This window comes from Anguilla anguilla, chromosome 2 (genome assembly GCF_013347855.1).
Source record: "Anguilla anguilla isolate fAngAng1 chromosome 2, fAngAng1.pri, whole genome shotgun sequence".
Taxonomy (NCBI): domain Eukaryota; kingdom Metazoa; phylum Chordata; class Actinopteri; order Anguilliformes; family Anguillidae; genus Anguilla; species Anguilla anguilla.
Window position 1 is genome coordinate 30,743,826 of NC_049202.1, and position 144,179 is coordinate 30,888,004.

The following is a 144,179-nucleotide window of genomic DNA, read 5'->3' on the forward strand; positions in this document are numbered from 1 at the left end:
GTGTGTAGATTAATGAGAATAAAAATGAATTAAATCCATTTTATAATAAGGCTGTAAGGTAACAAAATGTGTAAAAAGTGAAGTCAGAGTCAGAATACTTTCCGAAGGCACTGTATTTAGGCTAGTGTTGGGCAGAGCTACTGCCTTAACTAGCCTGTGTTTTCCATTACCATGTCTTTCTATTTCTAAAATTAAGTACCCACAATTGTAGGCTAGCTGTATTGTCATAAAAGTAGGTTCGTTAGGCCAGTATCATTTCTTCACTGTGAAAATCCCAGTTTACATTTAAAACCCCATTGTCCATCGGATATTGAAAACAAAACCTAAAATACACCACATCGTGTCATCAACACGATTTCCTTCGCCAATTGCAATGGCAACGTTTGTTACGTTTCACGTACAATGCCAGCCAAACTGTATGGAAACCTGTATTTGCATAAAAGTAAATTAATTACACCAATGTCATATCTGGACAAAATCCCAGCTTGTACATTCACACCATTATCCATCGGATATTTACAGCGAAATTCCCTTCATAAAATTGACACAATCTATCCTGTTACCACAACTGCTCTGCCCCATATACAATGCAAGTAATCGTGTTGCTGTCACGTAATATTGGACATTTAAGTGACCATACCACAAATTGATAGACATGCTTACTGTAACAAAGTTCTCAACAGCTGCAGATTGGCCACATTCCATGTCAATCAAGCATACCTGTTTGTCAGGCAGATGCTGTAGGGAATGGGAGGAAAATGGAAAAACTTTTGCATTCTTTAAAACGACACGGAAATCTACCAGCATGGCCTCTGCGATCTATGTCTTGGCCACCCCTGACATAATATACACTTTCATTTCTTTGTCATTCATGGTCAAGGAAAAATTCTTGAATCCAAAGATTCTTGAATATTTCATCTACAATGTGTATTACCTTGCATGCATGTGCATGCATGTCTCTCTGAGCCTACATTTATATATTAATTCCTATTATCACTATTAGTATTATAACTCATAACAAACACAGTACAAAAATATATGATATCTGATGAAAAACTTGTTTTCAATGTACAAAAATAGCAAGTTACTAACACATACAAACCACTATCTATAAGTCATTACTTCAAATCTAGGCCTGCCATTAAACGTATTGATATCAAAATTGTTACATGAAAAAATATTTGGTATCTTAGCTCACACACATTAAACAAGCTGTATTCCACAGCAGTGCTGCCCAATGTTTCCTAAATTATTTCAAGTAATTTGGCCCTGTGTTTTCTTAATCTTACCATCTGAACACAATGTTCTCATTCAAACTTTGTGTCACATCAAAGTGTCTAATCACAAAGATTGCATCATGCATAGCATTTACATAACTGTATGGAACTGCTGGTCAATACCTGTAGAAAGTATATTCCTCCAGACTTGACTTTTGTTTAATGTGTGTGAGCTAAGACTGTTTCATGTAACTTGGCAAAATATTGATATCAATACTTTTAATGGCAGGCCTAGATATATGAAGCAATGACTTATAGTGGTTTGTATGTGGTAGTGACTTGGCATTTTTGTATGTTGAAAATGTGTTTTTCATCAGATTGTATTTTCCGACAAAAGAAACAAAACCCATATTAACACCCTTTTCACTAAGTAATCACAACATGGAAAGCAAGGTATGCCTGTGTGGGTGTGTCTCTGCGTTCTCGTGTATTTGCGTGTGTGTGTCCATGTGTTTAGTCCATACTTCCATTGGCACCCCCCTCTCAGACAGTTTATGAGGGACAAAAGTGATTACTGGAGCATAATAATATGATGAACAGGGATGCACACCAGTTTGAGAGGCATGTCAAAGTTATGCCTGCTCTACACAGAATGAAAATGCTTAGTTACCATATCACAGGACAGTAGCCAGGTATGAAGGTTAATTGTAGCACTAGGAAAACTGAGATAACAAAATGAAACTTGAATATTCATGAACTTTATAATGGTTTTCTTTTGATAAAAGTTTCCCTTTGCTTGGTTACTCCAATTGGGATGGCAGGTATGCCATCCCGCCAAGTTACGCCTTGGCGGGGGCATGCCCCATACCTATACAGCACCGAGAGTTTGGCACTTTTCAGGGTTCCCCACCTTACCTTACAAACACTAAAAGTGCATCTCCACAAAATAACAGACAACGGAGCAGGACAGAAGGCTACACAAGTTGCGACCTAGGGAGTTATAATTCTACGGGCTTGCTGATTCTTTTGTCAGTCAAGGCTCGTTGGATGGACGTCAAATCCGTGAGTACATACACTGCCCATATTTCATCTGCGTTTCTGATGCGTTTACGCTTACGCCACTGCATCCTTTCTCACAGCCACTGTTTTACATATATAGCAAACCGAAACTGCTGAACGGTACACGCTCATCAGACTGTACAAATTCACACAAGGATAGCCATAATCCACAACCGTTTCTTACAGGGTCGCATTTCTCACTCTCATAATAAAACGCTTTGCAAAAAGAAATGATATCTCATAAAAAACACGTTTTCAACGTACAAAAATGCCAAGTTACTCAAAAGTATTGATATCAAAATGACGCCAAGTTACGGTACTACAAACAATATAGGCTATCTTGCCTCACTGAAATGACATAAGATGTATTTCAAAGCAATGCTACCCAATATTTCCTCAGTTCTTTCAAGTCACTTGGCCCTGTGTTTGTTTGGCATTTGTTGAAAACGTGTTTTTTATGAGATACATAATTACAGTAATTGTTATAAAAAGGCCTTTGTGTTTCTTCCTAAAATAAAGCATTGAGGGAAGTTGATTGTGTATCTTCCCTAGCTGGTGGTTTTCAGTGGATATTTTCAATCTGGGTCAAAAAAAAAAACAAAAACACTTAATGAAAATCATCCTGATTTAAAAAAAAAAAAAAAAAAATCCTGTGTTGCAAAATGGGAGACTACAGAACATATTAATCCAGATTAAAAGTTTTGAAAAACTGGGTCGTGGGATTTCTCAGTAATAAAGCTGATATCTCTGATTTTGCTGCATCTGTGAGCCTCTTGCTGCCTTTGCTGCTCTGACAGCCAACTTAATATGAGAGTATGTTGTCAGGGTAAGTCATTGTGCAATGTGAGACTGGAAAGCATTTGGCAGGGATAAACCAACACAAAGCCAAGCCCTCATTATCCACTCATTCACTGAACAGCAATTGAAAGCCGCAGCAGTATTGTTCATCCGAAATAGGAGGGAGCCAGTAAAGGTCGGAGCAGTCAGCGTGTTGGATGGTGCTTGGGGGCGTAGGTTTTTTTTTTTGGAGGGGTGGGTGTAGCAGGGGTCCTTGTTTCCCAGAGTAGGATGGGGGGAAAAAATCAGAGGCGTGTCATCTGGTCATCCGACCCTATGACTGTGCATACTACTCAAGTCGGCAGCTCAGTGGCTGGAGGGAGAGGGAGTGGGAGGAAACTGTTTTTAACTCTTTCATGACTGATATCCTTTTCTGGTGATAGAAATGTGCATGCCAGCTATAAATTCTAAACTGCTACAAATTATTGTGTGTACATTTATTTGCGTGTTATTAATATACAAATATAAAGGTGTTTGTTCATACAGAAAAAAATTGAATGTTTACAGATTTTTCTCATGCATTTATGTAACTGGAGAACAACCCACAGGCTTTTTTTTACCCTGTTGGGCATATTGATTTTATCCTATTAGAAAAAAACAAACAAATGTATTCAGAGCCAGAGGGGAAGTTCTTTTATTATTAGGACTTTGTCAAGGTCATATTGCTAATTATGACTGCTTCTGCTGTCTGACATGGATGCAAGACTACAGCACATTAATACGTGTGGTATACAAATTATATTAAGCCATTCTGTAATTAAAAATTAGGAGTGAATTATGGAAATGCATCTAAAAAGGAACATGCAAAAAAATTCTAATTTCATGCTGTCAAAATGTCATATTTGTGAAAAAGTGTGACAGAAATGCAGTTTAAAATGCCTTGATTGTTAATGAAGAAAATTTATTGATAGAGAATTGCCTTGTGTCCAAAAATGAAGATGTGAAAATTTTTTTAATTTTCATATTAAAATGATAATATTTGATAATTTGTTAAGGAATTTAAGTTTATTATTGATCCCTTGACTTTGAATTAACTGTACCAAAGTACCTTGTCTGTCATCAAAGACAGCCTGAATGTTGTGAGACTTGCATCACATTGTGCTGCAGTGCCCAGCATTAACTGCAAGGATGAAGGAAAGGAGTACATGCAATGAAATAGGAAATGGTGAGGTGCTCTTAAAAGAGGGAGGGTTTTTGTAGTTCAGATATGCTGTAGACCCCACGTACTTGTGATGTCATCTACTTTAATGTTAATCAGTTTGCCACAATGCTCCACACAGAATGTTCCTGGAATCCCTGTATCCCTGATTTATCTGCATTGTTCCTTTCCCATGAAGCTCAGCAGGGAGTGACCTCGGCTTGTGCTTCTCTCAAAATAGACCGAGGTCCCTGTATAATCGTACATGCAGTCGAATGGTGTACTGCCTCACAGAGAGCTGCTTTGGAAGTATTTAAGTGGCCATCTGATTCCATGCCCTTCAATGTTTTAAAGAGCGCAGGAGCATGAGGGGAGTGATGATTGTGAGAGAGGGGATGTCTTACCACCTGATCTCCCGCACACCCCTCCGGGAGACCACAGGGACGTGCTGGACGTGCCAGCTGCCTCTCCAGCGTCATAAAGGCAGGGAATCTACAGTAGCCCCATCCCCTCCCCCTCTCTTCTTTCCCTGCACAGCTCTGGAGAAGGACTTGGAATGCAGCCTGTTAGCTGCCCCCCCTAGATCCCTGCTCTGGCGTCTGGGCCAATCAGAAAGCAGGTGGTAGGCAGGGCCTTATGTAGTCACCATCCCAGCCTGCTGCTGCATCTCCTGAGTGCTAGCTTGCTAGGCTGGCTTAGACAGCGAGCGTGTGAGTCACAGTGTGTTCTGCGTGAAGCCCATGAATGTCTGTTCCATTTTTAATTTCTATATTTAAAAGCAATAGGTGAGACTGGGCCGAGGGCCAGTTTTACCCACCAGTGAGAAAGGATTTAAGGCCGGGAGGTTGACGCCGAGTGGATTTCTTTCTTTTTCTTGCTCTCTGTTCCAGATTCCAGAATGATAGCAGCTCAGCTCTTGGCCTATTACTTCACTGAGCTGAAGGATGATCAGGTCAAAAAGGTAAGTCACTCACTCTGTCGACAGTGTTGGAACAAGCGCTGTCTTCATCCGGAAACAGGGGCCATTTTGTTGTTGAGGGCCATGCGACAACAGGTACTTCTGGCTTCTGGGGTTTGGCTCATTGACATTCTCCACTGGATGCACAAGTAGCCGGTATGCAGGGGTTTGATCAGCGCTAATTGTAGCAGAAGATTTATTCTCTGATCCTGTGTTGTCAGCCTGATGTCCTTGAGATCAGTACTTAGAGGTCGAAACAGTTGCCTGCAGAATGTTTTTCTTTCCGTGTCAGCGAGTGGGATGTATTTAGTATTTAACAAGCAGGGTATTTATTCTCTGGTTGGTTTGAGTCGTGAGCATCATTGCTTGCCAGCTGAACAGGATTTTTGTGCATGTAAATGTCCTTAACCCCCCCCCCCCCCCTAAATCTCTCACTCTCACCAAGACATACCCACCCTGATCAGCCGCTATGGAGAGAAGATAATGCGCACTTTTTAGAGCGCACTGCCTCCCTGACTAAAAACACATTTAGCGTTAATGGTCGTAGCATCATAAATGGCAAGCATCTGTCTTAGTCACAGAAAAATGTGATTTAAAAAATGAACAGGGGTCTGTTGAACTGTTTTTTGATTGTTGCTGATGAGGGAAGGAGTGGTGATCTTTTCAAAAGAAAATCCTTCCTTCATCATTGCTACTCACTGCTCTGCTCATAAGATCCTACAATGGAGTAAACCGGATAAATGTATCCAGTTAGTAATTAAGCATCAAACATAGCAGTGTTTCATACGTAATTGCTATATTCTTGCAGCATTTCTTATTTTATTTTTGTTGTTTGAATGTGAAATATTAATCAGCATTAGCATGGAAAACCAGCATTTAAACTCAAGCAAAGAAATTCACAGCATGGTTTTTATCATATTGTGGCACGATGACGTCAGGCTTTACAGGTGATTGGGGAAAATGTCTGTGGTCAGCAGCGGGGACATACTGTTCTTCAGTAAGTATTAATTGAAGTATCTAGAAGGATGGTTTATTCCTTGGATAGTGTTCTAGTGACACACTGTACTGAATACAGATTTGAACTATGTTCACATTCGCCAGAGCACAGAGCTTATGTGAAATCAGTCATGAAAATGATATAGATATCTATCAAGTGAATAAACTTGGTGTATGTACATTATGGAAGTCCTGAATTGTTCTGCATTCAAAAGTTAAGTTCCACAATCAAAGTGTATCAGAACACATTCTTTTGTGGACATAATTCCCTGCTGTGATGAAATTTACTAGAGATCTGTCAAAAGGGGAAACTTGTGAGCATCTATTATACCAACTCACTTTGCACACAGTGAAATGTTCCATGTAAAATCAACACTGACAGAGTACATTATGGTCCCTGTTGGACTCATATGTACTCATAGAGTTGAATTAACACTGGAAATTTTACTGTGCATATGCCTTAAGATCTAGCTTACATCACAGGGCAGTAGTATAGTACCAAACACTGAAGTAACTAGCTATATTTTTAATTATCCTACATGCAAGCCAACATACAGTAAAAAGCTAGCTATCAGGGCACAAAAGGGAACAGAATATCACCTTCCCCTACAAATCCAATGATCTGATCTGAAATAAATTGGGTAGATAGCCACTCTCAGTTAGGTAACTACAGCCTCCTTTCAAAACTAGATAGCAAAACAGCTAATGTACACTGCTTTATCAGTTAGGCTCTAATGTTACAATTAAAATATACAGATTCCTTAGGGCAACTGTAGTGTCCGCTTTTTTAGGTGGCAGGCATATAAACTAAATACTAGAGAACAGTTGCCTCTCTTTTAATGAAAATACTGTATCTTCCAGTGATACAGTATATTTTTCTTAAAGTGACAATCTCAAAGATTTCAGTTTTGTTCTCTATGGCGGTGCCAATGGCGAGAAGCGGTAATTGCAGGTGTGTTTTTGGACCTCACTTCCCATAGATCCAACCGGATCCAACCAGTGTCGCCTGTGTGACATCAGTCAGTTGGCACGCCAACTATAACACTTACTATTTACTGAATAAAAAACGGTTGTTATAAAAGTAACGTTATGTACGTACTCATTCGTTGTCTAACATTAGGCTAACTCAAGATGTCTTTACACTGCCGAGCCGGGTTAAAATGCCGTAGCAAACCTGGGGTAGAATTAGTGATGATCAATTTCTGCAAACGTTCTTTATCCACCTTTTGCCCGGTATGAACATCTTTACACTGCAGAGAAAAATTTGCGGGATTTGCTGTGGCTCGTGCAATTATGTATCTCGTGCACAATAAGCAGTCTTTTTCGTGAATGATTGTTGTGTAGTATTTTTGAAACAACTGCCTTGCAAAATGTTACCCCTGGTGTTTCTGGTTTTGTTAGCTAAACTGTTTGAGAATAAAGCTGAGCTGGGTGTTAAATTAGCAATCAGAACAAGAAGAATAAAACAAAAACAAAGGAGATTTCATCAGAAAGGGCATAAAGGCTGAAGGAACATATGAGGAAGCGTAATAAAATAATAACAATGCTAATCCATACTGCCGTATTCTTTTATTTAGTTTTCTCCTGCATGACGTCTTCAGAAATCAGACCCGGCTCTGCTCCACATACCCCGGCTTTATTCCGATCATTATAATATATTTAATAATTTAAATAATATATTTAAATCATGAATTATGATAATAATAATAGCATAAATTAATATAAAAATAGGCTCAATCACCATTGTGTTACCCAATGCAGCGATAGATAGTGACTTAAAAGACATTTATTTTAATGAAAATCTTCGAGATTATTACTTTAACTCTTGAGGATTATCATGGAATTCCAGATCATCAATATACTCTACAGGGAAAAACTGTAAATATTGTTAATTACTGACTGTGTCCATCCTTGTACCTAATGTATTGGAAGAGAATTCATAATATTTTACGCAACAGAACGAAATGATCAGCACTGGACAGAGACTGACATTTAAAAAGTAAGGGTAGCACTCTATCGGCATGATGACTAATTGTTCACATCATTTATATATATATATATATGTATATATATATATTATATCCATGGTGGTGCAATGGGTAGCACTGCTGACTCACTTGGTTAGAATGGGCCTTTATGTGTGGAGTTGCATGTTCTCCCTGTGACCGTGTGGCCTCTGAGTACTCTGGCTTTCTCCCACAGTCCAAAGACATGCAGGCCGGGGTAATTGGAGAGCCTAAATTGCCCCTATGTGTGAGTGAAAGATGGATTGGCGACTTGTCTAGGGAGTATTCTTGCCTCTCGCCCAATGGATGGATACATATTCAGTGAGCTCCATAATGTTTGGGACAAAGACATATTTTTTCTTGATTTGGCTCCACATGTGGTTAAAAAGTGCTCATTATCAGCCTTTATTCAAGGGTACTGTTATACACTTTAGTTTCATCATGTAGAAATTACAGCACTTTCTATAACCCAATTTCAGGGCATTTTAATGTTTGAGACATTAATATTAAGTAAATGAAAGTAATGTTTAGTACTGTTATATAATTTGTATGCAATGACACCTTAAAGACCCATATCACCAGGTGCTGAGTTTCTTCTCTGTTGATTCTCTGCCAGGCCTGTTCTGCAGCCGTCTTCAGCCCCTGCTTGTTTTGGGGGCTAATTGCCTAAAGTTTTCACTTAAGCAAATGAAACACATACTCATTTGGATTCAGATCAGGCGAATGACTTGGCCAGTCAATAATTTTCCAGTTTTTACCTTTGAAAAAAAACTTTGTTGCTTTAGCAGTTTGTTTGGGATCAGTGTCTTGCTGTAGAATCAGCAGTTACATCATCAATGAATACAAGTGAGCCAGTATCTGTGGCAGCCATACATGCCAAAAATAAATAAATAAATATTGGGAAGTTCCTTTTTGCCTCCACATTTTGCTCTTGTCAGACCTTTTTTCTTTGCAGGCTCTTTTAGGTGCTTCTTAGCAAACTGTAGCCATTCCGGTTTTTGTGGCGAACTAGTGGTTTGCATCTTGTAGTGCAGCCTCTAGTTCTGTTTCTGAAGTCTTCTGTGGAGAGTAGGTACTGACACATCCAGGCCTGGCCTTTTTTCTCATTTCTCAGGCCTCAACATGGCTTCCTTGACTTTCATTGGCACAACTCTGGTCCTCATGTTGACAAATGTCAGTAATGGTCTCTGAAGGCAATCAGAAGGCTAGAATCAAAACTAGATACTGAAAGTCCTTTTGTACCTTCACTAAGAAAGCAGTTGAATACACCTGACTAATCAGAAACACCTGTGATGCCATTTTCCCCAAACATTATAATGCCCTGAAATAAAAGCTGAGAATTTGCACTATAACCACATGGAAATCGTGGCATACAGAGCCAAAATTAAGAAAAAATGTCTTTGTTCCAAACATTAACTTTAGATCTTCTTAAATGCCTGAACTTTCTTCAGTTTGAATGACAATGGCCAAAATGCAGCACCTTGAATGCAATCATTTTTAACCAACAGTTTAAATTGTTTCACTGCCTGTGTGCTGAAATAAATTTTTGACTGGTGTGTCACACTGTGAGTAGATTATGGTCTCATCACTCTGTTCATTCTGGCAACTATGGCTTTTATATGCGGTTTTAATGTTGGAACTTGAGCCCATAGCTAGATGGAAAATCAATGAGGAAACACTGATCTTTGCAAAAGAATGAAATTACAATGCATGAGGATTGTTGTTTATCAGCATGGGCTACTGCAGTGGTAACCAACCCTGTTCCTGGAGATCTACCGTCCTGTTGGTTTTCATTTCAACCTTAATTTGGCACACCTGCCTCTACTAATTAGTAGCTCAACAAGATCTCTAGCTGTTGAATGAATTGCACTTTGTTAGAGTTGGAGTGACAATCTACAGGATGGTAAATTTCCAGGAGCATCATAACTAATAAAAATTCAACAAGATATTCCAAATATTTTCAAACTTGAGACATAGAGTATTTGTCTAATGGGCCCTGATTAGTTTAGCAGCTGACTTGGGTCCTGCAGGCAGATGTTGGGCCTGCTATCAGTCCTCACAATGGCATTCATATGCTGTAGTAGTGCTAGTGTATGCTATAGTGTCATAGTTTACAATATGGTGGCCACACCTACACCGTTTATCTGTCCTTGGTGAGATGTGAATCACCTTTACTATGTGAATTTCTTTATGTTTTAAAACAAAGCTTTCTCAAGTTGTCACTGTTCTTATAACAGGCCACCCAACATTATTACATTTACATACATTTGCAAGATGTTGTGCTTATCTGGGATATGGCATGTTTACATTTTTACACAGCTGGATATTTACTGAATAAAGTAAGATGTTGGATCTTACTAAAGGATACAACAGTCATCACATTTTATACATGTCCTTCTCCCTGATCACTTCATCACAGTGAGCACAGCCATAATGGAAAAGTGAACATTTAAAAGCTTGCCTTTCTTATGCATGGAAATATACTGTAAACTAAAGGATTTTAATATTATTAGTCTCCCCATTGGCATGTCAGTGATGATGTCCCTTGATTGTAACGGAGTGTAGCACAGTGGGTAAGGAACTGGGCTTGTAACCGAAAGGTCGTAGGTTCGATTCCCGGGTAGGACACTGCCGTTGTACCCTTGAGCAAGGTACTTAACCGAAATTGCTTCAGTATATATCCAGCTATATAAATGGATACAATGTAAAAATGCTATGTAAAAGTTGTGTAAGTCGCTCTGGATAAGAGCGTCTGCTAAATGCCTGTAATGTAATGTAACTAATGGATTATGAATTTGTACATTATACATTATTACCTGTGTATGTACATGCATGGATGTGTTTGTCTTGAATTCTGAAATAATATTGATGATAATGCTGTGACTGGAATCTTTTCTTTTCTTAAGCATCTTTTCATTTAAGAAAAAAGGTGTATAGCAGCCAGCACCAATATAAAAGTACACAAAATATTCTATATCCCCCATCCCTTCCATTACCCTGTACATGTACACAGACATCTACAAACACAGTCACACATACAGTCCCGATCCATGCACATGCATGCCATGTATAACAAACACATGCACACTTATAAGCAGTGACAGTTATAATTAATGTGAACATAGTTAGCCCAAGACAAACATAAACATAAAGTCTTTGTTTATACATAATGTGAGGTCTGTTTCCTCTCAGAAGAAGGTGATATATATATAAGGGATGCACCAATATGAAAATTTCTGACTGATTACGATTATTTGGGGGGAACGTCGGCCGATACTGATCTTTTGTGTTTCTGCTTCCATGAGTTTTATGAAAAACAATCTTCCATTCTAATAAACACAATTTTAATAACACAACTTTAAAGTAATGCAACAAAGTTAAACATTTATGTTTATGACATTTTATCCAAAATGCACTCCAACTGAAAGTGTATTTTTTAAATTATCAGTGTTTACCCTATAATTTTTTTCAGGGCTGGTGGAACGCATTGAAAAGCTCTTAGACGCAGCACGCAGGGTGATATATTGACGTGATTGGATGGTGCAGCAGGCAGTCTGCAATTTATATGTGCTTTCAAATTTCTGTTTGCTCTGTATATTCAAGACTTGATCAAGACAAACATGATCAAAGGAAAGGATCATTCAATACACATTTATTGCATGAAATAAGCTGCGTAATCTCCACATTAATTATAAGCCACGTTATAATTGAGACTCCACAACTGCATCCAGAGCATTTTTAACAATGTTAAAAACTTGTGTCAAGGAATATTTTAGAACAGTTAAATATATTTAACTGATAAAATTAATTAATATTAAACTAAATTAAAGTGCCAGGGAGTTGCTGGGTCTGAAGCATTGCAATTGGAGGAAAAAATAAGGACATACCTGGCATTACTTTGTAGGTTTACCAAGGTTTTTTGCACATTGTGCATTATGTTAACATCCTGCAACATTTACTAAATATTAGCACATCATGAATATAGGAGAAAAAACGTTTAATACTAGGCTATCCTTCCCCTGTGTTGGAGTTTTTTCTCATTTAGGCCATGTTCAAATTTCTCTTGACCGTGAAGAATGTCTCACCTAGTTTACATTCTGGACAGAGGCGAATCGCTGTTACCGTTGCAGCAATGCCAGAAGCGCTGTCCTTATATTTCTTGTTACCGTGAAGAGTGCCTAACCTGAAAGTGTAGGAAATGTGTAACCAGGGCGGCACAGTTATACCAAGAAATACAATTTTGGAAAAAGGCTATATGCTTTCACTGCATTTAGATCAAACCTTCCAACGTTGCTTGTGTCAAAAGTGCTGCGAGGGGTAACAGCGATAGCTTCGCCTGCAGTCACATCTGTCCTTAGTCTTATACAGTTCACTGATGGAACACTGCAGTGACTATGCAGGTATTTTTGTAGTAAAAGTGACAAATCTGTAAATGGGGTTTCAAAAATATGTAAATGGCTTCACAAAATATGTAAACAGTTTCACAAATATGTAAATGGGTTCACAAATCTGTGAATGGGGTTTCACAAATATGTAGAATGGATTCAGAAATATGTAGGCTGGAGTCGCATTTTAAGTGGCACTTATACCTACATGCACATTATGCATTCATACACACACAGATGTACACATATGCACAGCTACCTATGTATCCATCTTCCCCCACATACAAATATGTAACACAAATAGTCAGATATTTTCAGAGTCTGTTGCTACTCTCCTCTGTAGAGTGCAAAAAGTGCAAAAATAACAGGAGCCAAAAATATAGCCCCGATTATATTTTCCTAGAGTCAGCCTTTCTAAAACCAGACTAGAATATTTTCTGAAGACATGTCCCAGTATTGTAATGATAACAGCCATTTTCAGCCAGCTATCTCTGTGATGACTTTCAGATTGATAAGTACCTGTACTCCATGAGATTCTCGGATGAAACCCTCTTGGATATCATGTCCCGCTTCAGGAGGGAACTAGAGAATGGACTGGGCCGTGACACCAATCCTACGGCAACTGTAAAGATGCTGCCCACCTTTGTGAGATCAATTCCTGATGGATCAGGTAAGCTTGAGTTTTGCTAAGAAACATTATTTTCCTTGCAGCACCTGTAAAACTGTCAAATTACCATGGAGGTACAGTCTTTTCATTATAAAGAGGCCAAAATGGCTTATCATTGAAAAGTAACAGTGTGAAACCAAGGTGATATCATCCAAAGTAATGCAACATGAAAACTTTATGGGATTATGAGATTTTGGGGCTGTGCTGGACAATGATCTTCATTCCTGGTCCTGGGGAGCTGCAGAGCCTACTAGTTTTTGTTGTTATTTGGCAATTCAATTGATCAATTGAAGCAGCTGATTACACAGTTAACTCACCACACCACACTTTGTTTCTTGGATCTAAAATTGTTGCTGATATTAAGATGAAAACAAAAACCAGCAGACGCTAGCCTGTGGCACTCCAGGACCAAGAATGAAGAACACTGGCATGGGACATTAAGAACCAAATATCAGTGGCACAATGTTCATATCATGCCAAATCGTTTCCAAAATGACTAATGCCCAAAATGTCAGACTAATGTAAAATGAGAGCAAGTGAACATGTTTCAGTGGTGTTCTTTGGATTCACCCCTTTTCCTCCATACATAGCACTGATCATTATGGCCAAACAGTTCATAAAATTGTATTTAAAAAAAACCAGAATGAAGTTTCCAGGTGATCACCAGGATGAAGACCTAGCCTTTTGGGCTAGTGTTCTCTAGTTAGATGAAACAAAAATTGAACCGTTTGGGCATAATGATAAGCGCTATGTACGGAGGAAAAAGGGTGAGCGTTTCATCTGAAGAACATCATCTCAACTGTGAAGCATGCGGGTGGCAGCATCATGTTGTAGGGATGTTTTGCTGAAAAAGGGACTGGTGCACTTCAGAAAATAGATAGCATCATGAGGAAGGAGAATTATCTAGAAATGCTGAAGCAACACCTCAAGACATCAGCTAGAAAGTTAAAACTTGGCCTCAACTGGGACTTCCAGCAGGACAAAATGTAACAAAATGGCTTAAAGACAACAAAGTGAAAGTATTGGAGTGGCCATCACAAAGCCCTGACCTGAATCCTTTAGAAAATTTGCGGACTGACCTGAAAAGGCCTGTCCGAGCAAGGAGGCCCACAAACCTGACTGAGTTACACCAGTTCTGTCAGGAGGAATGGGCAAAAATTACAGCAAAGTATTGTGAGAAGCTTGTTGAAGGCTACCCAAAGCATTTGATTGAAGTTAAGCAACCTAAAGGCAATGCCACCAAATACTAACGAAGTGTATGTAAACTTTTGACCCACTGAAAATCTGATATAGTACATAAAAGCTGAAATAAATCTGTCTCTTATTATTTTGAAATGACCTCTTATGGAAATAAAGTAGGTACCTTAATTGACTTAAAACAGGAAATGTATGGTAACATGAAATGTGTGGAGTTGTGAAAAATTGAATTTGAATGTCTTTAACCTAGGTGTATGAAACTTTTTGGCCTCAACTGTATGATCTTTAGCCATCTGTATTGTGCCTTAAAATGGATTTGTACAGAAGCAAACAAATCTGTGGAATATCATGACAGTAAAGCAAAAAATCCACAACAGGAGGTCATCATTGTCTGGCTTCCTGTCGAGAAAAGAGAGCTCTTACTAAAGACGTTCTATTCTATTGTTTAGTGTCAAAGCTCACTGCTTTAGCATAAATGCTAAACATTTTTAGCATTTATGCATTTAAAATGTCTTAGATTTTCCAGATCTTTAGAATCTTTTACAGAATTGTGCAGGATTGTGATAATTTGTGGAAGATTATTCTAATAAAAACGATACTCTAAGATCAGGATTTGAGTTATTCTTTCCTTCTGTGCCCTTCTGCAACTTTCTACATGCCTGAATTATTTGAAAACACCTTAGTCTGTCAGTCTTTTAAATTTTATGTTTAAGATTTCAGCAAAGATTGTGATTATCTAACCAACTATTCAATCAGTAATATGAATTCCTATTGAAAGGTGCCATGTCTGCAAGCTCTGCGACAACAGCAAATGACAACATGTGAAATGTGTAACCTTTCACTGTTCATGTGATTAGCAATTCAGCAATAGAAAGGTACAGTAAATGGCACCAGAATAGTGTAGAATTAATTGTAAACCACCCCTGAATGAAAATGGCCTCACATTGCACTGTATGGGAATACAGTAGAATTGAATAGAACCTTTCCCAGGGGGGAACTTCAGGTGAAATAGTTATCATACAGGAAATGACATTAAGTTTCTTTGGATAAAAATGTCTGCTGAATAAAATGTAATGTAAATTATATAAAACATTTACATAAATGACATAAAAAATTGCATTTAGAAATTCCAAACTTAGATTATGATTATTACTAATTAGAACTAAATAATTATATTTAGGAAATTCTAGCTTTATCTTGTAAATATTGCAGATATTAATAATTTATGCAATTGTTTTTTTTTTGTTGTTGTTACAATACCGCACCTGTATTACCCTAAATTTTACTGATATCATGGATGTGTCTGGTGGGTTTAGAAACAAAATAGAGCCAAAGGCAAAGCACTGGAGAAATCCTGGTTCAAACTGAATGACAATACCTCCAAAAATGAGAATTCTGCAGTTTTTTTTGCAGCCATGCGGGTTTCACAGAAGGCCATTTGGAAACTCCAAACGGACATTTGATAACCAAATGAAATCACAGATGTTTAGAGGTGTAAATTACTATATTTTTTACACTACATGTCAGTTGAAGACATTTGTGGAAATTAGCTGTCACCCTTCCCCTTCCTCTCCCCCCCCCCCTTTCTCTCTCCCTCCCTCTCCATGCTCTCCCCTTGCCACCTCAGGCAGCAGCAGGTCTGGAAGATTGTAGAAAATAACTGCATTACCTGACTAGTTTACTAATCCATTGATTGAGGTCCATCGATTGAAGTTTTCATCAAATACTCCACCCCCATCAACATGTCAAACATGTCCCACAAGTTCACATGCCACTGTTACAACCTGGTCTAGGGTCAGACCGTAACAAGGTGAATGATAAGGGAAATGAGTGGGGAATGGGTAAGGAAAACGTCCCTTCCTGCCTATCCAAATCTGACTGAAAACTGGACAGTCTTTGAAGGGTACTGGGCCCAGGGTGGCTTTTAATGCTCAACTTTGAATAGTTAGCCAATAGTCTGAAACCAAAAGTCTGAATAGCGTACCCCTGATGGAGTGTTAAATCTCCACCCAGAGTACCTTCAAAAATAATAAAGGAAAAATAACAAAGCAAAAAACTAACTTGTGTCCCGATGGAAGGATTTGTAGACCAACTGAGAACAGACTAACTGGAACAGTTAGCAGAGGGTAAAACGAGAGTTGAGGTTGAGAACGAGCGAACAGTTAAACACAAAATCCAATCAGCAAAGAAAGCAGAGGTGCTAGGCGAGATTCAGAATTTTACATGCGAGCAAATGGTGAGAAATACACTGGGCAGAACTTATACCACCGCGGTTGAGTTGTTGCTGGCATACAGTAGGTCCCATTGGCTATACGAGGGACTGTTTGGCCAATACTCATCAGAGAAGCTGGTAAGTGAACTTGTAGTTTTAGAGAGTCTATCCAAACTGGTGATAATAACATTCATATGTACACAATACTTTCGGTGTGTTTATAACAATGCAATGGACAACAATGACAATTCCTTAGGTGAATTGCTAAGTAAACAATGGACATTCTATCAATGCTTCTTCAAGTTAACACATTGTTTGGACTAAAAAATTACTGTGGATTTTGTTCGCTGGATCCTTACCGTGATAAAACACCAACTTTACAGTGATTCATGTCAACTGTGGATTTTCAAAATGCATAGAAGATGAGGACCACCAGGCTTTTTGCTAACACTGGCATAGTAAAATTGTTTATAAAGATAGAACTGTGAGTTTTAACACTTTAAAAGCAGTATATCTTGTGTCCAGATTTCACCATAAAGAATTGAATGAATGCAAATAAACCCACATTGGCCCGAATACGTGCTGGTGAGAATTAAGCGGTTAATTGTGCAAAAACCATTTGTGATCACTTTAAACTTAATGTGACTTATTGTGGCAAACAAGTGTACATTTTTTGTTGTATAATTTCAGCTTTTGATCAAATTACTTCAAGGTAATTCAGGAAAAAGCGAAAATGTATCTTCTTGATGACGAGTGGTAATGACGTTCTGTGACCATCATTAAAAAAGTATACAAGCCACCAATCATTTTCTTTGCACAAATATTAGCATTTCATGTAGAAAAATACCGGATCTACATGTTCTAGCTGATTATGTAATTTTAACCAATAAGATATGTTAGATTATGTTGTTATGAACTAATACATACAGACATTTGTAATGATTATTCCTTAGTTAACTCAAATGCTGATTATTTCTACATTTTTATTTATGTTGATATTCCGTTTATTACATTGTTGAAAATGTTGTATTAATCATCAAAGTCTATTTATAAAAACAGTCTATCCAGTTCTGAAGCTATCATTTGAACTAAAGTCAATTAAAATGAAAAGATACCTTTACTGTCATTCTTTTCATAACAAACGGGTATAATAAAAATTTGGATGGCAGTTATGCCATCCCGCCAAGTTACGCCTTGGCGGGGGCATGCCCCATACCTATACAACACCGAGCACTTTTCAGGGTTCCCCACAGAAATAACCACAACAGCCACAGACACTCAGCCCTTAAAAACATTAAATTCTGTACATTCTGACCCCATTTCAACAGACAGATTTCATAAACAACTTCACATGTCCACACAATAAAGCCCCAAACTAAGGGGATTTTGCGTTTTCTCCTTCTTCTTCTTCTTCTTCTCATTCTTATTTTTCCTGCCGCCTATCCCACTAATAACATGTCTCCCCATTGGACATTTTACCGACACCCGCCAAATCTTCACCTACACGACCCAATGAAAAACTCGCATACACACGCAAAATACCCATACCTTTTTACTCTGAAACATTTTTCAGTACAAACAGCTAGTCTGCCTGTGGCCTAGTGGGTAAGGTTATAGTCTTGGGAACACAGGGTCCGAGGTTCAAGCCCAGCTAGGAACGTGTTTCTTTAACCTGCTTTTACCCTCACTAATAATTATCTACTACTTCTCAATTATTGCTTTTGCACCATATCTACCAGCCGTTCCCCGAACTGTATTATGACGTACCGTCTGCACGTTCAATTGTTAACCGGCTACAATATTGCAAAGCCTAATGGATTCAACGGGAGCTCTTCTGTGCTAACTCACCTGTGTTCTTCTTTAAAACAACGGACAGGTTTGCTAATGATATTTCACGCATTGCATAGCTATGTCATGGTGCTGCCCTAACAAAGTGACAGACTAGTAAACCTCCGGTTGAACGATTGAATCCCGCCTCGTCCTCAGGCAGATCATTTCCTCTTTTACACTAACGTTCTCTTACGCTTATATTTGCTTTACCAACTCACTCATGGCCACCCATATGCATTTCATGACAGCAAATGTATTCCTTTTATTAAAAAGTTACACCAGTTCACAGCTGTGCCATTTCTACTAACTACATTTCTTCACTTGGCTACTGTACAAAACCTTCTTATCAGCAAACGCCACGTTTCTACATTCATGTTACCTCGCCCTGTTCTCTATCTAGCCACATACAAACAATTACTACGTATGTACGTTCTGCAACTCCCCATTCAAACACTACATTTAAAGACATGATTCACTCATAATTATAACTACTAGTACTGAACATGAAAAAAACACAGCGGTGCAATACATTTCACACGTTACTTAACCCTCCACTTTAACAGCTGGCGCTTTATAGCGACTGCTATATATACCGTTCGATAAGGAATATAAGCTCGCTCATGGTCAATCCATTTACTTCGCACTATACTCCGTGATCATGTCAACCTTCACCTACATGCCCATTCTGCTAAAAACATATTGTTTCAACTACGCAATTTCATAATTTCATCCTAATTTCTCTCACACTGTTGTTATTTTCTCATATGCAAAGTCTGCTGGGACATATGCGTCTGCTCCTATTCTCCACTATCATATTTTCACTAAAAGTGCATCCCCACGAAATAACAGACAACGGAGCAGGACAGAAGGCTACACAAGTTGCGACCTAGGGAGTTATAATTCTACGGGCTTGCTGATTCTTTTGTCAGTCAAGGCTCGTTGGATGGTCAAATCCGTGAGTACATACACTGGCCATATTTCATATGCGTTTCTGATACGTTTTACACTTATACGCCACCGCACCCTTTGTCACAGCCACTGTTTTACATATATAGCAAACCGAAACTGCTAAACAGTACACGCTCATCAGACTGTACAAATTCACACAACGATAGCCATAATCCACAACCGTTTCTTACTGGGTTAATTCGCATTTCTCACTCTCGTAATAAAACGCTTTGCAAAAAGAAATTATATCTCATAAAAAACATGTTTTCATGTAAAAAACAGGGCCAAGTGACTTGAAAGAATTGAGGAAATATTGGGTAGCATTGCTTTGAAATACATCTTATGTCATTTCGGTGAGGCAAGATAGCCTATATTGTTTGTAGTACCGTAACTTGGCATCATTTTGATATCAATACTTTTGAGTAACTTGGCATTTTTGTACGTTGAAAACGTGTTTTTTATGAGATAAGTAAATACAGTACGAGAGGGACCACAATTCAGTGTAGGAACAGCCATAAACAATTAAAAATAGAAATAAATACAGGAATTAAAATGATTAAAAAAGACAATGAACAATAAATGCAAATTATGCATCTTTCCTGTCTCTAGGATTTATAACAAAGTCAAATTGGACAGCATATGATCCATGAATACCACCGATTACCTTCTGAATAAACTGTGAAATATGGTGCACAATGCATGGGAAAGCCCCAAAATTAGCAATCCAATGTACAATAGCCTTTCCATTGTAGATGTGGTCTGGGCAGGTGGGCGAGTAGACTTGACTGACCTGAGAATTCTGATGAGTTTCAGCAAAATTGCACTGCACTATGCAATACCGATTGACACACCTGCACAGAGGCTCTTCTCCGACTTTGTGAGTCACAGAATAAAGGCTGAGGCATGCCAGAATCCACTGCAAAACATGGCATGTGCTAGCCAGAAAATAGAGCCCTAAAATACTGTACATTTCAGACTAAATGAAATATTAAAAGGAAGGTGTGCTGTGTCATTAATGAGGTGAATAGATGTTGGCCCAAAGCTGTGGAGTGTTTTTTTCTTTTAACAGTCATTTTAATTGGTGTTATAATACATATATTTGTAAAAATGTTACCGTATAGTAAAATATAGTTAAATCACACTGAACATTTCACAATATCTTAGATATCTGGATATCTTCTGACATAACACACAAACACACACACGCACATGTTGATTGGCACAACTTAACTATTTCACATCCAAAAATGCATGATAAATATTCCTACATTTACAAACATCTGCAAATGTATTAATAAACATTATAATGTATATATGAAACAGTTGGGAAATGTTGTTGATCATTTGTAAAACTTCAGTAGATCATGAATTGGATATTTACAAACTGTTAGTAAGTAGCCCTACTAAACATTAGTGAATGTATTTATAAATGTCTTAGTTCATGACCTTGTCTTAGTGTTGCAGTGCCCGATACAATAATGCTCCTGTATCAACCACAAATAGATTGTACAAGTAAAGTATTACCCTGTATATTAATAAACTTTACAACATGCCTTCTAACCTGGTGTGTTCATTCTCATGCCATGTGTATGTTCTTAACTGTTCACAAGATATATCATGTCCCAACTGTTTCATATATGCATAAACAAAGATGTTTGTAAATGTAAGAATAATGATTTATTAGTTGTACGTAGATAATGAACAAATGCCTTACCAGTTATCTATTAACAGGCATTATTAGAGTGTTACCCTGTATAGAAGTATATTATTTTGATGTTGATGATCGTGGGTGATGATTATTATTAGAAGTAGAATCAAAATTAGGATAAGGTGCAATCGTAGTGCTGGTTTTATAGTATTGCTCTTTCAAAGCCTTCATGAAGTACGGGACAACATGTTTTGTAGAGATTACTTCCATCTCCTCACTGTCGTAAATTGTACTTCTTGCACATTCAATTTTAAAACATGACTTTAGATTTATTCTCCATGCATGTTAAAAGAAAAAAAACGTCAGATCATAACTGACAAAAAATGAAATGATTGATTGTAGATATAAATGATAAATTACAATTAAGATACCTGCCTGACAGCTAATGTGACAAAAAGAATACGGTAATGTTGCCAGGCAAAAGGGACCGACAAAAACAGAACAGTGTGCATTTGTGCTGCTGGTGTATTGCTGGATCAACAGTCCAAGTGTCAGCCCACAAAGAGTATCACATTCATCCTGTAAGCCTTTTTATAAGCAATCATGCACTGCCGTATTCCAAAAATGTGCTGAGACCTTTTGGTTTGCACAGGGTCTATTGTGACATTTGCCCTTTTGAATATATTCCCTGTATCTGAACCTGGTGTGTCATATGCCACATAATGCTATTGTTCTGCCCCAGAGGAAGACAGATTGTCTGCAAATGACACTGCTGCCGAAATACATAGAGCCTGACAGTAGACTGGCTTCTTCAGTTGATACCACATTTCACAATTCCTGTGTAGGTGTAAATTGATGTATTTATTGTTTTGATGCTCTTAAAGGATAGAGTAACGTAGATAAGTTGTAATGGTTTATAGTTTGATGGCTTTCAAATGATTGTACCCATTAATATTATTTTTCTTAAGTAATGTCTTAATTAATTTAGGGCTTTGCACAAAAGCATCACAGCTTTAAGCAGCATAGCTTTCTTTCTGGTTTCCAGGCCCCTGGTCATGTTATCTCCAATATGACCTTCTTCAGACCAGACGTACTGTGGTCTCCATGGGCTGACACATTATCTGCCTAAGCTGAAACACTTCTGAATCACTTTCCCAGATATAGCTGAAGAACTGGCATCTACATCATGCAGGAGTTGGTGGTTCATTACGTCCTGCCATTTTCATCTGAATCATAAAAGTGTGAAGGTTTTCATTGGAATGGCCTTGCTTCTCTTCACATCAAGTTCATTCAATTGGAGCCAACACTAAAACATTAGCTAAACAAAATCCTGGGAGGAAATGTAACTTATTGTGGTAAAGTTAAATAGTAAAAAGATAGTAAAAACTGTTTTATATTGTGCTTTACAGTACATTCTGACCTGTATGCAACAACTTAAAGATTACTGTATGTTAAGTAGCTTCATTTGTTCATAATACAAGTTTGAATTACGAGTGATTTAGTGTTTCCACAGTGATAGGGCATTTTTCTTAACCCTAAAACCACTTTCACATAACAAAAATCAAATTCTGCATTGAATGTCAAGTGCCACCAACTGTTGAAACTTGATGTCATCCATCCAGGAAAGCTGGTTCAGAAAACTGATTGTAATAGATTGTCTGTGGTATAAGGATAAATTATGAACTTTGTCAAACCGAAAATCGTGAGTTTATCCAAAAAGGTTTTCCATGTTTACATCTGCTGCTTCGTACAAAGCTAAGATGTGATTGGACACGTTATGAAAGGTCAGTTTCAAACAAGGTCAAAGTTAAAACAATTTGAACTTCAAGGATTACACTTCGGCATTAATTTTGAGCTATGCACTGTGCCAAGCTTGCTGCCAATTCGGACATCAATGCTCCCTCCAAAGGAATTTAAAGGTTTGATGCCCTGTTGTGCGTTTTGCTGCTGATCATGTGCAAGCAGCTTAACAATAATTATAGCTGAGAATGTCTGTATTCAGCACACAGAAAAAAGCCACTCTCCTGCCCCTGTTCAGAGCTGTTTTGTAAGTGTGAGGAGCATGTGGACTTAAGCTGGGAGTTGGGAGTACTTTGCTCAACTCCTTTTCTGTGGCCAATTCCTGTCATTTATCACTTTATAAATAGCTCAGCATTTGAGGCAAGTGAGACAAATGTGGCACAGATCACTTTTCAGACGGATCTCTCGGTCGTTCAATCTAAACACAGAGCTACCATATTCAAAGTTGTTGTTTCGTTGCAAAGTGCTCAAATTAGTATTATTAAAGTCACTGTTTTTGGCCAGGAGAGTCCAATTTAATTACTGCAAAAGGTTAGTTCAGAGCCCAGGAAGAACACTGAAAGTAATGGGATTACATGCAACCAAAGTCCTGTTTCTTCTGCTGAGGTTAACAGCCTGGTCGAGAAGAAAAATACCTTTCTGTTTGCACTGCATATATGTCTAACCATGATGAATATGAGAGTAACAAAGGAGAATGAGGGATTAACAATTATGTTTATATGTTCTGTATATACTGTATATACTGTATATATATATATATATATATATATATATATATATATATATATATACACACACACACACATTCATATATTGTTGGAGTTATTGTTGGAGTGGTACTTCTCTCTAGGGGTTTCGTCATACTTGTTCCTGGTTATGGTTATACACTTTGTTGTACGTCGCTCTGGATAAGAGCGTCTGCCAAATGCCTGTAATGTAATGTAATGTAATGAGTGAACTGGACAATTTATTCCGTTTCTGCATTTGAGGTCCAGTATTTGATTTTTAAAATCTTGGGCAAAAACATGCCTCAGGAATCATTTTGAGTATAATTTGCTGATATTAGAATTGTAGTGTTGAGGGTATTATAGTTAAAAGTGTTCTGGTGTTAAATTTTATATGATAAGCACCTGGTGAAAGTAGCCTATTAAGTAAAGTATAAGTGTAGGATATCTCAGTCCGGGATGTTTGTATGTGCTGTGCATGAACTGATCTGGAATATCTTTTGTTTGACATCATTATTCCTTCTGGCAATAGCAGGTGTCAAGCACATTACTTTAACTAATGTTAACCAGCCTTCTCGTTAAGTTAAACTTTATAAAATTAAGCTTGACATTACAAAACACTGTATTTAACCCCTTTGTGCAAGCCCCCTACTGACCAGGACCTGAGATTGCTCAACTTGGACATTTATTGCTTCTGCAACCAGTGGAAACAACAAGCTGTGTTGTGTTTCAGCTTTACTAGTAGATGACACATGACAACTATGCTAAATATGGAGTTTCTAACTTCCACCATTGTTGCGTAGGTCATCCATTTAACAAGCACCCCCTCCCTGCAGTCTCATCTGCAACTATAGCCCCAAGCATGACACACTGAACAATAGCGTCTATCTGGGAGTTCATAAAAATATTCCTTCACCACCAAAAATTAGTAGTCCATCACAGCAACAAGATAAAGCCAACAATAGCTTTAAGGAATGCCAATACAGCGGTGAAAAGCACTGCCTACTGAGAAATAGACAAGATTAATTCTTGTTTAATTATACCATGTCATTCTACAATCAATATCTGTGACAAAATATGGAATAAATATACTATTTTGATTGGTTTTACATGTAAAGGTGACCCTTTCAAGATTCAGTGGTCTTGGACAAACTTGTGAAATATATTCATTTGTAACCCCTGTATAACTTCTGTGATAGCCACACATGGTGTTTACGCTGTTGTGGTCCTATTACGTTCATTCTGGTTTGGTTGACAATTATTTTATCCAGTAGGTGACAATATAAGCTTTCCATTAATGTGTGACATATCCAATCTCATGTTTGGGATCATGATAAAGGGCGGCATAACAGGAAGTTTTGTCGCGTTGTCACAGCTTTAAGCATTCAGCCTCTGCTTTAGCAGTAAAAGACACACGCTTGGCGCTATGTAATCTTTGTTTTCCTTAATTTCTTGGAACATAAGATTACACTTGAGTATTTGTAAGCATGGCTAAGGCATATGCTCACCAAGATATTGATATTGATTTCTGGAGTGAGTCAGAAGGAGACAGTGAGGGTGGGTCTTCTGAGCCTGACACCATTGATTCTCTGGAGGAGGAAGCATATTATGGCATTGATTTGTTTCTCGATTTGTAAGAATTACTGTTCGCAATATTTCGGTCATATACACTATTTTTTTACTCCATTTTTGTCCACCTTTGCCATATTTTGATATTGTTATATTCGCATTGGCCGTAATCGACAACTGTTAACCTTTGCTAATAATGCTGAACATATTTGTATTGGGGTTCTACTAATGGCTGTTAGAGTCACATAGTTAGCATTGTGGCTCTTTGTGGCCAGCTATGCCAGAATTCATACTATTCACAATGAAATTGAGTAGTATCAATTGAGTCATTCAAGATGTTAGCGCTATTCTCTACTGAGGACATTTTGCATAGTGTAGCGATGTTTCATGCACTAATTTTCTGTGAAGATCGAACATTTTTAGCATTTTCCTGATGATGAAATATTATCTATTTATTGTACATAAGGTAGACTATAAGGTATTAGTGTCTCCATGGGCTATACATGTTACTTAGGGCACAGAAAATACATGTTCAATTTTACTGTGTGATGATATGTGCTAGATGAATGTAAAATTTCCCTTGGACCGATAGATTTTATGAAAAGTTGTGAGTGACACACTGCAGATAAATGCCATTCCAGGGTATGCAGCAAATGATTACATATTGTAGAGTACAGTTATAGCAGCATTCTTTTTTTCTTATCCTTGAAAATGCTTATTTTGATTAGTTACTGTGCTGGCTAACAGGGCTCTGATGAAAAATGGACAAATTGAAAACAGTTGATTTGTAGTGAAACGTGATCTACAGGAATGCACCATTTGGCCATTTTGGATAGATTTGGGATTATAATGGGATGCTAGGGTACACTGCTTTGCTTTATAGATCTTTAGTAGTTCTGCATATCATTCTCAGATTTTGCATACTTGTGGTCGAGGAGTGTCTGATCCAAGTATAGCTTTAATTTTTTCCATATGTGAAAAAAATTCAGGTTCGCATTTTAATGCAGATTTTTTTTCCTATTGTAAATGGAAAAGTGTCTTTGTTCATTTGAGCCATTTTGCAAGTGTCTGTGATGCTGACATCTTGAGTTATAAAGCCTTAAATAGCTCACCTCCTAAATGGCCAAGGATTGGCCAGATTTGGCATCTACATGAAAGTTAAAACAGCTTATATAAAACATTTTTTTTAAAATCTAAATACTTATGTACATACATGTTTGCTAGTGAACTGTTAGTTGAATCGGACAAGCCAGCTTGTTACTTACGTTAGTCATGATTTTATTAATAAATATATTACTCCTTTTCCATATATCCATCATCAAAGATTGATGATTAATAATCCAAAAATATTTTTGTTAACTTAAATTAAGCTTATTTTATGTTTAAGTTCCCATTTAAGACAAAGATTTTACAAATTTACTGGTGTATTTACAGTGGTAGTACAACGTATGCTTGTTAAGGACTTAAATACATAAAACAGTGCTATTGTGTGAAACAGGGGCGCATAGCTGTGAAATTAAACATCTTTAATGAGGAGATGAGTTAATGATTACCTCCATCCTCACAGTGGTGTGGTGCACTTGAGTACACCATAAGAGAAGTATGAGGTTGTGCTCCATTTCAGTGTTTGCTTACTTATTTTCCAGATAGTCAATAGAGTGAGACTAATGGATAGTGTGCTTGGCCACTAATTAGGAAGTTGCTAAGTAAAACTCAAGTTTCACACATGTATGGCTGAAAACACACATTTTAATGAGGCAGATGTCAGTTTTTCATTAATATGTTTAAACATAAAAAAGAATGGGCCCCCTTCCTGATTTCCTCTACTATTGCATATTTCCCTCTCAGGTTTTTAGACCAGATTTAATATTAGACGAAGGGAAACAGAGTGAACACAAAACACATTTTGTAAATTATTATTATGTTTATTTAATGAAAAAAGTTATCAAACACCCAATATCACTCGTGTGAAAAGTAATTGCCCCCTTATTTACTCAATCAACCAATTAATCCAATTTAATTAATTGATCATTAGATTCAGCATTAGAAATGGCTACAAAGCCATTTGCTAAGGCTCTGGGACTTCACTAAACCACAGTGAGAGCCATTATCTCCAAATGGAGAAAACCTGGAACAGCAGTGAATCTTCCCAGGAGTGGCGGGCCTTGCCAAAATTTCCAGCCTAAACCCCCACAGGAGCAAGCCTAAGACAACAGTGGCAAGGAAACACTCCTTGTAACAGATAGGAAGAAACCTCGGAAGGAACTAGGCTTAAGAGGGGAACGCATCCTCTTCTGGTAGGCTCAGGATGTAGCTTTGTGACCAACACAGTCAGTCAGTCAATGTTCACATTGATCAAATTAATGGCAGCTTGGTGACAATCCTAAGGTGGCAGTTCAGAGGATGGGCGGGGCCGAGTGGTGATGGTGGGGAGCGTCAAGCAGAGAGGGAAGTGGGCAGGGTGGAGGTGGCGACAAAAGAGGGGCCGGACGACAGCAGTGAGGGAGTCCAGATGACAACATTCTCTGGATTTGGGGCAGTCACAAAAAAGATCCAAGAAGAACATCCAAAGAAATGCAGGCCTCACTAGCCTCAGCTAAGGTCCCTTTATGACTCCACAGTAAGAAAGAGACTGGACAAAAACGATTCATGTGAGAGTACCAAGGCAGAAACCCCTGCTAATCAAGAGAAACGTCAATGCTCGTCTCATATTTGTAAAAAATTCCCCCTTTTGAGATAATGTTCTATGGACAGATGATTCAGAAGTGAGGCTTTTTGGACAATGCGGATCTCATTATATCTGGTGTAAAGCAAATACAGCATTTCATACCAACAGTCAAACGTGGTGGTAGTGTAAGGATTCTTCGCTGCCTCGAAACCTGGACAACTTGTCATTATTGAATGAACCATGAACCGTGCCCTGTTCCAGTACATTCTCAAGGAGAATGTTTGATCATCTGTTCTTTAGTTGAAGCTGAAGCGTATTTTGGCTGGCATTAGCTCAGGAGGAAGGGTGGTCATCTGGCCACCAGAGAGTTGGTTCAGCCTTCTGGGTGTGTTTAAGTGTACTTGAGCAAGACACCAAACCCCAATTGCTCCTGACGAGCTGGTTGGCACCTTGCACCTTACATTGCCATTGGTGTGTGAGTGTGTGTGTGAATGGGTGAATGAGAGGCATTCATTGTATAGTGCTTTGGGCAGTAGTTGCTGGAAAATGCTCTATATAAATGCAGTCCATAATTGGGTTATGCAGCAAGACATTGATCAAAAACACAAAAGGAAGACCACATCTAATTGGCTGAAAAGAAACAAAATTTTACTTTTGAGAAGGGACTTAATGTGGGTAGGCCATCACATTTGCATAGAAACATGAATATAATGCTCAGTGAAAACATAAAACAAGCTTGTCAAGAAGGAAAGTTACTAAGCCTGACTTCAATCACACTCTATTAATCTGGACAGGGAAAATGCAGGGAGGAATTTTTTAGATATTGTTAGATATAAGGGGAAAATCAGTTCTGGATCTCATTTTATGTAATAATCCTCACACAATTTCCAGCAGTGGAGCCACTTGGTACAAGTCATCGTGGCACAACGTGGCACAATTTTTTCTAATGTTACTGTTTTGTATTATTTTGTCTGTTTGTTTGATTTTATGTCTCACTATATAATCTTGTATGTATTGTATGTATTTTATGTTCAGACCCCAGGAAGATTAGCTGCACACTGTGTATTGCTAATGGGGATCCTGTATAAATAAATAAATAAATAAATGTGCAAATTATGACCACACCCACCAACTGTAGTATTCCAGCTATAGTTTTCTTGTCTAATTTTTGGATGAGCCAACTGTAGTAAGATGCCAGAAGACTTGAATGAAATAGACTGGGTGCAACTTCTAGATTGCAAAACTATGAATGAGAATTGGTGCAATCTCTCTCCATTTGTCATAGTTGTACTATCGTCGCGTGAAAGACATTGAATAATCACATGGTTTTGTTAACTTTTTTTTGCATTTCATAGAAAAGGGTGATTTCATAGCACTGGACCTTGGGGGGTCCAATTTCCGCATCCTACGTGTGAAGGTGTCCCATGAGAAGAGGCAAACAGTCCAGATGGAGAGCCAGGTTTTTGAAACTCCAGAGGACATCATCCATGGCAGCGGCACACGGGTAAACATGCCTACCATCACATTCCTCCTCCTCTCAGACCTCACCCTTCTCTTCCTCTTATATGTCCCTCCCTATTTTCTGAATTCAAGGGGGCTCAAATTTAATTAATGCATTTCTATTCTTTTTGATGGAAAAAGACACTTACAAAAGTCTGACATTCCAGAAAAGAAAATCCACAATTTTCAATCAATCAGCAGGAATTCTTTACTATTGACAAAAATAAAAATAAATAAAATAAAAAAAAACGAGATAAAAAAGCTCCCCAATCTCTCGTATTGCAATGTAAATTAGCAAAGCTCTTTTTCTGTAGCTCTTCGACCATGTTGCAGAATGCCTAGGGGAGTTCATGGAGAAGCAAAACATTAAGGACAAAAAGCTCCCTGTGGGATTCACCTTCTCCTTCCCATGTGCCCAGACCAAACTAGATGAGGTAAGACATCATAATCAACCGACCGGGGTTAGTGAGTAGACATCATTTACTTTTTCTTGCCTTTAAACAACTAAAGAATGATCATGTACTGCAATCTATGAATAATTTTGAAAGCTCTAAAGAGTTGAAATTAAAAATAGAGGGTTTAGTTTTTTTAGAGTTTTTAATGCTGAATGAAGGAAAGGGGTACAGAAAAAAGTACAGACCTCATACAGCTGTTGTTAGTGCATTTGTTCTGTAAGGGTGACCAAAAATGATAATTGTTCTTACAGGCAATTCTTCTGACATGGACAAAACGTTTCAAAGCCAGTGGTGTGGAGGGGATGGATGTTGTTAAGCTTTTGAACAAGGCCATCAAGAAACGAGGGGTAGGTTTTTTCCCTTGGGGGGCCCTTGTTGTGCACCCCTGGTCTATGGTTTAAAAGTTGAATTTTATGATGAGACTCCATATCATAGTTCATTTCAGTCATTCCTTGCTGGAGAATTTAGTAGATACTGATACTTATGCTTCACTGAAGAAATATCAAAGTCAACATTGACAAACTGGAACATTTAATGGAAACTCAAACATCATTAGCTGTTCAAGATGGTGGGGAGTTTATGCTATTACTATCCTCAACTCTTGCTATTGTGAAAGTGAATATCTACATAATAAATATCTATCACTGTCATACAATAAAACAAGTGTATTGGACTAGCTACAATATTGAAACATATTTAGCTTGATGACTAAGACTGGCTTGGATCCAGATAACTTTATAACACAAGGATGCTATTAGAGAACACTTGTACTCCAATCACATGCACTCACATTTCCTATAACATTAAATAGGAAATACTTCAATATGTTTAGCTAGCCTTGTAAAACAATGCTAGCTAAACATAAGGTTAAACTGGAGCAGTGAAAATCTAGCTGGCAATTACTTTTTTTACATGGGTGATATAGGCATTTGATAACTTTTTTCATTAAATAAATGAAATAATAATTTTTAAAAAATGTTTTGTGTTTACTCACACAGTAAAGTGTACAGGATTAATTAAACCTTAACATACACTGTCACACAGATCTGGAACCATTCAGTGTGAAAAATAAGCAATAATAGAGCAATATGCAACATAAAAATAAAATAGATATTTAACATAATGTGTAAGATTGAGTTAAGCTCACACACAAAGTCCTTGATGAAATCTAGTTTTCATTGCTTATAACTAGTAGGGGCAGTAGTTTATCTTAGGCACATGACCCAAAATGATTTCAGGTTCATTCCATTTCATTTCAAAGCACAAGTTAATAACATTTACTTATCTGGATATGAGCAACAATGCTAATTTATAAATACTTTTTATTTGCAGATGCGTAATACCAGAGAGCAATCCATGTATTGCAAATATTTATTTTATAATTGAGAATGTGTTTTTCCCCTCCCAGGACTATGATGCTGACATAATGGCAGTGGTCAATGATACAGTAGGAACCATGATGACCTGTGGGTTTGATGACCAGCGCTGTGAAGTTGGGATCATTATAGGTAACTAGAATCACATTTTCAGAAATGAATATCATATATAAGTATAACATTTGATAAGTATTTATTTTTTGTTATGTGTGGTATTGCAAAATAAGGCACAGAATATTTCCTTATGGGGTACAATAGACTATGAGATGCATTGCATGGCAAAGCAGAATGGAGTTGGCTGGTCTGGTTGGGATTACAATAGCTGTTACACTGTGGCATGATGAAATAGAATCAGTAAGGTAAATGTTAGAAGTGTAAGTAGCCATGGTGAGGTTTTCTCATGCTATGACATGGGTATATGTCTTGTAAATTATCAGTATATTATATGTCTGGCAGGAAGGTGCTTGAGTTGGCATGCTATGGTACGACTAAATATTGTCTAGTAGTTTAATGGAACAGGCAGGTACAGTAGGGTTAAATCTCAACATAAAACATTTTCAACATACAAAAATGCCAAGTTACTCATACATGTCTATATATACTCAAGTCATTAATTAAAAAACAAATAGAGCCATGACTGTCTTTATAATGTTGATGGAACTTCTCTTTCCTGTTTATAATAATTTTCTTTGGTTTGATGATACTGACAAAATTAAATTGATGTTTGAAACTAAAGTATAAATCAAATATTATTCATTGTTCAAAATGAAGCGTGCATTGTAGCCTGCACCTACTGTATTGCCCACAGCTGTATCTACTGGTTGTGATCTACTAGTTCTATGAATTACTAAAGAACTAAATAAATAACTATAAAAGTATGTATAGTTGTAAAAATAGTATGTATAGGATGTAAAAATAATTATTTATTTATACTTATTTACTTAATTATTTAAAACAAGTACTTCATTCATTTTAACAGATTTAATAAGATTGAGGTTTCATTCTTTATATATGTATATTACTTATTAATCTTAGTTAAAGGGGAATTTCACTTTATATCACTTCTGCTTCTCATGACTGATATTGTCCTTCTAATAAATGTGTCGCCCTTCATTTTTCGATTAGTTATTTCATTATGTTAATATTTTACGCTGTTTTGTTGTTTTCCTTTACAAATGCAGGAAGTAGACCCAGGCAGTTTAGTGTTGAACTCGAGGATGCATATCATTGCGCGACTTCTGATGTGGGCGTACCTGAAAACAATAACATTAGGTTGGTTGTAAGAATGTTTTATGACTACTAGCTAGCGAAACCGAAAATGTCTGAGGACGAAGGAGATTTTGTTTTTGATCATGTGTTTGCTATGCCCTATCGATTCGAGCCAGAATACACAGAAGAAGAGCTGACTAATTTGCAGGCTGATCGTGCGAGAGCGAGTTAGGAGCGGGCCGAGATTGAGGAACCACAGGCTATTCCCAGGACAAATGGCAACTGGTGGTAGACATCCTATGTATCACAGACCCCGTTGTACCTACCTCGAGCGGTTTGACCAACAATGGGAAAACAGTGGGTACAGCTCCAGGCTTCAAACAGTCACCTTGCTAGTCGGTGCCTTCAAAGTAGTCGCTGCATACCCTTAGTCCTCGTTTGCGAACTTCTTTGGCTGTTATGTTGGGGTGTCTGATTACATCCAGCCATGTCTGGCACAAAGTTGCATCACGTGGAAAACTATGAAAATGTGCTTTCAAGGCAAGTTTAATGGGGGCATTATAACAACTGGGTACAATGCACCTCATTATTACACCGATATCACACCAAACAAAATCTAGCAGACGTTTTTTTTTTTCTAGTTTGCAGAATGTTTTGTTTCGGAAACCGGAAACCATGCTACTATGTGGACTTGCGCAAAAAAAATAGGTCTTTGTTTCTAACGTTAGACATTTAAAATGAAATAACTAATTGAAAAATGAATGGCGACACATTCATTAGAAGGACAATATCAGTCATGAGAAGCAGAAGTGTTATAAAGTGAAATTACCCTTTAAATGTATTGGTATGAATTATGCAGTATTCCACTAATCTGATCATATTAATTTGTATGTGCATACCTCTGTACCCTATTGTAGTTATAGCAAGTATGGAAATCTGTTAAACAAAAGCTAAAGTGAAGCAATCAGTTTTAAATAAGCACAAAACAGACAAATGATGAGATAATTAACATAGGCTATGTGGATGTTTTAATAACGCAGATTTCGGTCCTTCATTTCAGTACCATTTTTCTTCACTAACATTACACCCACTCTGTCGACTAACAGCAGGTACCAAGCTAGATAACATTAAAATCAGTCAAAATGCCAAAAGTGAATCTGTCTAAAGTGTGGCTGTATTTTACCAAAAAGGATTCAAACAACAGGACTTACCTTTGCAATAAAAAAGCCATTTTTTAATGTCATTGTTTACTCTTTATTTGAAAGACAGTAGACCACCACTTCAGGGCAGGCATTGTTTTTTGTCCATTTTCCTTGTGTATCTGCACATACCTGCAATTGGCTACTTTGATCAGACTTCTTTGATTCAATGTTTTTATTGGCAGAGGATGTAGCTAAATGTTCAATAGGGAAAATTATTGATTGTGGGACTGGAGCATGTGTGATGACAAAATCGGGAACAATGCTAAATCGCGAAAAATACTAAAATATCACATGTTTGCGTCTCTATTGTGTGGACGTGTGAAGTTGTATCTGAATTCTGTGTGTTTACATGAGGTTAGAAGGTGCAGATGTTGGCTATTTTGTGGGAAACTCTCGGTGCTGTATAGGAATGGGGCATGCCCCACCCAGTCGTAACTTGCCGGATGGCATACCTGCCATCCCAGTAGAATTGGCAGAACTCAGAAAAAAGTGAGTAGTGGTAGTGGGAGAAAAGCAAAGGTGTTTTAGGCATAGTGTTATTAGGCTGAATAAGCTACACAAGATATACTAATGGTTTGTAGAGTATTCAAAAACAATTAAAAAAAAAAAACATTTTTTATGGGTGGTAGGTGATTAACTTTCAAAATGGCTTGCTAGTTTTTTATGAATCAGCATTAGGTAGAATTAGCCTGTGGAAGCTAACTCCCGAATACAGGGCTTAGCTAACTAACTTCATAAAAGATGTGGCTAGAATATAGAGTAGCAAAAGGAGTATCAGAACAATGTCTAGGTAACTATCGCCTGCGCATCCTATCTGATTTTGTGTCTGGAGCAAAGGGCAGCAGGAATTGCTTATTTTTGAAGGATGTTGCAAGCTCAAGTCTGTGATGCCATCATAATGCACAACTAAAATCTATGGTTAATAAAAATTCCAGTAACTTCCAGTAAAAACTATGAAGGATATTGACAAGCATTTAAATAAGGGATAATGACTGAGGGGCTGGGCATTATGCAGTTTGAATGCCCAGCATGGAGGTAGTAAATTGCCTGAGATGAAGACAATATTATTATTATTATTATTATTATTATTGTTAATAGCAGTACATTACATTACATTACATTTATTTGGCAGACGCTTTTTATCCAAAGCGACGTACAAAAAGTGCATTTCATGGTCATAGACAACTGCTAAACACAGGTTCAGTAAGGTACAACACTTATTTTGTACAGCTATTTCTAGCCAAGAACACAGTTTAGTTCACACAGTGAACACTATTCAGACCCAACCTCTGCAAAGCCAACTAGGCAGAAGAATAAGCTACAGTATTAGGACAAATACAAATTACCAAAAAGTGCTGGGATGGGGCAACATGTAACAAGTGTCATGAAAAAAGGGGGGGGGGGGGGGAGATTTAGAGTGAAATATACAGCGTGGTGGTGGTTAGTCTAGGTATAGTCTGAAGAGATGAGTCTTCAGGCCATGGCGGAAGATGGGTAGTGAGGGGGAGGTTCGGAGAGGGACGGGGAGTTCGTTCCACCACTGGGAAGCTAGGGTGGAGAAGCTCTGTGATCCCTTTGGGCGGGTGGGAGGGGTTACAAGGCGCCCTGCTGCCGCAGAGCGGAGTGGTCGAGCAGGCACATAGAATCGAGTCATGTCCTGCAAATAGATGGGGGCTGTCCTGTTGGCAGCAGTGTAGGCAAGGGTCAGGGCTTTGAACCGGATCCTGGCAGCGACCGGTAGCCAGTGGAGTGATCGCAGCAGAGGAGTGATGTGGGAGAATTTGGGATGGTTGTAGATGAGTCGGGCAGCGACATTCTGAATCATCTGTAGCGGCTGTATGGCACAAGCTGGCAGGCTTGCAAGGAGAGAGTTGCAGTAATCAAGGCAAGAGGTCACCGTAGCCTGGACGAGCAGCTGGGTGGAGTGCGTCGTCAAGTATGGTCGAATCCTTCAGATGTTGTACAGAAGGAATCTGCAGGACCGTGATGTTGCCTTGATGTGCTCCTTGAGGTCCAGTTGGTCATCCAGGACCACCCCCAAGCTCTTGGCAGAGTGAGAGGCAGTCACTGTGGTGCCATCAACCGTGATTGAGAGCTCACGAAGTAAGGAGGTCTTGCACGGGAAGAAGAGCAGCTCAGTTTTGTTGAGGTTTAGCTTCAGATGGTGGCTGGCCATCCAGGTGGAGATGTCAGCCAGGCAGGAAGAGATCTTATCATTGACCTGTGTGGCCGAGGGGGGGAAAGAAAAGAAGTGTTGTGTGTCATCTGCATAACAATTATAGGAGAAGCCATGTGAATTATTAACTGAACCAAGAGATCTGGTGTATAAGGAGAACAGCAGAGGACCCAGTACAGATCCCTGCGGCACTCCCGCAACAAGGGGATGAGAAGCAGAGGCAGACCCCTTCCAGGTGACCTGGTAGGACCTATCTGCAAGATAGGAAGCGAACCAAGACAGGGCAGTCCCGGCGATGCCCATCCCAGCCAAGGTGGAGAGGAGTATTTTATGGTTGACCGTGTCGAAAGCTGCAGACAGGTCAAGAAGGATCAGGACAGAGGAGAGGCGTGAGGCTCTTGCAGTGGCAAGTGCCTCCGTCACAGCTAGGAGCGCAGTCTCTGTTGAGTGCCCGGATCGGAAGCCAGACTGGTGAGGGTCTAGCAGGTTGTTCTGATGGAGAAAAAAGGTTAGTTGTTTAAGAACTGCTCGTTCAAGGGTTTTGGACAGAAAGGGTAGAAGCAATACGGGTCGATAATTCATTACATCGGAGGGGTCTGATGTGGGTTTTTTGAGAAGTGGGGTAACACAAGCCATCTTAAAATCAGAGGGAACATGACCAGAGGAAAGAGAGGAATTAACAATGGAGGACAGATAGGGAAGGAACTCGCTGGAAATGGATTGGGGAACTTTAGATGGGATGGGGTCAAGTGGACAGGTGGTTGCACGATGAGAGGTGATGAGTTGTAGTACATCGGAATCCTCCAGCATCTCAAAGGAGGTCAGTGTGGCTGTGGGTTTGTCCCGGGGGGTTGGGGGGCTCACTGGATGGGAGAAGGAGTTCCGGATTGTAGCCACCTTTCCTTCAAAGGCGGCCAGAAAGTCATCTGCGAAGAGGGAAGAGGGAGGTGGGGGTGGAGGAGGAATGAGGAGGGAAGAGAAGGTGGAGAATAGTTTGCGTGGATTAGAGACACATGCACTGATCTTGGATTGGAAAAAAGAGGCTTTTGCAGACGTGAGGGCAGATGTAAAAGTCGCCAGCAGGGTATGGTATGCGGTCAGGTCATCAGAGGATCGGGATTTCCTCCACTTCCTCTCTGCAGCCCGCAGTGATGTTCTGCTGGAGCGTAGTGACTCAGTCAGCTATGGGCGGCGGGGTGAGGAGCGTGCTGGTTTGGAGACAAGAGGACAAAGTGAGTTGAGGGACCTAGGAGAGGCAGGAGTTGAAGGTGGAGGTAGCAAGATCAACTGGCAGGTTAGAGAAAGACGCAGGAGGGGGAAGTGTAGACAGAGCAGTGGAGATGAGGGAGGATTGTGACAGAGTAGAGAGATTTCTCCTGAAAGTTACTGTGGGTGAGCTGTTGGATGAATTGAGGGGGAGTGAATAGGAGAGGGAGAAAGAAAGAAAGAAGTGGTCCGAGACATGGAGGGGAGTCACTGTAAGTTGGGGAATGGAGCAGCTTCTGGTGAATACAAGGTCTAGTTGGTTACCAGCCTTGTGTGTGGGGGGGGGGGAAGAGGACAGGGATAGGGCGAAAGACTGGAGGAGTGAGGCAACCCTGGACAGTTGGGAGGTCTCTGGTGGGAGATTGAAGTCTCTCAGTAGAATAGCAGGAGTGCCATCCTCAGGGAGGGAGCTCAGGAGAGTGTCCAGCTCATCCAGGAAAGAGCCGAGTGGACCTGGAGGACGGTATAGAACAATAATTTGAAATTTTGAGGGATGAGTTACAGTAATTGCATGAAATTCAAAGGAGGAGGAAGTAGGGTTAGGACTGGGGAGGACACAGAACTTCCAGGACGAGGAAATGAGCAAACCGGTACCCCCGCATCGGCCAGAGGCCCTGGGGGTGTGCGAGAAGTAGTAGTAGTATTATAAAAGAAGAAGAACCTTACGTTTCACATGCAAACTGATCCGAGCCTACTGATTATACATCAGTATAAGTGGAGGAGGATATTATGGTAACCAGCTTGGCCAAGATGAAGTGGCACACATGCTTGGTGTATTACTGTGCAGTGTTCACACAAAAGGCTAGTGCTAATTTCATTTCTTGAAAAAACTCAGGTACAGGCACCAACGCATGCTACATGGAGGAGCTGCGGCACATGGACTTGGTGGAGGGGGATGAGGGCAGGATGTGCATCAACACTGAGTGGGGGGCCTTTGGAGATGACGGCTCACTGGAGGACATCCGTACTGAATTTGACAGAGAGATTGACCGAGGCTCCTTAAACCCTGGGAAACAGCTGTAAGTCATGGGACTCCATCGCATGGCGGTGATTACTCAATGTCCCTGTGAATAATGGTACTGCTTTGTTTATATGACCCGACAGAATACAATCACCATTGCTCAGTCACATTAGCCGCGTTTCCGCTACTTTTCAAGGAACTAAAAGGTTCCTTCAGCCCATGGTTGTCTGCGTTTCCACCGCGGTCTAAAGTCCCGCGAAGATTAGGCAAATTAGCCCACTGACGTATGAAAAAGCGACGTTGTAGTCAGTCCATCTGTCCTATGATTTCTTCTGTAACCCCATACTACCACCGAAGTAGCCTACATTATTTTCTAATAACCGGGACAGCCCGGAGGGGTTTATTCCACTTATATACAACGGGTTACCAACAATGACTATATATGGTTACTTTTGTATTTATTGATTTTTATCGATTTAATCACCTGGAATTGAAATATTCTTCTGCAGCCGTTTGGGCATATTTTACCGTTGTCAAGCAAAACTGTCGTTGGTAGTTGAACTTGGACCGTTGTTATGCAACAAATAGGATATAACAGGCCAATAGTCAGATTGTAACTGTTTTATATATCCTCTCAAACACATTCATTATGTTTTTATGCGAACATTCGCTTTCATGTCTTGCATTCCGAAGCGACAGAATGCATTCACATTTCCAATATAACTGGCAACAACAGCATAAAACATGCACACGTTGTAAACAATTTGCTGTTTGATTACTTTCTCATCATAATTCTATATAGGCTAATCGCAAAATGACAAGAATAGAACGAAAACTCGGACTTGCGTGAAAATTTTAATTAGTAGTGGTACAGCCACCGTTTGCTTTCCTTCGAAGTTACTGCTAGCTGAGCAGCGAAGTGTGCCCTCCAGATGCGAACCATGCACCATAAATTAGTCCATAGTCTTCCTGGTCTTTTTGTGGAATTGAAGAATGGCAGAGTAAAATTACGGCAGTCTGAAAAAGCTAAAGGGACGATTACTAGAATTAGCCTGTTATTTTACCCTGACAAAAAGTGCGGAAGGTGATTTCCAGTTTGCTTTTACTGTATCACCAATGTGAATTACGCAGAACTACCGCATACCTCACATAACTGTATCAAACGTTTTGAGTCAATTACAACGGGCTAACAAAGAAAATCCGGAAGAAAATATTCAGCAACCAAATTAATCCGTTTGAATGTTTTGGTACGTAATATGCTGTCCCAGCACGAATGCTTAGCATTTTATAAAACGAATACTAAAGCAAGAAAAGAACAGAAGAGCACACGTTATAATTCCAAGACGTTGGCAGGCTATAACCAAAAGTAGGCTACTGCGCCGCATAACATTCAAGTTTGATTTGAAGTTATTATGAAAATAAATCGGTTTGCGCCTGCATATTTTTAAACATGGCGCCTGAAAATAAACACAAAAAAATGCTGCGAGTACTCGACCAATCAGAAATGTTCAGCGCTGCAAGCTCCACCCAAAAGGTTCCTGTACTTTCGGAAAGTACTACCCCCCGAGCAGGAACTTTTTGGGGGGTAAAATAAAGCCCCCGGAACTAAATTTAGACCCTAGTTCCTGCGGTGGAAACGCACTGAGTTCCTCAAAAGGTTCCTAGTTCCGGGGTGAAGTTCCTGCGGTGGAAACGTGGCTATTGATGCTGAAACACTTGTTTTACATGTTTCTAACATGCTTTTCAATACTGCAGAGATTTCTTGCACTCTTATTTTGTTCTGTAACTCATTGACTCATGCTGTCAAATTTTGTATTTATCAAGCTTCATTGTGCATTTCTGTACTTTCAGGTTTGAGAAGATGGCCAGTGGGATGTACATGGGAGAGCTTGTTCGACTCATTCTAGTCAAGATGGCCAAGGAGGGGTTGTTGTTTGAGGGGCGGATCACCCCAGAACTTCTAACGAAAGGGAAGATTGAAACAAAACATGTTTCAGCAATAGAAAAGTGAGTTATCACTTTCATATTAATCTACACTGAAGTTTCCCTTTTGAGGATGCAATAACTTCCTCAAGTTAATAATGTGGAATTTTAAGTTAAATATATATCTGCAAAAACACATTTTCAATGTACAAAAATTACAAATTAATCACGCATGCAAAGCAATGACTGTAAGCCATTGTTTAAAACTTGCAGGCCTGCCATTAAATTATTGATATAAAAATGAAGCCAAGTTACAACAAACAATATTGCCTATCTTAGCTCACACAAATTAAACAAGCTCATTTCCAAAGCAATGCTACCTAGTGTTTCCTAAATTATTTCATATCACTTGACCCTGTGCTTTTTCATCTTAGCATCTGAACAGAATGTGGTCATTCAAAGTTTATGTGTCACATGATAGTGAAATGCCAATCATTTGTAGTGGAAATAATGTCCAATTCAGCTGTTACACCTAAAACTGTAAAAATGAACCAACTGTCTGCATACAGGGCTTTGGGTGTTGTAGGAAAAGCACATACAGTAATGAATAAAATACATAATAATAATAATAATAATAATAATAATAATAATAATAATGTTATGTTTAGAAAATTGTGTTCACAAATGCGATTTATTTTATTATTTTACACTGTAAAATAAATTATACTATTGTACTTATTTGAGCAAACTTTATGTGACCCACAAACATACAGTACATCAATGGGGCAAACGTGTCTGCATAGGTTTGTATATTTATTTACTAGGCCAAGATAGTTGTAATTTTTATCTGTTTGTAAATGTGACGCTGCTAGAAAATGTCCTCATGGGGATAATCTATAAACTATTATACAGTATCTATCTATTTATCTATCTATCTACAGTATGTATTTTACAATCAGTATTTATTTCAAGTTGCAAATATGCACTTGTACATTTTGTAAAATTAACTTTACAGCCAAGAATAAACATAAATTTCCGCAGCCTTTTCATCAGCTAGTTAAAACATTCATTTAAATCACTTCTTCAATTAGGCATTTGTTTGTTATTTGACACACAATGTTTGAATGACCACATTCTGTTCTGATGGTAAGATGGTAACACAGGGCCAAGTTACATGAAATAATTTAGGAAATGTTGGGTAGCATTGCTTTGGAATGGAGATTGTTTAATTTGTGTGAGCTAAGATAGCCAATATTGTTTGCTGTAACTTTGCCTTGATATCAGTACTTTTAATGGCAAGCCTAGATTTTGTGAGATTTAATTAATGACTTAAACTTATAGACAGTGCTTTGTATGCATGAGTAACTTGGTATTTTTGTACATTAAAAACATGTTTTTGTTGAGATGTACTGCGTTTGTTATGAGCAACTGATAATAATAATACATATAAATAAATGAACCATTAGATAATTAAATCTGGAGCGAGATATGCGTACATAGCCTACTAGCTAAACCGTAGACTATAGCTGTTAGTTTGGGATTGGGTAACTTAAGTGTTTGTGATACAGGCTGACATATGATATTAATGATACATGTTATCAAATATAAAAAATAGATTTATTGATTAATTTTGACAGTTGTCAAGGCGATTTCCGAAATGTCAGTACAAGCCGGCGCTGGTGATGTCAGCAGCATCCAATTCCTTATTTTCGGTTGGGAAGTGTAGTTGTGTGGTGATGCACAAAGGTACATACTGTAGGCTTGTGCCTTTACCAGTTTTATGATTGAGTTATTTTGTGATATGTTATAGAATTATATTGAAGCAACTGTGATTGGGAAGCCTCGCGTGCATTAAAGATTTCATGTTTTAAATTGTTAATCTCATAATTGCCTATGGGGAAATGAATGGTGGAATTTCCAGTCCACCATATATTCCAGTGCTAGCTAGCTAGCTACACTTTAGTAACATTAGCGAAGAGCATAAAGGCTATTATCATTTTAGACTAACTGAACTGAGCAGGAGTTAGCAAGCTAGGTATTCATGCACCTAGTTTAATGAAGCTGTGTAGCTAGGTAGCCAGCTAGCTGTATGAATGAAACAAAGCGCCTACACCATGTTTTTGGTTAACGGTAGTCTATCGGTTTACGATTTCAGGATTTAGGATTGTTTATTTAATCACAAGGCCAGCAAAATTCATTTACGTGTCTCTCATGACCAGGAGCAAGGAAGGATTGTCCAAAGCCAAAGACATTCTTACTCGTCTGGGAGTGGAGCCATCTCCAGAGGACTGCATTGCCGTGCAGCATGTCTGCACCATTGTCTCCTTCCGTTCTGCCAACCTTATCGCCGCCACATTGGGGGGCATACTCACGCGACTGAAGGACAACAAAGGCATTCCACGCTTGCGCACAACTGTTGGAATTGATGGGTCTCTTTATAAGATGCACCCGCAGTGAGTACCCAGGCCTTTGGCCATAGATTTTATGCTAAGCCTTGTTATTCTCTGGAAAGTTTTATATATCATTCTACCCAGGCTGTTAGGCAGGAGTTTGAAACTTCTGGTCATGAGAAAGCTGGGGGTTTGGGAGCTGCTGAGGACCCCCCCCACCCCCACCCCGAAATAGAGCTGAATGCTGTAGCATTTGAATCATATTTTGAGGTGGCTTTCCTGGAAAAACCTTGCCTTAATTTGAGGTGTGTGTTTATGTATTTGGACGTAAAGGACTTAAACTTATTATGCAAATATTATGCAAATAACTATTCTTTAAAAATAAAAGGATGCAATATTATTTCAGTGACTTTTCAGTTTTCACTATTTCAAATACGACAATACACTATTGACTAGTATGTAAAACATATCAGAGCTTGGGAAAATATGAAATAAATGTAATTTTGAGAACAAAGTGAGAGCAATTTTATTTTCCAAACTTTTTTACAAAATACAAAAGTGAATCATGATTAGTATGTTTTTGGAAATGAGATCTGTTTATATCAATAAACTTTATAAAACACAATTAAATTGACTAGCTAGCTTTTAAAATAATATCAATGTAGTCGTGACTAGCATATAATATAAAACTTAGAGGACAGTTTGCAATTCGTAATGGTGTTAATTGACTAGCTACTACACTTGCACTTAAAGAGTAGTGACTAGCTTCTAAAACATTGGACAGTTTGTAATTCTTACAGGTTTCAACTGAAGTACAAAAAAAACCAAGTACAAAAAAATTAAAAATATAGTGTATAGAATCGGTTCATTCTGATGATGTATGACAGTAGAACATTACTGTACAAAACCAAGGTTGGATGCATTTTGCCAGCCTTCAAATAAGTATAAGCGATTGAAGACCTTTGCACAAAACATTTTTTTTTAAATCAACAGATTGGTCTGGAGTTGTAAAACTTAAACAATTTTGGACAGTTTTTTTTTCTTGCATCATCCATTGTGCTTTACATAGCTTTCTAGTTCATGTTAGCCCACTAATTTTAGCTTACTTAAAATAACAATAGAAATGAATACAAATAAACATGAAATAATAGACAACTGCTGCAGTCTCACAAAGCTGTCCATGGTTTTTCTTAATTACGAGTCAGTGTGTTTGTTCAGACAAGTTAAACCTGGGTCTACAGTAACATAGTTTTTGTAACACATATGAAGACATAATCCAGTGTTTCCCACTGAATGTAGGAAAACTGATGGGGACCCCAAACCCTCTAGTGGGGTCCGGAGGCATGGTCCCCCGGGAGAAATATTTGTACATTTTAACAATTAAACGCATCAATATGGTGCATTTTGAGTGGAAAATTAAGAGGGTAGATCTGTGAAGAATTTTGTATTTTTAAACAATTCAATCACAAACCCATGCACTTGTATCAGTTTTTAAGATGCTTAAGAAATTGAGTTAAAGCTGTCACGTGAACAGGTTGTACAGGTTTATCTAGTGTTCTAATGTTGCGGTAAAAAAATGGCACCAAATCTACGTCAGATTTAGAGATCACATTCAATTAAAACCTTGATGGTGAAAGTTAAGCTACTGTATCAAGGAAAACATTTACACACAAACTTCAAATAGCTAAAATGTTTAATCAACAGGTTTCAATTTGAGATACAAAAATTATTCAGATGAGAGATATACCAACTGCATGAACATGGCGTCAAAATTCATCTTAATGCAGTACAGTACTGGAACTTTATTAACATTCAGCTTTGAATACATTTTTATAATTGACATAACATTATAGCACAGTAGGGATATGGCTTTTCCAACTTAATGCTGGAAATTATATAGCCTAGTAGCACAGTATACAGTAAGTGCTTAGCTAACATTAGTTGTTTTAAATTGACAGAACATTGTAACCACTTTGTTCCATTCATGTCGATGTAAATGTAGTGAGAGTGACCTCAGGCTACTGTATCAACCGTGGCCAGCAGCTTATTATTCATATCACAGCGCAAATGTCCACAGTATCACTCCCTAACTTAATCGACATAACACTGGACTTCACAGTGGGTTACAGACAGCTTTGCTGACTTGATGGAGGAAGTAATGTTTTAAACCATGGTAACCACATTCACGTCGATGTAGCCAGCAAATACATAATTACAAGAATGCAAACAATGTAGTCTCAGAATATGTTCTGGACTAATGGCTTGCAGAAGCTCAGACGCAGGACTCTGCCAATATGACACTGAACGCAAGTGCAGCTTCTTTGTACAGTTAAAAACGTTCCCTTTTATGGAGTCAATGCATTTTATTGTACAGAATTGCCTCCGGGATGGCTTTTCCAATTGGGATGGCAGGTATTGGCGGGGTGGCATGCCCCATACCTATATAGCACTGAGAGTTTTGCACTTTTCAGGGCTCCCTATAGAAATTACCACAATGACGACAGACTCTCAGTCCTTAAAAACATTAATTTCTGTACCTTCTGACCCCATTTCAACAGACATAATTCACAAACAACTTCACACATCCACACAATAAAGCCCCAAACTTAGGGGATTTTACATTTTCTCCTTCTTCTTCCTCTCCTTTTCCTGCCTGGTTACATCATCGCAATACTGCATGCATTGGACATTTACCTACACCAGCCAATCAAAATGTCACATACATTCCAAGTCCACAAATAATACATCTGCCCTTTGGACATTTAAGGTATATCAGCCAATAAAAACATTGGATGCGCATGCAAAATGACATAGAAGTGCACTTGTTTAACCCCTTTGCGCACATACCAAATCTGGCCATTCCTTGCCCATTTAGGGGGTACCCTATTCAAAGCTTTATAACACCAGATGTGAGCTTCACAGAGACTTGAAAAATGGCTTAAATGAAGCAAGACATTTGTACCATTTACAATACTTAGATTAGTTTATATTCATAATTTAGGAAGAAATTAAGTGCCACAAAGGCGATTATTCAGGCTCTTTTTTAGTTTGCAATGAAATACTGAGAGATACCATATATACAGCAGGTTAAACCATACATGTCCTGGATCAAAAACTCCTTGACCACAAGTTCATAAATTCTAAGCGCAGATATGTAGAACTACTGAAGATCTATAAAGCAAAAACTAAGCAGTGTACCCAGCAGCTCCATATCTATCCAACATGTCTAAAGTATGCATTACTGTAAATCACAACATATTCTCGTATTTCAATACAAATAAACTGCTTTTACTCAAGAAACTCACTGTTGCATCATTTTCAAGTGGGAATTACAAGCTTTCCATCAGTACAGTGGTCTAAAATATCTAGGGGTCCAGAAATATATCCAAAATCCCTCCAAAAATGAATAAAATATTTTTTGTCGATTATAAAGCATGTAAATGAGAACCTTATGAAGGTTTAAGATGAAACATTAATATCAGATAATAAAATAATGCTAAAACATTGTCACACAATGCGGTACAGTACCTAAATGTGTAATAATTAACTCTTGCACTGTATTTCTGTACTCTACAGTATGTAATGTATGGGGATGGGATGACATGAAAACAATATTCAACCATCCACCACGATTTGGCGATGTACCAACTCTCACGTCATATCTGGAGCATGAAACACAAAAACTATTAAGCTACCAACGAACGCTTACATTACAGTGTGAAATATCCTCATTATAAAATACCACTAACCTATTTACTCAATTTCAAAAATGACATATATAACCAAAATATTTTGAGCGGTAATACTTACACAGTGATGATGAAATGTTATCTGTGTTCATGAGATAGAGACAGAGACGGTAAATCAATGCTGTAGTTCTCTCCGCTCTGCCGTTTCATACTTTTTAAATAGGCTACTGTTGCTACACTGCAACACAACATTTCTAAATTAATGTTAGCTAGCCCTATATATCCTCTATTGACATACAGACAATTAGTAGGTCTGTCACGTACAATCGCCCAGTAAAAACTCTTCCATTTAAAATATGACATACACTTTCATTTCTTTGTCATTCATGATAAAGGAAAAATAATTGAATGATACTGATGTGTTTCTTTCAGCTAGAATGTGTCTCATAGCCTACATTTATATGAATTACTGTTATCACTAACTCATAACAAATATAGTACAAAAATAAATGATATCTGATGAAAAACACGTTTTCCATTAAAATTATTGATATAAAAATTGTGCAAAGATTCACGACACAACATTGCCTATCATATCTCACACAAATTTAACAAGCTATACTCCAAAGCAATGCTACCCAATGTTTCCCAAATTCTTACAAGTAACTTGGCCCTGTGTGTACAAGCATACAGTGCATTAATGGGGCAAACATATGTGTGGATAGGTTTTCTATATTTATTTAATATGCCTCAGTGTGTGTAATTTTCCCCGCATTCAACGACATTTTGAACCCTGCCAACAGTCTAATACCCAAACAACAAATGCATCTCCTGAAAGGTGAACAGCAGTTATTAAATTATTTGATGTGAAACAACACATTTCAATGTAATAAACTGCTAATATTTACCGTATCATAAGTAAATGCATTTGAGTCGTTTGACTTGTAAACTAGTCATTTTGACCAGTGCAGGGAAAAGAAACCTGTCATTTCAATGTTTCTGTGTCATTTTCAGTGTGTGAATTTTTCTTGTGTGGTTTTTAGTTTTGTGCATGAAAAAATAATGCATTATAGAAGATTGAGGTGAACTGGAAACTGGATTTTAGTGTGAAGAATTATTATAATGAATCTGGAAAAATCTTTGCCAAGCACTTTTTATCTGACAGTGTTTGTTAAAGCAGATATTCAGCAGACGCTATGTATAAAAATATCTTTAGTTTCCTAAGCATTTAAGCTCTGTCACCAGGGATTAAAATGGCTCTTCACAATTCATAGCTTGCCTCTTTAGCTATGTGACATATTCATAGCAGCCGGGACATCAGTTGAACCACTGAGCATAACTATAACATTAGTAAGACAGATTGAAGCAGGGATAAGTTAAGAGCTACAGAAAGCACTATAGCAAGTGAAATTCACCCACTAAATTCCCAACTGTGCTGAGAACACATCATTCTGAATCTGTAGAAATACCTATGGTTTGCATGGAGACAGTGGATTTCCAGTCTAGACCAACTTAATCAGCAAAAAGTTAGCATCTACTGAATTTTCTTTTACACTTGCTATATACAGTAAGCTCCATAATGTTTGGGACAAAGATTTTTTTTCCTTGATTTGGCTCTGACAATAATCCAGAACACAAAAGGAAGTCCACGTCTAATTGGCTTCACTTTTGGAGTGGCCTAATAACAGTCCTGACCTGAATTCAATAAAGATTCTGTGGCAGGAAATGAGCAGTTCATGCTCAGAACCCTACCAATTTCTCGGAATTAAAGCAGTTCTGCAAAGAAGAGTGGGCTCAAATTCTTCCACAGCGATGTGAAAGACTGATATCAAATTATAGGAAGATTTTGGTAGCAGTTATTGCAGCTAAAGGTGGTGCAACCAGTTATCAAGATTAGGAGGCCAATTACGTTTTAATAAAAAACTTTTTTATTAAATAAATGAAATAATAATTTTTAAAATGTGTTTTGCACTAGCTTTGGTTCCCTTTGTCTAATATTACATTTTGTCTAAACATCTTAAACTATTCAGTGTGACAAATGTGCAATAATAATGGAAATCAGGAAGGTAACACATTTTTGTAAGTTATAATTATATTTATTTACTGTGAAGCTGAACATTACAGTAAATGGAGCCATCATTCTGGTGCCTCCAAATGAAAGCACACTATTTCAGGCTCAAAAACGCACTCAGATTAACTGTGAAATTTGAGAGAACTGTTTATCATGATGAGGGCCTGGTGGAATGATAACAGTTTGAAGGATCATTAGAAAGAGAAATTGTAACTGCCACATGATACGAGACTTGCTGTCATATTTATCATCATGCCCAGTACTGGGTGTGTGTTTCACTGCTATGATCTTACATTCCTGTTAGGATACTCTCACTCTGCCAGCACCTGCTGACCCTTTAAGCAGGGTCTGGAAAATATATTAAGCCTTGTGCAATTTTTTTTCTCAGCAGATAAGATATATTGTGAGCGCCAGACTCTAATTGCAATATTGCAATCTAATTGCAATAATTCGTACACTCAAGATTTACTTAAAATTTTTACCATATCAGACAAGTACATTTCATTAATGACAATAGCATAATTATTTCCTTCAGTTTAATAATGCTTTATTGGTTTGACCATTTCTAGACAAAAGACTTGCTTGCTAGCGAGAGTAAGTGCCAAATTTAAAACGTCTGAATTAAAGGTTGCTAGTTTAAAAAATGAATGGAAAAAAATGTGCTGTAGTGCTATAGCAACAAAAACTCAGTTGTAATCTGTTCCCAAACCACAGGCTCTGTCGGCCACACCCACCCCTCCCCGCACAGAAAAGAGTGCCACGCCCAAAAACACCCAAAACACATTTTAGAATAACAAATACAGGTAAAGGTGCATAAATTCGGAAAAAGTGCGTAAAGACAGAGATTGTCAATGCATCATAGATATGTGTTAGCATGGCTACTTTATTATGTTTTCAAGTTAAAAATCCTGCATAGTATGCCTTTAAAATAAATTTGATTTGCTTTCCTTAAAATGATAGAAAAAAAGAGCTTCCATCAACATAAGTAAAAAGTTCAATAAAAAAGTATTTAAATAAGTCACTGTCAAAGTTCAGTTTGCATTCCTAATCTGTTCTACTGTGCATGTATGTAATTGCTGACTAGCTGTACTACTACTGCATTTAAAAATACTAAAGTAATTGGAATGAGATTTCATGAACCCATAAGTGTTGGAGCTATTTCTCATGGACTACTTGAATAGTCACAAAGTGTTGTACTCTTTTTTTTTTTGTCACTTCAAGTAAATTGTTCATAACAATAAAATTATATTTAAAAAAAAACATTTTAAAAAAGAGGTGGAACTACATTGAGTTTAGTCAATGAATAGTTTGAACCTGTCAAAAGGATTTGTGCTCTGCATTAAAGCACAATGCATGGTTCAAATCTCAAAGCACATGGTAGTATTGTCCATTTTTAATAGTGCTACTACTGCTACTAGAACAGCTTATAATAATAACAAGACCAGGTCAAAACCTAGTATATGGCTGTATGTTGTGTCTTCATAACTCGGCCGAACAATGGTGTAACTTCATCATTCACTCAGTCACAGACATTTGCGTTTGTAGGGCTGGCCCCACTGTTGCGGTGCAGCCAATAATAAAAAAAATAAAAATAAAATAATAATAATAACTACTAGCAGAAACTTAAGGGACCATGCACTCTCAGCCAGAAACACCCAACTGCCAAGTGCTATTACATGTAAGTCCTTAATTTATTGTGTGGACTCTAGATGTAACATCTGGTATCCTATATCTGGGTAAATATATAGTGAGCGTATCATATCATTATATTATTTTGAAGCATAACATAATGTTGTTATATACTACTTTGAAAAACTTAATTGCAGTTAGGGTTAAAGGCATTTTTCTGCTTTGAGGAATGAAACTCACATGAGTGTTCAAGTGCATTTGTAACCATATTGTATAGACAGTTATATAGTATTATATAGTTATTTTTCAGGCTGAATACAGAGGGCCTATTGCACCATGCTTAGCTGGAGTGTAAACTTTAGCTTAAAGCTCTTTGACCACAGAACTGCATTATAACTGGAACAGCTAATACTTATTTCAGTGATTTGGATAGGTGTTTCAGTTGTAATGTAGTTCTGCAGTCTAGGAGTTTAATTCTCTAGGAGGTTTAAACTCCAGCTAAGCACGCTTGAGACTTGTTGTTAAAGAGTTTGTCTTCCCTCATGCCTTAGGTATGCCCGGCGTCTGCACAAGACTGTGCGACGCTTGGTGCCTGAGTCTGACGTGCGCTTCCTGCTGTCAGAGAGCGGGAGTGGCAAGGGTGCTGCCATGGTGACAGCGGTGGCCTATCGGCTGGCTGACCAGACTCGCCAGATTGCAGAAACCTTGGCTGAGTTCCGGCTTAGCAAAGACCAGCTGCTGGAGGTCAAGAAGAGGATGAGAACTGAGATTGAGAAAGGCCTGGGGAAGAAGACCCATGATACAGCCACTGTCAAGATGCTGCCCACCTTTGTACGCAGCACACCGGACGGATCAGGTAGGAGAAGATGACTCTTTAATTGGAAGGGTTCCATCCCAAAGGGATCTCCCCAAACAATATAGTAATGGTGCTGCCTCTCATACTGAATGATTAATGGCTTAAAATATGTATCCACAATAAAATAACATTGCTAGTTGAATGCATAAAAGATCTCCTCTGATCATGGAAAATAACAAATCACAGAGAGTGAGAGGTTGTACACTTTGGTTCCCAAGGTCACCACTACCAATAGAATTAAGTTCTCAGTTGATCTGCCTGTCAAAATAAAGGTAAAGCCACCATAATTGAAAATTAGAGTAAATAAAGTAAAATAGGAAAAAGTATTATCATGTGCCTATGAAACTGATTTGCAATAGGCAAGCTCTACAGTTTTATTTAATTTTGTCATTTTTGTTATGTAAATATAAAACAGAATTTAATACAGAGATTTAGGACAAACTTTGGGATTCCTCACATTATATAAATTGTTATCGGATGAACCTGCTGCAACGTGACTGCAATTTTGAACGAATGTTATGTGATTGCTCACAGCAATTAAATTTGAATTTTCACAAGATTTATTTTACTGAAACTGAGAATAGTTTGGTGCTACTTTTAGTTTTAGTTAAATTAGCCGTTATGTTTTTATGTTTGCTGCTCTTGCAGAAAATGGTGACTTCTTAGCATTGGATCTGGGAGGAACAAACTTCAGGGTCCTGTTGGTGAAGATCCGCAGTGGCAAGAGGCGAAGTGTGGAGATGCACAACAAAATCTATGCCATTCCCATAGAGGTCATGCAGGGGACTGGAGAGGAGGTACAGTATGCAGGTCAAAGAGTCTAGCACCCCTGTTCCAGACAGATCTGGCATAAGTCTGCCAGGGGCCATTATCATCAGGAACCATGGTGGCATTAGGATTGTAAATCAGGGTTGATCTCTTAGCTTTGACAATTGATCTCTTAACAACTGACAATTTTTTAAATTCCTGATTCTTGAAAAGCTACCTGAACTTCTTCTCAATTTTGTTCCCTAGCTCTTTGATCACATTGTGTACTGCATCTCTGACTTCCTGGACTACATGGGAATGAAGAATGCCCGCTTGCCCCTGGGTTTCACCTTCTCCTTCCCCTGCAAACAGACCAGCCTTGACGCAGTGAGCCAACCACTCTTCTTCCAATGTAGTATGGTAGCTGTGAACCTTTGTTGAAATTACAGAGCTAAAAAAATCTAATGATTCATTGACTTTAACACCCTATTTCAGTCCGTTTGATATCCATTGTATCCATGAGTTTTTTTTTTTTTTGTTGGACAGTTTCCTCCATTGTTATCAAGTTTGCTACCTATCCTTTTTAAAAATGTTAAATCTCTATGTAGCATATTCGTTTATTACATAGGTAGTCTGCTAGCTAGTTAACCAACTAAGTCATAATGATACCTGACCTGGAGGGTGTAGACATGTGTAGTTTGCTACAGCTGAGTTTGGTATTCCAAGCAGCACTTCACCAAATTAATTTTCCATTATTCTTTGGCTGTAATCATCTCAGACCACACATGGGGTCCTGGCTCTCCTACTTGCCATTCCTATGCACTGTCTGTGTGCTTCACACTATTTGATAACTATTCTTGAAGTATGCTGAAATGCATATTATTGAAAATAGTGGGCAGCTAGCTAAAAAGGAAGTTACATCCATAATTTCAGAAATACTTCCAAGACATGGCTATGCCTGAAATATTCTCTGTAAACTCATGGAAACAGTGTCATACATGAATTCATGCCGAGAGCTTTCAAGCTGCTTGCAACAATATTTTGGTACTGACATCTTAAATGATTTATGGGAAGGGAGTATGGAATATATACACTGCACAGGTATTCTATCAATTCTAGAAAACTCTGTCTTATTAAGTTCAAAATTGTATAGACACATATAGATAGTGTCTGTGGCTGCCTGTAAAACATACACAGGATACACTCTAACCTCATCTTTGTTTAACAATTGCCAGGAAAATTATGCTACCTGGTTACTCAGCTATGTAATGACGTAACTTTGTGTGAGCTATGCTTGACATAAATGGTCTGATTTATTTAAACACATGAATTTATAAAAACAAACATTCAGCCTGAACCTGTACTGAAACTGTATTGTGAACCTCTGAATGGATTGATAAAATCCAATCTTCTGATAAACATTTTACTCTGTATGTATAAAATTATAGCACTTTTTATTTGCTGTGACAACAATGTGCATTAAAGGAAAATTTGGTTGGAAGATCTCACAAATACAATGCATTATGAAAAGATGGATACACGCAAAAAACCTTTATATTTCTTTGTAAAGCCTGCCAAATTTTCATACTCTTTACAGGAAAAGACAAGACAGTACAGTTGATTTAAAGGGTTGATGGGCGAGTGTGGGAAGGTGGAAATATCTAACAGGTTTGAAAATGTGCTGTATGAGGGTTGTGCTGTATTTATTGGGAATAAAAAGGGAAAATGAACAGAATATGTCAGGGTCATTGTACACCCAGTATGTGTATTGTTCTGCACCATTTCATCAAATTACTTGTGTTTATTCTTAAGAATTAACTATACAATAACACCCCATTTCTGCAGTCATATTTTCAAATATTGAATAATAACATTGGAACAATGAATCAATCAACTAATCCATTAGTATTTAGTAGGTGTCCTTCACAGAAGAAATAGTTGGCAGACAAGTTCCAGTCCAGGTCCAGAGCCTGTCCTTGCTGGTGTTGTTTTGTGCAGATACACTGTAGCTGATACACGGACCCTCATTTGCAGAATTGATTTTATCACCGTAGAGCTTGACTGGAGCTGGAGATTGGCTGCTTGACCAGATCTCCAGGAAGTACACATTTGGTATTCAGTGGCATGGTGGATAATTATGCACAAGTGATCAGGGATAGGATGGCAGACTGCCAACTGCTTAAACATACATTTGGATGTGGTTTGTCCTGTGTTACCCAGGGCATCCTTGTGAACTGGACAAAGGGCTTCAAGGCCACTGACTGTGAGGGTGAAGATGTGGTGGAACTTCTGCGGGAGGGCATAAAAAGGAAAGAGGTGAGAGAAGACATGGGACAAGGCATGCCTTACCTTCAGAGATTTACTGTTCTGATCATTTCTGTAGAACCCTTAAAATTATTTTTTTTTCCTGTTGTTTGATTTAATTACCTTACCTTTTATATGGAAGACCTATCTTTGCCATCACTAATTCCAGTCACTTCATAATTTATATGGTGCTTCCATATTTATGTTATAACAGTGATTCTGTTTGGCAGAATCATGTCTGATTTTTATTGTTTTGGCTCTGAAGACTTCTTTTTTGAGTTGGCTCTGTGATCCTCAATTTTAGATATACAATCAAACAATTTACATGTTTACAATTTACATAAATGCACACTCAGGTTTTATTTAAGGGTATTTTTTACACTTTGGTTTCGCCATAGCCTAGAGATTCAAGCACTTTTTATACACAACACCATGTTTACTAAGGTTTGCAGTGCTTTCATGGATGCTAACGAGACAAGTGGTGTTTTTCCATATTTACTAAGTGCTGCACTGGAGATTTGCACTGGTAAAACGAAAAAGAAAAACGCGGAATCTCACATTTGCGTGTTTGGATTTATGCATTTGTATTGTAGTGTGTTCTGATGGTAGACCTCAAAAATATGGGAGGAGAGATTGGAAATTTAAGTATGACCTTGTTACGACCTGGTCTAGGGTCAGATCGTAACAGGGTGAATGATAAGGAAATTGGTAGGGAAACTTACTGCAAACCAAACAGTAACTTCGGCCCCTGTCTGCCTATCCAAATCTAACTGAATGCTGGCTAGTCTTAGGTTACTGGGCATGGGGTGGCTTGGAACGCTGAACTTCGGACAGTTAGCTCATAGTCGGAAACTTAAACCTGAATGGCGTACCCACTATGGAGCGTTAGATCTCCACCCAGAGTAGCTTAAAAAACAATAAAGAAAAAATAATAAAGCAAAATAACAAACGTATGTCTCGATGGAAGGATTTTTAGTCTGGCTGGGAACACACAAACTAACTGGAGCACTGTACGGTGAGCAGAGGGCAAAACATGAGTCGAAGTCAAAAACGAGCGTATGGTCAAACACGAAATCCAATCAGCAAACGAAGCAGAGGGGCTAGGCGAGAATCGTAATCAAATACGAGAGCGAATGTCAAAAACACAAAATGACAGGGAAAACAAACTAGGAGGGCTAAGGCAAGAATCGGAGTCAAAGGAAACGAGTTAATGGTCATACACTAGATAAAATCAGCAAACAAACCAGAAGGGCTAGACAGGAATCGGAGTGAAACAAAGATAGGGTCAAATACGTGAAGTCAAACGAAGCAATCACTAAACACACCACACCAACCACGAGTTCGAAGAGCCAGTCTCCACTTGTAGGGGGCAAACAGCAGTGAAAGGAGAGAATCTTTTAAAATGTTTTCAAAACATATAACTCCTTCATCTTTAGGAACAGTTACCTGTTAGAGAAATTGAGAGATGGTGACTCCGGAGATGCTTGCTATTGGTTATGGAATCAAACTACTTGAAATATGAAGAATGTGTTCTGAAGTTGTTACAAATGAGAGATGTTATGGACACCTGTCCATAACCAGACTTCACCAGTGGTGGAGTGGTACAACAATCTTGCTTTCTTGCCATAAGAAAGACTTCAATCCTGCGGTGCATTTAAATGAACTCACTGTGGCTGTGCTCATTTACATGACCAGTCTTAGGAAATAAAAACATGACACATAATTTTGCGACACTGACGATAATTTGCAGCATGCTTAGTAAATATGGCTCATAGTCCCCCCATTTCAGGGCACCATAAAGTTTGGGACACATAAATGTGTGTAGTTTAGTGCTTTGTAGCATATCCTTTTCATGCAATGACTGCTTGACGTATGTGACTCATAGACATTACCAGGTGCTGACTATTTTCTCTGGTGATGCTCTGCCAGGCCTGTATTGTAGCCATCTTCAGCTCCTGCTTGTTTCAGGGTTAGCTGCCTTAAGTTTTCTCTGCAGCATAAGAAGCACATGTTCAATTGGATGTGGAGTTGTGCTTATGTGTTTTCCCATTGTCAAACATAACATTTTGTCTAAAGATCTGAAATCATTCAGTATGACAAATATGCAGTAATACAGGAAATCACGAAGGTGGCTGTGATGCCAGGAGAGGAATTGTGGTGTTGCCCACCAGTGGGCAGCACCGGCCCAACAGGCAGGTATGGCCACTGCTGTGGTTCATTGGCTGCGGCCCATTAGCCTACCTAATTATGGGCTATATAAGAGGCCTAGCTCCCCAGCCTAGAGCAAAGGAGTTGGGCTATGCACATTATGGTTGTTTGGTGCAGGTCCTTGCAAATCTGTTGCGTTTGACCTGGTTGGTTGCCAAATTGGCTTTTTCGTCTTTTTTTTTTCTGTTGTGCTAGGGTTTCGGACCAATAAAAGGTGATAAGCCAAACACTTCTTTGCGTTTTTTTCCTGTCTGTTCACCATGTGAGCAGTGGCCACCCCCAGCCCTACCTCACAGGGCAAATATCTTTTCAATATATCCGACTCAATCAGAAATAAGGTTACTTAAGATGTAAGCACTTTGTAAAAAGTAGCACTGCACTTGCTAAACCATTCAAAATACCTTAATCTAATGTATCTATCTGTTGTCAGGATTTGAAGTCCCTGAAGAGATTTGGGTGGTTGTCGCACATATGCTTGGCTGGGTTGGACATGTTTCCTCCCTTGATAAGACAAACCTTTAAGCATTTTTGCAAATGGGCATTGTAATGTTGTCATGGTCACCTTTATCATTGGCTTTGCAGGCAAAGTACTGCCATGTTTTATTTTTAACACCTTGCTTTTCAACAACTTGGGGACAGTCTATGTGATCTACTGTCGCCATTGGGTTTAGCTAACTGCTCTTCCTCAAGAATAAGAAACTATGTAGCCAGCTTTCTCTCACAGGTCCACACACATGCCGTACCGTACTGTGCTGTGAAACTGATCACTCATTCTGGGTGCGTTTCCATTGCCAGCGGAAGAGTACTGTGAATAGTTCTCAGATCTAATATTTCGTTACCCTTTCAGAGATATTCCAAAAACAGTACCTGTTATTATGTGGTGGTGCTACAGTCCTGTACATCACTGATTGGTCAAATGCAAAATTTCTGTGAATCAGAGTAGCTACAAATTGATTAATTTTGGAAGAAATTAATTTAGGACAACCTTACCAAGTGAAACTGCAAATATGACCACCAATAACCTAGGTAAGCTTTTACTTACAGCATATAGCCTATTTATATGGTATGGCCAATAATGTTAGGGATGTCACAAATACAAACTTGTTTTCCAAAGAAATACAGCTGAATGGGTGGGTCTGTCTCTGTTGCTTTAAAGGATGTCATTAATGCCTTAAGGATATGTGAGAACTTGTTTCTTGTGAGAGGCTATATGCCAAAAAAGTATCTGGTCTTGGCCTGTTTTTTATGGTTAGGCCCCTTAGTTCCTGTGAAGGAAAATCTTAATGCTACAGCAAACAATCACATTCTAGATTATTCTATGCTTCACCAATAGTTTGGGGAAGGCCCTTTCCTGTTTCAGAATGACGCTGCCCCTGGGCACACAGCAAGGTCCATATAGAAATGGATTTGTCAGGAACTCTAATGAAGAACTTGAATGCCCTGAACAAAGCCCTGACTTCAACCCCATCCAACACCTGTGGGTTCAATTGGAAAGCCAACTGTGAGCCTGTCCTAATCGCCCAATCAGTGCGAGACCTCACTAATGCTCTTCTGGCTGAATGTAAACAAATCCATGCAGCAATGCTCCGACATCTAGTATAAAGCCTTCCCAGGAGAGTGGAGGTTGTTATAGCAGCAAAGGGTGGACCAACCAGAGACTGTAAAGAATATGGACAAAGCTACTGTGACGTCACCCATTGACTCTCCGTGGGTCTCTAAAACATGTTTTGAAGCTCAATGCGGGGCACAGCCATGTTGTCGATTTGGAGCCAAAACCATAGAGTTAAGCGGTTCTGTGAATTTTACAATGTGATTGACAGTCCGGTGCAGAAAAGCCAATCAACCTGAACGAACGATTGCAGAACGAACTCGAGGCTAGCTGACTGTCTGCCGTTATGTTTTAAAATATATTATCAAATGTAAACTCCAAATGTGGAGTTTAATTTCCATCCGTGACTGTACTGTGTCATGTAATCACGTTATATGTATGACATTAATTGTAAAATTATGTTAATTTATTTTCAATTTATGTTTCTCAGCAAAACGAATATGCTTAGCTAGCATAGTTTGCCAGTGAGCTAGGTAGGCTATCCGTGGTTAGCTCACGCATTAGCAATATGAATCACAGGGGAAGAACATCGATTACACTGATGGTCAACCAATCAGAGATGTGTACTGGTGATTTTTGACTAGGCTGATTTTCATATAACTATCTGCTGTTAACCAAGCAAGTTATCACCGTAGGTTTTCGCCACAGTCAGTTAATGAGCCAGTATCTGTTACTCCATCGCCGTTTGTGGTGTTCACTTGCTGGGTGACGCTAGCTGACCGATCGTTCGCAAGTCACTTTTAAACTAATAAAAATTAACACTGTCAGCAGTGATTAACAAATCTATTTTAATAACTGATCTGCAGGCGTGTAAATATGACAACGCACTTTGTAGAGCAAGTTTTCCACCTGGTGCATGAAGACAAAAATAATGTACATTGAATTTCTAATTATTATTATTATTATTATTGTTATTTTTTCTTGTAGATCATCAAAACCAATGGCGAAAAGCCAATATCCCTGTTTTAGCAGGGAGCCTAATACAAGAATGAACATGGTTTCTTTGTGGCTGATGTTAGCGCATTTGAAACATTGCTTTGTCTCACACTTGTCACACCACAGCTGTAGAATTGCAGGGGATAAAATGTAAACCCATAGCTATAACCTATGTAAAGTTTCTAATATTAGTCCTTGCAGTTCATTGCTATTTCATACAGTAGTTATTCCAAAAACCCAATTTAGTCTTCGGAGCCAGATTACAACAGTGAAACATAATGGACATGGGCTTTGGAGTACAATGCCAATGTCTATAAGGTTTACTAGTTTTCTTTTTACCAAGATTTTTTTGTGTTTAGTGCTCAGTACCTGCAGGCTTTTTATTTTTTATTAGTAGATAGAATGCTTTAACATCCAATTCATGTTGAATTAGCTTATATTGTTTTTGGGGTGAGATGCTGGATAAAAACTGCTTATAACTGTAACAGATAAAGGATTCAATACTTGGCATATTTGTATTTTCATGGGCTTTTCAATATGTGACAGGTGCTGGTGTTTTGGTCCGCAAGTAGGGCAAGGTCATTTTTCAGTTTTTTACAGATTACGAAAGTGCAGATTATAAACTTTCAAATGATGTGTCATACATTGAAATCTGAAAATAGTTGAAGAAGATATGCTTATTTGAATGTTGGTACTCCTAAAATCAAGTAGCAGAGAAAATCCCCTTGAAAGATCTTGAACTTTTCACACTTCTCACAGGGAGATAATGGGTGGGAACAATAGCTAGTTAACTCCACCCAACCACTCCCCCACTAGAGTACCTGTAAATCCTTGCCCATTTAGGGGTTACCCTATTTAAAGCTTTATAACTCCAGATGTGAATACCACAGAGACTAGAAAAATGTCTTAAATGAAGCAATACATTTGTACCATTTATAATACTAGCTTAGATGACTTTATATTCATAATTTTGTAAGAAATAAAGTGCCACAAATGCAATGGTCAAGGCAAAAAATCTAAAATGAATTTGCTCCTTTTTTAGTTCGCAATGAAATACTGGGAGATTGCGGGTTAAAGTATACATGTCCTGGATCAAAAACTTCTTGACCACAAGTTCATAAAATCTAAGGGTGGATATGTAGAACTACTAAAGATCTATGAAGCAAAAACTAAGCAGTGTACCCAGCATCTCCAAATCTACCCACAATGTCTAAATTATTAACACTGGTCTAAAATAGCTAAGGGTCCAGAAACAAATCCAAAATCTCTCCAAAAAGGAATATAATGCTTTTTGTCCATTGTAAAGCATATGAGCCCCTTATGAAGGTTTAAGATGAAACATAGATATAATTTAAACATAATGCAAACATATAGTCACACAATGCTGCACAGTACCTAAATGTGTAATAATAAACTCTTTTACGTAGCCTATTTCTATACTCTGTACACTCCTATGTTTTCTTGTATGGGAATGGGACGATATAAAAACATTTTTCAGCCGTCCACCACGTTTTGGCAATGTTTCAACACTCTCCTCATCACTGTTGTATGCGTCACAAAAACCATTACACTACTAACTAACGCTTACATTACAGTGTGAAATATCCACATTACATAATACCACTAACCTATTTAAAGACACTCAATTTCTAAAATAACGTAATAACTGAAATATTTTGAGCAGTAATACTTACATAACAATGATGAAATCGTATCTATGTTCAGTAGATGGAGACAGAGACAGTAAATCAATGACAGTTATATCCGCTTCTGTTTTGCTCCAGAAAACGATGTCAGATAGGTCTATCAGCAAACATATGGCTTAGCTATGCCCAGAAGTCCTCAATAATAATGGTATTTTCCAAGGAATTATGAAAAATCGTTGACAACGTTTCGTTAGGTGTAACGTCTTTTAATGCTACCATATAGAGCGAATGCCATGGTAAGAAAATGTTCGGTTACGCTAACATATAAAACGCTATTCCAAAAGCAAAATTAGACATGTTATACATCGTTAGAAAGCTTATACTCTCACCTACTGATTGAGCGTCCGCCATTTTAGCAACCTCACACAGTAAACAAACTTAGGTTACTACCACACGGCTTTATTTATGGGCGGTGGCTTGACCGAAACAAAGTGACAATAGCCAACGAAATCAAACATGCTAATTAAACTGCACCCCCATCACGCCTCCAAAACCCGGCTTTAAGAATCACTAAAACAAGCCGACTTTGCTGACAAATTATAAGTATTTAGTGACCCTAAAAATGTTGTTTATTCTATTGAGTGACTTCTTCAACACTTTAACTTTCGTAATATGAAAAAAAGGAAAACAGTAAAAAATAATTTAAAAAAACCTTTTTTGCCTCCTAGTGCGATTTCAATATTTGCGACTTGCGGACCTTTTCTCCAGCACCCGTCACATATTACAGTGGAAACATCACAGAGTTTTGAATTATCTCTGTTCCCAATGTGTTCATTTGTCCAGGGCCCTTCCTATAATTGCCATCTTGGCATAACAAAGCATGAGCATCAGCACCATGGCATAGAAAACAAGAATTTGTTCAGTTGCACCTCACTGAACAGACCATAAAATCAGACCATTTGTTTGGAGCATTCTACTAAAGTTTGGCTGTGCCACAGTGCCATGTCTCTGATGTCGTGTTTCTCATACCTGAAGGAGTTTGACCTGGATGTGGTGGCAGTGGTGAATGACACTGTGGGTACAATGATGACCTGCGCATATGAAGAGCCCACCTGCGAGATCGGCCTGATTGCCGGTAGGCTGCTTCTTCCACCATCCCCCATGTTGTTTGTGTTCATCAAAACCAACGGTCTTGCATTGTTCTTAACCATTTTGTTATCCACTGTAATTCACATGATTAAACCGATCATGGCCTGTGTCTGGTTGTGATTTCAGGAACAGGAAGCAATGCATGCTACATGGAGGAAATGAAGAACATTGAGACGGTGGAGGGAGACCAGGGTCGCATGTGTGTTAACATGGAGTGGGGGGCCTTTGGGGATAATGGCTGTTTGGATGACATAAGGACACAGTATGACAGAGCTGTGGATGAGAATTCACTCAACGAGGGCAAACAGAGGTGACCTTTCACTTCTTCACTCATGTCATTTTAATATCCTAACAGGCAGTGTTACGACCCAGTCTAGATCAGACTGTAACAGGAAATAGGATAAGGGAAGTGTGTGGGGAATGGCATAATGGGAACATTGACAAATAGATGACAGAACGCCACTATTTTCAATGGCTAAGATAAGAAGCCGATTGTATCATTTCCTGCTCGGCCTTTTGTGCCATGGATATTGGGAACACGGAAGCTTGCCAGGTCTCCTGTTTGTGATGCAAAAGGATGTACTCTTTGTAGTAGCTGTGCTGCAGAATTAGATTAATTACAGCATCAAGGTGAGAACGCATCACTATTCATAAATCATCCTAGACATTTTGATGCTTGAACTTATTCTTCATATTCTCAAAATAACTTGTTATATTATATAGTGTGGACAGTTTCCCACTAATCAGTCAGGCTATTTAAAGTTTACAACTGTTACAATTAAGCATTTCATGTATCAATTCTAAATATGCAGATGGAGCTGCAGTAGCCTATGTAAACAGCAAAGATAGTGATCTTACATTCTTTACGATGGTACTGTATCCTCTGTGTTCTTCTTTTTTTTTACCATGTTGTTGATGAACATTGTCAATGATAGCCTAATAAAGCATGGGTCGCCCATCTATTTGCTTATGTTGCACCGATGTCCTGCCTCATGGCGTGCTCACAAGAGTGAATTAGGAAGGACGCTGTTCCCGAATATAATTTTAGACCTGTTCACACAAATGACAGAGACATATGTTTCAATAGTCATTTAGTCATTACTCAGTGCTCCTTGACAATGTCCATAGGTTGCTAATTTCATTGAAATGTATTTAGCCTGTGTACATAGAGCCTTTGACGATGTATCTATTGACCTGGGCAGCTGATGCTTGGATCATGTTGCTGAAAAGAAAAGAATAATATGTTATTTTTCAAGCTTCCCATTTATTAATTCAGTTTCCCAGTTTATGAATCAGTTTATTAATCAGGGGCACCCTTTTTCTGAAAAAGTGAACATGTCAACCCTATTCAGGCTTTTTCCCTGTTCTCAGGTATGAAAAGATGTGCAGTGGGATGTACCTGGGTGAGATTGTGCGGAACATCCTTATTGACCTGACAAAGCGCGGGTTCCTCTTCAGGGGTCAGATTTCTGAGACACTGAAGACACGGGGCATCTTTGAGACTAAGTTCCTCTCCCAGATTGAGAGGTGAGTGTGTTCAGCTGGGTGCATACTTGCCACGGAAGCAAACTTCCTTACAAACTTAATGATGTAAACTTACACATTTTTGGAGAAATCGAAACTCTGCATTGACTTCGGCCATCCCACCTGGAGGAAATAACCAAGATGTTTGTTCAACGATGCCATTGCAGAGCCTCCAATTGGTCTAACAAGGGTGGCTGCATTGCCTTGTTTGTTTTGTGAAAATGGCATACTGTCTGTCCTGCCTCCTTGTGTGACTGAGCGGACGAACAAACTGTCTTCTCTACATTGTCTTTTTTGCTTCCGTGTCTCCCATTGGTATCTTGATCTGTCACCAAATGAACAGTTTGAAGCCACAATGAGTATACGCATGTTTGTATGTGGCACCATATTTGGCTGTGGTTGGTCGTGAAGTATACATCCAGTTTAAGCTCCTTATCAGAAATCAGGAATTATAATTGTCCACTGTAGAATTGGAACCTGGTTTATGTCAAAGGTAAATGGGGTGGTATAGTACAGTCACTTTTCCATTACATTACACACTTTTAGAGCTATAGCACATGAGGTCATATACCCTAAAATATTGTTTCATGTTGTGGGTGGCGTTATGAATCCACCAAAACAAAACAATGAAGCAAGGACATCACAATAGATGGTAGTATTGGGCTTTTTGTCCATCCAAAATATTTACAGGGTGTAATTTTTTCTTGGAGATTGGTAACATGAATTTCTGGTACCATACTAAAGTTAATGAATTTTCATGTATCCACAAATAGAACATTGATTGCATTCGGTATTGTCCTTGATTGTACATTTTCACATATATTATAATATTTCAGCTTTATTGCTGTAGCGAGACAGAAATTACAATGTGAAGAATACGGAGCTGGCCATCTGATCAGCCTATAGAATCACTGATGTCACACAATTCAGTAGAACTGTAAAGACAATTTAATTACGCTGGGTAATTTGTTACAATACATTTGTTTAAATACATTTAAAACTAAATATTTTTCAGTTTTTAATTCCTCTATTACTTACCCATTATATGCTTTGTGTCACATGTATTTGATGATTTTCTTACAACATCTGAGCTCTTATTACTCCCATTTTATTCCCATTAATTCTGCAGTCAGGCCAGTACAATCAAGCAAAGATAACAATAACCAGTTCTTTAGGTCTCAAGTATACCCAGCTGGCATGCTTTTCAGGGCCTGATCAGACAATGTAATATATTATGATGAGGTCCAAGTGATGTTATACCGTATATCAGCTACTTACGAATCTGTTACGAATGGAAATACCCTTCAGTGTTGCAATAACAAAGAGGGTGGAACGGTTCGTAACATTAAACCACCACAACCAATCTACACAATAACGCAACCAACGCGCAGATGTTTAAAGAGAGAAAAATGATTATTTATTATGTACAACTTAATGATTTCCTATAAACTAAAAGTGTCAACCTATCTAAAATGTCCGTGACACAAAGGCTATTTAATTGAGCCTCACCGGGCAGCCAGTACAGCGATCCAAGTCCTCCGTGAGGCCGGTCCTCTCCACTAGGTCCAATCGCAGGGATTACGCGATGTTGGCGTCCTCTGCTGGTCAAGTACTGTACTGCCGGTTACGGCACGACTAACCTAATCCTGGGCTACTATTAAAACTGTTAATCTTGGAATAGAGCTCTCGGAGCAGAGCGAAGTCAAGCGTGGCTTCCAGTAGCAGACGAAAAGATGGCTCTGTTGTGATGACGGCGTCCAGCTGTTATATAGGCCCGCATCTTCTTCTAACCGTTGCTCCGCAACGATCGCCGGCGTCCTTAGCTACGGTCGCATCTGGTCCGGTCTCCGAGCGACGACACCGGCATCCTCCTAGTCAGGTCACCCGGCAACAGGATACATGTTTATCACCACCTGTATAGGGGAACACAAACAAGCAGCAATACCCAGCCAAAAACACAGAAAAGTAACATCCCTTAATAATAACAATGTTATAAAGAATATACAGGGATGTAACATTGACATATGTTGATATGTGACCTAAGATTTAACACATATCCAAATAAAAACTACTGTTTTCCTCTTCCAAACAAGCAAATTCCTTATCTGTCTGTACATCACTTCTGCCATATTTTGTTTATATTTTGCATGAACTGTTTACAAAATAGTTATATGGCATGATTTCTATTTCTAAGTTAGAGAAAAGATCTTTTCTCATCAATCAGCCATATTTTTGTGCTAGTTAGGACTCTTAGGGCTCCTACGGTTCAGCACTGTAGAAGCTATCATGACAAATATTTTATTGTAAAGTATCTGCTGATGAATATGAAACTTTGGGAAACTCTACTTTAGGAAACTACAACAACTTCTCCATGTTGCCTCCTAGTGACCGCTTGGCACTGCTGCAAGTGAGGGCGATCCTGCAGCAGCTGGGCTTGGACAGCACGTGTGATGACAGTATCATTGTGAAGGAGGTGTGTGGCACTGTTTCTCGACGGGCAGCACAGATGTGCGGTGCCGGCATGGCTGCTGTTGTGGACAAGATCCGGGAAAACCGAGGGCTAGACCACCTGGACATCACTGTAGGGGTCGACGGCACGCTCTACAAACTCCACCCCCAGTAAGTAACAAAGACAGGCAGGGTTATAGAGTTAGACTATGCCATTGTTTTCATTTATTTTCAAATGAATAAACATGAAAAGTGCTTTGATGTAAAACGGCAACCTTTGACAGCTGCTATAGATTTGCTTCATGATAATAGATGTCACTATGAGTTGTAAATGTTGGAGGTTACACTATTGAAGATACACCAATCTAAAAAGAAATAATTTGGAATGAATTAAAATGTGCAATCCTAATCTCATGTTCAGATCATTGGAATGTACAGTGGAGAGCCAACGGTGGCTTTGGCATCAGAAGAAGGATGCATATTTTAAAGGTTGTCATATTTACGCTGAGTAATGTTGGTGTATCTTTTATATTATGGGATTCTTTTGCACCTGTTGGTCCTGAGAATCTTATCTTGTTAAGGTTAATGGAATCACTTTAGCATGTATAAAGACATTTTGGTCCCCACGCAAGAGGCTCAAGCTTTGTTGCAAATGAGACATTGACAATGGTCATTCCACAAAATCAACCAAACAATGGTTAACTGACCACAACATTTCTGTTTTGTAATGGGTATATCTTTTTGTAAAATCTATTTTGAACAATATTACAGAATCTTGAGTAATTGTATTAACTCAAAAAATATGATTTTGCTATTTTCTGAGAATACATTATAGCTCATTACTTGTTATTACATTGTTTTATACAGCACTCTTTGTTCATCTTTATCAAGGGGGTGACTCACTTTGTATTTATCATTAATCGTTGTTCTTCTCTTTTTCTGTTCATCACAAGAAATTAACTGTAATACTGTAGATTTATATATTCAGATAAAAGGGTGAACTGTGAGAGTCAAAGATATCTTGACAGGCTGTAAACATTTTCTCCCATCTGAATAGTTTCTCCAGAATCATGCACCAGACTGTGAAGGAGCTGGCACCCAAATGTGATGTCACTTTTCTGCTGTCGGAGGACGGGAGTGGCAAAGGGGCAGCCCTCATTACCGCGGTGGGCTGCCGCCAGAGGGAGCAGGATCAGCAGAACTGAACCCGCCATCTTCCCACTGCTCAACCCACATGCAGCTCCCTGTCACCCATGAGAGTATTACTTTCCTGCCGCAGCCGTGACTCCACCATTTCAGCCCACACCCAGTAACTCCCAGAGGCGCACGTAGCACTCACTCTGGCCTCAGCCAGCTTTTTACTTTTGCATAGAAGGTCACAGAAGGATAAATATCACACACAGCATGTAGCTTTGGGAGTTAACCACTTTTTCTTAACATGTACTGCACCAGCCATGTCCTTTTAAAGAACTATATATTTTAAGATGTATATTCTGCCTCTGTTTTAATTAAGCGTATTTAGGAAATTAGGGAAAGATACTGTATCTCTGTGAAAATTTCAGAAACTACTGACCACGTATGTAGTATTTATTTTATTTTTGTATAGTCGGATATATATATATTGTAATCACACATATTTATAAGTGCAAAGTACCATCAGGTAAGATGGGGCTTAGTGCTGAACTAGCAAACACTTTAAAAATTTTAGGATGGTTTCAATGAGACAGTAAGTCATCCATCTAGCTTAGGGGGTGATGTTATATTTTAAGGTTTTTAAAAAAAAATCCCTCTTTTTTTGTAAGGTGTATTTTTTTAAAAAGGTCACATTCAAGAGTCACGGCTGCATTCCTGTGTAATTCTCTCACCCCTTACTTTGTACTTTGAGCCCTCCTTAGGTGTGTGCCCTTGAGCTGATCAAATTCTGACAGTATGGAACTTCTTGCCTTCATCTAACCATTTCCCTGAAAATAATCAGTGCTTAGAGGGCTCAGAGACCAAATAATGAACCCAGCTGCAGTATAATGTGTTGCTTTTGTGAAATAATGTAGGTGTTGTGTTGAATCCGCAATGTACAAATGGAAAATATGCTTGTTGGGCCAGAAGGGAGCATTTTTTTCAGTATGATTTATGTGTACTGTGATTGAATGTTTGTGAGTCCTTCTGTAAAACAACCTGTTACTTTACATGTCTGAAACCATATGATGAATGCATGCCTTACTTGGTGACACAACTGTATAGGATTCATTTATTTTATTTTGTACATTGATATAGATGCACTCGTGTTCAAGAAAGTGATATAACACAATACATTAAAATTTATTTTGATGTGCAGTGACTTATACTGTGTATGTATGTCTTTGTCATCTGTCTTTACATCTAATGTGCAAAAATCTTAACACAACCTTCGTAAAAAAAAGAAAAAATAACACAAAGTGAACAATAACCACTGATCAAATTTAAATACACAGCTACTAAATGTAACATAAACCATCTCAGGAAGATGCTCTGCAATCGTATGTTTCTCAGATGGCATATAATGACTAACATAAATATTGACATTTACACATTTCCAACGAGATTTGTTGGTGAAATCTTTTTTCTGCCCTTCTTCCCTCACCACCAATAAGAGTAAACATTTTCTGTTATTTATTGCACTTACTGTATAATTGTCACAAATGGCTAAACACTTTGTCGTCTCTTTAAACTATGTTTTGTACTACAGTATGAAATAATACAACAACAAAAAAACCCTACGTTTTTCTGACTTACATTACCCCCTCATATCTTTTCAAACATATTTTTGAGCAACGTGGGAAAATGTGTCATAAAATTGGATCTTAAAAAAGTGAATTTTGGAGCATGGAAAGGATTTATGGCAGAGAACTCCAGCAATTGGATAAACACCTCAAACTATGATATTCTCTTCAAAGCAAATGCCATATTATGCACAATTAAGTGGAATGGACGTGCAAAGTATTTTTCTTATTCACTGCTCATTTACTTTATTGCTTACTTTACTGCAAATTTCCAATGAGTTTCTGTTTAAATATGACGGCACAGAATAGTCACTGAACCCATTATCCTATAGTAAGCACAAGATACATGAAGACCTAATGATCACCATTTCATATGGAAGATATGGCAAATGCAAAGCAAGAGAGCACCATTCAGAAACCCTGCACTGAACTGTTTCTAGGTGGCACATATTGATGATGTGCTTTGCTTCCTCAAAATTAAGCCTGATAAAGATGATCAAGACTCCAAAGCCTTGAAAGAGACATTGATTATTAAACAGGCAAAGAAAACATTAGAAGGGTAGTTTTTTCTGTTGAGCTGAGAAATGTATTATAACTAGCTTACTGTTCATCTTAATATTTTCTTTGTTCTCAAATTTAATATTTCTGAATACAGCTGCAGACCCATCTCTTTTCAATTTTCCCATGGGCATACCCATATTTTAAAATTGTGGAGAAATCTGATGTAATTGTGGATTGGCTGACTTTTGGTAAAGATGACAGCAAAATGCTACTTCATATATCAATCTATCTTCATATCCAATTAACCTTACTTCTTTCTATTAATGCAAAAGTGACTGTCATGGAAACAAAACAAATAGACAGTAGGTGGCACTGCCAAGTGGTGACCCATGTTCTGAACTCCCATCCAAATTCTAACCAAAACCATTCTGAGCAAAAAGCTAGAACTGATCCAGGGTATGCAGTGGCTGTGTCCCTTACAAAGTCAACTGCCTGCTACCTGCATTCAGGAGAAGTGAGCTCCCTCGGAAGGAAGTGTCCTAACACAAAAGGAACCTTAAAAGGCAACAAATTTGGGATAAACTTTGAAGACAGGATGACGTCACAGTGCACTGATTTTGTTGGGGTTAAAATGTATGGATGACTTACAGTAAGCTTCATAATATTTGGGGGAAAAAACATACTTTTCCTTGATTTGGCTCTGTACTCCATAATTTTAGATTTCTAATCAAACAATTCATATGTGGTTTAAGCGCAGATTCACAACTTTGATTAAAGGGTATTTTATTACATTTTAGTGTCACCATGTAGTAATAACAGCACTTTTTATACATGCCCACCCCCCCACCCCCCCTTCCATCAGTTTTATGAAATTAAACACGAATGTCTAGGCTGGGTACAGAGCTTAGTGTTAAGTGTCAAGCTCGCTTCTATGGAGCAGACATGCTAGTTAACTTAGCCTCATGTGTCAAGCGGGCCTTATGGAGTTGACACACTATGTAGCTTAGCATCAAGTGTTTCCATGGGGCTCCCACCCCTTACCTCACCCGGAGTTCAAAGACCGATCCAGCCTGATTCCTCGGCTTGAGTCCACAGATTTGCACCAGCCCTGTCTCTCACTTCATGGTCATGGACTTCTACAGTCTAGTTCCTCCCCTGTCCATCACATGGCTCCTCTAAACTGCACTATTCTGAAATATACCATTTGGTCTTCTATTATTCCTGTTAGCTTTCACCTCAACTGTAACCTGCTTAACCCATTTTATTTGCTGTTATAGATCCCTTGTAGAATTTTTGCTACATTCCATTCTTCTGCTACTTCATACCAGGCTGGCCAGTGGAGCATGGGCTCCCCTCTGTAGCTGGGTTCCTCTCAAGATTTCTTCCAATTGGGGAGTTTTTTCTTGTCACCATTTGAGGATTTTCTCCCCACTGGGAGTTTTTTTACCTTATGAACTTGCTATTAGGGGGATCAGGCCTGGTGTTTGCTCTGTTTGCTTTTTTTGCTCTGTTTCTTGCCTTCCTATTCTGTAAAGCGTCTTTGTGACAGTTCTCTGTAAAAAGCACAATACAAATAAAAATAAAACTGAATTTCAAGACACCATAATATTTGAGACAAATGGCTTCACTGGTGTTTCTGATTAGACAGGTGTGTTGTTCAATTGCTTATTTAGAACAAGAATAAGAGAGGATTCAGCATCTAGTCTTGATTCTAGGTTTTGATTATCTTTAGAGACTGTTACTGCCATTTGTCAGCATAAGGACCAGAGTTGTGCAATGAAAGTCAAGGAACTCATTATGAGGCTGAGAAATGTGAAACAAACAGATAAAATAAGAGACAAAATCAACTGATTGGAACATCATTAAGAAGAAAGAGAGCACTGATAAGCTCAGAAATCGCAAAGGGCCAAGTAGGCCAAGAAAGACCCCTACAGTTGATCACCAAAGAATTAATCATCTTAATGATGTTCCAAACAGTTGATTTTGGTAAGCCTAAGTTTTGGCGTATGTCTCTGTTTCTTTAATATTTCGCAGTCACATAATGGCCTCCTTGACATTCATTGGCACAACTCTGGTCCTCATGCTGACAAGTGCTAATAACAAACTCCAAAGCCTAGAATCAAGACTAGACACAGAAAGCTCTCTCATATTTGTAATAAAAAACAATGGGACACATCTGACTAGAACTTGACTGGCCTGCACAAAGCCCCAACCTCAACCCCATCCAGCACCTTTGTAATGTATGTGTGTGTGTGTGTGTGTGTGTGTGTGTGTGCACATTTTACTCATATTAACTAATACAATAACTAGCACTGTAGTTTAGATGGGAGGGGGCTTGGACTGGGGAGGGAGTTCTGTTCTTTCTCAGAAGCTCTCTAACCTTATTAACCATAGTAAAATGGAACAAGTGATTATTTGCAACTCTTCCTCAGATGACTGAGCATGTCAATGCAGGATGCGATCAGATTGTCAGCAAGAAAAGTCTGTCAACAACTACATAGAGAGGGATATTATAGTAGGGTTTTGTGCATAAAACCAACATTACAAAGACGAATGCACATTTGAGTTCAGTGGTTCAAAAACCGTAGGCACTGGTCTAGAGAGATGTGAAAAACGTGATGTGGTCAGATGAGTCATCCTTCACCATATTCTTGACAAGTGGACGAGTGCTTGACCCCTACAGTGAGAGGGTCCGGTGGCTGTGGGGGGCATTTTCCTGGCATTGTTTGGGTTCATTTGTCCCCTTAGAGGGAAGAGTCACTGCAAATCAACACAAAGTTATTCTGAGTGATCACCTTCATCCCATGATGAAACATTTCTATCCTGATGGGAGTGGTCTTTTCCAGGATGACAATGCCCCCATCCACAGGGCATGAGGGGTCACTGAATGGTTTTACGAGTACGAAAATGACGTGAATCATAAGCTATGGCCTTCGCAGTCACCAGATCTCCACCCAATTGAACACCTATGGGAGATTTTGGACCGACATGTTAGACAGCGCTCTTCATTACCATCATAAAAACAGCAAATAAGGAAATATCTTTGGGAAGAATGGTGTTCCATCCCTCCAGTAGAGTTCCAGAGACTTGTAGAATCTATGCCAAGGAGCATTGAAACCTCTTCTGACGGCTTGTGGTGGCCCAATACCTTACTAAGACACTTTATGTTGGTTTTTCCTTTAATTTGTCACCCCTCTGTATGTCCTGTTATATACATTTAAACCTTGGAATGATGCTTTAGTGTTTGAATTTAAAAGTGTAATCATCACAAAAACATTTTAAATATTGCAACAATAGGCTGAGAAAGAATTACAAAGTGTTGACAAATTAGTACTTGATATTGAGCTTGTATTTACAGTCATTCAATTGGACTCTCCCAAGTCGTTTCAAGCTTAGAAATATCTTTAATGAATAACAAACCTGGCACTCTACACTGAACCATCCAGTGCTACCCAAAGGTACTGTATTTAGTGAAAAAGCTGAAAGTAATCATAGAATTACTGATAACGACTTTCTCCAGCTCCTGTTCCCTTTCTGTGTTTTTGGAAAAGAAGCAGGTTGCTTCAGAATTTCATCAGCGTGGTGGTGGTGCTCCGCTCCGTGGAATCCCGCTGCATGGTGGTGGAGTCCATCTGAAAGCTACGTGTCATCCTGAAGGTCCTGGTGTGCTGCAGCTCCATCTTATCTTTCTCCGAGGCCTTGATAAAGGGACACCAGCGGAAGGCACGGCGGAATCCTGAACGGAATCTGTGAGCACGGCAGAGGTCAGGAGATGTCAACAGATTGGAAGAACTTTAAGATAGGGTTCCTAACTGTTCATGTTGACATATACAATAAATTCTGAGCCACCCAGTGCTCACCCAGTCTGGTGGGGTGCTAGTGCTACCCTGAAAGTATATGTTACAGAGGCTTTATTTATCAAACAGTTGTACATTTGTTCTTAGATTTGTTCTGCAGAAATATTTGCAAAACTATGTCATGTCTTATTGATCAAAACTGCACAAAGCAAGGAGCTCTCTGTGAATTTCAGTGGCAAATTCTTCTTGTAAATTACAAGTGCAAGCACATGCTTTAAATTCACATAAAAAGATTGCCCACACATTCCACCTGTCTATGCAATAACATAACAATGCAATGGATTAAAATACAAATAATAAACATGGGAATTTCTCAGAATGTTCGATTAGATATACAGTAGAAGTCAGACAAATTATTCAGAAAAAAGGATCATATAATCAGAGGATGGCTGAACATTTCAAATTGGCTCTCCTCTGTGAAAAAAGGAAAACTCAATATGAAATCGGTCACGGTTTAAGGGAAAATAACTCCTTGCAAATGCATGCAAAATCCTCCTACCAATTTTCCATCAAGCTAAGGCCAATTTCAGATGTGTGTTTCTTTTTTCAAAGAGAAGAGTCTATTATCACAATATGAGATATTTTTCTCTATTGGGCTGTTTGCAAATTTGACCTGAAGAGTTGGAACAACAGGTTGCCAGGTTGGCAATCACTCATTGCCTGATGGACATAATTCTCGAAGTTACCTCAATAAGATACGTATGAAGTGTAAACATTTCGACTACCTTTGGTTTAGGCAGTAGTAGATGAGGGGGTTGTACATGGTGGAGCTCATGGCCAGCCAGAAAATGGCCAGGTAGACTTGTTGGATATACTTCTGTTTGTAGATGTCTTTGTTGAAGCTGCCCAGAATGAAATACAAATGGAAGGGCAGCCAGCAGAGGGCAAAGGTCACTACAACTACAATCATCATCTTCACCACCTGGGACACAACACAGAAAAGAAACAATCATCATTTTCATAATCTGAGACAGAACAGGTAAAGACTAGTGCCTAACATCTTTGTCAATTCTTGTGGTAGAATACTTAAATTTTGAAAAAGAATGGATGGAAATGAAAATGCATAAGTAACATTTTTAGTCTCAATTTTGAAATAGAAGATCACATTTATCTGGGAGAATATCCTCACCTTCACATATGAAGTTGAAAATTAGTAGCCCAAGATTTAACCCTTTAAATGGTGTCCTAAATATACAAGTATGACTGCATAATTAGTAGAGAAAACAAGTTTAATCTACACTGGAAACAATTTTTAGCCAGGCTAAATTCATATTCTTTTGAGAGGGTCCCTTACTTCCGATATAAGGTTAAAGATTTGCGGGTCTGTCGATGATTAAACCATTTGAACGATGCCCTGAATGCTGGGAATAAAGAGCTAGAATCACCTGCTCCAATTTGAAGTGAAATAAGAAATGCAAATAAGCAGAATGTATATGAGTGTGTTGTGTTTGCAAAATATCATGAGACAACTCAAATGATGAGAAAGCAAACAGACACCCACTTTTAGCTATTGCTCATTTTTAACTCACCAAAACAGGGACTTATTGAAAATCAATGAGACTTCGTAGAGTCCGTTCTTCATATTCGACAGAGAGCATTCCGGACGTACAAAGGTCACTATGTCCTACCAACAAAAATATACATATCTGTATCCAGACAGAAAACTGGAAGTGGGTGTGGCTTAAAGTTGTGTAAATAAGTGAAATATCTCCCTCACACTAAAATGCTTAGAATGTGGAAATAATACCACCAACATATTTTTAGGTTTTCTCTGAAACTGAGACTTTGCATAAACTGAATAGAGCAGCTATATGAATTTGTTATGACCAAATTAAAAAATATTTGTCTTTACATTACATTACATTTTGTGTTTAGTTAAGAACATTTTAGTGCTTTTCTCAGTGTTCCTGTAATATACCTCGATACATTTTACCTCAACCTATAAACCGAACTGGCTACAATTTAGAAATGCAAACATTGAAATTGATTCAGTTGTGTCCTTTATTTCAAGAAAATAATTTTGAAATTCATGAAATTAGATTGCTGCTGGTGTACAAATCATTGATGCTGTATATGTCTGATGCCAGGGGAAGGGGAAGTCTCCCCATCACTCCAGACTGCACCCAGCTCATGTGCAGGAGCTTGTCTGCACAAAATAGAACTTGGGGAAATTAGAGTAAAAGCATAATAGCTGAGGATGCATTCCACCCAGGGAAGCTTTTCAATTCTTTATTTAATCCAAGCTTATGCAAATCAAACATACAGGTAAAGTGGGGCTTCAAGAAAGAGGGAAGAAAAAGTGTTAATAAACAAAAAACAGCAAAACATGTTAGCCTTACATTCTATAGTATTTTATTTCATTGGGAGTTAATAGCACACAGTAGTTCATAGTGAAAATAAAGAACAATTTTTAGAATTATAAAAACATTTTTTCAGTTTATAATTGACTTCAGTGTCCCTCAGTTCAGGGTGGTGGTGGGGTTCATGCTGTTCATGCTATGCAGTGCAGAGTAAAGATGAGTAACATATGTTTTGATTTATAAAAAACCTTTTGCCTATGCTTGCAACTTGACTGTTTGTTCACCTTAGTGTTATAAAAGCTTAGTATATGGCTATAACATATAGATAATTGTTAGGTAAATACTGATTTAAAAAGCAAATGTAAAAACCTGTTGTTAAATTGTAATATCATTGATGTTATTGTAAAACTATTACTTTAATGCTTTAATATATAAACAATAGCAGTGCCAGTGATTATAATGGTAAAAATCTGGGATTTTCGGCATTTTACACAGCTTCCTTGTTAAACTCAACCACTTCATGCCACGCCCAAAAGACCTGGTTTTATCCGAGTACAAATACAAATAATTTTGTTGGTTCAACAAATACAGATATATACACACACACACACACCGATATATATATATATATATATATATATATATATATATATATATATATATAGTACAAAACACAATGTGGGTAAGTAACGTTACACTGTCCGATGTGAAGAGAGGGGCCTATGTAACATTGTTTTCAAATCAATAACAAGGAAACAACTCAATTAAGTCCTCCAATATTTCTACAGAACCATCAGATACTCTAAAGGTAAACAGTAGAATATCAGCAGCTATGTCTGTGCACATCTATCATAACAATTGAATCACCTTTGAAATTATCTTTGTGCATATTAAAAATACAAAGTCACATCTTCAAACAATGTCTCCATTGAAGTTGTGAAGACACCAAGGAGATATTTAAGCACCGTTAAACTGTCCAATGTGATAAATCACAGCACACCAGTGGGACTAGTCAACAAGATCTGGTTTGATGTCTAGCTTTTGTACATAAAGGGAAAAAGGGGAACTGGCAACTCAGTACCATTTTCATTTCAATATTTCTATTTTTAACAGATGAAAAAGGTATCTAGTATGTGAGTTTGAGCTTCCGCAAAGGCACATTAAAACCTCAAAGATCCACAAGTAAGGATTGAGATTCCAATAACCCAAGAAAATCTCTTATTCTGTGAAGCATACTTAGCTTTTGGTGGCACCTCCCCATGACAGAAGACCTGGAAAACTGGAAATCTGAGTAGTGGTGTCATTGTAACACATTTAGTATTTGAGAATGTGTGCCATTACACGTGACGGCAGCTGACCTTGCGTTTGGCCTGTATCTGGTTCTGGTAGTGTTCGGAGGCCTCCCCAGGAATCTCACTGCCCCACAGCGCCTGACCCACAAGGCTGTAGGTCACCAACATCACCAACAGAGGGAGCAGGTAGATCAGGATGATCAAAGATATCTGGTACCTGAGACAATAATTCATATGACGGAATACTGTTGACTCATGAGAATTAAAAGAATATAGTTTTAAGATAAAACATAAAACAGCTCTTTCCACTGGGTAACATTTTTATCATAATTCTGGCTACAGTGCTTGATGGCAGTAGTAACTTTAACAAGAAGGAGACCTCAAAGTTGATCAGCATGTGCCAGATCAAATTTCATATAGATTTGGATTGTCACTGCCAACAATATAAATACATATACCACATATATTTAACTTGAAAACAATATTTTGAAAAAATACAGCAATTTTGGAAAGCACAATCCCAAGCAAATGAGAGAGCGGAATATGAAACACTATGTAACAAAAATGATTAATTAATTTTGATTTAGATTTTTTGCCCTTTTAGTGAGTTTGAGATAGCTTGGGTGGTGAGGGGTAAGGGGGTTGTGCGTGGGTGGCAGGTGGTGGGTGATCAGGTGAGGTTTGACAAATTTTCCAGAATGCTTGGTGTAACTTCTAACTCTTTGTGGGCAACTTGCAGCATTTATTTATCTATAAGGCATTTATTCTAGCAGCAACCCACAACCTGATGAAAACATACACAACACTTTTATAAACCCATATTTGCTACAGCTGGTTAATAGCATTAACCAGGATACTAACAACATACATGAACTGGCTAGTGACTACTTTGATCTGCTGAACAAGGCTTTAGAAAACCTGGCCGCTGGTGATGGAGAAATAACCCCAGCAGCATACACTTTTGTTTTTTTGAATGAAGTTTTATCTCATTTAAACCAGGAGCTCACTCTTGCTCACAGGCACGTACTGAGGCTTATCATACAAGATTGTGATTATGTCGTTATTTGCGCCAGCTATATGTACAGTTCATTGAAGGGGTACAAAGCTGTCACCAACATGGTTAGTCAATAATATAGACATATATTGTGTAGAAACCTGTGCAGATATTAGTCGGGTGAGGGGCCTCTGCACAGCTAAGTATACCTCTGGTTCGAGACCAAGCATGTTGGCTAGTTTTCCTGTAGCTGACAAGTCTGGCTCTGCTATATAAATTTTGTTTTCTATCTGACTGTATTAAAGTGCAACTTCTTCTGCATAATTTTTCATTTCAGGCAGTAGACTAGTAATACTCTTATAATATCCCTGCCTTATTTTATGATTGCGTCTGATTTTACTTTTATTATTGTATGTGACAAAGTGTCTTCATGTGTTATTGAGCCCCTAGTGTGTCCGTACTGTAAACCAACCTCCCATTCCCCATGCAGGTCAACAGGTCTGGCAAAATTAGTTGTGTGGCTTTAACTATTTTTGTTAGGGTGACCACTTTCAGGGTAACATAGGTATTTTACTCGGGAGAGTAACATAGAATCCTGTTTCTCCCACGTTGTGCAAAGGTGCTTCTGATTTTGTTTATATATCGACTACTTGATTTGATCCAGCAATTGAACTTACCAGGACAGCCAACCCATTTTACCGAAATTATGTTTTCCCCCTTTGCTTTTTCTCTGCCAATCTAATATTAACCTTGAATGCTTTGTCCTTAGCAATTCTAACCTTCTGTAATTCCGCCTCATAAAATGCATCCTTCTATGCTCTCTTCATCATAATCTTTGCTTTGTAGACAGTTAGAGATCTAGATACACGTTCAGACACTATAAAATATTAATCTACACATATCTGTTCATAGCCTTTAAAAAAATTTCCAGAGTTTTGAAATTCTGACAGTGTCACCCACCTCAAATTTACACATTTTCTTTTTAGGCTTTCTGGACCGAAGTCTTTATATGTTTTTAAAAACTTTACAAGGTTTACCCACATTGACTTCAATGAGCTTCATTTTAATAGTGCTATGATAACTGTTATTGTAAGATCAGCGTAGTGAACAGCCTTCATACACTTCTTATCATCCATCCTTACAGCTAATGCAATAATGACACACAATATAAAAAAACAAAGCTTTTACTTTCAAAGTATTGTACAATCACACAAAACTCCCCATGAATATAAAATGACACATGCTTACAATGGACAGGTGCTCAAGAGTTTTGAACCTTTCAAAGAACTGTTTCCACACAGAAATCAGAATGTTCAACGGTACAATCATCGAATGGAAGAGTGTTGTCAGACCAGCATCAATGTCCCAGAATTCTCTCAACATCACTGATCATTTTCTCACTCACAAGCCCCTGGTGTGTCTCATTTATCTCCCTTAGCGTCTCTTTGATGTGTAGTTCATCCTTGAGACCCAAAATCAGGACATTGATGGCTCCCTGAATTCGGACTGGAGCTGGTTTAAGCTCCAGCATACTGAGAGCTTTGGCTGTTAGGACAAAAGCAGTTTTTTGGTCAGTTTATCAAAGTTGTGCATGAAGTAGAAGGCCTCATAGTCATACAAACAGGGGTGGTGCCTCCAGTTGAGGTGGTTCACAGAACCGCTGACACAGTCATTTCTCAAATAATCCTCAATAATATGATCCAGACTGCAGGCTGTTAAGGATTTTATACCGGGACGGTGATGCAGCCATCCACTTCATCTGGCAACACGGGGAGGGAGTTGGGTAAGTGTGTTTGCAGCAGCATGGTGTATTGTGTGGCTCATCTGGTTGTCTACATCTGGTTGCTCTGCTGGTGAGCTGGTAATGTCCATTTTTATCAAATTTGCTGCACAAATCCTCCAGCCAATTTTTGTTGGGACCTTCAGTGGCTGCTAGCGCCTCAGCGGTCATATGATGGGCTGTAAACCACCTAATCTAAAAGCTTGAAAAGTGTAACCTTGCTGGTGTATTGGTCGTCAATGGTGAAACAACAACCGTACCAAAAGCCTTTCTCGTTACCTGTCTGCCAATCCTGGTGGAGTATCTGAAGGCGTACTCGTGGGATCCTGATGCGGGCTGCAAAGGCTTTTCTTGGGTGCTTTGGGTGTTCTGAGAGCCAACATTTTCATTAACTGCAGTATAAGTCGTGCAAAGGCAATTGCTGAGATATCTTGATCCACCATGATGAGGCACCCAAACCAATAGACTTTATACACATTCTGAAGTGTGGGAATAATCCCGTTAGCATGACCCAAATATCAAATATGGGATGTATGTGCATGTGTGTATGTGCGTTCCGCCCAACCCCACCTTCCATACTAAGACAGTAGCCACGTGTTCCTACACGTCTACACTATTGGCGCTTCTCCACAACCGTGCCGTGCCGGAATCCGTGCTCCCACTTTGTTTTGCTTTCTCAACTGCCACCTGACCTGTGCCGTGCCGCAAGTACCCGTGCCGATTTTAGCTACTGCTCTGGGGTAGGTACCAAAGGTACTATCCGTGCTGCAATTCAATACTGTAGACCGTTGATTGGTCAATGGAAATCGTCACAAATACGTCATCCCATGTTCAGTTTGTTCCCCGGCAGCAACTGACATTTTTAAATACCACAACAGCAAGAGAGAGTAATGTTAACTAGCAAATTCTACAGTCAATATCTGGGACTAAATATGGAATAAATATACAACCTTACCATTGGTTTTATGCGTAGAGATGTTCCTTTTGAGACTGAGTAGTCATATATTGTCTTGGACAATCCGTTTGTGAAATATATGCGCATTTGTGATGCCTGGGTATCTTTGTAAATAACAAGCTATGCGTAATACCACACGTGTTGTTTATGCCGTTGTTGCCCTTTTTAGTACAGTCTGGCTTGATTGACAATTCATTTATTCAGTAGGTGAGAGTATAAGCTTTCTAATGATGTATAGCATGTCTAATTTTGCTTTTGGAATATCGTTTTATAGGTTAGCGTAACTGAAAATTTTCTTATCATCGCATTCACTTACGTATTCTCTCTGTGAAGGCAGTAAAAGACATAAGACGTAATGTAAGTATTACTGCTCAAATATTTTGGTTATATATGTTATTTTTTAAAGTGTGACTTTAAATAGGTTAGTGGTATTATATAATGTGGATATTTCACACTGTAAAGTTAGCGATAGTAGTGTAATAGTTTTTGTGATGAATGCAACAGTGATGACGAGAGTGTTGGAACATTGCCAAAACGTGGTGGACGGTGAAAATTGTTTTCATATCGTCCCATCCCCATATAAGAAAACATACGAGAGTACAAAGTATAGAAATACATACAAGAGTTAATTATTGCACATTTAGGATGCTTTACTCCGCTTTACTCCTCCCATGACTCCTCCTACCTTCACGGGTCTGTTGTGTAATGGGTAGGATACGAATGCTTGCTGTCCTGTACCGTGTCGTGCTGGTCAATGGAGAAGCGCCATATGTGTCAATCCAAGCTATAACTAAAAAGTATAGTTTTTAAATATGCTTTTTACGAACACCTGTGTAATTAATCAATACAGTTTTTAAACCACACAAAATGTTTGCAGTCTGCAGACACCAAGAAACAACATATGATGCTTAATGTGTACAATTTTCACTTTAAACCTTTTTTAAAGGCTAAAAAATATAAGTAACCTTACAAATATTTTTTTTGTTTAGACTCAAATGTTGGTGCTTTCCTTGTTTAAACAAATTCAAGCACAAACCTAGTTTAGGCCAATACCCTGTCGGCTATTCGGCTGGCAAATTTTAAAAACAGTGTTCACAGGGCTATCGTACTATAAAACAACCAGGTATTACAGCCCTTCAGGGACTCACAAACTATGTGTCACTAACTGTATTGATGACATTCTTTAGTGAACTACTTTTTCTTTCTTAAATCTTACAGTATGCCATTTTAACTTATCTCATACTGAATTAAAAGTGTATTTAACACCCTTGATCATTTCTCAATAATCCCCATTTTTGCATGCTTCGTTGCTTTTATCATACATTTTTCTTCACAAAACTTCACAAATTGAACTTTTCCCTGTTTTCAATTGTTTTGTGATTCCTTGATTTTAGAACTATACTAATTCACATCGTGTCATTGCACCCCTTCATTATTTGCTTATTTGGAACATTTAAATCGTGACCCTATTAGTGTGTTAACACTTTGCATGCATTCTTTAACCTTAAGCTAATGTACAAGCCAACATTTTAAAACTTTCATTTACTTACACATTCTCTCATATTTCCCAATTTGCTGCTAAATAATAAATGCCTTATTTATAAATTTTACAAGTTGCTCAAACACTTTCTTCCCACGAAGAGTTTAGTAACACCAAGCATTCTGGACATTTTTTTTAAACCTCACCCCATCACCCACTACCTGTCTCCCACACACAACCCCCTTATCCCCCACCACCCAAACTATCTCAACTACAGCCCGACCGATGCCAGATTTTTGGGTCCGATGCCGATCCCGATTTTGGAGAGTCCTAGCCCACCGATAACCGATGTTTTGACCGATATTTTGTCAAAAAGTGCAACATTTTCAAATCAATTTGAAAAACTTATATTTTATTAAAGTTTCTATATTTAAGAACATTTAACTTATAAGCAAACAAATAAAAATAAAAATAAACACACAAAGAACTTTTTAGATTAAAAAATGTAAAAGATGATATTAAATGAAATATGTATATATTAACACCATCTTTAAGTGTGTGAAATCAAAATAACTCCACACCTTGCTTTTACTCCTTTCTTTTCCAGCCATCTATAAAAAATTAATTAAAAAAAAATCAGTTTTCCAGTTTCAAACATGTATTTTTATAAATATTATTATTATTGTTGTTGTTATTAATTTGTTATTATTATTTCTTAGTATCTATTCTCAGTAAATTCATTATATTTTCTTATTTTATTCCTACTACATGATTTCAAAGAGTAAGACTTTACCTAGCGAGCTTTCCTGTCCATAAGAATTGGGTGGTGAAAATAACTACGTTCTGACGCGTGACTAGATGACACACTCACTCGCAATAACGCATTAGCTATTGACACAGCCTCATTATTTCTTATTATATATTCTCAGTAAATGAATTATATTTTCTTATTTTATTTCTACTACATGATCTCAAAGAGTAAGACATTATCTAGTGGAGCTAATGAGTGAATCAAGTGTAACCTTAGATGAAATTAAATTGACTGGATGAAATACGTGAAAAAAACTACAATGCGCTTTCGTGCAGGTTACCCGCGCTACCTGTTGGTTGATTCACTTCTGCAACAGCAATCCTTCTCTCATGTGATCACGACAGAGCTAGATAACATGGCTTAAAATGATCCACGTTAGAAGTGTTTTATCAGCGTTTTTACTGTCTGGTTATCTTGCTACGATGCCGCGTGACTAGATGACACACTCGCTTGCAATAACGCGTTGGCTATCGACACAGCATCATATAGTAGCTAATATCATCTCAGATAAAAAAACAAATGTGTGATGCATTCAATCACCATTTTATTTTGGCTGGTTATTTATTTGAGAATACAGCGATGTCCTCTGGAAATGTAGATCCTACGCTGCTTATGTGCTCACTGCCACTTCATAAAGGCTTGCTAGCCAGCTAAACGCATTTAATTAAAAACTTTCACTAAATATACATACCTTTATTGTGGCAATCGAATCTGTGCAGACAAGTCTTGCAGTGGAGAATATTGGATGAGGCACCAGTGACAAACGTCTTATTACAGAAGTAGCGCGTCAGCTTCTGCAGTTCACACTTGTATTAGAGCTCCCTCTACTGGATAATTCTAAATAGCAATTACAACGTTCGAACAGACAAGTACAGATAAATAATCAATGTTTTTTTTTGTTTATTATACTTATTTAAAAATCGGGACACATCGGCTGCATAACTGCCGATCCCGATGTCGTCAAATAATGGCCGATATATCGGCCATACCGATATATCGGTCGGGCTCTAATCTCAACCACCCAAAAAGTGCAAAAAGGTCAACATTAATTGATTAACTGATGTTGTATCATAGTGTATCATATTCCTCTCTCTGACATGCACACAAATTAAATAAAAATGCACATTTCAAATGACAATGTATTGAATTGGTTGTTTAAATTAGGGGAACTCACGAGAGTTGATGCTTTCCCCCAAAGTCTCCAGGCCAGTCCACTGTGCAAACAGTGCGAGGAGAGTAAAAGTCCGTTTTAGAGTAGAAACATTGCGGAAAGGCCAGGGAGAAAGCCACAATCCAGATCACTCCAATGACTACATTTGTTGAGGTGGACGAGAGTCTTGGCTTTAATGGATAAATGATGGCCATGTACCTGTGAAAAAAGACAATATTTAAAACATAGAAAATAACTAATATTTATAGCTAATTGAATTGCAGCATGTACATTACATTTTATGTTGCTCTTAGTCATGTGTTGCATGTACCTCAACAGTTCAGCCACCTACAAAATTTCATTCAAACATGAAAATCCTATAATGAGTACTCAACGTTACGCTCATGAATTATACTTATACTTATACTGACATTAGAACAAAGAAAAAATGTTTATTATCCTACAAAAATATATAATTGTGAATGTGAATTGTAATTACATATTACAGTTTTGTGGAAGCCAGAAAGAATAATAAATATACTGGCAGAGATGTACAATTACGAGAGCAATTGATTCAAAATTAGTAAAAATATCAGACTATTTTGAAAACAGTTCAGCATTGCATTGTTGGGTATCTAGTTTTAAAACGCCCAATCACATCAGAACTCGTTGCCGCAACCTCTGCTATTGATTTGGGAGAGCACAGACATGCTTTGTGTTCTCCTCCAAAGCATGTGATGTCAGCCGCTGCTTCTAACCACATCACAATTTGAAAGTCAGGCTTGCACAAACATGAGTCAGAGAAAGATTTCACATGAAGCTTATCTGGCAGACAAATGGGCACTCGGCTACCGGTGGTGGTCACCAGTGCACAATGAGATGCTAACATCCCCATCGACTGAAACTTCCTATCCCTGAACAACGCTAGAGCCAACCGCGCAGTGCTCTGTGGGATTGCCGTCACAGTTGTCACTGGCACAGTCTGGATTCAAAATCAAACCGTGGGGCCCATCCATGCACTGAAATGGCATTAAGAGTTACAAATCAACCCTGGGAAAGTACATTTTGATGGTTCATACAATATTACATTGTTCTGAAGTGTCTTGCTGTGGTTGAACTTTTTATCACCCCATGCCTGTTTCTCTCTCTTTCCTCTCCAAACAGCAAAGGGAACACCTTATGCACTTAAAAAACATGCTGGGGCCCCCATAGATAAATAATAGGACCACTACAAACTGCCCCATATTGTGACTCTGTGACATTCAATAAAGACATGTTAAGTTATTTCTTACTCCAGCAAGCTTTTTGGTCAAATATGGTGGGGTGTCTTTGATGTTATGAGGTTGTTTTCAATCTACTTTTGTTTTGGCCGATAGAATCATGAACTCCAGCAAGCATAAATACATTTTGGCAAAAAGTTTAGCCAAGAGGGTTAAACTTGGAAGGAAATGGACCATTAAGCATGACAATGGGCTTCATTCACAAAATATGTGTACAGTCTGATGTGATCAGAAACTGTGTAATAATGTTTCCACAAACATGTAGGCATTTGTCATTTTCCATCTAAATTCCTATAATGTAATATACTAAAATATGCTAAAATGTATATTCTCTAAAATCTACATTGGTCAGACTAAAAGAGCTCTCATCTCTACCATCTGCACTAAGAATATGGACTATACAAACATGCAGTATTAGGCTGCATCTAATTACGGTTAGGTTTCTTCACTAAAATTTTGTGCTATTGAAAAAGCTACTGTGTGATCCAGAGGCGGGGATATCATAAAGAAATTGCTCCGTAGAGAGGCATTTTAGATACACATTCTTAATAGTATGGAACCTAATGGCCTAAATGGGCCCCTCAACCTTTCATGCTTTTCGTAATTCTTAAGCTTTGTTAGTGTTTACTTTTGACTCGCATTGGCTATCTGTTTGTTCATTTTATTTATTTTCCCCATTGTTTAAATTTTCATTTGTTGTTTTTTGCATCTACCCCATTTATAGTATCACTGAATGTCATATGTTACTGCAATTATTCTCTGTATGTGATAACCTGGGCGGAATTTTTAGTCTTCACACATGAATGCCGTGCACTGTGTAACTGATGGGAAAGTATTTATTTTCCTCTCTGTGTGGCCCTTGCAGTGTGTTTTTTGTCTCTGAGGAAGACGTTGTAGACATCAAAATGTAAGTCGACCCTGTTCATTAAACAGTGGCTTTTGCCATAAGCAAAGTGTGCTCCAGTGTTCCTTATTTCAGGCCAGTCCCCCTGAAGTGTCCGGTTAAGGAGTTGTTCTCTATTAACAAAAAATGTTTATCAATACAATTATAGGCAGTAATAGGCTATAGATTTTAACTACATTAACAATCCATCCATTCATTATCTATACCTGCTTATCATAGCGTGCATTGGGTAAGAGGCAGGATTCCACCTGAGACAGGTCTCCAATCTATCACAGGGCTCATTTGAAATGATTTGCCTGATACAATATTCTATACACACAAAACCTCCCTACTTACCTTAATGCATGTAATCATTTTGCATCTTCACATTTAAATAAGGTCTTTTATTTACATTTAAGTGATACAAATAAGAAGTAGGCCTGGCCTACCACACCACTGACAATACAAAAATGGTCAGTGGCATATTATCGGAGTGTTTCTTCCCCCTTACAAACATTTCATGGCTTTTCCCTTTCTCCCCCTACGCTATTAACTGCTTTGATATACATGGATTAAATATAATCTGAATCTAAATGCATATTTTGAAGGATCCACGCCATGGCGATTCATTTGCAGAAAATAAAATCAACAAGACTGGTAGGCTGTTGAGACGTCTCCAAATACAGTTGACAGTCAAGTCAAATCAAATCACGGCAGAGATCCAAAGAATTCTAGTCAGCCAGCACGCATTAAACTATACATAGTACAGTAAATTGAAAAGACCAAAATCGCATCGCTACCTGAGCCAGATGCAAAGTTTGGAATCCTCCGAATGACAAGTGGAGATTTTCCACCCCAGAATGGCCACTGCAACAGATGTTAAGCACTCACTTTCTATCTCCTGACTCTGCCTCTTACTCTCACTCCAACTCTAACTCTTGCTCCAACATCTAGTATAAACCCTTCCCAGAAGAGTGGAGGTTGTTATAGCAGCAAAGTGTGGACCAACTCCATATAAATGGCCATGCATTTGGAGATGATGGGCAGTGTTCCTTCAGTAAATTGTTCCTTCAGTGTTCCGTCATTAAATTTGGCACATGCAATTCAGTCAACCCCAAGTTTTGTATTCAATCACACAAACCTCTTTAAGAAAAAATACAAAAAAAAAATACAAGAAATAAGAAAATAGTGGTGCATTGGCTGGAGGCAGGTGTTAGGCCTTTCCTGTTGCAAAATTACCTTTCCCCAAATTTACATCCATCCAATTACTATAACATAGTCAAAGTAAGACATTTAATTTATTGAGTAGAGGAATATCATATACAATCAATATCATATTCAATTTATGCTAAATTTAATGAAGCTCATTTCATTTCCATATAGCATTAAAGAAAAGAATGCAATGAGTAAATGATGTTTGATGCTGCAACAGAACACCTTAGGCATGAAATGTATTATTATTATTATTATTATTAATAATAATAATAATAATAATAATAATAATTTATTTTTTTTCTTGGCATGGAACTGAAAACAACAGTGTATAAAATTTTTAAAAAATCAATATAAAGATTAAACATTGTTTAAAAAATAATGGCAACTACCATAATAGGAAAAACATACATAAGCAAATCATCTACAGTGCAAAGTATTCGGAGAGTGACACAATTATTATTATTTTTTTGTTCTTTTTGCTCTGTACTCCTACACATTGGATTTGAAATGAAACAATTAACCTGAGGGTATTTGTGGACCAGTTACTTTTGGTCCCCTAAAATCCGGGAACTATGTATAAAAAGGGCCGCACTGTAATTCAAACGCAGATCACACAATATGGAAGTAAATACCCTCAAATTCAAGCTGACAGTTTGCACTTGAACCTCCCATTCATTTTTTTTTCCATTTCACATTCAATGTGTTAACATACAGAGCCAAAACAACAAAAATTATGTTACTGTTCAAATATCTACAGACTGCAGTGTATGCTGTTTTGGCATCTTTTTATACATGTATAAATCACCTCCAAATCAACAACCTCACTTTCGTGGATCCTGTTACAGGTATGTCGTCCACAAAATGCCTTACTGCAAGGAAATTAAATCATTTACAAAACTGCATGAGTATTAAAATCTCTCATGGCTCTAGTTCCTGACCAGCTTTAGTTCTCAGCCTGTTCCTTTGATTTACGTTTCGCGTCTCGTGTCTCCTAATTGTAAGTCTATACTTGATTTTTCACATTACGGACATGTCTGCTCCTTTTCAGTGATTGTCTGGATGTGTCTCTCTGCGTATTTTAGGTCCCAGTTTTCTTCAGTTCAATGCTCGGTCTTTGTGCTCCCTCGTTTCTAATTATACTAGTATTCTACCTCCTGTTGCATTATTGCTTCTATTTTTTTCTGTTTAAGACTTCAGTATAGACTTATTATTTTACTTACCTCTGCTTCTGTGTTGATCTCTACTCCTGGGTCCTATTCCTTTTGTGAGCCCTAACAGGAATCTCTATATAAACATTTGTGCTGTGAAGCAGTGGTAAGTTAGAACATTAGGCTAGATTTGTAATGAACACTGGTACAGTTCCCCTCATTTCAGTCATTTTTATGTAACTGAATGAAACCAGTGAAACTTGTTTGTAGGTATGGGCACAAGTACTCAAGGATTTGAGTGCTCGAAAGACAGGCTGCTTGAGCACTATACAGTACTCTGTACTCTGGGGAGAGGGATTACTTGAAAATAAATTCACATGAATTAACATGTTTAGTTTCATTCTTTATTTTTACATGGCCACAGGAGTTTTTTTTTATGGCTAAGAATGTTAGTTTCAGAAATCCTTGCACTACAGTCTGTAGCTATTTCAGCAGATGTTGTGACTGTAGAGTTTTCAACACTGACAGCCTCATAAAGGATAGAAACCCGATCAACACTCTGATCTTTGTAAGTGATTCTAAGCTGTCTTGAGTGTTCAGTTGCTTTTAAAATTACGCCAAAATATTTAAAATTGTATATCATATTAAAAATCCCATGTAAGGATATTGACGTCTACAATATGTTTATTTATGGTTTAATATTTTAATTACTCATACTGATTTGCAAAAATGTTCAATTGTCCTGTTTTTTGTTAATTTTTTGTTTTTATTGCCTACTATAATAACTTAAATACAATACAAACATTGCTTAACACTGCCTTACGGTGCGGTATAAGCCTATAGTATATACAGTACAATATATGCCTAACAATATAGGCTATATAATTAAAGCTGGGTGTTTGTCATGGAAAATATTGGCTTAAGTCACAGTGCAGTCGTGGTAACTGAAACTGGAAAAAAGTGGCAGTGTTTTAAAAAACACTCATTTACTAAATTAATAGATCTCATGCGTGAAACAACTGAAATAATGTGCAACTACAGCAACAGTTACAAATGCATGAAGTTTTTAAAAAATAAAAATTTAATCAGTGGGCAGTCGACACCATAGGAACAAATACCAGTAAAATACTTTTCTTTCTCATGTCAGAATAACCCTGCCATAATTAAAATGAGAAAAATAAAAGCAATGTTCAGGCTTGCATCTTGTGACATGACTCAAATGAAAATGCAGTCCTTGATTTGCTTTTGCTTTTTCACTCGCCATGGCTGAGTTTTACAGCAAAGTCAGTAGGGATGAGTGAGTTTGATTGTTACAATGTTACGGCCTAATATTTTTTGATGAGAAAATGTTGCTTGCTGATTAAGTGTTTTCATTTTTACGACTAGCTGTAATGGCATGAATGTTCAATTTTAATCTTAAAATTAATGTGTGAACCATGTGTGTTGCCATTTGTCACTGAGGGAAAAAGCATAGGCAAATCCCAAAATGTAAGGGCTATGTAGCTATGTAGCTCCTTCTCCACTACACTATACCACAGCCAACTTCAATTTGACTGTTGACTTCTTGGTCACCAGCAACAGGAGACGCTGCATAGATTATCAATTGCAGTGTATACTAATGGGCCAATTGCTGTGATACTGAATATTATCACCTTTCAATGTGTTTAAGCCCATCTAAATTGTTTACATTCATTAACAGCCTGCTGTGACTCAACACAATCAAATGCATGTATGAAATATGAAATCAATGGTATTAAGTGCTTATTACATATTTCATAAATAGATTAAATGCACTTTATGTACACTTATACACAATAAAACATTCATACCATTCATGCCAAATGTATTTTTCAAATGAAAAACCTTCATTGTTTTTTTAATTATTTTTTTAAATACAATATTATCAAGTTCACCAGGTTTTACTTCAAAGCATAATCATTTCACATACTCATATTGGCACACAAGGTCTAATAATATAAAAATAAACATACACTGATGAATTAAATTCTCTTTGCAGATGCCTTTTTCCCTTAGTTCCTGCATTGAAAATGTGTGCACTACAGATTAGCCTTTGTCTGGAAAAAATGGTGAAATCACAGTTTTTAACTCCTTATCAGGTAAACATAAATACTACACAATACTGCTCATTTCAGTGAGGCTTTCATTATGCTATACAATGACCCTTTTGTGGAGAAAGTCCCTTATGCATCACAGGGACAGTTTCAAATTCAAACTGATTGGATATTTAGTTAAATGGACTGACACTATTTTTTCTGTTTTTGCTTTTTTTTCAGGAATGGACTTCAAGTAGTGTTCACTGCCTTTTAAATGGATTCAAAATGTTAAAACGATTATGGCAAAGGTAATAACCTTACAAATCTGGGACTCATTTTAATTTTGTGGTCAGAAAGCCTTTTTTTTTGGCTGATTCTGCTTTGGATCACTGTCTTCCTGAAAAAGCCTTTTGTGATCAATGGGAGTTTGCTGGTCGGGAAGACCAGGTTGTTGGCCAACATGTCTTGGTATTTTCTAAAACTTATCTCATGATTCTACTGACCTTAACCGGAGCCATAGGACCCTTGCAAAACAAACCATAACATCAAATATTCACCATCATACCATAAGTATGTCTTTTTTTTAAATTTATTTTTATTTTACATAAGGGGCTTCTTCCATCACTTAACACACCACTTGTGTATGTGTGTGTGTGCGGCGCGCGCATGTGCGTGTGTACGTGTGTGCGCGCGTGTATTTGCGTTTGTGACTATCTGAATATGTACAGATCACTCATTCATTACTGACTGGTTAGTGGTTACATATGTGATCATCAACAAAATCGTTTCATCTTTCTTTGTGATGGAATGTGAATGTTTTTTAAATAACGTTTATTGTGTGTTGTACTCAAATGATGGCGTGACACACAGTTAACGCATGGATTTACCTCTACGTGTGCTCTAACATGTAGTACTATTTCATACGTGTGAAATGAACGTGTATTTTACGCGACGAAATTCAATAAACACAAAAGAAAAATTGTACTCTTGATATTGAATTGATTTCACAAATTAGACAACATCATCTAACATGACAAGAAAAACGGAACGTTAAGCCTACAAAAAAATTCAGAGAAAGGTTTTGAATTTGCGAATTATTTTTTCCTGGTCAGTGAAATCATGCTCGTCCGACCTGCGGTAAAAAAGGAAAAATCTACATAGATCAATAGATGGCAGTATGGTATCGTATTTTTCGCACGGATTACGGATGAAACACACCTGTAAGAATACAATCATGTTTACAAAAGACAATCTATCCAACCATAGTTGTAAAAATCCCTTTGGTTTAACACAAATTAATAGCTTCAATGAAACGGAAATCGGCTCATTCTCGATAATGTTTGCTTAATCATTCACGTAATGGCTAAAGCAGAGGAAAACGTTTTTATATGCCGAATATGTTTCTGTGGTCCATTCATTTCTGACCTATAAACGCTCACTAAACGATAAAAAAGGAACACTGGACAGGAAGTCTGAAGTCATCCAACATCCATTTCCCATGTTTACAAAACATAGCCTAAATAAAATAACTAGGTTGTAAAGTTGTCAAAATTACATAAATGGACATTTAAATACAAATACTTTAAAAACTAGCAAAAATCAGAAACAACTAATATATCAAGATGCGTAATCCACATGAGCAAAGAATCAATGCATAAAAACGTGTAAAAAGTAATAGCTCGCCTTTAATAGTAGGCTATATATACAATTATGGTTTAAGGTAGACACCTGTATTTGTACACATCTTAGTTTACCATTTTATCAACCATTGAAAATGTCGCCTACATATCACATTCATCGAGGTCTCATATTCCAATCAAGTATCCAAATAACAATTGCTTCTACTTTCGCGCATATATTTCCACGGACACTATTGATGTTATGCTGATAACCATATTTCAATTTATATTAGGCTACAATATAATTAAGCTAGATCTATTTCAGCAAATTGAAATTTCATTTGTCTTACCTATCAACGGCGATTGCTGTCATCGAATATATACTTGAGAACATAGCTGTGATGGGAAAGAAATTTTGGAACCGACAGTATCCTAATCCAAAGTACCAGTCGTTGTGCAAGGCGTAGACGAAGTTGAAAACGGTATTGAAAGCTGCCATTGACACATCGGAAAACGCTAGGTTTACAATGAAGTAATTGGTAACTGTTCTCATTCTGCGGTGCGCAAGAATTATCCAAATGACAGTTACATTGCCAGTGACTGACACGACTACAATCAGTGCGTATGCAATCGCCCAGAGAGCTACTTGCCAGCCGGGTTGTTCGAAAACGTTAGTGCTGGTTTCATTCCTATCATCTGCGTCTTCAGATGAAAGATTCGAAGACAGCCGAGGTTCCGAAGTTGCATCCATTCTTATCCAGATCTCTCTGATTTTTCTAGAAATTACACTTGAGCGGAATTCATTTAATGCACACACACTGGGCTCATTTTGACTTTCTGATGCACTTTTTAGAGCAGATCCCTAAATTTTGTGAAGGAGAACATACTTCACTGAGCACTGAAAACATGAGAACGCGTTTAGAATTGCCTTTTCCCTTTCTGAGAACTAATCTTAGTAAGTTGGAGGCACGCGCTCATAGAGCTGTGTCACAACCAATGTTTCATGTTGATGAGTGATGGAATTCAAGTCGTAGAGCGTACATAGGAACTGGAGAGGGTAGGAGGGGCCAGTCAGTGAAGCCTAGGAAGTATCGGGAAACGGCCTCTACTGCGCATGCTGACAGCTGTTGAGGGCAAAATAGCTACCAATTTAATTCAATGTAGAAAGCCAAGCTTTCTTTTGATAACCAAAGAAAAACCTATCGTTCGATTTTTTGTGATCATAAATTTCATTATGTGTAGAAGTTTGTGGAACAATATTTTTTGTCTAGAGGTTTTGTGAAAATATTCAGTTTTAATACCTTTTTATAATAGAAATTCAATGGAGCCCAGTCTGCAATCCCTTGTCTATATCTATACCCCTGTAGCTCAGTGGCTCAGAATGCCATTGAACTGGTCAAGTGATTCCACTGATGCAACAGCGGCCTTATTCCTGTATCGAATGGATTGTATTCAATAGTATTGAAACGGGCTGAAAGTAGGTTTGTCCATGGGTTCCATGTTGGCCCCACCTGTTTTCCCATATGGGCTTCAAATGGGACATGACTGGGCTTTATTTGGGGGCTAAATGGGCTTTATATATGATGCCAAAATAGGTTGTAAATGGGCTGGAATATGGGTTCCAAGTGGGTTTGTCCACGAGTTCCACGTTGCCCCACCTGTTTGACCATATGAGCTTCAAATGATGCATCATTGGGCTCTATTTGGGGCCCAACTAGACAACATTCCAGAGTTAAAATTTGGTGCAGATTGAACATCTGGTGGTGCTGTAGTGCGAGTGACAAAATTTTGACATTGATGAGCACAGGCCCCAGGCCCTGTTTGCCCTAGTTACAAAATTAAATGCCAATTCAAAAACCATTTGGCATGAAGTTGTGAAACTTGATATGTGAACTTATAGAGTTATATGCTTGCATTTATATAGCACTTTTCCGAATGCTCAAAGTGCTTTACAGTGATGAAGGGGAACTCACCTCACCCACCACCAAGGCTCCTGCCATAAAGTTTTATCCCAAACCAACCACATGGTGGCGCTACAGAGATCCAAATATATATTTAAAAAACAAAGTGCTAAAAGTTATAGAAGGAGTGCTACATGAACAAAGATAATGGCCAAAAAGGTGCACTTTGGAAAAAGGAAGAAATATCAATGCATCAAAAAGGGGTTTAGTTTGCCAAAATTGTGAAAAAGTACAAGTGACAAACAAGTAGGAAGCTAAGGCAATCTTAACAGGTTCAGCACATTTTATTTTTTGCCGCATTTCAATAAAGGCTTTTACTATTTACTATTAAGAGTGCCTTGGATTTCTACTTGTTTGTCACTTGTACTTTTTCACTGTTTTTACTGGCAAACTAAACCCCTTTTTTAAGCATAAAAAAGTCAAAAATTCATAAAAAATCACTGTTCCGGTACAGAGATTTCAATCTTGCTACAATGACAAAAGCCCTCATTAGGAACATAGGCATGTGCTTCTTGGGTTGATGCCATCTTGCATTAGCAGCCATTTTATATTATATTTATCTGTGTATCTTTTCTGAGTTATTCCTTAATCGATTGGACAATTACTATGACACTTTGCATATGGCTAGATGGCATCCAGTAACACAATACCAAATTTGGTAGCAACTGACCACTTGGTGGCGTTATAATAGTCAGTTGAATTTGCAGTAACTAAACAATAATAACTCCTGCACTGCTTGACCTAGAGACATGAATACAATGTCAGTATAGGTCCCTCCTCACAAAGAACAGATTTCTTCAAAAACGATGAGACCAACATACTGCATTTTATGTCATTTTTGATTACTTGGAAAACATTAGGTGTGACTTTTCACAGCAATGCTAAAATTCCCAGACTATTTGAAATAAAGCTATGGAAATTGGTATGTACATTAAAAGTTAGATTGAACACTCCAGGAATAAAATTCTAGCCAAACCTAACCACATGGTGGCACCATAAAGATCCAAATTTTAATCCAACTCTTCCTTCGCAGAGATTTCAAACTTGCTGCAATGACAAAATACTTCATTAGGAACATGGGTGTGTGCTTACTGGGTCAGTGCCATCTTGAATTGGCTGCCATTTTGTATTATATATGCACATTTTCTATTTTTCTGAGTTATTCCTCAACCACTTGTGAAACGTAGCATTTTGCTAGAGGGTGATATAAACAAAATACTAAATTTGGTTGCGACTGGCCACTTGAAGGCGCTATAATAGTCAGCTGAATTTGCGATTATTAAACAATCATAACACCTGCACTTTTTGGCCTAGAGATGTCAGAAGATATCTCTCCAGACAAAGAACCAGTTTGCCTTAAAGAACCATAGGGTCAACATACTGGATTTGTTTGCCATTTAGAATTTCCTGAAAAAACCTAATATGCTGCTACTCTTACAAAAATGTATCTACCAGCATTAAATTTGGTATTTTCCCATTATGTTATACGGATTGATAATTATTAGCATTTCTGCATGTGTCACACCCACTACAAATTCAGTGTATTGTCATTTGGCTATATTTATACTTAAGCTCGACAAATGTAATACTTGTATGCTATTTGACAGTAAGCAGAAGGAGGGAAATTTGGGGTGTGAGAGATTTTGGTGTGTATGTGTCACCATTATAGTGCTCTACTGGGACTTTCCCCCATCTTGCACCTGTTTTCTTTCTAGGTCTCTCTGAGCTCTTATTGTCCGGTATCCTCATTTGTCACGAGCCCCGGTGAACCATTTGGAGAGGGACCTCTCGCCGTTCTTCTTGTTTATGTTTTTTGTAATTGCATTTGTCTTCAGTGCCCCTAAAAATAAATAACATAACTCATCTTAGGCTATTACATCTTGATTATTCTGTTGTGTACTCTTTCCACTAGTTTACCCAACTGAAATCTGTTACATGTATACATGCAGAGGGGGAGACGTCTTTGTAAACACAGCAAGGCAAAAAATCCTGCACAGTATGCCTTTCAGAAAAGTTACAAAGGGCAATTAAAAACTCAAATGTACCATATATGACATCAAAGAGTGACTGAATTCCCTCTTTCCATGATGTCCAAAGAGATTGTATTCAAGTTCCAATTCATCACTACCCGAAGTTTTTTTTTTAAACCAGAGTGGCCTAATACTTTTGGCCTGTACTGTATGTTGAGTTATATGTTCACTTGCCTATATGATGAGTGGCACTGGCAAAATAATCCAATAGATAGACGGAAAACAGAGGCGGAAACGGGGTTGACCGTTTTCGAATCGCCCCAGCAGAGCTTCACTTTATTGCAGACATTGCTTATTAACAGTTTTAAAGATTTGACCCGTTCGATCAGGCGAACAGCTCTTTTATAGCCCTGGGACACCCTGATTGGCCTAACTTGCTGCCCTCGGTGCACCAATCACCAGACATTAGCGAGAGCCAATCGCAACAGCAAGCAAACAACAACAAGAACACAAAACTAGCATTACTTACAGCGGTATTCACAGGGACATTAACAACACTACTGTACAAAAGCATAAGGGTCCAACGAACACAAATACAATGAAATTAGCTAGCGCTACATAAGCGACTATTAACAGGCTAAGCACATTTAGCAACACAAACATGATCATGTATTTACAAATATTTACAACTAGCTACAATAACGGAGGCGAGATCGCCACACAACCCCCACCCAAGGGGTCACTAGTCCCTGACGACCCCGCAGTCCCCAAGCGATTCACCTCGTAGTTGTTGAGGTAGCTAGGTGGCCACCGTTGCCGAGTGGGTCGACCGGTGGTGCGCTGTGTCGCCTCCTCAGCTGCCGGTGGCGTTGGGGGGGACAGGGCTGCTGTTTACCTGTCCACCAGCTGCGTCTTCAGTGGCGAGTGGGTGGTAGGGCGCAAGCCGATCTTGGTGGTGCACCACCAGGCGCCCCCGGTTTGGCATGCGCACCCGATAGGTCACCTCACTCAGCTGTTCCACGACCTCGCCAGGCCCGCGCCAGTGTGACTGCAGCTTAGGGGACAGGCCCTTCTTGCGCACTGGGCAGTGAATCCACACTCTATCACCTGGCTTGAAGGCCTGTCCCTTGCAGCGCTGGTCGTAGGCACGCTTCTGCCGCAGTCCCGCAGTATCCTGGGCCTGGCGAGAAAAGTTGTGTGCCACTCGTAGCCGTTCCAGCAGCTGGTGGAAGTAGCATGCCTCTGTACGGGCTGGTTCCCCATGCCCGGGCGGGGCCCCGAACACCAAGTCCACAGGCATCCGGAGCTCCCCCCGAACTTCAGGGCGGTGGGCGTGCAGAGGATGGACTCCTGTACGGCAGTTCTGTAAGACCACAGGACCAGGGGCAGATGGTGGTCCCAGTCTCGCTGGTGCTGGCTGGCGAGGATGGCAAGCTGTGCAGTTAGGGTCTTGTTAAATCGTTCAACAAGACCGTCACTCTGGGGATGGAGTGGCGTCGTCCGGGTCTTAGCCACTTCCAGATGTCTGCAGACTTCAGCCAGCACCCCCGACTCGAAGTTTCGCCCCTGGTCACTGTGGAGTTCAGCGGGGACCCTGAACCGGGCGAACATCTCCTCGACCAGCTCTCCTGCCATTGTTGTGGCACTTTGGTCCGGCACCGCATACGCCTCGGGCCACTTCATGAAGTAGTCCATAGCCACAAGAATGTAGCGGTTACCAGCCTCCGTGACGGGGAAAGGGCCAAGGACGTCCACCCCCACTCGCTCCATCGGGGCCCCCACCACGTAGCGTTGGAGAGGGGCGTGAGAGCGCCTGGTAGGCCCCTTGCGTGCCGTACAGGAGTCACAGCAGTGAACGTGCAGCTCTACGTCCTGGCGGCACCCAGGCCAGTAAAAGCGCCCCCTCAGCCGTCGCAAGGTCTTACTGTTTCTGAAGTGGCCCGCCCCCACCGAGCCATGCACCAGTCCGAGGACATGGGGTCGGAGCGCTCGGGGAATGAGGAGTTGGAGGAGGTTGCTTCCCAGCCCGGGTGCCCGCCATCACCGATACGCCAGCCCGTCCCGCAGCTCAAGGCTCCTCCACTGCCCGTAGTAGGCCTTGAGCTCGGGCCCCTCAGCCGAGACCTCAGCCCACTGTGGCAGCCGTTCCGCCTCCAGCCAGCCCCTCACTTTATTTAGTGTGCCGTCAGCCTCCTGACCCTCCCGCAGCTGCTCCGGTGACACTGGCAGCCACTCCGCCTCACTGATGGTGTGAACGGCAGCCACCTCCGGCTCCACCTGGCTCTTTTCTTCTTGTCGGCGGCAGTACCGGCAGTCCAGTTCAGCACAAGGACGGCGGGACAGGGCGTTGGCATTGGTGTGGTGTCGCCCAGCCCTGTGCTCGATCCGGAAGTCGCACTCTTGTAGCTCTTCTAGCCACCGTGCTACTTGGCCCTCCGGGTGCTTGAAGTTCAGGAGCCAGGTGAGCGAAGCGTTGTCAGTCCTGAGGCAGAAGTGGCTGCCTTGGAGGTAGGGCCTGAAGTGCCTCAGTGCCTTCACCACTGCCAGCAGCTCTCTTCGGGTCACGCAGTAGTTTCTGCCCGGCTCAGGGCGCCGCTGTAATAGGCGACCGCTCTCTCTCCGTCACTGTCCTCCTGAGAGAGGACGGCTCCCACTCCCACGTTACGTCGGTGTCCACGATGAAGGGGCGGTGCACGTCTGGGTATGCCAGTACGGGGGCCTCCGTGAGAGCCGTTCTGAGCTGGGCAAAGCCTTCTGCGCACTCGTCAGTCCAGACGAACGGCTGGTTCTTGTCAGTGAGGCGATGGAGGGGACTGGCAATGGAGGCGAAACCCCGCACAAACTGCCGGTAGTAGCTCGCCAGCCCCAGGAAACTGCGCAGCTCACCTATGTCCGCTGGGCTCGGCCAGTCCTGCACTGCAGTCACCTTAGCTGGGTCGGTGGCTACCCCTCGCTCACTCACAACAAGCCCCAGGAAGGCCGTCTCCCTCCGAAGCAGCTGGCACTTCCGGGGATTCAACCGTAGCCCAGCCCAGCGAATTGCAGTGAGCACGTCGTGGAGGTTAGCGAGGGCGTGCTCGAAGCTGCTGGCATGTACCAGGAGATCGTCCAGGTACACTACACAGCAGCTTCGGGGGACAGCCTACAGCACCCTTTCCATCAACCGTTCGAACGTGGCAGGGGCGTTGCACACTCCGAACGGCATCACACGGAACTGCCACAACCCTTGCCTGATGCTGAAAGCTGGGGCCATCCTCACTTGCCAGTACCCACTTCGGAGGTCCAGCGAGCAGAACCAGCTGGACCCCGCGATGTGGTCAAGTGCCTCGTTGATGCGGGGGAGAGGGTAGGCGTCTTTGCGCGTTACTGCATTGAGATACAGGTAATCAACACAAAACCTCCACTCTCCATTCTTCTTCCGCACTAGGACGGCAGGGGCTGCCCATGGGCTGTTGGAGGGCTCAATGACGCCTGCGGCAGCCATCTCCTTAACCTTCTCCTCCGCCACCAGCCGCTTTGCGAGTGACAACCGGTGAGGACGTAGACGAACCGGTGCAGCACCACCAGTATCAATGGTGTGCTGCACTAGATCAGTCTGCATGCATTCCTCATCGCGGGCAGCAAAGAGGTCTGCATTGTCCTCCAGCAAGCGCTTTAGCTGTTGGCATTGGCCAGCTTTGTCCGCTTTCTCAACAGAGGGTGAGGCGGGTTGTGACAGAGGGGCATGGCGAACAGAGGCAGGTGAGCCGCGCTCAGCGTTGGTGGGCTGGGGCAGTGAGCTGTGTGAGTGGACTAAGGCTGCTCGGCGGCGAGTCCTCTGGGACATCCGTCTCTTCTTAGGAGTGGCGTGGAGGGCGAGGGTGGTGGAGCCAATGGAGAGCGTGGCGTTGGCGATGTCCATTGTGGCACCCCAGTGGGCCAGCAGATCCAGGCCGATGATGCACGCATCGCTGATGTCGGCCAGCCAGAACTCATGCGCCACCACCTCTTGGTTCCCAACCTCCACGCTAACCATCTTCTTACCCCGCATGCCGAGCCTCTGCCCTGTCACTGACTGCAACTGGGTGGTTGTTGGTGACCAGGTGGTGTTGGGGAGCGTTCCTGGCCGCACTAGGGAGATGGTGGCCCCCGTGTCGACCAGTGCCCGACAGGATTGTCCATCCAACCTGCAATGCAGGTACAACCCGCCAGCCTTACCCAGTCGGCCCACTCACGGTTGGATTGTTTGCTCAGCCACCCTTAAAAGGGCAGGATGGAATTTGCTTTCGGCTTCTACAAAAACAGAAGAAATTTGCTCGGTGCCCGCCTTCACAAAGGCAGATGGAATTTGTGCTTTTGAGAGTGGGACTGAACTGGTTTCAGGCACAGCAGGCTGACTGAGGAGGATGGATTCCTGGGACAGCGGTTTCCTCACTGCGCCATCCCGGTGTCGTTTCCCGATGGTCGTGGGGATTGAGGCTTAGGCGCTGGTGCTTGCAGTTGCAGGCTAGGTGTCCTGGCTCGTCACAGCGGTAGCAGCGGCCTTGTCATTCAGGCGTTGGGCATTGTCGTCGCTGCTGCGGGGGTGAGCGTGCCCAGTGGACTTCCTCCTCCTCGTAGCAGAAAACCGCGCGGACGTGGGGGCGGTTTGTCTGGCCTGGAGCCAGACAGATGACGTCCGCCACCCTCTCTGGTTCCTTAAGGGCCTCGTCAAGGGAGCGAGGTGCGGCCAGGATGACGTGCTGACGCAGTCGCTCCGGGGTAAGGACCTGGAGAAAGGTGTGCAGCACAAGCTCTTCCTGCTCTGCTGCGCCAAACGACGGGTAGCCCTGCCGTATGTGGAGCAGCACGTCTGCGACCACGGTCCCCCAGCTTTCCCCTTCTTGGCGGCGGCGGCTGGTGAGCTTCTCCCGGCTCGCTTGGATCGATCGCCGCTGGCCAAACCGTTTTGCTATCGCCGTCGTCAGTGCCTTCAGGTTGCCTTGGTCAGCAGCGTCGAGGTCCAGCAGTATCTGCAGCGCTGGGCACTCCAGGGTGAGTGCCAGGTGTGTCGCCGTCTCGCCCACGCTCCAGCCGCAGTGACAGGCAGCTAACTGCAGTTGACCCAGGTACGGCTCCCACTGCACTGCCCCGCTAAACCTGGCTAGCTTCGGCTGCGTGTTAGCACGTGCACTAGCCACCTCCGGGCATGTAGGCCGTACTATGCTAGCTCCGTCTGGTCGCTCGGGAGCCCTCTCTTGGCGTACAGCGGGGCTCGGCCACTCGGTGCTCGTCGCCGTTTCTGCAGCCCCCGCCTTTCGCCGTCTTGGCACCCCCAGCCTTCCTTCCAGCTGCTGGATCGCTTCCTCCAGTTCAGCTCGCTCTATCCCACTTCCGGACACCAATGTAGCGTTCGGAGAGGAAAACGGAGTCGGAGACGGGGTTGGCCGTTTTCGAATCGCCCCAGCAGAGCTTCGCTTTATTGCAGACGTTGCTTATTAACAGTTTTAAAGATCTGATCGTTCGATCAGGCAAACTCTTTTATAGCCTTGGGACGCCCTGATTGACCTAACTCGCTGCCCTTGGTGCACCAATTACCAGACATTAGCGAGAGCCAATCGCAACAGCAAGCAAACAACAACAAGAACACAAAACTAGTATTACTTACAGCGGTATTCACAGCAACATTAACAACACTACTGTACAAAAGCATAAGGGTCCAACAAACACAAATACAACAAAACATATAAACAGACCTAGCCTAGTTCAGATTGAGGCATTGTTATTGATGAGTTGCGTGTAGTTTAGTTGGAATATCAGTGTTTATTTAGTTAAGCCAATGTTTTTTCGTTGATAGCTTGCATTATTTGTAAATGTGTGCTGTATTACATTCTCTGTGTGTTTGTAGGAATATTCACTAATATGCGCGCTTGTAAATTCCCACACTACGAATGATTCTAACCATTGTTTCTCAAAATTATAGGCTACCTCTCTGCGTCTGGTTGTGTTTGTTTGGTTCTTTGTATATGATGTCACATTTCATAAATTTTGTTTTCATTAGTTAGTGGTTTGTCCCTTTTTTGTAAAGCACATTTAATTTTCACCTGTTGAAGGAAATGTGCTATATAAATAAGGTTTGATTTGATTTCACATTTCCTAACAATTTTTTTATTTATTATATTTGCAGAGATGTTGATCAGGAAACACGGCCTAGTTCACCACTAGCTGAGAGGCCAGGCAGACGTTGCAAGAGTACACCAGTCTCATCTCATCTTCCATGCAGTTTACTTCAATAAATGTTCTAAAATCAAAAATTGTCTTTGTTTCTGTCTTCTAAATGGCTCACTGAGTCTTTGTCTTAGTGGTGGGGAGGCATGCGGCCAGGTGTGAATAGCCTACTTAGCTGGCAGGTATTCCTACCCAAAGCATATTCATTACAGAAAGGCCATTTGCCCTCCCATTCTCACCTGGTGTTGAAAAATAGTAGTCACAACACTAACTTTTAGCAATTTATTTTATATTTCTCATTGGATTTGCTAAAATATTTTGTCATCTTTTGATACCCAAGACCTTGAAGAACACATTTCAGTGACCAAAAGTCTTATTCACAATTGTTTAGTGTGTTTTATTACAACATTCCTGTGCATGTTCAAAACTACTGTTTACAGTTTGTGTGTTTTTAGAGCAGTTTACAATCCACACATTATTATGACCTACTTACTGCTGCCATATTGTTGTAGCTGAGTTTGTGCTGAAAACAAAGATATGAAACACTTTGGAATCACTGTATATAAAGTTGATGAAATTTACACAAATGTCAGAGCATCGCACAATCACCAGTGTGCCTCATTTTACCCTTAGACCCCAGAGAGTTAACAACACAAACACGATCATGTATTTACAAACTTGCTATAATAACAGTACGTTATTTTTGAAATTGAGTGTCTTTAAATAGGTTAGTGATATTATATAATGTGGATATTTCACACTGTAATGTAAGCATAGTAAGTAGTGTAATAGTTTTTGTGAAGCATGCAACAGTGATGACGTGAGAGTTGGAGCATTGCCAAAATGTAGTGGACGGTTGAAAATGGTTTTCATGTCGTCCCATCCCCATACAAGAAAACATACGAGAGTACAGATTATAGAAATACATACAAGAGTTAATTATTACACATTTAGGTACTGTACCGCATTGTGTATCAATATTTTTGCATTATTTTTTAAATCTGATAGCAATGTTTCATCTTAAACCTTCATAAGGGGCTAATTTATATGCTTTATAATGGACAAAAACATTTTATTTAATTTTGGAGAGATTTTGGATATGTTTCTGGACCCCTAGATATTTTAGACCACTGTAAGCTTGTAATTCCGACTTGAAAATGATGCAACGGTGATTTTCTTGAGTCAAAACAGTTGATTTGTAGTGAAATATGTGAATATGTTGTGATTCACAGCAATGCATAATTTAGACATTTTGGATAGATTTGGAGATGCTGGGTACACTGCTTAGATTTTGCTTCATACATCTATAGTAGTTATACATTTTCACCCTTAGATTTTATGAACTTGTGGTCAAGACGTTTTTGATCCAGCACATGTCTAGTTTAACCTGCTGTATATATGCAATCTCTCAGTATTTCATTGCAAACTAAAAAAGTGCAAGTTCATTTTAGATTTTTTGTCTAGACAATTGCATTTGTGGTACTTTATTCCTTCCAAAATTATGAATATAAACTAATCTGCATTAGTATTGTAAATTGTACAAATGTCTTGCTTCATTTAAGCCATTTTTCAAGTCCCTGTGATGTTCACATCTGGAGTTATAAAGCTTTAAATAGGGTACCCCCTAAATGGGCAAGGATTGGCAAGATTTGGCTTGAGCGCTAAGGGGTTAAATACAAGCATACTTATGCAACTTATGTTCCCCATTCACTTCAATGTTTTCCTCTCAAATTCATTTTTATTCTCATCAATCTACATACAATACCACATAATGACAAAGCGAAAACAGGGTTTTAGAAATGTTTGCAAATTTATTAAAAATAAAAAACTGAAATATCACATTTACACAAGTATTAAAACCCTTTGCCATAACACTCCAAATTGAGCTCAGGTGCATCCTGTTTCCATTGATCATATTTGAGATGTTTCTACAACTTGATTGGAGTCCACCTGTGGTAAATTCAATTGATTGGACAAGAGTTGGAAAGGCACACACCTGTATATATAAGGTCCAACAGTTGACAGTGCATGTCAGAGCAAAAACCAAGCCATGAAGTTGAAGGAATTGTCCATAGACCTCCAAGACAGGATTGTGTTGAGGTACAGATCTGGGGAAGGGCACAAAAATATTTCTGCTGCGTTGAAGGTCCTGAAAAACAGTGGCCTCCTTAAATGGAAGAAGTTTGGAACCACCAGGACTCTTCCTAGAAGCTGGCTGCCTTGCCAAACCGAGCAATCGGGGGAGAAGGGTCTTAGTCATGGAGGTGACCAAGAACCCAATGGCTACTTTGACAGAGCTCCAGAGTTCCTCTATCGAGATGGGAGAACCTTCCAAAAGGACAAACCATCTCTCCACCAATCAGACCTTTATGGTACACTGCCCAGATGGAAGCCACTCCTCAGTAAAAGGCAGATGACAGCCCGCTTGGAGTTTGCCAACAGGCACCTAAAGGACTCTCAGACCATGAGAAACAAGATTCTCTGGTCCGATGAAACCAAGATTGAACTCTTTGGCCACAATGCCTAAGAATCACGTATGCAGGAAACCAGGCACCGCTCATCACCTGGACAATACCATCAGTACAGTGAAGCATGGTGGTGGCAGCATCGTGCTGTGGGGATGTTTTTTAGCAGCAGGAACTTGGAGACTAGTCAGGATCGAGGGAAATATTAACGGAGCAAAGTACAGAGAGATCCTTGATGAAAACCTGCGCTAGGGCACTCAGGACCTCATGCTGGGGTGAAGGTTCACCTTCCAACAGGACAATGACCCTAAGCACACAGCCAAGACAACACAGGAGTGGCTTGGGGACATGTCTGTGAATGTCCTTGAGTGGATCAGCCAGAGCCTGGACTTGAACCAGATTGAACATCTCTGGAGAGACCTGAAAATAGCTGTGCAGCAATGCTCCCCATCCAACCTGTTAGAGCTTGAGAGGATCTGCAGAGAAGAATGGGAGGAATACCCCAAATACAGGTGTGCCAAGCTTGTATTGTCATACCCAAGAAGACTTGAGGCTTTAATCGCTGCCAAAGGTGCCTCAACAAAGTACTGAGTAAAGGGTCTGAATACTTATGTAAATGTGATATCAGTTTTTTATTTTTAATAAATTTGCAAAAATTTCTAAACCTGTTTTTGCTTTGTCATTTTGGGGTATTGTGTGTAGATTGACGAGAATAAAAATGAATTTAATCAATTTTAGAATAAGGCTGTAACGTAACAAAATGTGGAAAAAGTGTCTGAATACTTTCCAAAGGCACTATATACTGTAAGGCTAGCTAACATTAATTTAGAAATGTGGCATTGCAGGGTAGCTGCAGTAGCCTAGTTAAAAAGTAGTTACCAGTACAAGCACACTGGGACCATTTTGACTTAAAGAATATCGATATACTTGCCATGAAGTCATTATCTTGCGCCAGTTTCTATACGACCGGTAACATTACCTACCGGACCGAAGTGCAATGCTGATCTAAGTGCTTAATTTTAGATCCGTTAGTAGTAATGTTATAAATTGGTAAATAGACTGCATTTATATAGCGCTTTTATCCAAAGCACTTTACAATTGATGCCTCTCATTCACCCATTCACACACACTCACACACACCAACAGTGAAAGGCTGCCATGCAAGGTACCAATCAGCTCGTTGGGAGCAATTAGGGGTTAGGTGTCTTGCTCAGGGACACTTCGACACGCCCAGGGCGGGGGATAGAACCGGCAACCCTCGAACTGCCAGACAACCGTCTGTCGTACACTCAGTCTGTCGTAACATTACATTGTTCAATAAGTTTATATAGAGATGATGTTGTCATTTATCTGCAAAATCCAGTAAGGTTCCTACCAGATGTCTCCAATTTAATAAACATTTTTGATACAGATTCCACTCCACTGAATACTACAAAAGCTTTTGGCAATTAATTGCACCATTGTTCATCAGAGTGGCCAACAATCCCTCTACACATGAATACTACTCATTTTGGTTCTGCTCACATGCAGAAAGCACAAGTCAACAAAATTGAATTAAAAATGACAGATCTAATTCAGCCTGAACAAACAGGCTTCATCAAGGCAGATGCTCCTCAAATAACATGTGCCACCTGTTCAGTTTAATGAGTATACATCCATAAGGAACAACCTGAATGCAATCTTTGAATCACTGCATGCATTTGACTAGTCAAACCTGACCAGATTCAAATGGAACATTGTATTTGCTACATTGAAGAAGTTTGGCTTCGTAGGGTTAGAATCCTGTAGAACGCACACCCAGCATCCACAATCACTAATGGTCTCGCACCACATTTAACATTGCACTGATGCATGAAACAAAGATGTTCACTTTCCTCAGCACTAGTCACCATATTTTAACCCCTTGTTGCTGCCATCCACCAAAGCAATAACATTACCAGAATACAAACTGCAGACATATCCAATAAAATAAGTTTATATGGAGATGATGTTGTCTTTTATCTGCAAAACCCAATAAGGTTCCTACCAGAAGTCTCCAATTTAATAAACAAATTCTCAAAGTATCAGACTACTCAGTCAATTGGGACTAAATCAACTGTCTCATTGGGGATGGAGTGCTGTGAAACATCCGTTCAGCATCAAGTCAGGCAACATCAAATAATTAGGTCCTGATGTTTCCAGAAATCTGTCAGTTATTAAACCTCAACTTCACTCCAGTTCTCAAAATCATTGAAAGTGATCTCAACAGCTGGAACACCAATTTCTCAAATTAGCAGAATTGCAGCAGTTAAAATGAACATGAATCAATGGCATGACATGTCCATCTTTTGTCCATAGCACATTCACAACATAAACGTTTATATATATTTCTTCTACATATATTCTACATATATACAGGACAACTGTCAGCACTTAGAAATCAAAATGCAAAATGATACAAAAATGTTTTAAAAATCTAATGAAACCTTAAATCTAGCCTTTAGGCATACTTTTGTGAGTGCTTGCACTGATATATAAACAATTTCATACCATGATGCATCTTGTAGCCATGTGATAATGATAATAAAGTTGATAAGTGACCTTTTAGGATACTGGTGCAGTATTTTAATATTTGATATGGAGGTGACATAAAACAGTTGAAGTTCAAGGTTATAGATTTCCATAAGCAGCCAAGTAATTGGGTTCAGGCCAGATAGGAAGGATCATTCAGGATAAAGATAATTTCTGTTATCCCACAATGTCATTCCTGTGATCTGTCAATGCGATTTTCATACATTTACTGCCTTTCTGATGTTAACCTGATTAACCTGGCTGCATAACTCGTCAGTCATACAAGAACATTTGCAATCTGATATGAGGGCACTGAGACTTTCTTTTGATGACTCTCAACTGGTGGCATCGCTCATGCAACAGTAGTCCTGCATCTTAGCCTGTGTGATGACAGATGGTCTCTTCCTGGGTTTCCATCTTCTGCTAAGGAATGAGATCCCTGGTTCAGTTGGGACACTGAACCAGGGATTTTGGAGCCTGGCTGTGCAGTGACCATTAGGAACATGTGGAAGGACCAACACTACATAACAGGACATATTCTTCCCGGTGATGTTCACGAACAGACCCACAATAGTTCAAGCCCATGTGACTGAGCACAGCAGATGGATCACAGGTTTGAAGACAGGCCTGTACTCGCTGCTATTGTACAAAACACAATGATAGTGGTCAACATATACAATGAGTTGCTAGCCCAGATACTGGACTTGACCAGTAGTATGATTAAGGGGAAAAAGGGCAACACTGTTCACCTAGCCCCTCACTGCCTCATACAACTCTTTCCCAGGGCCAGCACCAGCTTCTCTTGACATCATCATCTGAAATTAGTAATACTTGCACTGTGTTTGTAGCGGGAAACCTGGAAGAACAGGAGCTAAGTGTTTTTCTGAACGTTTTCCAGTGACTCCACCAGGCAGGATTAAAACTGCATCCACAAAAGAGTGAGCCTTTTAAACAATCTGTCATGTTCTTGGCAATGTTGCTTCAAAGGATGACATTTATCACAACCCAGCAAGAACCACAAAGGTATCAGTTCAACAAAGCCTTTCACCAGAGTAATCCAGTTCTGTAGCACTGCCAGTTGCTAAAAAAAATTGTGTAAACACTCATAAGTAATGCATTTGACTTCCTTAGCAGTGACTTACGGAAAGCCTCTCAAATGTTCGTGAGGTAAACAATTCAAAACAAGATGTTCGGGTTGTATGGGCCGCTTAGCCATTGCCTAATCCAAGATCACCATGGATTGTATTTATAATCCTTACTTTTGTAATATGACCATTTTGTCTCCTGTCTTATGTTTCAGGACTACTGGAATCGTTGTTCCAGCCTCCATTTATTCACAGTACATTACAGACATTTCGAAGATGCTCTTATCCAGAGTGACTTATATAACTTATCCACAGTGCACGATTGCATGGTTTTGCACACAAGCTCTCACTGGTAAAAAAAAAAAAACTGACTCACAAAGGTGCATTATTTACCCAACCCTACACACCAAAAGGTGGAGCTACCACAAAAAAAGAGGTGGGCCCTCTGTATGCTTTCCGAGACTTGCCATCTGATTCCAATACACCAGGGGTGCACAACCTATTTTCCATGTGGGCCAGTTCTATGTAAAGTTACCAGACAAAGGGCCACAACAGGTCAACGACCCCCGATTACCAGCCTGCATATGTACAAAAATGTATGTAAAATTGAAATTTTAATTATTAAAATGTAATGATTAAACAATATACACAGACATGTCAAAATGCAATTATTTGTATAGGCTTGCTAAAAATGCAAGATTTTTAACAGACATAACTGGACACCTTAACGACCTGAATCTGAAATGGCAGGGCAGTGACAAACTCATGTGCGACTTGTTTGAGGCGGTACGTGCATTTGAGATGTGGTGATGAAATCAAGTCTTTTCTCCAGGAGAAAGGATGACGGACGTGTCTCTTCCTTTCTCCTGGAGAAAAGACTTGATTTCATCTTGCAGAGCAAAAAATCGCTTCAAAACATTTACGCAACTCAGCCAGCATACTTCTGTATGGTAAACAACATCACTGTAAGCGGCACTGATACTCTCAAGGAAACCCTGGAATTCACAGTGGTTCAGAGATCGCGCTCTAATGAAGTTAACAGCTGACACAACAAATTCCATAATTTCCTTGAATTTCAGATATTTTCCGCACAAGGCTTCCTGGTGAATGATGCAGTAATAGTGCTTTAACAGTTCTGCCTGATCCCCAATGTCCTTCTTTAAGCATCCAATGAACCCGTTTTTCTTGCCAACCATGGCGGGGTGCACCGTCTGTTGTCATGGCCACCAATTTATCCATGACAAATTTAGATCCTCGACAATTTTCTTGAAAGCACTGAAAATTTCTAATCCAGTTACTCTGCCATGCAAAGAAGCAAGAGACGCGAGTTCTTGATGAACTTCAAATGTTTCAGTGACACCACGTATGAATACTAGAAGCTCTGCTGTGTCTGCAGTATCGGTACTTTCATTCAAGGCATCCGAAAAATGCACATTACACTTGCTTTTCAATTGATCGAATGAATTGATGGCCATATCATCAATCCGTCATTGCATAGTCATTCTGGAAAGTCCCACGTATTTCAATACATCTTTTGTTTCTGGGCTAACTGCATCCGCTATCTGAATCAGACAGTCTTTCACGTACTCACTGTTGGTAAAAGGGCGGCCAGATTTGGGCAGGAGTTGGGCAACCTTGAAGCTAGCAATGGTGCAAGCCTTGGATTCCTTAAGTTTCTGTTGAAAATACTTGTTGTATTCCTTGGCGACAGCTACACTCTTAAGGCAAAATAAACACGTTATCGCCCCAGATTTAGATTTGATAAAAAAATATTGTCTGTCCATTCTGCATTGAATTTCCTTTGTTCCAGGTCAATTTTTCACTTTTTGGAAGAAGTGCAGGGTTTTGATAACAACATGTAGGCCTAGCCTTTCTCCATCTGAGTTTCCCACACTCACAAGAGCGACGTTAGTTAGACAATTGATGATGACGATAAAATAAAGCAGCGCACTGCTACTCTTTGGGTCACCACCAATTATCATATAACGCATGGTCACTAAATGGCGTTGCAGCACCGTCATTATTTGGAGGGGAAAAAAAATATTCATTTTGAATTACCTTCGCAGGCCAGATATGATTCATTTCGGGGCCGTAAGTGGCCCGTGGGCCATATGTTGTGCACCCCTGCAATACATCCATAAACAGAATTAATTAAGTTTTCCTAAACTAAAACTAAGATGAAAATTGTGTAAAAAAATTATCCTAAACTGAAATTTTGAAAAAACAAAAAATAAACTAAATCTGTCAAACCCATGGTAAAAACTAAACTTGAAATTGAAATCAGTATTGAAAACTAAATAAAAATAAGAACAAGTGAAAAATTTGAGTTTATTCAGGTTAAAATCAATATCATGTATATTAATAATTGTATTGATAAGCATTTATTTAAGTAATATGAGGCCTGTAACCACATAAATTGATTTTGCATAAATAGTAAAGCATTTTAAATGGAAAAATCTTCTGTCTATATGCCTTTACACACATGCTGTCAGTCAGTGTTAACACAAATCAAGATCACGGCCGTACCCACCATTGAGGTCACCAAGGTATTTTTTCCGAGGTGCATATAATAAAAGTCATGAAATTGTCTAAAAATAACTTGGCGTGGCAAAGATATTGTACAACGCCAAGATAACTGACTTGCTCATCTGATCACCGTCATTGCTTGTGTGTGTGTGTGGGTGGGTGGTGAAGTGGATGATCTTGTCGTTACTACAAAATCTTTACTCAACACAGTGGTTCTTTGATCAACAACTTAAGGAAACCCGACAGGCAACCACTGAATCAATGCGAAGCATGATGTAGGGTGCGTTCGCAAATAAGCTTGCGGCAGAGCGCACTCCATAACATTACTGGGCTGTTCGGAAATTCTGAGCGCTGTTGGAATGTTATTCAGAGCACCGCCCTCTCGGAGTGTCCAGAGCGTACTCTGGGCACCTTGTATCAGGAGACGGAGCAGCAGAGCGCAGATCTATAGTCTCTAAACCTAAAGTTAGACGTTTGATAGGCTAGCACACAAATTTAATATAATGTTAAATTGTTTAGCTAACTAGCTGCAATTGTCACAAATAGGATATTTCCTACTTACATTACTCTAGCTGTATCAGCATCATCATCCTCACTGTCCACAATTTCTTGCACAAGAGGCGCTACATTGTTTTCAATCATAAATATTGATAATCTTTTTATTTCGTCCATTTTTATCAGCCAGTTTAGGTCAACTGACAGTTTTCCCGTTCGTAAATTCGTATAGGAATAGAACGCTCTATTTCTTTGAAACACAGCCCTCTCATTTTTGAATAGAGTGTCAGATTTCATTGGACTGCTTGTAGTTCAATGTCATTAATCTAGACATCATCTGATGAATAGCTCCTGTGCGGTTGCGCTACATTAAACAGTGGCCATCCATCATGATGCCGGCTAGTTTCACTTGAGTGAATTAAGTTAAGTTAATTCCATCCATCCATTGGTAGGCTGATAAACTTTCAACGAAATTCTTTTCTTTAAAGTTACAATCTCGAAGATTTCCGTTTCGTTCTCTTTGGCGGTACCAATGGCGAGAAGCAGTAATTGCAGGTGTGTTTTTGGACCTCGCTTCCCATAGATTCAACCGGATCCAACCAGTGTCGCCTGTGTGATGTCAGTCAGTTGGCACCTGGGCCATGCCAACTATTACACTGAATAAAAAATGGTTGTTATACAAGTAACGTTATGTACATACCCATTCATTGTCTAACATTAGGCTAACTTGAGCTGTCTTTACACTGCCAAGCTGGGTTAAAATGCTGTAGCAGACCTGGGGTAGAATTAGTGATGATCAATTTCCACAAACGTTCTTTATCCACCTTTTGCTCGGTATGAACATCTTTACACTGCAGAGAAGAATTTGTGGGATTCGCTGTGGCTCGTGCAATTATGTATCTCGTGCATCATCATCGTGAATGATTGTTGTGTGATATTTTTGAAACAACTGCCTTGTTGTTTCTGGTTTTGTAGCTAAACTGTTCGAGAATAAAGCTGAGCTGGGTGTTAAATTAGCAATCACAATAAGAAGAATAAAACAAAAACAAAGGAGATTTCATCAAAAAAGGGCATCAAGGCTGAAGGAACATGAGGAAGCGTAATAAAATAATAACAACGCTAATCCATACTGCCGTATTCTTTTATTTAGCTTGACATCTTTACACAGAAATCAGACCCGGCTCTGCTCCACCTATACCTCGGCTTTATTCTGATCAATATGTTGATGAACTTGATGGCAATGTAAATAACGGTAACGTTAAGGCCAGTTCAGATCAATGATTAGCAACGAGACAAAACGGTTTTAGAATGTTGCAGAGAAAATTGCAGCGGTGTGAACTGGTTAGTTGCAGAGCGTCTGAAACCGTTGCCTAGGGTCTCAAAAGACCCACCGTGTCAAATCTCCAAGTGCAGTTTTAGAACGTTTACAATCAGACGTCTTGGAATTTTGCAAGTAGCATCCAGTCTCGTTGTGAATCATTGATCTGAACCGGCCTTTATTTAGCTATATTGCAACACTGCAACAAGGTAGCATTGCATTCGAGACGGTTTGCGAGGTCGGTATCGGTCGGTAGCGTTAGCTAGCGTTTTTTCTAATTGTTAGCTGACATTAGATTGTGTTAATTACGTTAGCTAGCGAGCTAACGCCACGTTACCTGATATGAGAGATGGATACTGTGCGCAACGTTGTCTAAACTAATGTTGCCTTTATTGACATGGTCCGGTAGGTAGTGTTAGCTGTGTAAATAGCTATGTAATTTAGTAACGTTACATTGTCATCAAATGTAATACGAAATCTACATCAACAAATAATATGACCTCTCATGTTACACAAAAACTTATTAGGGTTCCATAACCCCCCCACCTTTAACGCTAGCAGACACCAGAAAAAACAGTACACCGCTCACACACAAGTGAGTTGAAGAGCAAGCCTGTTGCGTTAGCTCCGCCTACCCTCTCTGGCAGACCAACCACTGATGGGTGATGGAAAACGCGTCACTATCTATGCGCCGCTTGTGATTTTTTTCTGGGAATGTCGCCAAAGACACCCAGTTCTTTAATCATAAATTACTGTAATAATAACAATATAAATTAATATAATAATAGGCTCAATCACCATTGTGTTACCTAATTCAGCGATAGATAGTGACTTAACAGACATTTATTTTAATGAAAATCTTCCAGATTATTATTTTAAATTCAGTGTTTGTGTAAAAGGTTGGAATTCGTGTTATAAAGAGGTAGGCTACCCCTATATATTTTTTTTATTTGCATTGCAAATGTTTCATTTAGAATACGTCAGCTCATTTCATTTCACGGTAGGATAATAACCTTATACATCCGGGCCGCTAAATGGCGCTTTCTGCCTGTGATCAATGGGAATTATGTTTCATGCTTGGATTTCAGAATAAATCCAGCATCGATTTGTAATGCACACTAATAACGTTGTGCTTTTTGTCGTATATTTTTCTATCATACTACAGGTTGGTAAATACTTGTGTACACAATATAATCATTAGATTTTGAAAGGTAAAGATATATAGCGTCTTGTCGTTGTTAAGGTTGAGATTAAGTATCATTTTACATGAAAATGTGTTAACGTGCCAGCCAAATCCAATTGTTTACGATGCTATTCAAATTCAAACCCTGCGTTTACTTTCTTCACTGAGACAGAGAAGAAAATGAAAAGCCTCAAACAATCAAAGCTCAGCTTTGGGAAGGGAAGAGATACAGGACAAGATGAGGGGACTGAGAGAAAGTAGCCAGCCAGACTACTCAGTGAAATCAAAAAAATGTCCCCTAGCGGGCTCAGATTTTGGACCTTGGTATTTCTAAAACCCTGGGTACGGCCATGATCAAGATCAAGCGCTATTAGTTTAACAAAGCATGACATTTTTTTTTCTCATTGTTCATAGACTGCAGTGTTTTTTTCAAGTCGCTGTTTCAAATCTCATTGATTTTTTCTCGAGCAATCAAAGATCGGTCCTCCTAGTCAGCACAATCGGAATAGTGATATTTGGTCATAATTTTCTCAGTTCTGTTCAGCCAAAAAAGTTTTGCTTTAGGAAAAAGGTATAATGTTATTGTCTGCTTCTATTGATTAGCTCAATGTGAGCTTCATCACATAATTCTATTTCTGGGTCGTGGCAGCCATCTTGCGGTGGTGCCACATGCAGAAGTATCAAATTGAATGGAATTGAATGGAACACCTGACCACATTTACCTTCTAGTTCTTATACAGTTAATTGCCAGGACCCAAGATTTCAGGAAGCCAGTACCAGACATTTCTCTGCATTGTGACCTTATACATTTTTGGGAATATTTCTGAGTCTTCAATTTGACTGGCGTTCCCAATTCTGGAGCTCAAACTTTAATGTTAGTTCAGACACTTGCTTCTCCAGAAGTTCCACTTTACCCTGAAGAAATTTATAACTGCTTCCACATTACTGATCCACTCCTCCACTTGTGAAGCTGGAAGCTGGATATCTGTTCTCACTGGATGTAATGTAGTTGTTACACCTGTTCCTTGAGAGGATTTTGTTTTCCTCTCTGACTGTGTTTTTATCTACCTTTAGGGGTTATTTTATGGGTGATTTTAGCAAAGAACTGTCCATGGAGGACGCCCCCCCCCCCCCCCCAACACACACACACACACACACCACACCACACCACACCACACCACGCCACACCACACCACACCACACCACACACACTCATACACACACACACTCACACACACACACACACACACACACACACACACACACACACACACTATAAATGGACACACATTTTTCTGACCTTCCCTTTTTCCACACTCACCAGCCGCTACCACTTTATACATAGTACAAACATAAAATCTTTCTATTATAAACATATGAAATCTGTATGTTTTCATAGGGCTATTTGCAAAACCAATTCTTTGATGTTTGATAAGTAAGTTGTTAAATGCAAAGACATCAAAGATTCATCACTCTTGGGAGAGCAGACCTATTTGCGTATTTGAGAGCCTTTTGTGAATACCTGAGAAAAGAACATCAAAGGTGCTATTTAAAACGCACCTGATAAGTTAATGTGTGCCTTAGAATTCACTGTGCAAGCTTTGAGAGTAAATATTGGTCATTGCATAAAATATTCGGAAACCCACAATGGATTTCATTGTAAGATCTGATAAAATGTCGCTCCATGAGCAGTTTATATGCTTTCTTTAAAACCTGTATGGGTTGTGACATATATCACACTGAAAAGTAAAATCATATACAAATGTATGTATTTATGAAAATCATAACTTCTACCTGCATTTTGTTATAGCTGATATTTCTATTATTTATATGAAGAAATTTCAGAATTTTATTTTTTGACAAGAAAACCAAAGGCAGCAAAAGTGAGGAGACTCAGGGTTCGAGGTCTGTTCTGCAGGTGAGTCCATTTCAGAGAAACTAAAAACAAAATGGTAAGTCTTTTGCTGTGATTTGGAGTCTCTGTAAGCTTTACATGTGTGGGGCAGAGATGTTATCATGGATGATGAGTTCCAAGTTGCCGGGACATGATGTTGGATACTGTCGAGAGCTGGTTCCCAATAACCGAAAAATTACAGAGTTAAATGGGACTCTGTCCAAGTTGAATAACTCTGGGCTGCAGCTGCCGAGCCAGGTGCACAAGGTGCTGCACAGCGCGAGAGGAGATGCAGCTGGGTGGGGCAGACACTCCTTATGCCACACCACCTAAATGTGTTGTAAAATTTTATGTTTGCTGAGCCATTTAAAAATCAATCACAGGCATGGTTACTTCACTGAATTACATATCTAAACTGTCACTAAGAGAAACAACACCTTAGGTGATGTTTTGTTTGATAGGTGGAATTACTTAAAAGGGGAAGTATGTTAAATATCTATTGTTTTTCTTTTTTCATTTCTGGTGCTCTCTGAAATGTGATGTCCTAATTCTACTCTCTCGTTTACCAGTAACCTTGTTCCGAAGTTAGCTGTTTAGCTAGTAATTTACTGTAACATTAACAAATAGCCTAATAGTCGGCTAACTTGTATAGTCAACGTTAATGAGGATGGCTGGAAGGTGACAGAGCTGTGGTTTGTGTACAAAACTAAGCCATTTCATTTCAGTCCAAGTATGCCTGGAATCTAGGACCTGAAGGGAGGATGCTCGGATTTAGACCACCAGTTAATATGCTTTTCAATCAATATAATTAACACCTCTGTTTCTGTTATTTCATATGATGTATTATGCTTTTACTATACACAGTGGAACCCTGTCATAATATACCCTGTTATAATGCAAATTCTGGGTACTGCATGGAACCATTGCAGTCAACAGTTAAACATGATTTCATAACTTTCAGCTGAATTCTGTAAGTGTAGAATTCCATTGGGCCAATTTAAAAACCCATGGGTGAGATTAACATGATTTTCACATTTCCAGCCCTGGAATGCGGTTTACAGAAGTTAAAACTTACTCAAAGATTCACTCTCACTCTTCAATAAAAGTTGGTCTCAGCAGTATTTAAAAAAATATATTTTTAAAATGTATTTGCCATGAAATATCCTTGATGGGCACTTGCCATGATGTTCTTGCACAGTTTACAGAAAAATGAATAGTTTCAAAACACTTCCATTATTCATTTGCCAACAAGCTGTCTCGCATGTTGTAGACAGACTAGGTATGCTGTGCCCTAGTGAAAGTTATTATATTTCCTCATCCCCCTCTGAGCTGGGCCAACCGAAGCATCTAGATTGACAGTCACTATAATTGGTTGCACTTGTTACAGTTACGTACAAGCACAAGGTTTTATTTGTTAAGGTATTCAATTGGGTATCATTAAAGTTCAAATCCCACTTTGAGTGGGAAAGAAACAAAGAACTGCTAAACAAGGCAATTAATCACATACACCTTCATTCAAGCACACCAACAATCTGCCCTGTAAGACCAAAAATGAGGTCTTAAATGGCAGAGACATAATTCACCTGAAGGTGGAGATCGCAACTAGCAAGATTTATCAATTATCGGTCTACAAAAAACGCCTCTGTTGATTCCCCTCAGTCCAGGCCAGTGACATTCATCGACCTGATTCCCATTCCAAAGAGAGAGAAAGGGATTTGAAAGAGGGTTAAACCTCTCAGCTACCGACTCACCAGCATGCAGCATTTCGACTATGTTTCTTAAAAAAAAACCAAGAAGCCAACAAAGGCTGAGCAAGCAGCCAGCCAAGCAGAAAGCCAAACCTGCAGCAGTTACTCCTGTAAGATTCTGTAGGAGAATGTATGGGGACAAAAGTGAATCCAAGGCGACAGAGGAGTGGATTAGCTGTCACCAGTGCCATTGCTGGTTCCACGAGAACTGTGGGGACGACTACGGCATAATGGAAGACACACAGTAGGCCTATGAATGATTTCATAACCATTAACCTTGAACCTTAAAATAACCTTAAACCTACTGCATGTGTTTCCTGTAGATACACTACCCCTGTCTTTAAGTACCTATGGGAAAGTATTCTGGCTCGTTTCACTGGGCTGTTCAGCCCTTTTACGTTCTAACAATTAAAACTAAAACCCAACTAACACCCTGTTAACCTTAAACCTTAACATAACCTCTTAAATGTTTCATATTTCACAGCATGCAGTTATTTCACTCTGTGCAGCCCTTCTATAAACTTAGAGTTGATTTTTATTTTTGTAATTGTAATTCTATAATATAATTAATTAATTGTAATTATTTTTGTATTCATACAACACCTGATTCCCTATTTTACTCTGTTTAGCCCTTCTATAAGCTATGATTTACTATGTTCAATTGTACTATGTACTATGTTCAAAACAAAAAAAAATTTGAAGTGAAAATGAATGTCCCAATTTACCTTACCAGCTGTCCCATTTTACCTGAAATGTACTATGCCATCAACGTGAGAGAAGGGGTCTTGGTGTGTTTGAAGGTCTGTAGTTTCTAAACAAGTATACTTTACAATATAAAAACATCATTGGAGTGAGTAACCAGCTTTTTTTGATGGTCTCCTGGTAATTCTACCAAAAGGTGTCCCAAATTACCATATTATCCTAGTGTAATTGAGCCTGCCAATATGACCAGAAGGCAGGGTTTGCACTTTTTGAGAGTATTTCATTTGTTCCAATACACCAGACTAGATCAGTAAAGCGTAGAAAAGTATTTGAATCCAAAACAAATACGTCTTTGACCCAGGTCTGAATTATGCATTGCTGTAAATTACAACAATCAGGTATTTCACCACAAATCAACAGTTTTGACTCAAGAAACTCACTTTTGCATGCTTTGGTAATTACAAGCTTTCCATCAGTACAGTGTTCTCAAATATCTAGGGGTCCAGAAACATATACAAAATATCTCCAAAAATGAATAAAATGCTTTTTGTCCAGTATAAAGCATATAAATGGAAGGATTAATTATTAATCCCAATTAATCCCCTTAGGAAGGATTAAGATGAAAAATTGATATCAGATTAAAAAATAATGCAAAAACATTGTCACACAATATTCAACCATCCACCACGTTTTGGTGATGTGCCAGCATTCACGTCATATCCTGTGCATGAAACACAAACACTACTGAGCTACCAACGAATGCTTACGTTACAGTGTGAAATATCCTGATTATAAAATACCACTAACCTATTTAAAGACACTCAATTAAAAAAAATAACATATCATACATAGCGATGATGAAATGTTATTTGTGTTCAGGAGATAGAGACAGTATCTCAATGTTGTAGTTCTCTCCTCTTCTGTCTTACTCCAGGAAATGATGTCAGCTAGGTCTATCAGCAAACATATGGCTTAGCTATGCTCAGAAGTCCTCAATAATAATAATATTTTCCAAGAAATTACAAAAAATCATTAATAATGTTTCGTCGGGTGCAGTGTCTTTTACTGCTACCACAGAGTGAATGCGGAAGTGAATGCGATGATGAGAAAACCTTTGGTTATGCTCAGCTATAAAACTCTATTCCAAAAGCAAAATTAGACATGGTATACATTGTCGGAAATCTTATACTGTCACCTACTGAATAAATGAATTGTCAATCAAGCCAGACTGTACTAAAAAGGGCGACAACGCCATAAACAACACGTGTGGTATTACGCACATCTATTTTAGAAGGTACCCCGGTGTCACAAATGCACATATATTTCACAAACGGATTGTTCAAAACAATATATGACCACTCAGTCTCAAAAGGGACATCTCTATGTGTAAATCTATGATAAGGTTGCATATTTATTCAATATTTAGTCCCAGATATTAACTGTAGAATGATATGGTTTAATTTTTTTAAAAACTTTGTCTTGTTTCTTTCGTTATTCACTGAGCAGCGTTTTCACAGTTGTATAGGCATATCTTAGGGCTATTGTTGGGTTTATCTTGTTGCTATGACGGAATATGATTTTTTAGTGGTGAAAGAATATTTTTATGAATGCCAAGATAGACAACATTGAGGGGGTGCGTTTTAAATGAATGGCCAGAGCGACAATGGTGGCACTGCGAAACTCAGTATTCAGAATAGTAGACGATACACGACAACTAATGAAACTAAAACAAAGCGTTTCAGTTTTCAACTCATACTTTGGTTGCAGGAGCAATGAATGTCTGAGTTGAACAATCTAGCCATGCCAGCGTGCCAACCACTATAGGGTTTGCGCCAAGTGGTTAAACTCTTTGTGGGTAGAAAGTGTTTGAGCAAATTGCAACATTTATTTATTTATGAAGCATTTATTCTTTAGCAGCGATCTATACATTATGAGAGAATGTGCAAGTAAATAAGTTTTAAAGAAGCTGAAATGACATGCTGAACATTTTAAGAAAGCAAAAATAGTTTAAAATAAGCATGCATGTGTTAGTCTCCTTAGCTAATTCTTTGTTTCAAGTCTGGCGACAAATGAATGTCTCTAGGGAGATGTTACCAGGTGACTAGCCAGAAGCTAAATGGACAGAGTGTCTGCGTATGCATTACATTACATTACATTACAGGAATTTGGCAGACGCTCTTATCCAGAGCGACGTACAACAAAGTGTATAACCATAACCAGGAACAAGTATGACGAAACCCCTAGAGAGAAGTACCGGTCCAAGTGCAGGGAACAACCGCATAGTTCAACTTGGACCCTGATGGTTAAACTGATTAACACTAACAACGAGAACGGCAACAACGCAATCTATGGAAAAAATACAAGTAGTCGTTAAGACAGTTAATGGACCTAAGTCACCTACGAAACAGCTGCCTAGTTACAACCCTAAGTTTAGTCATTTACAGGGGGGAAGGGAGGGATGGGGAGAGGTGCAGCCTGAAGAGGTGAGTCTTCAGTCGTCGTTTGAAATGGGTCAGTGTCTCAGCTGTTCTGACCTCCACAGGGAGGTCATTCCACCATCGTGGGGCCAGAACAGACAGGAGACGTGTTTTGGAAGTGCAGGTGCGAAGAGGGGGAGGTGCTAGGCGTCCTGAGGTAGCAGAACGGAGGGATCTGGCTGGCATGTAAGGTTTGAATATCTTGTGGAGGTATGCTGGGGCTGATCCCTTGACTGCCTGGTATGCTAGGACCAATGTTTTAAATTTGATGCGAGCTATAACAGGCAGCCAGTGGAGGGTAGTGAGCAGGGGAGTTACGTGGGAGTGTCTAGGGAGGTTGATGACCAGACGAGCCGCAGCAATCTGAATGAGTTGCAGGGGTCTGGTGGCAGATGCCGGTAGTCCAGCCAGAAGAGAGTTGCAGTAGTCCAGGCGGGATAGAACCATTGCTTGGACCAGGAGCTGGGTTGAGTAGGTGGTGAGAAAGGGGCGGATTCTGCGGATGTTGTACAGGAAAAATCTGCATGCCCGGGTTACTGCTGCAATGTTCTTGGAGAGGGACAGCCTGTTGTCCATCACCACTCCGAGATTCTTGGCGCAGGGTGATGATGTCACTACGGTGTCCCCTAGGGAAATGGAAAAGTCGAGGAGGGGAGAGGATAGAGCAGGAATAAAGATTAGCTCCGTCTTTCCCGGGTTGAGCTTCAGGTGGTGATTGTCCATCCAGCTCTGAATGTCCCTCAGGCAAGCGGAGATGCGGGCAGGGACCTGTGTGTCCGATGGGGAGAGTTGAGCTGAGTTGAGCAGAAGCCACCCAATAACCTACTGACAGGTATGGCTGCGGCTGTAGGTCATCATAATCACATCGACTATGGCCAATTACCTAATGATTGTGCGCTAAAAAAGACCTGAGTTTCAGGCCTAGGGGGAGAGTGGGAGGTTTCAGGACTGGTTATGTGAACAGTGGTTCCTAATTCTTTAGGGGGCCTTTTTGTGTGAATTTCTGGTTGCAACATTAGCCTATTCCTTTGTTCATCAATATTCCTGTGTTATTTTGAGTTGGAGGTAATAAAAGGCAGCAAACCAACATTACTGCTTGGTGACACTAAAACTTAGCACACAGCAAGAACTAAAGCAAATAGATAGTTAGCTGCATAAACATTATAAATATCCCTTATCTTTATTGTATACAATAATTTGGACGTTGCCATTCAAGGTGCAGTTACTGACGTAATTGCCATTACAGTTGGCGGTGTTCCTCATCCATATTTCTGATAATGCTGGAGTTAATAGAAAGCCTTAAATAGAATGCCCCCTAAATGGGTGAGGATCGGTCAGATTTGGGATCTGCATTAAGAGGTACTGTCCTTACCCCAAAAACTTAAGGCCTGATTACAATTCATTGAGATTCTGTAAAGCACTGATCAAGATTCATGTCCTTCTCAATTGCAATCAGATGGTTTACTGCTCCTGTCAAGAGTGTTGATGCTGAGTGCTCTGCTAGGCTAATGTTGTCCAGGACAACAGATGCTCCATGCTACTGTTGCAACAGTTGCACATTGTTTTATTACTTTTTCCACTGCTGCACATGAGCATTATTATATGCAATTTTTTTTATTATTATATTATCAATTTAATAAATTAATGTATTTTTTAATTTTTTTAAAAACAATTGATTTCTGATTTTTTAATTTTTTAATTTTTGGGGATTTTCAGCAACTTTGCTGTGACTGCCCTGCGACTTTAGCCAATCATTTTTGTCACAGACACCCAACCTTAGTCATTATAAATGGAACCAACACAATATTGTGTCCTGCCCCTGTAGTTAAAAGTGTTGGATTTTCATGTAAGAGATCTGAGATCAAATCTCAGTCAGCTGTTTCCCTCAATTTGATGTTGTTTTTTTATATTTTATATTTTAAACTTTTGTATCAATAAAATCAAGGTCAAACTACTTTTTGTGGCAGTTAAACTTGCAAAGTACTGCACATAGTCTAGTCTAGTCTACAGTGTACTGTAGGCTAAATTGCATTTGGGAAAAGCACAACACCATACCATAACATGTGCGTCAATGAAACATCCTTCCGACTTGTCACATCAAGTGAGTATCTCAAAACCCCACACAGGGATATAAACAGTAGGTAGCATGTACTATACAATGTATGTGGATTCCTATGCTGAAATTTGTTTTCTGCTATGTTGTTTCCATGGCTACCAAACAGTCAATGGCTGTGTCCCTATATGAAGACAGATGCCATGGTACCTGCATTCTTAGAAGTAAGCTCCCTCCAAAGGTATTATTCTCATGAAAAATGAACCGCAAAAGGCAATGAATTTGGGATGCACTTTGAAGGCAGAATGACGTCACAAGATCAGTGTTTACTATTACAGCTGAGGGCTTTACTTTCCAACTGATAGACTCAACACAAATGCATATGGATTCTGTCATTGTAGCTGCAATTGTTCTGATTCTCTATCTAAGGGAAAACAAAATAACTTTTACATTAAACTAACTACATATCTAGTAGCCACTAGTTCAGCTACTTTTTTTTGTTTTAACCAAATTATCGTGAAGTATTTCGGTATGTTAGCTTGTTCTATTGGAAAGTAAGGTGATTACTAGCAAGTTAGCTGGCTAGCTCAGTTCACAGAGGATTAAAAACATTAAATCCATTATTCCATTGTATTAAATAATTAAAATGTAATTTTAGATATAGCTACAACAAATTATTGAGTCAACGGTATATTCACATTCGTAAAAAAAAGAAAAGTTTTTTTTAATTTAAAAAACTTCTGGTTGCAAGGCTTCATTGGGTTGGGCCCCCATTACTAGGAGATGAGAAGCCTGAGGATAATCACAAAGACCTATGTGACATCCTACATGGTGAAGGACACATTTGATGATGCCTTCAAATATAACTGAACTAAGGTACCTTAGAGGTACTGTTATGACCCCAGTCGTAAGTTTGTGTTTACATTTGTTACTTTTGCATGTGTTTCTTCGTTCCAGTTGTCATCTAATTGGTTGTTTCCATATCCGGTATCTCGGCTTGAAAAAGCTGCCATTTTTCACCTACCAGCGGAGACTAGCTCTTCGAACTTGTGGTTGGTGTGTTGTGTTTAGTGATTGCCTCGTTTAACTTTGACCCTATCTTTGTTTGACTCCAATTCCCACCTAGCCTTTCTGGTTTGTTTGGTCATTAGATCTCGTGTATGACCACTGACTCGTTTCCATCGACTCTTTCCTACAGTATGTTCCCATTTTAACCAAATCTGGTTATATGTTCTAAGAAAGACTTCTGCTTCATCCAATGACTGATATCAGTGAATTTTGAATTAAAACTTAACTTTATAATATTGTAGATGTACCATTAAAAGAAAAAGGTTGTTGATGTCAGTATAGCAATATGATCACAAAAAATTTGAAAACATTTTAGTTGCAAACAGTTTACTTCATTTATTTTGTCCATTTAATTGAATGTAATAAGGCGTACATCAGACACAAAAGTACAAATAAGAACCTGAAATGTAATTGCCATTTGGCTCGTGGGAACAATATTATGATTTATGCATAACTTATGTGTTAACTTTGTGGCATGGACAGAGTAAAGGGGAGGTGCATGCAGTGGCGTAGCCAGAAATGAAATTGCAGCTGGGCCTGAATAAAAGTGGGTGGGCCACACAATTCCATAAATAGCTCAATAGCATTTACAGTACATTACAAGCGCGAAAGTGTTCTGCTTCACGTTGGCCTGCTGTGTCATCATACTGACATCCCTCAACAGCCCTAAAAATCAAACCAATTCACTCATTCAGTTACTACAAGACACTAGCCTATATTCAGAATCTGAACAACCACCCCATAGGAGATGTAGGGACAACGAAAACAGCTTCACACACAGCGACTGAATAGAGTATTAAAGGAGTACCATGGTGATTTTCACACTTTCTCGGTTTTATGTGCTATTTGCACAAGAGGCATTGAAGAAACACAATGAGCAAAGTATTAAATATGTCCGTTCTGTATTTTTGGAGAAATATGCGTTTTAAATTCATCGTCCCATTTTCAACCGGTTGAGAAAGTTGTCATTTTTCTACGTCACGAATACAGTAACCACTCCTATTTCCACGCCCCGTAAAGAAATCTGACAGGACACACCGTCCTGCTGTTCAGACAATGCAAATATTTGACTAACGTTAGGTTCACTTAAATTAGAGTTCCTTTAGATTATTTCTGGTTATATTCATTTAGCTAGCTAGCTAATGTTAGCTAGCTAGGAGGTTTGCTTTCATAAGGCAATGTTATCGATAACGTTAGCTTGCTAGCTCGCTTTTATGGGGACGTTATAGTTGTGCTTTTATCTTAACTTGGCTAGCTAGATAGCAAAAATTGTAACTGGATACAAGTCAACGTCCTTACCTTAGCTATCTATCGATACTTGATATACTACAAGCTAGTTTTCACAAAACTAGCTTGTGAAAATTCAGTCTCCCAAAGAGAGCGTATCATGGGGGTAGCTATGGTAACGGGGAACGGTCTGTCAATCATAGCTAACTGACAGTTCTCATTACCACGCCCAGACGGTTCGGGTGAATTTTTATAGTGGGAAATTTAGGCTTAGAAAAATACGTTTTAAAGTACATTGAAATGACTGAAGAATAAAAAAAATTATGCACATTTGTTTTGGTGTTGCCTGAAGACAACTGGGAAGTGTCACGTTCAACCACCATGGTACTCCTTTAAGTATCAAAGCCCTGCCATGTTATATAATAAATCTGCAATGCACAGCCATATAGACACAACTTCAACAACATACACAACCAACTTTGCTAATTATTCCACGTCATCACTATTTTGGTATGATGCAGAAACACGAAACAGGCTATAATGGCAACAGCCTGACAAATTGAGTACGGCAAAAAAATGAACAATTTTAGGCGTACCTTTGATGTCTTCCTGGGGTCATATGTAAGGAATAAACCACGACGGAATGTCCCGTTATTGGAAAATGATGTATGACGGGGGTGGTGATGCGACCGAGGCAAAGCCGAGGTCACTTAACCACCACCAAAGTACATTATTTTCCAATAATGGGACAGCCCGGAGGGGTTTATTCCACTTATACAACGGGTTACCAACAACGACTATATATGGTTACTTTAATATTTATTGATTGTTATCAACTTAATCACCTGAAATTGAAATATTCTTCCATGGCCATTTGGACATATTTTTCCATTGGCAAGCAAAACTGTGGTTGGTAGTTCTATTTGGACTGTTGTTATGCAAAAACTCTGGTTGGTAGTTCTATTTGCACCATTGTTAAGCAAAAACCTCTGGTCGTTCATTCCATGAAAACAATGATTCTATCAAGAAAAAATAGTTCCTTCTTGTTTTATGCCATACAATTAGCACCAATTTTGGTCTTTTTTGTCATTACATTATTTAAGGAAGCTGCTCTGTCTAGCTTTTTAAAATACTGCAGTCAAGCCAGCCGCCAATTCGGAAATCACAGTCAAACCAGCCGCCACGTTATTTCCTCCTGCTTGTACACTTACGTTATTACAGTAATGAGGTTTTTTTTTGTCTCTTTATTGAACATTATGAAAATACAGTACAGACATTCAGCTGGTGGACATGGAATGGATATTCTTGTACAATTCACGATTCCGATGTGTGAAAAAAGTAGATATCAATCAAATGAAATATGCAAGAGTAAACAAATTAAATAAAATATTCAAAATAAAGTATCTAAACATAATAAATAAGCAATAACATAAATAAAAGTCACTATACCTTAATCAGGGGCTACATAAAATAAGTATTTAAAATATAACAGTGTGCGTTCACTTTTTAAAAATTTGTCATAAGGGTTAATGTATCTATGTACAAATTGAATTCAACCAGAAAAATATTAAGGCTTAGGAAGGACTTAGAGAATCTTGCCTTATGTATGTGAAATTTACCAACTACGAGTATAAGATTTGTCATGTAACTCAAAGGTTTATTATTACCTTTGAATTTAGTAATAATGTCTTTAGGCATAATTGTTATAGAATGTCTTGTTATAAACTTCTCTATGTCTCTCCAAAACACAGATGAGGAGGGGCAGTGACAAAACAAATGCATAACTGTTTCTGGCTCAGCGCCACAAAAGGTGCATTTAACATCTATGTCAATAAATTTGGAAATTAATGTGCTACATGGGTAAATGTTATGCAAGATTTTAAAATTTATTTCTCTGATCTAGTTTGAAACATAGAATTGGAAGGGGCACAACCGTGCTTTGCGCCAGTTTATTTTATCTAATTGTGAATTCCAAAAAGGTTTCCCTTTGGGTGAAACCTTATTATAGCTTTGAAGTTCTTTCCTTATATGTTTGTTTGTACATTTTATGTCTGTTAATTTTATCCCACCAACAAGGCACTTGAACATTAAGTGACATTTCATTAACTCAATTATACCTGTGGGAATAGCCCTTATTAAAGAAACAAATTCTTTGTATTTGACCGGAAAAGATTAGGCTCCTAGGAAATTAGATTAGGCTCCTAGGAAACTATAAAGATTACCTTTATCATCAAACAAAGCTGTAACAAAGATTATACCTCTTTCAACCCAGTTCTCTTTATATATACTTTTATTGTTAACAGTAATATTACTGTTGTTCCAAATTATATCCTTATGTGGTGAAAAGCTATGAACATAACACAATTTCAAAAGCCTGCTGATAGAACTTTGAGTTTTAACGGCAATTTAGAAACAGTGTAGTTACACCCCATTAGAAACTTTAAGCCACCTAAATTTTTAAGTATATTGTATATAAAATTCCGTAATGATTCCGGGAGTTCAAAACATTTGATCTTAAAGGTGCAATTTAAATGGACAAAAATCTAAGATTTCCAATCCTCCTTCCGCTCTTTCTAAACTGAGTACTTCTTTTTGGTGTCTATTTTTCCACACAAATTTGATAAATAAATTATGAATTCCTTGCAGTTACAAAAAGTGACAAAGTAGGATAAACAAATCTTGATACACCTTCAGCCTTTGTCAATAACACTCTTCCAAAAATGGAAAGGTCTCTCTGAAGCCACATGCTAAGAATTGACTTAGCCATAGCTATCTGTGCTGTCTGAGCCATATCCTTTGAAATATGAATACCACGATTATTTTACACATTGTTTTACAGGGATATTAAACATACGTTTCTCCTCAGTCTCATATAAACATAAAATTTCATTTTCGTTGACATTGAGCTTAAGACCTGAAGCTTCTGAAAATTCACCAGTTACATGTAATGCACTCTGTATTTGCCATTTATCCTTAAGAAATAATACTGTGTCAGAAGCTAGCTGTGTAATTTTGATCTCTGTTAAAAATAGTTAAGTCTTGAATATCTGGACTATGTGAAATATTTAAAAACAAAAGTTCAGCAACAATCAAAAACAAAAAACAAGACATCCTTGGTGTACACCTCTTGAAATGGGAGTGAAACGACAGAGCTATTTATGTTCTTATAGAACATGACAATATTATTAATAAAATTATTTCCAAAACCAAATATTTGCAGGGCTTGTATAATGAAAAAATGCTCAATTGAATCGAATGCCTTATAAAAGTCAAGGAATACAAGTAACGTGTTTGAATTTATGTAGTTTGAATAGTCAATTAAATCTAATACTAATCTGATATTAGAGATAATATGACGTTTGGCCATGAAGCCATTTTGATTCTCACTTATTATCTCTTCTAGATAAAATGTTTAGCATAAACCTGCAATAAACTTTTATAGTCAATGTTTAAAAGTGAAATGGGCCTCCAATTTTCAGTTAATAAATTATCTTTGCTTTAGGAATTAGGGTTATCAGACCTTGTTTCATGGTTGTTATCCTTTCTATCTATGAATTCTTTAAACATGAATAATAGATGATCCTTAATTAAATTCCAAAAACAGAGATAAAATTCTACTGTGAGACCAACACATCCGGGTGATTTCTTTAATTTCACTGAGTGTACAGCTTCATTGATTTCTGAACATAAAAGCTCACCTTCACAGATCTCTTTGAATTTTTCAGAAATCAGGGGGGTACATTTTTGAATATGTTCCATAAATGTGTCACACTTCGATTGATTAAATTCAGATGTATATAATTTGCTATAAAAGGAGGTAATATAATTTTCAATATTATTGGGGTCTGAACTGATGATACCATTTATATTAAGAAATGCAATATTATTAATTTTTCTGTTTATTTTTTCTAAACTAAAAAAGTAACTGGAATTTCCCCCCCCCTCTTCTAACCATTTAGCTCTGGACTTGATGAAGGCACCTTTGGCCAGACTCATATACATTCTATCAAGTTCTTCACTGATATTTTTAAACGTTTTTAATTCATCTTCAGAAAAATTGTGTCTAGAAGTTAACAACTGCAGTTGGCTCATTAAGAGATCTTTGCTAGAATTTAGTTTTTATTTCTTTGCTACGTTTTATTGCTGCTTCTCTAACTTTAAATTTAAAGAATTCCAATTTTTGAATTGGACTCACTCTTTTTCATTAAAAATCTCTTTTGCAAATAATTCTACACATTCTTTAAATTTTTTATCATCCAATATACTGTTATTTAAGTTAAATCTAAGACTTATCATTTTATGATCAGACAGCGGAGCATGAGAATGAGAAACATCCAAAATGAACTCTAATCCTTGTGATGACAATAACCATAGGTCAATTCTTGACTGAAAACACCTGCTAGAGTTGGTCCATGTATAGTCTTTGACACTGGGGTTTGGAAATCTCCAAGCATCTGAAAGCAAAATGTGATCACTTCTAAATGACATAGGTTTAAAACTCAATGATACCGTAGATCTAGAAGGCCATCAATCCATTTCATCGTCTGCAGCGTCATTGAAGTCTCCTCCGATTGTAAGGGTTGGGGGACAGAGACCAAGTGCAACCGAACAGGGATCTTAAAGCGTCTCACTAAAAGCTGAGCACGCCACAAAATCTCTTCCGGGATCGAGGAAGGGTAAAGATAAACAAACAGAAACGACTACTACTCCACGGGAATATCCCACCTAAATAAGGGAACCTCCAAAGGAGGACTCCGAACCAAGGGGGAGGAGTAGATAGGTTCTCCAAAACTCAGAACGAAAATAAAATAAGCAATAGCCCAACGGAGCGATCTGATGCAGACCCAACCTCTGGGCACTGCACTCTGTAGCTCAGAGAGAGAGAGGACTAAGTGCACAACTGGCAGAACTGATCTCCTCCTAACTCTCTACCCCCTTGACAATCCTGACTAAAGGAATCACGGATGTGCTAAACCAGATACCTCCCTTATATAATTTTCACACAAGAGATCATTAACGTCTATGGGCATAATTCTTGGACGTGAACTTAAGGTACTAAGCGCTGAAAAGCACTGTTTGGTTACCAGTACCAGCACTTGTGTGTAGATGACACTAAAGCGACGTCTTTCTGTGAGCCCACACCTTAAGTAACGTTAGACAGGTGCGGCAGCTAATGCAATCAACACGCCTGCCGAGCTCTGAACCAATCAGTGCGGAAGGGGTCTGTAGGCAGAGTGAATTCTGCATGTGTACAGACCATTAACCCAAACGACGTGACAAACTCTAATTAGATAAGCAGGGGTGGAAAGGAATAGAGCAGAATGCTCAAGCCACCCAAAACCATGACACCGATGATAAAAATGGGTTCTTTGTACTTTCCCCTAAAGTCAGTCAGTTTTAAAGAGAGCTTAGAAAACATATCTTTTGCTTGAAGTGTCCTATTTGGTCCATAAACATTGCAAATAATAAACAGAAGGTTGTCCACCTTTAAGACCAAGATAATCCACCGTCTTCTGAAACAACTCCAGTACATCACCATTAAATATTTTTAGTAGCACTGCAACTCCAGCGGAATGATTTGAGCTATCAGTGTATGTACACTGAGATTTCCAAAATTTTTCATCATCACTACATGAATGAGTTTCTTGTAAGAAAACTATATCTGCATTACAACGCCTTCTAAAGAGAAAAACTGCCTTCCTTTTTGTGCTATCACGTAGTGGCCTTACATTAATAGAACATACATTTAGTGCACCAAACTTAAAATGCATCATACTTTAAGAAAAATAAACGAACAAAGGATTAGCTGATGTCTGAAGGAAAATAAACTCTTTACTATAGTAGAAAAACAATGAAATAGGTACTCACAAACAGTAAACCTCAACTATGAGTACCATCTCACACATATGTGCATTTTAAACCATTTAGTATTATTAAATGCCAGTTAGTACCACGGTGGCTTATTTGACAGAACACTGAGAGTTCTGAACCCAGTATAAACTTAGCAGGTCGCCTTTTTTCGTTCAATATAAGCTTCTGGACCATGAAAACTGGCACGTTTTCCTTGCTTTCTGGCTGCTTCCACAAGTGGCCAAAGCTTGTTTCTCTTTTTTTGTCGGCGTGTGTCAAATCTTCTTTGACTAGTAGTTTCTTCTCTTTCAAGATCCCATTATCACGAGAAATCTTCCAGATTTTGTTTTGTTTTGAAAGATTGCATTGTGAACTGCACAATGACAGGCCGAGTTTCATTTTCATGGGGCACTCCAACTCTGCACCGTGTCGACAAGAAAGCCCTTCTTTTCCTTATCTTCAGGTGTGAACAATGTGAGAAGTTTGATAATTTCACCTCTGATGTTCTCTGCAGTTGTCTCTCTCATTCCATACAGGCGTAGGTTCCATCGCCTGCTGTAGCGTTCGGCATCTTCACTTCTCTGTTGCAGTTGCGAGACTTGCCCCGAAATATCTTTCATATGTTCTTCATTTTTCTTTACTTGCATTTCCATCCCTTTCAGCTGTTCACACACTGTGGTGATGGCGTCAGTGTTCGTGGATATGTTTTGCTCACGAGTAGTGAAGCGCTTTGTCAACTCAACCACCGCTTTCAGGATATCAGCGTTTGAAATGTCCTCTGATTCTCCACCACCTTTGGAATGCTGTTTCTTTGGTTCCGGGCTCTTAGTTGGTGTACCAGGTAACGGTGAGCACAAACCGTCAAAGCCTCCAACTTCTTGTTCAAGTAATGATGTACAGTCATTGGTTCTAGACTCTTTTTTCGGCATGTTGATCCAGGCATTCAACTAAGCTAACAAAGCTAGGAAGTTAGGCGTGTTAAATTTTAAGGTTTATTTCACAAGAAACCCACATTACGTGCTATTCCGTTTACTCACAATGTGCTTCTTTTTCAAAATGTAGGCACAGCGGTTATAATATTTGGTTTAGCTGTCTCTGTTTGACGTGATACAATTTATAGTGTCGGAGCTCACCACACCCCAACCGCACAGGTCACCATCTTGAATTGACCTACGATAATAAGGTTTTTCCACTTGGAAGAACTAAAAAATGCGTCCACAAAACCGGATTTCTGTCGCTTTAAAAAAAAGAAAAAGCGATTTATCGTTCTAAACACCAAATCAATTTCACTGGCTCTGAATTTCCAGAACAATTCACTGTGGAATTTCAGAATAAAAGCCTTTAAAATATATTATACACTAAAACAAGATGTTCTACTAGAAAATTATTAAAAGAAAACTGTCTGTTTCCAATCACTAATTCCACTTCAGACACATTCTAGAGCACCCCAGGTAGCTGCGCAAAAAGTTCCAGAACGATTCACTGTGGAATTTCAGAATAAAGTCCCTCCAAATATATTATACATTAACAAAGGATATTCTACTCAGAATAATGTAAAAAGGAAACTGTCTGTTTCCAATCACTAATTCCACTTCCAAACGATTCTAGAGGTAGCTGCACAAAAATTTCCAGAACGTTTCACTGTGGAATTTCAGAATAAAGGCCTTTTGAAAATATTAAGCACTAAAACAAGATGTTCTATTCAAAAAATTACTAAAAGAAAACTGACTGTTTCCAATCAATAATTCCACAGACACATTCTACAAGACCCCAGGTAGCTGCACCAAAATTGAATTGAAACTAATTCCTGAAGACTTCTCTCCATTGTTCTCTCGTAGATGGCCAAGGCGACTGGTTTAGTTTTCAGTTCACAACCTCTACTTCTTCTATTCTGTTTATTGCAGCCATGCGTAACGTAGCCTATACCGCCAACTTCTGACGAAACTACGCTTTGCGTAGCCTAGTTTATTTGCTCCAAACCAGTTGATGGAAACGCGCCTAATTCGCATTTTCTTTTTTTTCTTCTTTTTTGTGACATTTCAAAAGTTCGCTTAAAATTCGCTTGACAATTAGATGGAAACACGGCTATTGTCAACATGTCAAAGTAACAGCTGGTGTGAGTCTGCCGTCATAGTTAACACATAAACTTCATCTGTTTACCATCCAATAAAGGTCAAAATATCCAAACCTTTCAAATACGAATTTTGGGGAAAAAAACATGTTGAAACTATGTTGACACTTTCGTAATTAGTTATAGCTATACTGGCATGGTCATGTACCGAATTAGTACACATAGAAATAAAAGGCAATGATTGATGACGGTTAGGTAATTAATTTTTTATACATATTTTTATACTTTGGTGATTAACATTACACCACCCTTTACGGCCCTAAGATGAAAGAAGGTATCAAATAGCCTACATTTGTAAAAGATATTTTAGCTCAGGTGGACGATGAATTTATAATGCATGTACTGATGGGTCTTTTTTTTCCCCCAAAAAATATGGTTGTGAATAATAAATTAATATATGAAAATGGGGCCCAATTACATGTTCTTCAATGGTGAAACTCAACCCATTTTGTTGCTTTTTTGTTCTGTTTTTTCCTCGAAAGAAAGGTTTATGCAGTTAAGCCCGTCTTAATTGTGGCGCTGCAAGTTTGGTGTAAACAAGAACCGTGGTTCGCGCTGCTTCGACCTGGTCAACCATGGTATAGTGCATTGAACACTTATGTTTTTAACTTTAATTGGCAGCGTCTTACGAAAATAAACCTCTCCAAAATAACAGAAACTCATGTAATGTATGTTCTGCTTGTCTGTTGCATTTGGGCACGCCTCTCTGAACTTTAAAAAATGCATTCTAACTAGGGATGGGGGAAAAGTCGTTACAGTTACGTATTGGGGTTTTTGCTGACAATTTTATATAGTTACAATGACTTCAGAATCTACTTTTTGGTCAGCATTTTATTCTACCATGAAGGGCTGTCTGTATAGATGTTTTCACCCCACAAAACATTAAAGCACATGATTTCAGTAATTTGTCCCTCTTCTCAATTCTGTAATTTCTGAGGTATTGAATATCATAAATAGTTAAATGTGACAACATACCCACAATCTCTCTCTCACTGTGTGAAGTCCTTGGGCAGGACTGTTATGGCTTAACTGTCATGCACCAAACATGTGTTTGTGCTTTACATGGTTAATCACCTTTCTATTTTTCTTAATTAATTGATTGATCAATAGTGTGAAGTCACAGATTTCCTTGTGTGTGTGTGTGTGTGCGTATGTGTGTGTTATCACTCATGGCTGGAGTAATTGTATGCCTGAGTGCATGTTAAGAAATGCCTGAAAATTAGTTGCTTGCTTATTCCCGAATTCATAGGTCTTGACTGCATATACCCTCCTTATGTTTGTCATCAGAAAAATATTCCTTATTGATATTATATTTATTTCAATCTAGCATTTGTAATGTGGAATAAACTAACCTTTTTACGTCATCTCCCCTCACTCATGCATTTTTCACACTTTCAAAATATTTGGGAAGGTGAGTATATTGTATATAGAATTACAGTTACTCGTTATTTTTAATTATACTACCTAACTTATCAGAACAGTCTCAGTCAGAATTTGAAATGAATAACAGTCCAGTACTTTACATCCTATAGCACAACAAAAAAGTAATCACTGATGAAGACACTGCAGAAAAAGTTCAAGAGCTTCAGAAGACCTCTGGAGACCGACAGGAAATTGAATCTGCTTCCCTGAAAATTGGGTTTTGGGCTGATGTCTGCAATGTATTGGGAATTTCAGATACATCTAACAACAGATACAGGCTTAAAAAAGCGAACGACAAACAAAAGGTATTTGTGTCCTGCATCAGGTGAAATTGATGTTTACTGTCTAAATAATTGTAACTCATATGGCCTATGAACTTTTTGAACTGTACAGTTTGAACTGTACATTAAAGGAAAAGGCAGTATCTGGTAATAAATTTGCCAGTGGAAACTACTGTACTGACTTAACATAATTAAACTATATTATTTTCCTATCTCCTCTGCATTTTACCTGTCCCTATATGATGTTAATGTGTGGCTGTATTTCCTCAAAAGGCCAAGTCAGCATCTGTGTCACCTCCCTGCCCTAGCTTTGACACGGATGTCTCCCCCGTTGAGATGACAGAATCACCTGCACAGGTTGGTAATTACACTCTGAGTTAAACAGCTCCATGCTTTGTCCTTGCATGAGGATGGTTTCCTCAAAAACTACAAGTCAGCTCAATGTCCCCCAAAATATTTGGATGCTAAAAACCATTTGTTTAAAAAAATTAAAAAAATAAAAAATCCATCAACATGTACTCTGATTCTTGACTTGCATATGCCATTGTACTTGACATGAGTCAAGATTCTGTTGTATCTGACAATGTCTTAGTAAAAAAAAAATACAGAGAAAGATTGCTATTAAACTACCAACCGCAAGTACAGGGTGAAACCTCACCAGAAAATGGTGAGAATTTCCCAACATCCCTGCACCATATCAGAACAGTCAAACAAATGTTCAGTTAGTACTGAAAGTTGGTATCTCTTGGGACAAAGTATTGTCATTGCTTGTGGTTGAATCTTCTACAATTAATTAATTATTCTGCCCTTTGCATTATGTCATGTTTTGCTGTGATGTATGTGATCAAAGGAAAAACAGGTGCCCAGGTCTCCTGGTTTACAAACCGACCATGATGACACCCTTGCTGGAGAGGGAGCAGAAACACCTGCAGAGGTTAGTTCCTCAAATACTGAAATTGCTTTTCACATATACATTAATTTCCGATAATTTTCCTGGACCCTTGAAAGAAGATGTAACCTTGTGTGTCATTACTTCTCATAAGCCTGTTTTATCAGTCAAATACAAGAATATCCATGATAACTATTACATTTTATTTCTTGGACTTGGTTGTATTGGAATGATTGTTTTTCCTATATGTTTCAGGGTTCAGGTCAACTATCAAGGTTGTCCGATGAAAAAACATCTGAGTATCTCACACACAAAGTACCAGAGAAAAAAAGTTTTTATTTTCATTGATCACAAAGAGTGGAAGAGACTGAAAATGAAAAGGGGAAAGAGAGGATTTAAGGGTTTACAGTGGACAAATGTCATCGCCAAAGGTATAAGAAGCATTTTTCCCTATTGCTCCTTTGGTTTCAAAAGGCACAGGTTAAAGACAGCTGGCAGTCAACAGCACACACAGGAATTCTCATGTCTGGAGTACTGCCACTTTGATGATTGCCCTGTGACAGTGGAAGTCAGCATTGAGAATGAAGAAGAGTTGAAGGCTATAGTAGAATTCAATGGAGAGAACTGCTGTCACAATAGCCAGGAACTCCAAATAAGACCTGTAAGAGGTAATGACAGGACAACCATTAGCAAAAACCTGCAGTCCAAGTTGCCAAGAGCATTGTATTTGGAAAATTTAAATGCTTTAGATGAAGATGTTTTGGAATCTGGCTGTAGGGACGAGGCACCCAGGTTGAACGTTTGAAAAACAGTATCCTGGGAAGCGAGGAAGAAGAATCGAAGACATGAAAATGAATTGCTCAGCCTTTAGATGATGATTAATGAAAAAACCCATGCTCCAGATGAGGTTCTCCAAAAAGTTTTCATGCATCTTAAAGGAGTTCTTCTCTGGTCCAAAAGGAGCATTGATGTCTTCCAGCAGCGATGCAGGGAGGACATTGTGTACTTAGATGCTACTTGTAGCATCCTGAAGACAAGCCAAAATTCTGCACCCTATATGAGTTGGTAGTGAGGAATCCAAACAAAGGTTCTTCTCTATTACCTGTTGCCACTTACCTCACGTGACCACACTACAGCATCAGTACTTTACTTCCTGGAGGCATTCCTGACAGATGTTTTTAGGTTTTGTAGGAGGAAGGACACTCGGAAAGCGGTCATGGTAGTCTGTGATGGGTCTATAGTGCTCATGCAGGCAATTTGCCTATCATTTGCCAGAAAAAACCTAAATGACACCATCAATCACTACTACAAGATTGCAACAGGAAATGGAATTCCAATTCTTCATCGCTGCCTCAGTCATGTGATGAAGAATGTAAAGGGATTCTGCAGGAAATAGTAAGCAGAGCTAAAACCTCCTCAAATAATTTTCATTTTATGTAACTTTATTATTTGAGTCGTTATTTACTGACATGATTGACTTTTTTCCCCCAGTGCTCAAAAACACTACCACCTGGCCATGCATCTGTTTGGCCTTGTGACAACGGCAAGCACTTTACAAGAACTGGACGAAGTGGTCGGGAATGCTGCTGTTGTGTTCTCCAGTACATGCAGTGGTGTCAATGTTGAAAAACATTTCAAGAATCTTCAGTCGTGATCCCTCTCAGGACTCCAAAAACGTTCCAGAGTACTGTCAAGTAATATTTTGGGTTTGTAAAACAGTGTACAGTAAAAAAACTGCACAATTACAATCCAGCACTGAAATGTATTTATTTGCAGCCCACTACAGGAAAGAACAACTTTGGAAGTCGTTACAACACCATTGTTGCCAAAGCACCCCTTGATGTGGATGGAGAGCCAAATGAGTACTTCTGCACAGGCATAATGCATCACATCAACCAATATTACCTTCCACACACTGCACTGTGGACTGGCTTAATGCTGGGTTAGTACCATTACCATCCATACTTGTAGTATTATAATCATATCTGACACAGTATAACATGCTGATCAGCCACAACATTAAAACCACCTGCATTTTTCAGCTTTTTTCTGATTTTATATTTTATTTTCTCTGTTTGTAATCGAACAATTTGCACCTGGTCAAAGTGCAGACTCAGAGCTTTTATTAAAGGGCATTCTTATACATTTTGGTTTCACCATGTAGTAATTACAGCACTTTTTATACGTAGTCCCCCATTTCAGTGTTTTAGACAAATTAACATAATGTCAAATAAAAGAGTCATGTTTTGTATTTGGTGCATATCCTTTGCGTGCCATGACTCCCCGATGTCTGTGACCTATCAACATCATCAGAGTTTGGATATCTTATTGTCCTACAAGCGATACAAAAACTCTTTGCATTTGAATGGATCTCTATGGAAATTGGGAGGTGAGACTAGATTCAGCTGTAAATTATGCTGATACAGTATGGAACACATTTGTTGGCTACATGGCTTTAAGTCATCAAGGGTCCAAGGTATCAAATGAGCCTCAAACCATTATGCTGCTACAAGATATGCAGTAGATACTACAAGAATTGTTTCTCCTGATTAATTTTCCTGTTGAGCTCAATGGAAAAAATATTCAGGAGAAAAAATGTAGTGCACAATGGCAGCAGCACGATGGTTTGAAACTCATACAACTTTGAGTCCATGGTTCTTTATGTTCAGAAAATTTTAAAAAAGATGAGAACTAAAATTTTCCATTTCTCACAAAAAATCACATAAAAATTCGCAAATTGCATTGCAATTTTTGAGAAAAGCCGCTGCAAAATCAAGCATTTTTGATCGCAACAATCACAAAAAAACTCAGCAAACTTTTGGAGGGACTAATAGATTATAGAGGTGAACTGTGAACAACTGTGAACAACACCAGAAGTAGTCTAAATAAGTTTGCTAGGCTTATCCGCTTGACAATTCATTCTAAATTCGTCCACATCATTTCATGTTAAAGAGACAGATCTTGGAGAGGCTACTGTCAAGAGTTCAGCAAGCCACACAACGCCAACCTCTTGATCTCAATTAGAGTTCGTCTTCAACCACAAAATTATTTTAATCAGCTCCTTGTCCAATCAGTTAGAGATGCCTCAAGATGTAATTCACTTGCTCTGAAGCTTGTGTAGGCTGGTCAGCTCCCATCTGGAAGAAAGACATGGACCATCTACTGTGTGTTGGATGGTGATATAGGATGCTCCAAGCTGGTTGAGTCAAAAGAGCACCTTCAACACCTTGTTGACATGGGTCTGTCTGTTCCCTGTATTGCTAAATTACTCAGCTTCTCAACTTGCACTGTCCATCGCCGTTTGCAGGAGTATGATATCTCAATAAGAGACACATACAGCAGGATGACAGACAAGGAACTGGATACTCTAGTGACATCCATCAAGAGGAGCGCTCCTTGCATTGGCTACAGGTCTTGGATGCGTTAGCTGGACCACCCTCAGAATCTCTATTCTTTTTGACACTTTAGGGAAAGGGTATCTAATTTAGAACACAGGATACATGTGTATGGTGGATTTTTAAATTATGCATGCGTTTCTAACTATTTCTTTCTCACTTTTCTACCTCTCTTCCAGGACCGAACATCTATGGCGGGACATGTGGATGGCAGTGTCAAACGTCTTCTATGACGTTCTGCACAGTCTAGAGGAGGAGGACTCATTTGACCCTGCCAACAGCCTCCACCTCTTCTGTGCACACTGTGTGTTCCTGCCTTGCCTCCAGGCAGCCCTGGATGCCTTCACTGATGGTTGGAATAACCATCCCATGCGCACAGAGCAGAATCTCTCCCCCAACCAAATGTGGGAAATGGGATGCATCCAGTACCCTGTCCCTGCTCCAGACAATAAGGTATCTCACAGAATCACAGAGACATTTCATGAATGGAGTAGCAGGATGGGCATTCCATTCCAGGTTCATAACAGTTAACTACACTGTTATTGCTAACTTTTAAAGATAAAATGTGTTCATATTAAGGCCAACTAATCTATACCTTTTTTGTAGGCTGTGGATGACATTGCCACCATCCCAGAAGACCTGAGTGCCGGAGTTGTCCCCCTCCCCCCCATGGAATGCCCGCTGACCCAGCAGGGTATGGCCAGGCTGAGAGCTGCCATTGACCCAAGCTCTCCGTCTCAGGACCATGGACAAGACATTTACATTACAATTGTAAATTATGTGCTTCTTCACAATATATGGAACACTCAGGAGGACACATTGCAGTGGTGACACTTGTATTTTTATTATCACTTGACAAAGCAATGACTATCACGTACTGCAGTTGTAGGCATGTAAAGGAAAAAACAAAATAAAATATTTCCTCTGGAACCATGCATACGGAAGTAGTGTTTGTGCTCATTCAAACTCTGTTGAAACCACCACCTGACTTCAAAGCTTGCACTATTATGGTTTTAAACTCATCATAAGTAATTAGATGTGCTATGGGAAATGTTATTTCACTGACAGTTGGGTAACAGATAGCGTGCCCCAGCATCCTCACTTGGCACTGGTGATCAAATTTGACATTTACTCTGAAAGCCTGCAGTTCTAACTGCAGGAGTGGCTTGTGCCCCTGTCCAGTTAGCCATTGTAAAACCTTGGGGACAGAGAGTTGGAAGAGCTCGGGCTCGTCTTATTCACCTGCCTCTTCTTCTGCCTGTTTCTCTTCTTCTTTTTCTTCTGAAATACATTACATAACACTAGTTGAAATAAGTAACAATCCATTAATCTGATGTTTTCTTTCTGCACAGTAGTTATGGAATCATGTTGTGAAAAAAGGCATAACAGCACAGTAATTACATGGTTACAAACATACAACAACTTGAAGGAAGTTGATTATTTGACTCTCACGTGCATCCCTTGTTGTTCCTGTCTCGCTCTTCTCAGGGACAAGGCTGCTCATGATGAAGTCTGTATCTGGCTGGAAAAGATCCAAATCAATGGTTCATTAAGTTGGGTCTGAAACATTACATTACATTACAGGCATTTGGCAGACGCTCTTATCCAGAGCGAGCGAACACTGTTTAAATGATTAAACCACTACACACTAAAATAGGAAAAAACAGAGGTCCACTAACTGTGCAGTCATCCCCATGGACAAAGAATCGTTTGCAGAGGTGTCTGTGTGCTTCAAGGATCTCCAGGAGGCTGTACAGCTGCAGGCCTTTGCGTATCTGCTGCAGCATTGGTGTGTGTCATGGTCCGGTTTTCCTGTCTGTGTTTCCCCTGTTGGGCCGCCAGATGGCGGCACTTCTGTTTTGTGTCCTGCTCCCCCCCTGTTAATTGTATTATTGTCTGTCCCGTTATCCCATCATTGTTCCCACCTGTGTCTTGTTATCCCCTCCTTCTGGTTTGATTGTTTTTTGAGTTCACCTGTGTCTTGTTACCCCTTGTCTATTTAAGTTCTCTGTTCCCTTGACTCGGGTGCTGGTTCCTTGCGTTTGTTCTTCCTTGTGTTTGTTGCCTATGAATTTTCAGACCCATTGTACCTGCCTGCGTTTTTTACCCGTTTGTGTTTTGTTCCTGACTTGTTTGTTTCCTACCTGTGTTTGCTTCTGACTTGTGTTTGTTCCTGACCCGTATGTATTTTCTGGTGTTTCTTTTATGTGTTTGCCTGTGTGTTCCACCTGCCTGTACCCTGCCTGCCTGCCTGTGTTCTGTTCTGTGTTTTGTTCTTAATGTTTTGAGTTTGTTGTTTTGCCCTTTGTGGCCTTGCCTGTTCCCTGGTTGTGTTTGCCTTTTTTTTTGTGTGAGTAAAATCTTTGTTAATTTTCCCTTTTTGAGTTTCGTGTTTTTTTTCCCCCACTCTGCGCCTGGGTCCCAGCACCCGTACCGTCACAGAAGGAACCAGCCAGTTTGGGACCCAGCAGAGTTTTTTAAATTTTTTATTTTTATTTTTTTATTTTTTATTTTTTTGTTTATCATGCCACCGGGGTGGTGGAGTGACCCGGAGGACTCGCCACCCAGCGACTGGGAGTCCCTCGCCCTTGAGCTTCCCAGCGCCCGGGGCGGACGGTCACGGAGGCGCCGTGGTCGGGCTGCCTCCCGGTTGGCCAGACCTCCAGCTGCCCAGCCAGCGGTTCCCGGCCCTGCATCATTTGAAGGGTCTCGACTGGCGATCTTCCCAGGGTCCGGCCCGCGGGGGTCCCGCCGGTCCCGTCCGGCTGCCCAGCCGGGTTCCCTACAGCTGTGGTTTGTGTTCCTGTCCCCTGCCCAGCCCAGACGGCAGGGCCCTCGCCCTGCTCCACCCCAAGTCCAGGAAGGGCCTTCACGGCCTGCTCTGCCCCAAGTCCCGGAGCGGCCTTCACGGCCTGCTCTGCCTCAAGTCCCGGAGCGGCCTTCACGGCCTGCTCTGCCTCAAGTCCCGGAGCGGCCTTCACGGCCTGCTCTGCCTCAAGTCCCGGAGCGGCCTTCACGGCCTGCTCTGCCTCAAGTCCCGGAGCGGCCTTCACGGCCTGCTCTGCCTCAAGTCCCGGAGCGGCCTTCGCGGCCTGCTCTGCCTCAAGTCCCGGAGCGGCCTTCGCGGCCTGCTCTGCCTCAAGTCCCGGAGCGGCCTTCACGGCCTGCTCTGCCTCAAGTCCCGGAGCGGCCCCCAGAGCCACCTGGAGCCCCGGAGAGGCTCCCAGATCCGCCTCGAGCCCCGGAGAGGCTCCCAGATCCGCCTCGAGCCCCGGAGAGGCTCCCAGATCCGCCTCGAGCCCCGGAGAGGCTCCCAGATCCGCCTCGAGCCCCGGAGAGGCTCCCAGAGCCGCCTCGAGCTCCGGAGAGGCCCCCAGATCCGCCTCGAGCTCCGGAGAGGCCCCCAGAGCCGCCTCCAGCCCCGGAGAGGCCCCCAGAGCCGCCTCCAGCCCCGGAGAGGCCCCCAGAGCCGCCTCCAGCCCCGGAGAGGCCCCCAGAGCCGCCTCCAGCCCCGGAGAGGCCCCCAGAGCCGCCTCCAGCCCCGGAGAGGCCCCCAGAGCCGCCTCCAGCCCCGGAGGTCCCGCCTGCTCTGACCCTTCCGCGGAGGCCGCCTGCTACACCCAAGTTTCGGGCTTTACTTGTGCCTCGAGCCCCGGGGGGGCCTCCGGAGCCGCCTCAAGCCCCAGGGGGGCCTCCGCAGCTGCCTCGAGTCCCGGGGGGGCCTCCAGAGCCGTCCAGAGCTCCGGAGAGGCTTCCGGAGCCGTCCAGAGCTCCGGAGAGGCTTCCGGAGCCGTCCAGAGCTCCGGAGAGGCTTCCAGAGCTGTCCAGAGCCCCGGAGAGGACAACGGTCCCTTCTGTTGTCCCGCAGGGGCCGCCGCAGACTGCTCTGGCCGCCCCGCAGGCTAAGCCACCTGCCTTGCCCCCTAGCGTTCGTGCTCCCCCTGGCGTTCGTGCTCCCCCTGGCGTTCGTGCTCCCCCTGGCGTTCGTGCTCCCCCTGGCGTTTGTGCTCCCCCTGGCGTTTGTGCTCCCCCTGGCGTTCGTTCTCCCCCTAGCGTTCGTGCTCCCCCTAGTGTTCTCGCGCCCCCCAGTGTCCGTTCTTCCCCTAGTGTTCTTGCTCTCCCTAGTGTCCACACCTTGCCCCCTGGCGTTCGTGCTCCCCCTGGCGTTCGTGCTCCCCCTAGTGTTCTCGCGCCCCCCAGTGTCCGTTCTTCCCCTAGTGTTCTTGCTCTCCCTAGTGTCCACACCTTGCCCCCTGGCGTTCGTGCTCCCCCTGGCGTTCGTGCTCCCCCTGGCGTTCGTGCTCCCCCTAGTGTTCTCGCGCCCCCCAGTGTCCGTTCTTTCCCTAGTGTTCTCGCTCCCCCTAGTGTCCACACCTTGCCCTCTGGCGTTCGTGCTTCCCCTGGCGTTCGTGCTTCCCCTGGCGTTCGTGCTTCCCCTGGTTTCGTCGCTCCCCCCAGTGGTCGTCCCTCCCCCGGTGTCCGTCCTTCCCCCAGTGGTCGTCCCTCCCCCGGTCTCGTCGCTCCCCCCAGTGGTCGTCCCTCCCCCGGTCTCGTCGCTCCCCCTGGTGTCCATTCTCCCTTTGGTGTCTGTCCTCCCAACCGTGTGTCCGTGTGTTCCCCGGCCCCCCTGTCTAATTGTCTGCCCGCCTGTTTGTCTGTTAGTCTACCCGTATGTGTGTCAGCCAGTTTGTTGGCCTGTTTGTCTGCCCCCCAGGCCGTCAGCCCATCGGCCAACGTGTTTGCCCGCCTGTCTGCCTGTCTGTCTGTGTGCCAGTCCGCGTGTGTTTTGTCTTGTTTGCCTGTGTGTCAGTCCCTATGTCAGTTGTTGGGTTCCCCCCTCGCCTTCCCTGTCTGCCTGTCCCTTTGTGTGTCCATCGGTGTCGCCGTGTGCCTCCCCGCCTGCTTGTCCCTGTGTCTGTCTTTGTAGGTCTCCCTATTGTGCCAGTGTCTGTCAGTCTTTCCCTCTCAGTCTTGCCCTACCCAGTCCAGTGTTGTCCACCTCGCCCCAGTCCAGTCCTGTATGTCTGCCTTGCCCCTGTCCTAGTCCCCCCTGGTTTCCTGAGTCCCCCTGGTTTCCTGAGTTTCCCCGTGTCGCCCGATGTGCGGGCCCTGAGTTTCCCCGTGTCGCCCGATGTGCGGGCCCTGAATTTCCCCGTGTCGCCCGATGTGCGGGCCCTGAATTTCCCCGTGTCGCCCGATGTGCGGGCCCTGAATCTCCCCGTGTCGCCCGATGTACGGGCCCTGAATCTCCCCGTGTCGCCCGATGTGCGGGCCCTGAGTTTCCCCCGAGTCGCCCGATGTGCGGGCCCTGAGTTTCCCCCGAGTCGCCCGATGTGCGGGCCCTGAGTTTCCCCCGAGTCGCCCGATGTGCGGGCCCTGAGTTTCCCCCGAGTCGCCCGATGTGCGGGCCCTGAGTTTCCCCCGAGTCGCCCGAGTGCGGGCCCTGAGTTTCCCCCGTGTCGCCCGAGTGCGGGCCCTGAGTTTCGCCCGGGTCCTGCCCAGCCCTGAGTCTCCCCGTGTCGCCCGGGTCCTGCCCAGCCCTGAGTCTCCCCGTGTCGCCCAGGTCCTGTCCAGCCCTGTGTCTTCGTCGCCCGGGTCCTGCCCAGCCCTGTGTCTCCTGTTTCCTAGTTCCTGAGTTTTGTCCCAAGTTTTCCTGTTCTGTTTTCCCCCGTCCGAGTCCAGTCCCGAGTCCTGTTCCCCAAGTCCGAGTCCAGTCCCAAGTCCTGTTCCCCCGTCCTAGTCCAGTCCCGAGTCCCGTCCTGTTCCTGTCCAGTCCTGGTTCTGCCCTGAGTCCTGTGTCCAGTCCTGTTCCTGTCCAGTCCTGTTCCTGTCCAGTCCTGTTTCCAGCCCCGAGTTCCCGTCCAGCCCCGAGTTCCCGTCCAGCCCCGAGTTCCCCTCCAGCCCCGAGTTCCCCTCCAGCCCCGAGTCTTGTTCTTGTTTTGTTCCTGTCCTGCCCAGTCCAGCCCCGAGTCTTGTTCTCGTCTTGTTCCTGTCCTGTCCAGTCCAGCCCTGAGTCTTGTCCTGTCTCTAGCCCCCACCCTCTGTTGACTCCCTCCCCGGGTCGGCCTCCTGGGACGTCAGGAGCCGTCCCTTG

The 144,179-nt window shown here is 39.7% G+C and overlaps 2 protein-coding genes across 4 annotated transcripts; one reads left to right on the forward strand and one right to left on the reverse strand.

Moving 5' to 3' along the window:
• The first annotated feature begins 4,879 nt into the window (after nt 1–4,879).
• Nucleotides 4,880–67,473, forward strand: LOC118220727 (hexokinase-1). 2 transcript variants are annotated; one of them, XM_035404885.1, is made up of 19 exons: nt 4,880–4,961; nt 5,142–5,212; nt 13,104–13,266; nt 29,216–29,364; nt 29,675–29,794; nt 30,067–30,162; nt 31,224–31,323; nt 37,880–38,063; nt 39,857–40,012; nt 42,148–42,381; nt 50,259–50,563; nt 51,212–51,360; nt 51,578–51,697; nt 53,531–53,626; nt 61,049–61,148; nt 61,289–61,472; nt 62,534–62,689; nt 65,072–65,305; nt 66,192–66,339. In XM_035404885.1, exons 2-19 carry the CDS (start codon nt 5,150–5,152, stop codon nt 66,337–66,339), a joined length of 2,757 nt encoding a protein of 918 aa, XP_035260776.1. In that variant the 5' UTR covers nt 4,880–4,961; nt 5,142–5,149. The 2 variants fall into 2 exon arrangements, with proteins under 2 accessions (XP_035260776.1, XP_035260777.1); XM_035404886.1 differs by lacking the exon at nt 4,880–4,961 and having other exon boundaries at nt 5,150–5,212; nt 66,192–67,473.
• Nucleotides 67,474–71,211: 3,738 nt separating this feature from the next.
• On the reverse strand, nt 71,212–92,206 carry LOC118220728 (neuromedin-K receptor-like). 2 transcript variants are annotated; one of them, XM_035404888.1, is made up of 5 exons: nt 91,560–92,206; nt 83,035–83,229; nt 75,907–75,991; nt 72,974–73,170; nt 71,212–72,138 (listed from the first exon to the last, which is right to left on the reverse strand). In XM_035404888.1, exons 1-5 carry the CDS (start codon nt 91,958–91,960, stop codon nt 71,955–71,957), a joined length of 1,062 nt encoding a protein of 353 aa, XP_035260779.1. In that variant the 5' UTR covers nt 91,961–92,206; the 3' UTR covers nt 71,212–71,954. The 2 variants fall into 2 exon arrangements, with proteins under 2 accessions (XP_035260779.1, XP_035260778.1); XM_035404887.1 differs by having other exon boundaries at nt 75,907–76,057.
• Between the last annotated feature and the right edge of the window lie 51,973 nt (nt 92,207–144,179).

Excerpts from the sequence above, each read along its gene's own strand:
- LOC118220727 (XM_035404885.1), top strand. The coding sequence starts at position 5,150 with ATGATAGCAGCTCAGCTCTTGGCCTATTACTTCACTGAGCTGAAGGAT. Across the intron at positions 29,795-30,066 it reads CCCAGACCAAACTAGATGAG|GCAATTCTTCTGACATGGAC; the intron begins GTAAGACATCAT and ends TTGTTCTTACAG. Across the intron at positions 62,690-65,071 it reads TTCCTCTCCCAGATTGAGAG|TGACCGCTTGGCACTGCTGC; the intron begins GTGAGTGTGTTC and ends GTTGCCTCCTAG.
- LOC118220728 (XM_035404887.1), bottom strand. The coding sequence starts at position 91,960 with ATGGATGCAACTTCGGAACCTCGGCTGTCTTCGAATCTTTCATCTGAA. Across the intron at positions 76,058-83,034 it reads GGGGGAAAGCATCAACTCTC|GTACCAGATATCTTTGATCA; the intron begins GTGAGTTCCCCT and ends TTATTGTCTCAG. Across the intron at positions 73,171-75,906 it reads AGATACAGGCCAAACGCAAG|GTGGTGAAGATGATGATTGT; the intron begins GTCAGCTGCCGT and ends GTTGTGTCCCAG.